The 121,723-nt window shown below is 54.2% G+C and overlaps 8 protein-coding genes and 1 pseudogene across 11 annotated transcripts; 4 read left to right on the plus strand and 5 right to left on the minus strand.

Moving 5' to 3' along the window:
- Positions 1-2,028: 2,028 nt before the first annotated feature.
- Positions 2,029-4,749, minus strand: LOC135460958 (zinc finger protein 135-like; annotated as a pseudogene).
- Positions 4,750-49,649: 44,900 nt separating this feature from the next.
- LOC135460955 (uncharacterized) lies at positions 49,650-51,125 on the plus strand. Its single transcript, XM_064737936.1, has 2 exons — positions 49,650-49,759; positions 49,976-51,125. The coding sequence occupies exons 1-2, from the start codon at positions 49,745-49,747 to the stop codon at positions 50,909-50,911; spliced, it is 951 nt and encodes a 316-aa protein (XP_064594006.1). The 5' UTR covers positions 49,650-49,744; the 3' UTR covers positions 50,912-51,125.
- A 1,650-nt stretch (positions 51,126-52,775) lies between these two features.
- LOC135460953 (uncharacterized) lies at positions 52,776-55,877 on the plus strand. The gene is made up of 3 exons (XM_064737931.1): positions 52,776-53,020; positions 53,586-53,970; positions 55,405-55,877. Exons 1-3 carry the CDS (start codon positions 52,997-52,999, stop codon positions 55,875-55,877), a joined length of 882 nt encoding a protein of 293 aa, XP_064594001.1. The 5' UTR covers positions 52,776-52,996.
- A 274-nt stretch (positions 55,878-56,151) lies between these two features.
- On the plus strand, positions 56,152-57,602 carry LOC135460952 (uncharacterized). Its single transcript, XM_064737930.1, has 2 exons — positions 56,152-56,375; positions 56,664-57,602. The coding sequence occupies exons 1-2, from the start codon at positions 56,361-56,363 to the stop codon at positions 57,600-57,602; spliced, it is 954 nt and encodes a 317-aa protein (XP_064594000.1). The 5' UTR covers positions 56,152-56,360.
- A 105-nt stretch (positions 57,603-57,707) lies between these two features.
- LOC135460951 (coiled-coil alpha-helical rod protein 1-like) lies at positions 57,708-66,540 on the minus strand. The gene is made up of 11 exons (XM_064737929.1): positions 66,458-66,540; positions 66,143-66,298; positions 65,539-65,908; positions 64,774-64,863; positions 64,339-64,428; positions 63,763-63,836; positions 63,450-63,553; positions 62,763-62,826; positions 62,203-62,230; positions 62,088-62,130; positions 57,708-61,651 (listed from the first exon to the last, which is right to left on the minus strand). Exons 2-11 carry the CDS (start codon positions 66,289-66,291, stop codon positions 61,548-61,550), a joined length of 1,116 nt encoding a protein of 371 aa, XP_064593999.1. The 5' UTR covers positions 66,292-66,298; positions 66,458-66,540; the 3' UTR covers positions 57,708-61,547.
- Positions 66,541-67,842: 1,302 nt separating this feature from the next.
- On the minus strand, positions 67,843-78,590 carry MDC1 (mediator of DNA damage checkpoint 1). Of its 3 annotated transcripts, none has more exons than XM_064737933.1 (7): positions 78,497-78,590; positions 74,391-77,297; positions 73,720-74,013; positions 73,089-73,274; positions 72,215-72,340; positions 71,376-71,486; positions 67,843-69,063 (listed from the first exon to the last, which is right to left on the minus strand). In XM_064737933.1, the coding sequence occupies exons 2-7, from the start codon at positions 77,205-77,207 to the stop codon at positions 67,858-67,860; spliced, it is 4,740 nt and encodes a 1,579-aa protein (XP_064594003.1). In that variant the 5' UTR covers positions 77,208-77,297; positions 78,497-78,590; the 3' UTR covers positions 67,843-67,857. The 3 variants fall into 3 exon arrangements, with proteins under 3 accessions (XP_064594003.1, XP_064594005.1, XP_064594002.1); XM_064737935.1 differs by lacking the exon at positions 78,497-78,590 and adding an exon at positions 78,427-78,448; XM_064737932.1 differs by lacking the exon at positions 78,497-78,590 and adding an exon at positions 78,350-78,437.
- A 209-nt stretch (positions 78,591-78,799) lies between these two features.
- On the plus strand, positions 78,800-89,876 carry LOC135460957 (tubulin beta chain). Its single transcript, XM_064737938.1, has 4 exons — positions 78,800-79,015; positions 83,230-83,338; positions 85,375-85,485; positions 87,300-89,876. Exons 1-4 carry the CDS (start codon positions 78,959-78,961, stop codon positions 88,355-88,357), a joined length of 1,335 nt encoding a protein of 444 aa, XP_064594008.1. The 5' UTR covers positions 78,800-78,958; the 3' UTR covers positions 88,358-89,876.
- An 829-nt stretch (positions 89,877-90,705) lies between these two features.
- FLOT1 (flotillin 1) lies at positions 90,706-105,978 on the minus strand. Its single transcript, XM_064737937.1, has 12 exons — positions 105,824-105,978; positions 105,065-105,140; positions 104,888-104,978; positions 103,255-103,398; positions 101,564-101,683; positions 101,128-101,223; positions 99,972-100,124; positions 98,554-98,735; positions 97,244-97,289; positions 94,518-94,655; positions 92,428-92,583; positions 90,706-91,437 (listed from the first exon to the last, which is right to left on the minus strand). Exons 1-12 carry the CDS (start codon positions 105,864-105,866, stop codon positions 91,366-91,368), a joined length of 1,317 nt encoding a protein of 438 aa, XP_064594007.1. The 5' UTR covers positions 105,867-105,978; the 3' UTR covers positions 90,706-91,365.
- Positions 105,979-107,694: 1,716 nt separating this feature from the next.
- Positions 107,695-116,609, minus strand: LOC135460950 (class I histocompatibility antigen, F10 alpha chain-like). 2 transcript variants are annotated; one of them, XM_064737927.1, is made up of 9 exons: positions 116,508-116,609; positions 114,248-114,355; positions 110,037-110,300; positions 109,395-109,667; positions 108,852-109,124; positions 108,662-108,766; positions 108,528-108,563; positions 108,376-108,408; positions 107,695-107,928 (listed from the first exon to the last, which is right to left on the minus strand). In XM_064737927.1, exons 1-9 carry the CDS (start codon positions 116,572-116,574, stop codon positions 107,915-107,917), a joined length of 1,173 nt encoding a protein of 390 aa, XP_064593997.1. In that variant the 5' UTR covers positions 116,575-116,609; the 3' UTR covers positions 107,695-107,914. The 2 variants fall into 2 exon arrangements, with proteins under 2 accessions (XP_064593997.1, XP_064593998.1); XM_064737928.1 differs by lacking the exons at positions 114,248-114,355; positions 116,508-116,609 and adding an exon at positions 111,865-111,959.
- Between the last annotated feature and the right edge of the window lie 5,114 nt (positions 116,610-121,723).

The following is a 121,723-nucleotide window of genomic DNA, read 5'->3' on the forward strand; positions in this document are numbered from 1 at the left end:
GGGCGGTGATTAGATGGTTTGGGGCGGGGCACGCTGCTATTGGCTGGGAAAAGTCCCAGATTTTTAAGGGAAATTCCCGGTTTTTTCGGGAAAAAACTCTCAGATTTTTAAGGAAAAATTCCCGTTTTTGCAGGAGAAACATTCCCGGATATTTTGACCCCACATGACCCCAAGTAACCTAAATAACCCCCAAACACTCGAAATAAACCCTTAGAAACCCCTAAACAACTCTAAATACCTTAAAATGCCCCAAATAAACCCAAACAAATCCCAAATAAACCCAAAAACACAAACAAAAAAACTCAAATTAAACCCAAAAACACCCAAATTATCTCAAGTACACCTAAAAAAACCCCATATACAACAACATAACTCCCAAGAACCCCAAATAAGCCCAAATAAACCCAAACAAACCCAAATCCTTCCAAATAAACCCAATATTTCCAAATAACCCCAAATAAACAGAAATAAACCAAGTAAAACCCAAGATAAACCCCAATTAGTCCATAAATAACCCCAAATAAACCCCAAACCAACCCTAATTAAACCCAAATAAACCCCAAGTAACCCCAGTTCCTCCCGTCCCCACCCCAAAACAGATCCCGACCAATCAGAACGCGCGGCACTGATGACGATCCACTTGCTGGGCACAAACTCAGAGCACTGGCCCCGCTCAGCGATTTTCAGCCAATCAGCGCCCGGCCCGACTCTGACTCATCGCTTGCCAGCCACAGGCCAATGCCTCTCACTGCGGTAAATACTCAGAGACCGCGCGGGGTAATTTCCAGCCAATCAGAGCGCGTCTCGCTGATGACTCTTCAGTTGCCAGGAGCGGATTTGGGGAGGCAGGGAAGGTGACCCTGGGGATGGGCTGGGGACCCCAAATTAATCCAAAACAGGGTCGGGAGCCCAAAACGGAGCAGGAGGGGCCTGGAGCCCCCAAAACCAAACACGGGGGAGGGGACTGGGGGAATGATTGGAAAGGGGAGGGAGAGCGGGGAAAAGAGGGTGGTGGGACCCCAAAATTGAGCTGGGAGGGGAATGGGAACCCCAAATTGTGCTGGGAGGGAGGTGGGACCCCCAAACAGGATGAAGGCAATTTGGTTTCTGGAATATGTAAAGTTCTTTATGAATATGCAAAAAGTCGATAAATATGCAACAGGCTGATGTCATGGGAGACAAGGACAACTGAGGAAAAGTTGTTACGGCCACCAAGACCCCCCTAGTTATTTTAGGGGACACCCCTAATTAATCTGGTTTTAATTACATCAGCCTGTTGTATATCCATAGACCCTCATGCATATCCATAAACTAATTTACATATTTCAGGAACTATATTACACAGCCCATCCTTGGGGGTGTCTCCCCATTTCAGAAGCCTCCACTGAAATAGAAAATGTAAACGCCCTTGCTTTTACTACTACTATTATTATTATTATTAGTAGTAATAATAATAATAATAATATTGTATAAAAATATTAAATACTTTTGAAATTAGGGAACTCTCAGGCAAAGATATGGGAGTAGAAATACCAGTTCTTTATTAAGAAGAATAAAAAATACAAATGCAGTAGTACAAACAAAGAAAAAAAACAGTGACAGAGTCGGAATCCTCCGGGAATCCAGTCAAACAGGTTCATCCTCTTGGAATACAGTGGGAATAGGGCTGATCCTTTGGGAATCCATTTCTTAACTCCCAAAGGCAGGTAAAAGGCAGGGCCATGGAATTTTTACAGGGTATCCCAAGGGTGGAGTTGGGGTTTGGGTCAGGGGAGGAGTTCTTAGCAACATATAAAGGGTGAGATCAAATTTCTGCCTCTTAGCAACAGCAGCACTCCACACAGAACGTGTCCCCAAATCCTAAATTCCCTCTAAAACAACTGAGAAATTATGCAACGTCAGATATATTCGATGAATTTCCTTCATTTAACCCAGTTTTGGGTGTTTTTAAAGGATGAAGGTGAAGCAGAGGAAAATTAAGGCCAAACCAAAAGGCAAAGCAGCCAGGTGTGCTCTCAATATGGAATGTGAGTGACCAGGGCTGTGCCCAAAGTGCCTCCTCCAGTGGGGGATGGAGCTGGAGCAGCGCACGAAGCTCTGCCCGCACTTGGGGCACTCGCAGGGCTTCCCTTAGTGGTGCCTCCGTTGGTGTTGGGTCAAGTCAGAGCTGCTGGAGAAGCTCTTCCCACACTGGGGACACTCGTAGGGCCTCTCCCCTGTGTGGATGCGCCGGTGTCTGATCAGGTGGCAGTTGCGTTTGAATCCCTTCCGGCAGTCAGGACAGCGGAAGGGCCTCTCCTCTGTGTGAATCCAATAGTGCCGGAGGAGATGGGAGCTGTTCTGAAACCTCTTCCTGCATTTATCACACTCGTAGGGCCTCTCCCCAGTGTGGATGCGCCGGTGCCTGATGAGGGTGGAGTTGTGCTTGAATCCCTTCCCGCAGTCGGGGCATTGGAAGGGCCTCTCCTCTCTGTGAATCCGATAGTGCTGGAGGAGAATGGAGCTGGTCTTAAACCTCTTCCCACACTTGGAACACTCATAGGGCCTCTCCCCAGTGTGGGTCCTCTGGTGGCTGATCAGGTTGGAGCTCTGGCTGAAGCTCTTCCCACACTCCCCACACTCGTAGGGCTTCTCCCCAGTGTGGATCCTCTGGTGCACAATCAGGTCACAGTTCCACCTGAAGCTCTTCCCACACTCCCCACACGTGTGGGGCTTCTCCCCATCATGGAGCTGCTCATGGAGCACCAGCTCCGAGCTCTGGCTCCGTCTCCGGCCGCCTTCCCGGCCCAGGCTGGCTCTTTCCCCCTCAGATCCCCGCCGGCTGCGTTTGCAGCCCCTCCTCGTGCGGCATCTCCGGGGCTTTTCCTCCCCGTTGGCTTCCTGCGCCGTGGAGCCGCTCAAAACGGCCTCTTCCACCAGGTTCTGCCGCGGGCATTTGTCCTCCCTGCTCTCCATGCTCAGCTCCTGCTCTGGGGGAGGAAGGACAAGGACAGGATGGGATTTGCCTCCGTGCCACAGGCAAGGGCAAGGAGATCCCCCAGGGCTGAGCTGCAGCTGGGGCCGTGCTGGGCTGGGAGATGGAGCAGCACAGAGGGGAAAGGGGCACTGACTTCCTCCTCACCTGCCTCAGTGTCCCGGGGCATCTTCCTCTTCCTCGCAGCCTCCCAGGCCTTGGTAAATGGGCAATCCTGGTTTGGGGAAAACAAGGGATGAGAGCGTTTGTAGGAGCGTCGGGGGGTAGGACGGTCGGGACGGACGGAGACGAGAGAGCTCTGCAGCCAGGGCGTGGAACTTGCGGTTTATTGCAAAGGGCCTGGGTGCAGGTGTAGTAAACCCCTCAGGTTTAGCCAGGGCCCCTTGGAGAATAGAATGCTGACACAGCGGCAAAGAAGTTTCCTGTCTCCAGGGACATCCGCCTTGTACCTTATCCCTATAGCCATGTAAGGCAATATTTGGTTAACCCTACCATTGGTCACTTATGGTCACCCTAACACCTTTGCCATTGGTCAGGATTGGATCCAGGCCAAGGGTATAAAAGTAGCATACTGTACCCCTACTAACTCGGAAGAAGAAGAGCTGAGACCCTTCACGGACCCTCCAATAAAGCCATACTCGTGGAACAGCCAGCGTCTTCTGCTTCTCCTCTCTCTGCCGTCTGCTGGAGCCTTAGGCCAAGGGAAAAGCTACCTAGCAAGCAAAGCTGAAATCACAAGAGCTGCCTAATCACTAAGAGCTGAATATCTCCCTGCTTGCTAGGGGCTGACCCGCGGCCTTGGTCTGAGAGCGAGCTGGCTTCTAGCACCCAGTCCCCTTGGGGACTGAGCTCTGGAGCTGTAACAGCTTGCATAGGATAAGACCAAGCAAGGCTCATTTAAGTGGTGCCCAACGTGTCGTCGGACCCTGGCCCCCAGGAGCGAAGCGTCACCAGAGCATCGGAGCCTTTCAGGGCCTCCAGTTATTGCCGGTTTGGGAAGCCTCTCCTTCTGCGAAAGGACTTTTCGTTTTAGAAAATCTTCTCTGCGGAAGGCTCAATTCGACCCTCAACAATACATCTGGACGAGATAAAGTCTGAGGAGAATTGAGGAGCAGACTCCCTTCCACAGACCCCTGACCCCAAAGGACGTAAGTATTAAGTTTGCGCGCATACCTTGGGTGCTCTAAAAACCTTTCTCGTTTTTTTTTCTTTTTTTTCTCGTTTTTCTGTGGAAAGGGCTTGAAAATCATGGGTACTTGTTTAAGCACTCTAAGACTAACAACACGTGAGAGAGAGTTATATTTAACCATTGTAGAAACCTTATCTGTTAACAACTTCACTTTTTCTAAAGGTAGTCTGTCAAAAAAGACTCTTAAAAAATTTGTATCTTGGATGGTGCTGAATTTCCCTGAAACTGATAAGACCACAATTACTGAAAATTCCTTTTGGGATACAGTTGGAAACACCATTTATATGTCTCAAACAAAACAGGACTTTTCTGTTACTAACTTCTTACCTTTATTTCATATAATAACAAAAACGATTGAAAAATCGAACTCTGAAAAAAGTTCCAAACTAACAGATCTTTCCTCTTCATATGCTAATTGCGCTGGTAAGATAACAGAGGAATGTGCCTTCCAGGCCAGAGAGCCGCTGGGCTCTGCGGTGCTTCCTGCAGAAACCACCTCAGAGGCAGAAGCCAAGCAGCCCCCCCCACATTCCCCCCCCTCGCGGGACCCGCGCTGCCCAACTCCCCGTTTCCTGCAGCCTCCCATCTCCCCGGCCCCGCTTCCTTCCCGCGTCCGGCCTCGGGGGCCCCGTTCCCTGTCCCTGCCGCTGTACCCTCCGCTGCGACCACCCCTCCCCCCGCGCCCGTGCTGCCGTTGCCTACCCCCGCGCCGCCGTTCCCCGCCCCCGCTTGCTCCGTCGCGGTACCCCCCGCTCCCGCTGCTGTCCCCGCCCTGCCCCCCGCTCCCCCCGCCGCGCCCGCCGCGTTCCCCGGTCCCGTTATCGCCGCCGCCCCCCCCAACCCTGCGCTGCTATCCCCCACCCCCGCTCCCGCCCCCCCCCCGAGACCGCCCCGGCCCTCCCGGCCCCTCCCGCCACATTCCCGAGCCATGCCCACAACCTGTCCTCCTGCGCCGAGCCGCACACGTGTGCTGTAACATCAGCTCACCCTATACCTGTCGTATCCCAAACCAGTGGCATTGCTTGCGTACCCCCAAACCCCCCAGGCGTGCATCCACAGCCCCCATACCCCCCCCTGCCCCCACCCGTCCCTCCAACCCCCCACCCCACCCTCCTGCCACCCGAACGGATCAGAGACCACCTGTGGTGTCCCCCCCCAACCCAATCCGGTCCCTGCTGTTCTCACCCAACAGCGCTAACTTCGGGCCAGTCATTGAAAACGGCGAAAAATACTTCTAAACAAAAGAAAAGAAATTCACGGGTAGCATGTCCCTCACAGTGTTCCTCAGACAATGAGAGCTCTTCTGATGAATCTGATTTTGATGCGATTAATATAGACCCATGGGCTCTTATTAAGATAGAAGCTACAAAGTCTGGGAACTGGGACCTAGCACAGAAAATCACAGCCTTTCTGGTCGAGTACAGGCAAGGAAGGAACGGTGGGGAATCTAATATCAAGGCATGGAAACCAATTTCTAATAAGGAACTGGTACAATTGAGAAATATAGCCAAGGAACATGGACGTAGTTCACATATCTCTAGAAATTTCCTAGAAGCCATGTTCTCTGCACATGTTTTGCTTCCTCACGATGTAAAAAATATTTCACAATGCCTTCTGTCACCGGCAGAATATTTGTTATGGGATAGGCATTGGAAGAAACACTTAAAAACGTTATCAGATTCATATACTGCCGATGCTACTAAGACCAACTTCACAGTAGAACAATTGGCTGGTGAAGGAGACTTTCAAAAGCCAGCAGAACAAATGGAAACTCTGAATAAAGAAGCGCTGCAGGATGTAGCAATTGCAGCAAAAACCTCCTTGCTTCTTATGCAGGATGAGTCAATGCCAACAATGCATTTTTCTACTATAAAACAAGGCATTGAAGAAAGCTTTATAAAATTTGTGGACAGACTTAGAGATGCTTTGGAGAAACAAATAGAGAGTACTGAGGCAAGAAAGGAACTCTTATGTAAGCTTGCTTTCAGCAACTCAAATGAGAAATGCAAGGCCATTTTGAGGTCTTTACCTGTGGATACAGACCCTACTATAGAGCAAATGCTAGAATGCTGTACACGTCACATGTCCACTGAAAATACAGTGGCGCAAGCAGTTGCTAAGGGTATTGCTGAAGGAGTTTCTGGTGCATATGCAGTGATAACCTCTAAAGAACAAGCTAAATGCTATCACTGTGGAGAGCTAGGACATTATATAAAGGACTGTCCGGAAAGAACACCCCCCCAATACCACTGGAATTATAATCAAAGACCCCAACATTAGCAAGGCTATCAATCGCGTCCTTTAAACTCCTTGAGGCACCCGTCCGACCTTCGGGCGCAGAATACAAATCAAAGGCCACCAAGACCCAATCACGCACAAACCCAGGCTGCTCCAGACCCAAAGGAGAAGCCCCAACCCACGGGACAACCCAGAGGGGTACCCGCCGACAACTGGTAACTGCTTTGTCCATTGATAATGTAAATAATGATAAGAATGTTCACCGTGTTCCTACAGGAAAATATGGACCTAAAGGGAGTCCTTCAGACATTTTAATTACAGGTGATTCGGTTAATACTCCGAAGGAAATCTTCGTTGTTCCAGAAGTGCTGACAGTGCAGCCGGGACAAGAGATCCTCGTGCAGGTATACTGCATAGACTTACCATTTTTTCTTTCTAAGGGAACTCCAATAGCACAGGCATTTTACTCCCAAAGAATCACAGGGAACAGATTCTTCTCAACCCTACAGCAATGTGGGCACAAGTCATGGGACCATCCAAGCCTACCATCGAGTGCGGCCTCTCCCACAAAGGAGAGAAGACCCACCTGCCAGGGATGCTGGACACCGGTGCAGATGTGACCATCATCGCCCGTTCAGATTGGCCAGCACACTGGGATCTACAACCTGTTGCAGGCATGATTTCCGGGATTGGTGGAACTACAGTATCCATGAGGAGCAAGAACAACATCCTGGTTGAAGGGCCAGAAGGCAAGCTGGCAACCATCCGTCCATTTGTGGTAAGGGCCCCCATCACCCTTTGGGGATGAGACATTTTATCCCAGTGGGGTGCTTCCCTACGTATTCCCATTCAGGATTTCTGACTGGGGCCACTGAGTTGAGCGCGCTGCCAGAAATACCCCGTCTCACCTGGAAAAGCCACAAGCCAATCTGGACTGAGCAGTGGCCCCTAAAGAAAGCCAAGCTGCGCGCCCTAAACGCCCTCGTGGAAGAACAGCTCAAAAAAGGCCACATAGTGGAGTCCGACAGCCCTTGGAACTCTCCAGTCTTCATTCTACCAAAGCCAGGTACAAACAAGTGGAGGCTTCTCCACGACCTTCGCAGAATCAACAAGTCATCGAGGACATGGGCCCTCTTCAGCCTGGCCTGCCCTCCCCATCGATGCTGCCTAGAGACTGGACACTTGCTATCATAGACATTAAGGACTGTTTCTTCAGCATACCACTACATCCTGAAGATGCTCCACGGTTTGCTTTTTCCGTTCCCTCTATTAACAAGGAAGCTCCGCTCAAAAGATATCATTGGCGTTATCTTCCTCAGGGATTAAAAAACTCGCCAACTATTTGCCAGTGGTACGTGTCTCACATCCTGTCTCCCATTCGGAAATCATTTCCAGACGCCATCATCTATCACTATATATTGGAATATGTATCCCAATATAACCAGTTAGATGGTGCCTAGGCCAGTTCTGACCTTCGCTGCTTGGCCAGAGGCAGCACTGTGGTGTTTAACCCCAGAGGTACCTTGGCTGGCGGCAAAGTGCAGCGGGGCACAAGACAGGACTCCGTTCTCCTCAGGAGAGAGCTTCTGGCGATGGTGGAGAGAAAGGGAATGGATTCTGCTAGAAGGTAGCCAGATGTTTATTCCATGAGTACAGATACGTCTGCACTGGGCCACTGCTGGTAACAGAATGAAGCCGCATGGTCTCATTCACATTTTAAGCTCAGGACAGGGGAAGGGGAGGGGACAGGTGAGTCACCAACCAGGTGAAGGGGCAGGGTCTCAAGGTACTAGGGACACCTATCACACGACGCCTTGCTGGTATGTTAGCCTGATTGACAGGGCACACTCAGCGAGGGGCGAGGGGGAAGGGAGAAGGTAAAACAGGATATTGCAACACACCACAACATCTCCCCCTAGTTTTGTTTAAAAAGAAGAGGGCTGTGTTTATGGTGCAGAATGATTCTACTGAGGCTTCCAGGTCATCCACTGGAGCACTGAGGGCTTCCAAATGGTAGACTTCAGGAGGGGGAGATGAGTTTGAGATTAACTTGAGAACCATGCGTCTGATTACTCCAAAAACAATGCTAAAAACTACAATAACTACAACTAAAATAAACAGCACTAAAATTACAGTTTTCAGAATAGATCCCAACCAGCCCGAGAGTCCCCAGCCATTGAAAAGTCCATTCAGCTCGTTGTCAGTTTCTCTGTTGATGTCTGAGAGCCTTTGTCAAGGTAGTCCATACGTGGTTTGGGCTGCGGTACTATGTAGGAGATTGCAGGTGGGATGATCACGAGTAGGACGAGAAGCAGGCTCGGTCTCATGACGTCTCGAGGCTACACACAACAGTGGGATCTAAACTGGTACAAAAACTTGAGACAAACATATATTACAAACTATTCCAGATAGGAGGCTTAAATGGAATTTCCTCCAGAGAACGTGCGCGGCGTTTTCTTCTCCAGGCAGCGTGAGCAACCTGGGGTGCTTCTGCAGATTTCTCTGAGACTTTGGGAACATAGGGCTTTACCCATTTGGAAGGAACCCACCTTAAACCAGAGGGGGTGGACACACAGGGTATCCACGTCCCCAAGTAACCAATTTGTAAGGTCCCACCATTTTCCAAGTCTCAGGGTCCTTTACTAAAACTGGAGGTTTTTCTTTCATCAACTCTGTGACTGTTCCCCCCAAAGTGGCGTAGGATGGGGGGTTCAGGCTGTCAAAAGAACAATTCAGAAAATTTATTGTGAATAGCGCCCTGGATAACCGGATGTGGGGAGGTTCTACCTTCAGAACCTGTTGTTGCTGGTCCAGGACCCTTTTAATATCACGGTGAGTTCTTTCTACAATGGCTTGACCTGTAGGGGAGTAGGGGATGCCAGTTTTGTGCTCTACTCCCCATTGCTGCAGGAAGCTCCCGAATTCCTTGGATTTATAAGCAGGCCCATTATCAGTTTTCAGCTCCTTGGGGATGCCCATGAAAGAAAAAGCCTGTAAGAGGTGCTTAATAGCATCAATAGATGATTCTCCTGTGTGGGCAGAAGCATAGACCGCTCCAGAAAAGGTATCTACACTAACATGAACATATTTCTGCCGTCCAAAAGCCTGTATGTGTGTTACATCTGTTTGCCACAGTTCACAACTGTTCAGTCCCCTTGGGTTTGCTCCCGTACTCACTGTAGGGAGTGCATGTTGTTGGCAATTTGGGCACGTGGCCACAATCGCTTTGGCCTGTTCTCGAGTGATGTTAAACTGGCGAACCAGGCCAGGTGCATTTTGGTGGAAAAGCTGGTGGCTGATTTTTGCCTGTTCAAAAACATTTGGGAGAGTGGCCATCACTGCAGGTGCAGCAAGAGCATCTGCCCTTCTGTTGCCTTCAGCGATAAACCCTGGCAAGTCAGTGTGTGACCTGACATGCATCACATAAAAGGGTTGCTCTCGGTGAGTGACTAACTTTACCAGTTTTGAGAGCAATTCAAAAAGTGCAATGTTAGATACATCTTGCAGTATTGCTTGATCTGCTCTGGATACTACTCCTGCCACGTATGCAGAGTCTGTAATCAGATTAAATGGTTCTGAGAACCTTTCAAAAGCCCTAACAACTGCAGCCAATTCAGCAACCTGAGGTGAACCTTCCACCTCAGCAATGTCCGTCTCCCACTGCTGGGTTTGAGGATCTTTCCAAGTCATAACAGACTTGTGGGACCTCCCGGACGCATCTGTAAAGACAGTCAGAGCCCTTTTTAAAGGTCTCCTACTTAGAGCAGTTCTTAATTTTAAAGTAAATTGAACATCTTGTTCAAACAATTTGCAAGCGGGCCGTGCTACCGAAAATTGTCCTGAGTAGGAATCCAGAGCAAACTGCAACACTTCATTTTCTTGAAACAATTGTTCCAGTATTTTCATAGTATTTTGACCTGATTTTAACTCAACTGGAATGTGAATGCACTTAAAATCACATCCTGCTAACTCCCTGATCCGGGTCCTTGCTTTCCGGATCAGTTCTGCTATCAGCTCCTGAGGCTTTGTCAGCCTCTTGGACCTTTTGTGACTGAGGAAAACCCATTCTATGATCAAGAGAGAGTCCCTCTGGTCCCGGTCCTTTTTTGGTGTGTCCTTTGCCTTAGGTGTTTGTTTTTCCTCCCACTGGAAAATAATTCCATGGAGGTGTGGCAACTTACCTAGGATGATAAATTTGAATGGCAGATCAGGCCGGCATCGGTGGGCCTGTCTTGTGGACATTGCAATCTGAACCTTTTCTAGAGCTTTCCGTGCCTCTGGGGTAATAGACCTAGGAGCACCTGGGTCCTCTCCCCCTTTCAGTAAATTGAAAAGAGGGGCAAGGTCTTCATTAGTCAGACCAAGCCATGGTCTTACCCAATTCAAAGACCCACACAACTTGTGGACATCCGCAAGGGTCTTGATCCTTGGATTGATTTCTAGTTTTTGAGGAACAATGGTCCTATTTCCAATTTCTAAGCCCAAATACTTCCAAGGTGGCATCTTTTGAATTTTCTGTTCCTGGAGCTCGAACCCTGCAACAATCAATGCATCGATCGTTAGGTCAAGCGCATGTGTTAGTAAATCATCATTGGGGGCACACACAAGGATATCATCCATATAATGGTAGATGATGGCCTTCTCTGCGGCTGCACGAACTGGGGAAAGCAGGGAAGAGACATACCACTGGCAGATAGCTGGAGATACCTTTAGGCCCTGAGGAAGAACGGTCCAATGGTACCTTTTCATAGGAGCTTCTGAATTGATAGAAGGGACAGAGAATGCCAAACGCGGTGCATCGTCAGGGTGCAATGGGATTTGGAAAAAACAATCTTTAATATCAATAACAGCTAATTTCCAATCTTGAGGAAGCATTGTTGGGGATGGCATACCAGGCTGGGGAGAACCCATATCTTCAATTACATTATTAATTTGTCGGAGGTCACAGAGAAGTCGCCACCTCTTTTTGTCAGCTTTTTGGATGACAAACACTGGAGAGTTCCATGGGGACATGGTCTCCACAATGTGGCCCTTTCTTAGTTGCTCTTGTACTAGTTCTTCAAGCACTTTTATTTTTTGTTTACTGAGTGGCCACTGTTTCACATCAACTGGTTCGTCTGTTTTCCACTTAAGTTTTTGAGTGGGGCGCTGTTGTTTAATGACTGCAGCACAAAAATGCTGTGGAGAGTCTGGAATATTAATTGTGACACCCCACTGGGCCATTAAATCTCTCCCTAACAAAGGTTCTGAATAATCTAACACAAATGGACGGATATTTGCCAATTGTCCGTTTGGACCCTCGAATTGAATAATGCTTTTGGATTGCCTTGCCAATTGCAGACCTCCTACACCTCGAAGGTGACCAGCAACATTTTGTAAAGGCCAGTGTGCTGGCCAGTCTTGTACTGGAATCACTGTGCAGTCTGCACCTGTGTCTACAAGCATTTCAATGCGTTTAGACTCCCCACCCCCACTGACATTGCACCACAATTTGGGTTTATCTGTCCCAATAACTTGGACCCGGGCGACTGTGGGCCCTTGTTTATCGACATTTTCAGGTAAAGATGGCACAGGGATAGCTTGAGCAACAATTTGTCCCTTAGGAAGAAACAGGGGTGGGTGGAAACAGTGCAGGCTGAGAACAAATTGCTTGGGATCTGATGTTGTCAGTCCCGGAGCAATTTCGATCTCTTGTGGTGTGTTTTTGTCCCCAGTGATGATGTACTTACAACGAATTTGGTTCCAAGTACCCTTCTGTTCAGGATTTACAGAGACAAAATGCCAGTCAGTGTCCTTCAGGTGGAGTGACTCTGTCAGCTGCAACCTGTAAGGCTCATTGACAGAAGATGCGGTCAATACAGAATCACTTAAATCATAACAAAGGTTATTTTGTTTCACATTTAACAGTGGACTAGCGGACTTGGTCTTTGAAGCACCTGCTTCACTTACACAAATGTTAATATTATCGCGCGCTTGATTTATTTTGCTACCCTTATTCTCTTGGCCTGCTCCTTTTATGTCTGCACGCCTGGCAGGCTGGCGCTTTATTCTTCGTTTTTTTGTTGTTGACCCCCAGGGAGGGCTTGCAGTTCTCCTCCCCTGCTATTTTTAAATTCATCAAATTCCCTTTTCAGGGGGCACTGGTTACTCCAGTGCCCTAGCTTATTACAAAGCAGGCATGGTTTAGTGGGCTCAACCATTGCCGGTCTCCGCTGCTGCCCAGGGTACTGCTGTGCTGAAAGAGAAGGTGCAGGGCTGGCAACAGCAACACGCTGAGGTGGTCTTGGCAGCAGCCTTGGTCTGGAGTCTTCAGCAACACTCATCAGAGGCACTTTCCTGTTACAGACTAGAAGCATATCTTTTAATGTAGGGGAAGGTTCCATAGGAAGGCTCAGGATTGCTGCTCGACACTGTTCATTTGCATTTGTGAACGCTATTTCTTCTAAAATTGCTTCCCTTGCATTTTCTTTTTTAACCTGTATTTCAATGGCTCTAGTTAGCCTTTCTACAAATTTCACAAAAGGCTCTGATGGTAGTTGTTTGATTTTACTATAGGGCTCAAAAAGCCCCTCAGGTTGGAGGGAAAAGAATGCCTTTTCAGCTGCTTCCTTTACTTTCTCAAGTGTTTCTGCAGGAATTGCAGCAGCTTGGACTGAGGGAGAAGACCATTGACCCTCACCACAGAGGTGGTCAATAGTAATAAGGTTACCATTGTTGTCTTTTGCTGTGTTTGGATCAGCCTGTAAGCTTGGGAGAGCATCTTTTAGCAGTTGTTTCAATGCTGATTCCCATAATTTGAATTCCGTGGATGTCATGAGACATGAAAACAATTGTTTTAAATCATGTGGAACCACAATAGTCCTACTTAATTCAGAATTTAAAAGGCCACGGAAATATGGACTGTGTGGACCATATTCTTTATGAGATTTACAGATCTCTTTAATCAATTGTCGTCCAAAAGAACTCCAATTAGCAGTTGGGGCTGCTCCAGCTTGAGCTGCAGGCTGAAACGTAACAGGGGCCAGTGACAACATGGCACCATGCATTGGGTCTGCTGTCCCCTGCTCTGTATCCCTTGAATCAGAAGCATTGGGATCACAGCTACAGGTTTGGGGACAGGCAGTGGGTGTGTCCCCACCGTGGGAACCCGGGGAGGGGGCGGGGACAGGGAGCCGGCAAGGGGCGGGGAAACCGTGGGAACAAGGGGCGGGGTCAAGGGGCTGGCAGGGGGCGGGGATACCGTGGGAACAGGGGGCGGGGTCAAGGGGCTGGCAGGGGGCGGGGATACCGTGGGAACAGAGGGCGGGGTCACCTGGTGACATCACGTCAGCAGCCGCCCCCTGGCAGGAGTAGAGGGGCGGAGCTGAGGGTACTGCCGGAAAGGCGGGGGGAGGGGGGAAGGTGTCACGAGGAACAGGAGGAGAGGGGGATGGGGCAGGAATTTTGGGATGCTTAAGAGGATTTTGGGAAGAAGAAGACCAGGTTTGGGAAGATGCCACGTGGCACCCACCATCCTCTGCACCCCCTAGGGACTGGGGGCCATTTTGGACATCACTGCTCTCCGAAAAGCTAACACGTGCTCGGGATTTTTTTGGGGAAAGAGGTTTAGGGGTTTTAGAGGGAGAGGGAGGAACAGGGAGAGCAGAGGCACATGGCTTTACATTTGGCTTTTTCTCCATTTCCTTTTGTTTGAGTAATGCTGTTCGAATTTGCAAACTCCAGAACACAAATTTAGCTGAGGGTGATTTGCCAGATTGTCCTAAGGTTATCAATTCATTCCCAACTTTATCCCAGAATTGAATATTGTGGATTTCTTCAGGGAAATGTTTGGGAACTGCAGAAAAAGCCATCTTATAAACTGTTTCAATTTTCCTTTAGAGAATTTCACATTACTCTTGATTAGAATGCTAACAATATCATAATACACTCCCCTTTGTACAATGCTAAGTTTGGAACCCATGATAGATGTAAAAAAGCAGAGTACTTAATCCCGCCTGACCAAAAACAAAGCTAAAATCAGCTACCAATTTCTAAAAAAAAACCACAGATAGAAAGCGATAACGAGCAGACAAAAGCTTCACAATGCAGCTGTATATACTGCTTTTAAAATTCCCGGGCAGCAGGGGCAGGGCACGCCCTGCCGAGCCCAGGCAGAAACAAAGCCTCCCCCGCGGTGGAATGCAGCACCCCCGCGGAGCAGAGGGAGCAGCCACTCCACGTGGCAGCCGAAACCGGGACGCCCCCCCCCGCCGCCGCGTGTGCAGAGCACGCCCGACCCCGCAGATCCCCCGGCCACGTGGAAAGAGAGCCCCCCCCTCCCCCGCAAAGAGAAAGAGAAAGAGAGTCTCCTAACACGTGTCTAAAGCACGCTGCTGAGCCGGGGGGGAAGGGCAGAGAGCGATCCCGCTCCGGCGCGAATTCTAAAAAACAGTGAAACACGCAGCAGGAAAGCTAACACTAGAACGCTATGAATTCTCGTCTGTGGGGCTGCGCAGCCAAAATGCAAAGGCAAAAAGGAACAGAACTCGCGGCAGAGTCTGTTTTTGAGCTTCTGCTCTACCGAAAGCAGAGATACTCACGTGAAATGGAAGCTGTAGGCTGGGTCTAGGCAGGCAGGTCTCCACCGGAAAAGGACCTCTCTCTGGGTGCAAGAGAGGCTGCCCTTTTCTCCCTCTGGAAAGTGTGCTCACCACAATGAAGCTGGGCTTTCCAGAAGGCACCGAACAGTCCACGAAACTTTTTCTGGGAATATTCCCAAAGTCTCTAGCTGGGAGTCTTGAAGCCAGGCTCCTTTCAGCTGGATGCACGGCTGGCAGAAGCTTCTCTGAGGAACTGCGAGTCTGTTTTCGGGCTGCAGAGTCGAGCCACCCACAGGGACGCCAATATATTGGAATATGTATCCCAATATAACCAGTTAGATGGTGCCTAGGCCAGTTCTGACCTTCGCTGCTTGGCCAGAGGCAGCACTGTGGTGTTTAACCCCAGAGGTACCTTGGCTGGCGGCAAAGTGCAGCGGGGCACAAGACAGGACTCCGTTCTCCTCAGGAGAGAGCTTCTGGCGATGGTGGAGAGAAAGGGAATGGATTCTGCTAGAAGGTAGCCAGATGTTTATTCCATGAGTACAGATACGTCTGCACTGGGCCACTGCTGGTAACAGAATGAAGCCGCATGGTCTCATTCACATTTTAAGCTCAGGACAGGGGAAGGGGAGGGGACAGGTGAGTCACCAACCAGGTGAAGGGGCAGGGTCTCAAGGTACTAGGGACACCTATCACACGACGCCTTGCTGGTATGTTAGCCTGATTGACAGGGCACACTCAGCGAGGGGCGAGGGGGAAGGGAGAAGGTAAAACAGGATATTGCAACACACCACAACAACTATATGGATGACATTCTGGTGTGTGCTTCAGACAAAGCTTACTTGGACAAAACATTCAAAAAGACTGTTGAAGCCATTGAAAAGGCAGGAATGGAAATTTGTGAGGACAAAATTCAGTACACCGAGCCATGGACTTACCTTGGAGTCCAGATCTGGGAAAGAACTATCCTACCTCAGCAGATCGTCATCAACGACGACCCAAAAACCCTCAGGGACTTACACAGTCTGTGTGGATCCATCAACTGGGTACGTCCACTGCTAGGAATTACATCAGAGGACCTTGCTCCCTTGTTCAATCTTCTTCGTGGACCCAAGGAACTGGACTCTCCCTGCACCCTCACAGAGGAAGCCAGAGGTGCCATTGTCAAAGTCCAGGAAGCCCTGTCTTCACGCAAAGCCCATCGCTATGATCCCAGTCTGCCTTTCCAGTTCATCATCCTGGGAAAAGCACCCGGATTCCATGGACTGATCTTCCAATGGGACCCTCAGCTGCGAGATCCTTTGTTGATACTGGAATGGGTTTTTACAAGTAGCCAGCCCACAAAGACACTTACCACCTACCAGGAGATTATAGCACACTTAATAAAAAAGGCTAGGACTCGCCTTTGTTCCCTTTCAGGGTGTGATTTTGAATGCATATATTTGCCAATAACCCTTAAAGACTTTGAGGATTTGATCAAGACCAATGCGAGTCTACAGTTTGCTCTGGACAGTTATACGGGTCAAACTTCATCAGACATCCCAGAACACAAGAATGAAACTTTCCATTTGATTCCAAAACGAATCCAAAGTAGAAATCCTCTCAAGGCTCTAACTCTATTTACAGATGGCTCAGGGTCATCCCACAAGTCAGTGATTACTTGGAGAGACCCCCAAACACAAGAATGGCAATCTGACGTAGAAACAGTAGAAGGATCGCCACAAATTGCAGAATTAGCAGCTGTCGTCAGAGCCTTTGAAAAATTTAAAAACGAGCCGTTCAATCTGGTCACAGATTCAGCTTATGTTGCGGGAATAGCTATGAGAGCAGAACATGCTCTTCTCAAAGAGGTCTCTAACCCAAAGTTATACCAATTGCTCTCTAAATTAATACAATTGATATCCCACAGAAAACAACCTTATCACATAATGCATGTAAGGTCTCACACGGACCTCCCAGGTGTTGTTGCAGAAGGCAACAGGAAAGCAGATGCATTAGCTATGGCAGCAGAAACTGCTAATGTTCCTAACATCTTTGCTCAGGCAAAGCTGTCACACATGTTCTTTCATCAAAATGTACCTGCCCTGATGAGAATGTTTAAGCTCTCAAAGGATCAGGCAAAAGCTATCGTGGCTACCTGTCCGAACTGTCAAAACTACCAGATACCATCAATGGGTACGGGAGTCAATCCCCGAGGTCTGAATAGCTGTCAGCTGTGGCAGACAGATGTAACTCACTTTGCACCTTTTGGAAGGTCAAAGTACGTGCATGTTTCGGTTGACACGTTCTCAGGAGCAGTGTTTGCATCATCACATGCAGGAGAAAAGACCATGCACACAATAAAACACTTTCTCCTCGCTTTTGCCACCCTGGGTGTACCAAAGGAGATTAAAACAGATAACGGGCCAGCCTATACCTCCCACAAGTTGAAGGAGTTCTTCAATGAATGGGGCATAGCACACAAGACGGGCATACCTGTAAACCCCACAGGACAATCCATCGTGGAAAGGACACATCAAACCCTCAAAAGAGTCCTCGAGCAACAGAACAGGAACACGAAAATCACATCTCCAGTGGAGAGACTTTGCAAGGCTCTCTATGTCATCAACTTCCTGAACTGCACAGCGTCAGAGCCTGACCCACCAATACTTCGCCACTTTGCAAATACCACACAAGCAAAGCTCACGGAGAAACCACCCGTGCTCGTGAAAGATCCTGAAACACACCAAATCTCAGGGCCTCATCAGTTGACTACCTGGGGAAGAGGTTATGCATGCGTGCTACTACCATCAGGTCCAAGGTGGTACCCAGGAAAATACGTAAAACCATACTTAGGCACAGCGAACACTACTACAGACGAGGACAAGAATTCTCCTGAGGCAAACACAAGACCACCTCAAAACCAAACCAGCTCAGCCTGGAGACGAAGGCATCGCCGAACACCCACAAACACAAGAACAGACCGCCCCATTACAAGGCAGCAGACAAAACAGAAAGTCAAATAACAGTCTACTGTAATAGGCCACAGATAGCCTTAACACAAAAGTGTTCTCTGAATTATGTGTTATTACACTGTGTATTGTATAGTAAAAAGTATTATTCCCTTTCCCTAACCTTAAAACCTCATCACCTTCTACCCGCTCCTCCTCCTGTAGTGCAGCTTAGAAATTAAAAGAAAAAGGGAGGGAGGAGGGGAACACAGAAAAGAACAAGGCAGAAATCCCTCTCATCATAAAGATAACAAATTGTGCTTATATTCCCTATCAGAAGCCCTAATCCTGCCCAAAGATGAAAAATATCTCCGTCGGTGCTGTCCTCACCGCTGCCTGGATGCTCTACACCGTACCGCGTGCCTTCGGCTGGATTAGCCCTCAGCCTAGCCATAATGTTTGGGTAACCTTAGCAAAAACATTAAAACAAGACAATATGTGCTTGTCTATGGGAAGCATAGATAATCCACTTTCTACATGTCTAGTAGGAATTCCCTTTATAGCAGACGATTGGCCTGTCCAGAACTCAGAGGTTCTCCGCACCACAGGTAAGAGACCCAATGGGGCTGATACTTGGGATGAGTGGACAAAAATTCTGCCAGATGCTCGAGAGGAACCCCAAGAATTGGATCTATTGGGATCCTCCAAGGCCACATATTGTGTCAAATTTTACTTTAGGCGTCCGAAAAATGATTGGCCAGAAATTGACCAACACAAAAACACATATCGAAAAGATGTATCACCAGTGAACAAAGCCTATAACCCTCATGATTGGTGCAATTACACTGCACGTGTAATTTCTGTGTCCTCTCTCCATCCCAAAGTATTACCCAAGGGAACGTTTCTCATCTGTGGTGACAGAGTATGGGCAGGGATCCCCTCCCGACTCCAGGGAGGTCCCTGTACTCTGGGAAAACTTTCTACCCTTACTCCAAACATCACCCTGTTACATAATTGGAAAAAAGAAAGAGAATCAAAACGTGAAAAAAGGTCCTACACTGAATTTGATGAAAATTGTGATCCGAGATTATACGATTGGAACAGACCATAAAAGATTGCAGTCTCTCTGTTTTTACCCTGGGTAGCTGCAGCTAAAGCCCTCGGTGAAATCAATCACCTTGGGTGCTGGCTCAGTAAACAAGCTAACGCCACATCAGCAGCCCTGAGTGATCTCTTAAAGGAAGAAGAAACCACAAGACAAGCTTCACTCCAAAACCAAGCAGCAATTGACTTCCTGCTGCTTGCCCACGGACATGGATGTGAGGACTTTGAAGGAATGTGTTGCTTCAACCTCTCTTCGCGTTCGGAATCCACCCATGCGAACATCCAGAAACTGAAAGATCTCGTGAAGGACTTGAAAGTAGAAAGAAACCCAGATTGGGTCAATGAAATTTTCGGGCAATGGGGACTAACAGGATGGGCCACATCTTTAGTTAAGGGATTGTTGTTGATTCTCCTTGTAATTTTTACGGTGTTAGCTATGTTCTTGAGTCTTGTTCACTGTTTCAAAAGAACTCTCGCGAATGCATTTTTTGTAAAAACAGAAAGTGGAGTTGTAGTAAACCCCTCAGGTTTAGCCAGGGCCCCTTGGAGAATAGAATGCTGACACAGCGGCAAAGAAGTTTCCTGTCTCCAGGGACATCCGCCTTGTACCTTATCCCTATAGCCATGTAAGGCAATATGTTGTTAACCCTACTATTGGTCACTTATGGTCACCCTAACACCTTTGCCATTGGTCAGGATTGGATCCAGGTCAAGGGTATAAAAGTAGCATACTGTACCCCTACTAACTCGGAAGAAGAAGAGCTGAGACCCTTCACGGACCCTCCAATAAAGCCATACTCGTGGAACAGCCAGTGTCTTCTGCTTCTCCTCTCTCTACCGTCTGCTGGAGCCTTAGGCCAAGGGAAAAGCTACCTAGCAAGCAAAGCTGAAATCACAAGAGCTGCCTAATCACTAAGAGCTGAATATCTCCCTGCTTGCTAGGGGCTGACCCGCGGCCTTGGTCTGAGAGCGAGCTGGCTTCTAGCACCCAGTCCCCTTGGGGACTGAGCTCTGGAGCTGTAACAGCTTGCATAGGATAAGACCAAGCAAGGCTCATTTATGCAGGGCCCTGCTTGGAGCTGCCAGGCACAGCTTGGAGCAGGCCCGAGAGAAGAGAGGTGTAGAGAGGGTGAGAGGGTAACAGAGTAAGAGGAGAAGAGTGTAAGAGAGTAAGGGTCCTGTTACAATACAATCAATCTACTTCTGTGTTGAATATTCTATTTCTCACTAACCAAACTAGTACAAGATACAAATCCTATAGCATTTACATATAGCCTGTAAAAATCATTACATCACCATACTGTGTTACATTTTCAACCCTAAAAACTCGTCTTTGGACCCCTTCTATTGAGCTAGTGGGGTCTGCTTTGACCCTTGGATCTGTCTGCAAACAGAGGGAATTGTTTCATCAAACGGGGATTACCTTCAGTTGGGCCACACCATTGTTTTCCAGTTGTTCAATAACTGAGGTATCTCAAAGCTTGCTTTCATTTCAATCTTCCTTACACTTTTTGTGTTCACAAAATCTTTTGCCAGACAATCGTATTTGTAAGGCTTTCCTGTTTCATCTTCCCCAACACACAGTGAGTTTGAAGGTCCCTCTGCCCAAGTCCATCTCTACAAGTCACCGGCCATCTGGGCTCCAGAAAAACCTCCCAAACACCAAGATTCAGCCCTGAAAAAGCCTCCCAGGAGTTCCCCGTCCCTGGTCCCTCCCCTCTGGTGTTCGGGGGTTCCCCCCTGTCCCAGCTGTTGGGGTCACGCTTGGATTGGGGGTCCCCCTTCTCCTCGGTGCCCGCCCTGCCCAGGCTGCTGGCAGTCCCAGCAATGCCAAAAGCTCCCCCCGCTTCGCTCTCCCCATTTCGGGATGCCGGGGCTGTTTGGGCTCCCGGGCTCCCTTCTCCCCTCATTCTCTGCTCTGGGCTGTGAATGAGACGAGGGCTGGTTGTCCCAGACCTGCCAAGTGAGTGCTGGAGTCTCCCACGCTGCGTTTCCAACTTTCCTCGAGGGAAGCAGCCAGTAAAGAGACACAGCGAGTGAGAAGAGGAGTGAGAGAATCCCCCGGGGTAACTGGGACTGGGTCTCAGAGAGGGGCTGGACCCCTCGGAGCAAGGGAGCAGAGGAGTTTCCGAGCCCAATCCACTAGGAAATGGGACAAAAGGGAACCCTAAACATTCTGTTGGTTTGAGGGATGAGTGCCCAAGAGCATCCAGAATTAAAACCTGCTGGGTTGAGGAATTAACATTCCAAGAGCATCCACGGTTGAGCAAAATTCTGCCGGATTGAGGATATGCTCAAGAGCATCTGGGATTGGGCAGCACAGCTGGGTTGAGGGATATCCAAGAGCACCAGGACTGGCAAGAAACACTTAAGCTTGTAATAGGTGATGGGAAAGTGTAGTATATGGTAGAGATAATTCATGCTATTAATGTATAAAATATTGTAAAATCCACATTATGTCTTTTGACCATCCTGGTCAGGAGCAGTGTCTTATTCATATACATCTAGTTTCTGGATTTGGTTGGGATAAACATCAGGGTTTTTAATGAAAGAACAGAAGCTTCCAGGGCGATAATCGCTGGCTTCCCCGGGTCACCAGGTCCAGCCAAGAGTGATTAACGCCTCGTCGATTACAGCTACCACAATGATCCACAGCCCCACCCTGATGCATGTGAATGCTGACTTCCCTGGAGTCTACTGACAACATCAGACACCGGGACTGAGTCTTTGTCCACCTCTGCTCAGGTAAAGCCAAGGTTATGCATGGGAAGAGACACAAAGAACATTCGGTCATCTCTGCCTCGAGCAGAATAAACTGTAAAAGAACTCGCTGCGTCAGGCAGCATTTGTGAACAGGGGGAGACTCTGACATTCGCAGGTCAGATCCGTGTTCACCCAGCACCGAACCCGGGCTCGACGCTGAACCCTTGGCTGTGGTGGTTTTGACGACCGATCTTCAGTCGCACAGACAAATTAATAAATCTTTGCTAAATTTTCTTATAAGTTTGGCTCTCGATTTGATCATTTATAACAAAAGGTACCTTATTGTTGTCTTGTTGTGTGTGAGAGTGAGTCACACACAAAATCAGCCTCAGCTTCCCGGGCGGGTGGGAAGGGGGGCTGTGGAAAGAGGAGTGTGTGACCCACAAATAAGCCATTGTTCTCCTGGCGTGTGGGGGCTGTGGCATAAGGTACAGGTGACCTGCAAACGGGCCATTGTCCCCAGGGCGTGTGAGGGGGCCGTGGCTAAAGAGTGTGAGTGACACACAAATCAGCCCCACAGGGGAACGGCACCGGAGGCAGCAGAGTCAGGGCCCTCCCAGGAGGCCCGGAGATACTGAGACCCAGAGGCCACCCCAAGGCCAGGGGGGGCACAGGGACCCGCGATTCTCTGTCAACAGGGATCCACTCTGTGTCCTGAGGGTGGGAAAGAATGTGTGGAAGTGAGTGAGAAATAAAAGTGAGCGAATGTAGATGAATGAAAGTATAGGTAATGTAGATTCTGTATTTTAAGCTTCACTATATCTCCTTGGAGGGAGGTGTATTGGACTGAAAGTAGTGTGAGGAAAAACTTTTTTATTTTTGTGTGTGTAGTTGAAAGAAAAGTGGTATTTAGGTTGTTAGTGAATGTGAAAAACAGAGGCAGAAGATGAATAGATAAGATCTTGAAAAATGAGACAGAAAACCAGTAAGTAGGATACAGGGAAAAAAAAGAAAAAATAATCCTTTGGGAGTTATGTTAGCTAACAGAGATACACCTCCTTGCAAAACGAGAAAAAACAGGGTATGTAGTAGTCGATGGGAAAAACATGCAAACTACAGAAAAAGGGAAATTAACCTTAAACTAGTAAGCTCAAACTTGTGAATTATATACTTTAAAAAGAGCACTAGAATATTTAACACAAAATAAAAGAACTATATATACTGATTCAAGGTATGCCTTTAGAGTAGTACATAGCTTTAAAACATTTGGAAAGGAAAAAGATTACTTAATTCAAGAAGAAAAGGATTAGTACATGAGGAACTTATTTTAGAGGCATTACAATCAACTAAAAGAGATAGCTATAGTACATATTAGGGAACTCCAAAAGGGAAAGACCCCAGAAAGAGGAGGAAATAATTTGGCAGATCACAAAGCTAAGGATGCAGCAGAAAATGGAGCTGAAAGAGTTACGTTAATATTAACTCCAAACGAGGAAAAAATGGAAATTCCAAAGTTTAGGTTAGCAGAGAAAAAAGAATTAAACAAGACAGGAAGTGAACAAGATAAATCAGGGAAATGGAAACTTCTTGATGGAAGACAATTACCTAATAAAATGTGCTTACTAGGAAAATATTAGAAGAAATGCATCAGAAAACCCACTGGGGTACTCAAGCTTTGTGTGATCACTTTTAAGGAACTATGGGTGCACTGGGATTCTCGGAGTAGCCAAGCAAGTAACTGAAAGATGCTTAATTTGGCAAAAGAGAAATAAAAAGGTGAAGAGAAAAACAACATTAGGAGGTCGTGAGTTAGCTCGTTGGCCATTTCATTGTATCCAAGCAGAAGTTTGGATTTGTTAGGTTCTGTGTTTATTTGTAAAAAAAACCCATTTAATCTAGAAGAAAGAGAATATGCCATATGTTAGACAGGAGATTTTAGGAGAATAAAAATCTTTAAAGTATCAGAATGCCCCGAGAAAAAAAACAAGGAAAGAAAAAGGGGAAATGAAAGAGAAGGGAATAAGAGGAAAACTCAGAAAGAGTGGGATCCTCTGCAGGTCTTGCCCCCTCCGTTCGCGGCCCAGGCGCCTGTCCCGGGTCCCGGCTCGCTGCCCGCCTCAGCTCCGCCTGCCCCGCTTTCCATCCCAGGTGCGGCCTCACTGCCCAGGGCAGCTCCACCTGCCCCGGCGCTGTCGCTCAATTTGTGTGCCCTGCTCCCACTGCCTGGCCCGCGGCCGCTCTGCCGCCCATGCTGGGGAAGATGGGGGTTGCTCTGTCCTGCCGCCTGCTCCGAGCTCACCGCGCCCACCGCACCCAGGGGGGGTCCCAGCCATCCCATCCCCGCCTGCCCTGCCCGTGCCACCTGCGCTGGGCACCGCCGCTGCTGCCGGGCTCTCCCACCTGCCTTTGCTCTGCCGGGAGCTGCCGGATCAGCCGCCATCAGCCATCTGGGGGCTGCCCACGCTCCGCCTCGGGCTCCACGGGAAGATCCCCCTCTGCCGATTCCGGCAGCAGACCCTGCCCACACTCCCACCGAGCCTCGGCGGGATATCCTCCCCTGACCCCGTCCTGCTCTGAGTTACGTCCCCTTGGTAACCACAGCTCCGGCTGTTCAGGGAAACTCTCTCTCTCCACAGGAAGCACCTTATTGAAACACTAGGAGCTCAGTTAAAAGGCAGCCCTCTCCAAATTCTTTCTCAAAACACGGGAGAAAGGCTATAGAAGGGAAAAAAGTGAAAGAGTTAGATGAAGGGATTGCTCTATTTCCGTTCAGAGAGGTTCCCATGGGAGGGATGCGCTGCCCCGCCCCGCGGGAGCCACCAGCGCCCCTGCCGGCCGTGCCCGGAACTGCACCCAAGGGGAAAGCGCCGCAGCCCAAAGGCCGGGACTGGCTCCGGGCTCTGTTTGCTGTCAGTGCCGCAGCTGTTGGTGTTTGTTTGCTTTATTGTACACACTAGTAAAGAACTGGTATTCCTATTCCCATATCTTTGCCTGACAGCCCCTTCATTTCACTAGTCTAAAAATTAAGAAGGACGGGGTTTGCATTCTCCATTCCAAGAGAGGCTTTTTCTGCCTTCCCGAGCAGACACCTCTCTTGTAAAGCAAGACAAGCACCCACAGGCACTGAGGGGGCTGCAGGAGGGGCACAAGAAGGCCCTGCAGCACTTGGGCACAAAGGCACAGCAGGTGAGTGCAAGAAGGGAGCAGCAAAAGGCCAAGCTGAAGGCAAAGGCCAAGCTGAAGGCAAAGGCCAGGGCACAGTTCCTACAGCCCCTGAGGGATCAACCCCAGGGCCCAAGGGGGCCCCAGCACCCAGGGCACGGGCTCGGCCACAAGCACCTGGCACAGGCATTGCCCTCCTCGGCAGGGGAGAGCCCACCCAAACAGCCCCTGGCAAGGAACCAGGGCTCCAGCTGCAGGGCACAAGGACACTGCAAGCACAGACAGCAGCACCCTCAGCACCAGCAAGTCCACCCCTTGATGGACATGGATTGCCAGGGCTGTCACAGCTCCCATCACACCAGGGACCCTCCACACTGCAGCCCTTGAGAACATTCAGGGTGGGTCTGCATTGAGAGGAGGCATTTCCTGATGGACACAGGGGCCTCTCAATCCTCTCTGAATCTTAGACCTAAAGGGGAAAATAGTAGCGGGATATTTTAATTTTTGAGGGAATGAGTGGGAAAGATGAGCAGGTATGATTTCTTCAACCATTATTAGAAGCTGTGGGAGATAGGTTTGAATAACATGAATTACCTTTTCTTTCTCCTGTGATTGCAATTACCTAGGAAGGAATTTGAGAGCTGGATTTTAATACTGTAAAAGGGGATACAGAGGCTAGTTCTATTCAACCTTTGTGCCAAAATCTGACAAGGCCCATGCTGAAGTGAACCCAGAAGTGTGGGCAGCCTCAGGGAAATAGGGAAAATTAGATATGGAGCCTCTACAAATTACTTTAAAGAAACCAGGACAAGCAATACCCTGTTCCAAGAGAGGGAAGGAAGGGCTCACAGCCTGGTACTGAGTCCCTGTTAAAGGCAGGGCTTTTGGAGCCAAGGATGGCTCCCTACAACACTCCTATCCTGCCAGTCAACGAACTGGATGGATGGACAGGAGGAGGAATCACAGAATTTTCAAGTGCTAAAATGACGATTAACTGAGGTGGCTGGCCTGGACCTTCCACACGGGGAAAAAGAATTTGAATTATAGGTGGATGTTAAACAGGGTCATGCCAAAGGAATTCTTGAGCTAAAATGCTTCACCCAGTGGCCAGAAAGTGGCCTCATTGCAAAATTGTGCAGCCACAGCTTTCATGGGAACTGTGGCCTGAAAACTGATGACAACAGGACGATCTCCTAGAGTTCAAGTCTGGCATCAAGGTAAAGCTCTGACAACCAAAACAGCCTCTAAATGGATGAGCAGGGCTCGGTTATTACAGTATGAAACTTGTTCAGTGGCACAGGAGGATTTAGAACTGAGGACAGGGCAAGGGTTCAACCCAGCCTCCTGTTTGAACAGCCTGGAGAGGGGCTGGCAAGGAACCCAGGACTGCACTCAAGGGACAGAGCTCCAGACCCAGGCTGGGACAGATTGATGGGACATTCCCTGGCATGAGGGAGAAAATGTGTTTGTGGATGGCTCTGCAAGGGCAGCAGAAGGGAAAAGAGCTACAAGACAGGCTGTTATGAAGGAAGGGGAATCAGACACAGCGCAGGTCACCGACCCATGCTCAGCTCAACCCGCGCAGCTCTGGGTGCCTGTGAGAGCCTGGCACTGAAATGCCCTGAGCAGGAAGGCTTCAATATCTTCTGCTGACACCATGGCACCTAACAGGGGGGCAAAAGCAATTCTCACTGCTTCAGCAACCACTGGGGCAGATATCAAGGCACATTCTCCCACAGCAAGCTGGGCTGGCACACAGCCTGCCCTGGCACTTTGCTGCTGCCAACACCCAGCCAGGACATCGGCTCCTGCCTAAGGAGTGCAAAGCAGCACCACTGGTGGCCAAGGGGCCCATGCCAAGTGTCCCTGAGGCCAGAAACAGCCGCCAGCACAGCTCAACACGGGGGGACCCCTCAGCCTGGCCTCAAGGGCTCTGAAGCCCCGGAGATTTGCACTTCCCGCCCGCAGCAGGAGGATGGGAGGCCGCCCCTGAGCCTGCCCTGAAGGCAACGCAGCAGCAGCCAGGGCTCCACAGCGGGCCAAGCCCCTGCGCCTGCCCACAGATCCTCCCCTGGAATCCTCTGCAATCCTGGCCACCCTCCTCTGCCATCTCCAGCCACTGGGGCCAAGCCTTGCTGCCACTGCTGCAGCTTCAGCGCTGCCTGGGCCTGCACTGCCACAGCTGCTGGGGAACACCAGGGCACAATTCCACTCTGGGGCTCACTCACACCCACACTCTGGGCTGCCTGCCATTGCACTGCTGCAAAATGTACCGAGTTTGGTTCTTTTAAACCTTATTTCTCTGCTCAGGCTTGGTTTTCTTTGCCTTGGGGAAAGGAATTTTAAAGGTTTTATTTAAGGGATGTTATACCACTCAATGGAGATGAGTTCAACATCCGAACAGACTGGGAATACCCAGCAGCCAACAGCAACCAACAGCGACCCCAGACACTGCCCCGGCAGAGCTGGAGACACCTGGGCTGGAAAAGGCTGAGAAGGAAATCCAGGAGTGTGGAGACCGAATTCACATCAGAGGGGAAGGAATCCGGGTCCAACAGGAAACTAAATACTAAAAACTTACACAACTTGGAAGCAATCTACGTTAAAGCAGTGGATTTAGATTGGTTCAGACTACATAAAGTTTGGGAAAAATCGAGTAAAACTCACATGGCATGGAATGATTTTCTCTGCACAGCTGGGCTATTTGTGAAAGAAATTATTTCTGTTGCACATCCTTGCCAGAACCAAGGAATGCTTTGACTCTCTAACACTAAAGAGATTCTTGGAGAGTTTTTGTTTTTCCTGCAGTTTCAGTGACAAAATTACAACATGAGAAAAATTTTTCATAATATTCCCACTTTATATTGCCAGGTAGGTTTGGTACAGAAGTGTGAGAAACAATTTTTGGTCTGGACTTTTCCACGTTCTCCTTTATGTTGCATTTTGCAAAATAGAAGAGATTTAACTCTAATACTTTGAACATAAATAGTTAATACTTTTTTTTAAAAAAGCATATTCTTGGGGGGCCACATGTGACTCACCAGATGGCTGCCCTGGAAGAGAAGCTTCATTCCAGGCAGCCTGCAGAGGAGCTTTAGAAATGCAAATGAACACTGCTGGGCAAAGTGTGGACAATGCACCTGGGTCCCTTGCCTGGGGCAGGAATTGGGCTGATTCCCTCTGCCCCTCACCCCAAGCTCTGCCTGCTGGCACTGATGGAATTTGCACAGCTCCAGGCAGAGCCCATAGGTGAGTGAAGTAAAGTGAAAATTTTCCAGGATAGAAATACATTTTGATTTAAGTGAAATGTCATTTTTGAGTTGAGTCTGTAGTTAGAAACCATAGTTATTTAGCTAGACTGCAAGGTCTAAGCTCAGTGGAGTTACTTCAACGAAGGACAGAGATGAAAGGGGGGGGACAGAAGATGATAGAAGGAGACAAAGACTGCTGTAAGGGCAAGTCAACCTGACCTTGGAATTTTTTCTGATACAAAGGAACTAGTGGTAAATGTCACATGAAACCCATAAAAATGAATATGTATGAACCTATTGTGAAACTGTATGCATATGTATTTAAGAGTGAAATAAAAAGAGACCTGAAGTTCTCAGAGGTACGCATGCCTTTTTTGAAGAGAGCAATCTCCGCATGCATCCAGCGCTGTAATAAACATACCAACTTTACAACTTTGACAAAGTTGTAGAGTTTTCTTCTTTTCTCTGCAAAACATTATGGTGAGCCAAGGCAGGAGTTCTCTGTCCCTGCAGGGGCGGGGGGATAGACAGACCTCCAAGGAGCTCCGTAAGATTTTTTTCCTGGTGGGGCTCCGCTCGTCTCGACTTGCCTCCTGCAAGGACAGACAAGGACCTGCTGGCTGCGGAGGAAGATATGGGATGTACTGAGGGGCCCCCGGGGAAAAAGAGAGCTAAGGAGTAAATCACTCAGAGACGTCTGGGTGTAGCTGGTGGAGCAGCTGGATTAGAGACAGGGGTTCATTGTTCTGATAGAGCAGCCGCTAGCGACCCTGGGGGTGGGTCGAATGAATCTCTATATGCGTGTGTGTGTGTCAAACACTGTGTCGCTGTACGGTAAATGCATTGTGTGGTCAGTGCCATGTGTTTCTAATCGTGCAAGTGTATAAGTGTATGGTGTATAAAAGAGAGTAGATCTCCAGTTCCCTACAGTGCGGGGGAGTGAGTACTACCCGTGTTTGAAGCAGCCGAGTGAGGCCTGAGGCGCCGGCTGCAGCAGGCTGTGGGGGCAGGGAGAGAAGTGCCCCGCGGAGAAGCGAGTGGAGGAATGTCAGTGATGGTATTTATTGTGTTTAAATGCAGTGATTTGTGTAGATTTGGTACATTTTAACTGTGAGTACAAGCTCAGAGAGTTCCTTTGCCCTGAATGTTTGGACTTGATCTCTGGACTGTGTACTGTTATTTTGATTGTGTCCAGGGAGAACTGCTGTGAGTAAATGCTGAATTATGCTATGCTGTGTTGTGTTGAGAAAGGTGGGCACTTTGAGAGATATGCCCTTTCCCAGTGATTTTGTGTGGTGATTTTTTTCCACTGCACTGAGGTAATTTGATTCTCGAATTGTATAGTAGTGTTTGTGGAGATTTTAAGATTTTGTTTGCAACAAGAGTAGCATTTTACACAGAAGAACTATGGTAGGGTGATTTATGTTTAACTATGGTAAAGCAAATTGAAGGAATTCCACGAATTCTCCCCCCACAGCAATTCAAGCCCTGGCTCTAGTGAATTTGAGATAAAGGGGGGGGTGCGTGTGTCTGTGTCTGTGGGCGTATCAGAGTTTCTGCTGTGACAAGCACAGCCTTTCTGCAAGGCAGTAAAACGAGTGTAAGTAGACACAGTGCTTAATTAGATTGTGCAAGAAGAGAACTAGAAAAGACTGATATTTTGTAAAACTGAGTTTAGATAGAAGAGATGAAGGAGTTTATGAGACTTGAGCTGGTACTATAGTAAGTCTGGACTGGGAACAGCCTGCTGTAGGGATTTAGAGTTCTCTGTAATAAACAGAATAGCCTGCCTCTGCGGGCAATTCCTTCGGTGCATCAAGAGGCTGGCACGCTGCGTTAATGCGGTGTTTGTGAGAAACGCTGGTATTGCTGTTCTAATAAGCATCAGGGCACATGCCCCCAGTGTAAATGAAAGGTTTCTGATCAAGCTGATTCAGAACCTAAGATCTTAAAGCTCATGTGTGGGAAATCACATCTGATACCTGCCACCTGGAGCTGTGTGTGTGTGTAGGAGGAAGACTGAGAAACTACTGTGAAGCTTTGTAAAGAGAAGATTGGGTGGAAGCGAGATAGGGCAAGGAGAAAGAGATAATGAGAACTGACCAGAGCAAAGAGGTTGCTAAATTAGCCCCTTTTAGGAGGGGCTCACTGGGAGAAGGCTGCCAGTAGGAGCAGCTCAGAAAATAAGAAGATTTATAATACTTCATTGCAGTTAATACTGTTTTAAAATACAAAGGTAAATGGGATGGGGTTTTGTATGCTGATATGTCTTTTTGTTTTAAGAAATCACCCAGAATGGCAAAGAGACTGTGAGATCAGACCGCCCTCTGGTCTTGGCCCTTGAAAAGGAAAACAAGGCAAAGAGAAAGCAAATCAAAAGTGTTGTTCAGCATGCAGCATAAGATAGCAATGTATGAAGTCAAACAAAGATTATCATGCTGAAATGCAAAGCGATTACAGTTCGCAAAATGAGTACACATGATTTGTAAAGGCTCCTCCTAAGGTAAGGGAGGAAGGATAAAGATGATCTCCCCAAAAGGGAAGAAGGCTTAGGCTCCAAAATATACCCACTCGAACCCATCCCCCTCCTGGCAGTTCAATTTCATCCAGAACTAGGATGTAACAGACCCCTCTGCAAGAGGCAGTGAGATCAGAAGAAAGAAAAGGGTAGAATTTTAGTCAACACAAGGGCCATATATTCAGTTTTAAATAAAGCTTTAGTATTTGTGGAGAATGTTTAAGTTGTAGTGTGGGGAACAACTGGCCAGTCTGAGAAGGCATACTTTTCCAAACCTTTTAAGTAACATGTGTACTATGTGTACTTAGAAGCTTTTGTACAATTCGCTCAATTCACTAAACATTCCCAAATGAGAAAGGTTACTCTGGAGGCAAATGATATAAAGATGTTAGGCTTAACATTAACAGCCATTGAAATTAAGAAAGACATCAGTAAAGAGATAGTAAATATACTAGAATAAGTAAATAAGTGTTTTCGAGGGTATGGGCCTCTGCTGTACCAGGGAGGGTGAAAAATGCCCCCACATAGCAATCAAGCTTAAGGAAAGAACACAACCAGTGAGAATTGAGCAGTACCCTCAAAAGGAAGATAGGGAAGGAATCAGCCCAATAATTGATAGTACTGGATTGAGGGCTGTGAATAAGATAACACAGAATTTATACCCTGAGGTAGCAAATCCATATACTTTACTAACTTGTTTAACACCTGAGCTAACCTGGTTCACTGTTTTAGGCCTAAGAGATGCCTTCTTTTGCCTCCCTATCCACGAAGCCAGCCAGAAAACTTTTGCATTCAAACACAGCTCACATGGTCCATGTGCCTGAAGGCTTCAAAATTCCCCACCCCGACTGGAGAACAGCTTGCAAAGACCCAGAGTCCCGAGAAGCTCCACAAGAGGAAAGGAGGCTGTTGCAGTACGTGGATGATCTTCTAGTAGCCACTCGGACGAGGGAAGCCTGGACTGTAAGCCTTTTGAATTTCCTAGGACTCCAAGGACACAGAGTCTCAAAGGAAAAGGCACAGGTAGTGAAACAGAAGGTAATCTACCTGGGGTAAGAAGTGAGTGCTGAGCAGCAGACTTTAAGGCAGTGAAGCCATATGCCAAACCCCAAAACCACAGACAACGAAGGAACTCTGAACCTTCTCAGGCATTGCAGGGTGGTGCCGGCTGTGGGTTTATAGTTATGCACTGCTCGTCAGACCCCTCTATGCTCTTATTGCCAACGGAAACAGAGATCTCCAGTGGACAAAAGGAGCCACACGGGCCTTTCACCAGCTAGAGAGTGCCCTCATGTTGGCTCCAGCCTTGAGACTTCCAGATGTAAGTAAACCATTCTTTCTATTTTTCCATGCAAGGAATTGCCCTGGGAATACTGGCTCAGGACTTGGGTCCATACCGAAGGGCAGTTGCTTACTTCTCTAAGCAACTAGATGCAACAGCCGAAGGATGGCCAGGTTGCCTCAGAGCTGTAGCAGCAGTTGTGCTGAATATTCAAGAAGCACCCAAGTCTACCCTAGGACAAAAATGACTGTGCTAGTGTCCCACACAGTGTCCGCAGTACTGGAAATAAAGGGTGGCCACTGGCTTTCACCACAGAGGTTTCTGAAATACCAGGCCATCATGGTAGAGCAAGATGATGTAGAGATAGTGGTGACTAATATTGTCAACCCAGCTTCTATTCTCAGGGGAATCAAGGAGAAGCAGTACACCATGATTGCCTGGAGACCATTGAAGCTACCTACTCCTGCTGCCCAGACTTAAAGGACACTCCTCTGGACGATGCAGAGACCTGGTTCACTGACAGGCGCAGCTACATTGCCAGCGGAAAGCGACATTGCAAAGTACACAGTGACTACCTGCAGAGAGGTAATAGAGTCTGGACCCTTACCAACAGGTACCTCTGCACAGAAGGCTGAGATAAATGCATGGGCCCATGCCTTAGAAACAGCAAAAGGCATTCAGAGTCGTGCATGCACATGGAGCCATCTGGAAGGAGAGGGGACTGCTGACCTCACAAGGGAAGAAGAGACAAACCGGCTGCTGGAAGCACTTCAGCTACCTGAAAAAGCATATTAAGGCACACCAGAGAGTGAGCTTAAAATTGGAGGAAAGAAATGAGCTGGCGGATGGAGAGGCAAAGAAAGCAGCAAAGGGTGAGGTAATTATGGACAGATTTTCCTCGAAGGTAAGCCATAATACAATAATACTAATCAAAACAGACATACAACTACAAGGAGTGGGTCACCCTGGTTTTTTAGGATTTTCTATGCCTTCTGATGTTGACATTCTTGTAGTGAACTTTCTCACACACTTTCTGTAAATAACTCATTGTTTTGCATTCGTTGATAGAGGAGGAAAGAGTTGATGGACTGTTGGTTTAACCAGTGTCATTGGAGAGGTGTCACTGTCACCCTCCAATCCACTTTCACTTTTGTAAAACGATAAATATTGGAGTCAGAAAATAAACTTCCCTTTTTTCCTTCACCTTGAGAACGGTGGTGTGCTTGTGTTCTTTCGAGTCCTACAGCGACATCTGGTGACCGCCCAAGTGCTCCTCACCACCTTTACTGCAACCAAGATTAAGGAACAAAGCACCTAGATCCATCATTCCCGAGTGAAGAAGGCTCCTGAGGGACTTTAGAAAGTTACAATGGGTAACAACAAACTGAAATTAAAACTTTCTCGAGAAAATAAATAGAGTGTGAGTAAAATGATAAGCACAGTGTAATAATCCCCCAAAGAACAGAACGACTTGTTGTTGAAATAGATAATCAAGTAGGTGTAGCTCAGAGAGTTGTGTCATTTATGATTATTGCTGTAACCACAGCTAATGCAGCACCACTTCCATATCATGTGACCAGTATATAAGTGCCAAGGGAAAGCCTATGATTTTAACTCCCATAAGTCTCTGGGTCAAATGCTAAAAATTACAAATGCAACTGTGTAAGAAAGAAGAAATGGTTGGGGATGTAAATATCTGCTTGTCCAAGACAGATTCCATGAATCTCATCAAGAATCCTAAATACCGTGACAAATGCTTAATTAAGTGCACTGGGTTTAGACTTAGATACAGAGCAAAGTATTTCTCACTTTGAAATGCATCCCATTAACCAGACAACCTTGCCTGTGTATACAAGACAAGGTTGTATCTGCCTCAGAGCAGCATGCCCCACTATAATAGTAGATGAGATCACAGTGAAGGAAACTCAATTTAACTTGTGCATTTGTAACTTTGTCAAAATCAAAGGATGCCCTTTTTCCTATCAGGCACCTGTCGTATCATACCAACATAGGAAGGCGAATTTGATCACTGTCCAAGAAATATTGCCTGTGCCCATAGGGATGTACTTAACTCTGGTTACCAAATTCTAAAAACATTATGAATTAAAGAAAATTCTTAAAAAAGTTAAAGATAAAAGGAAAAGAACTTTGATTACAATACACCATGACACAGAGACTATACGGAAAGTATTTAAAAGATTGGAAAAAGGCCCATCCCATCATTAGTGGGATGTGCTTTGTGAGCAGTCTCCAATGGCAGCTGACTTGCTCAGTACCTTCATTCATCCAATTATTGTTTTACTTCTCTTGGCTAGTATAAGTTTGATTATGTCAATTACAGTACTTATTTAGAATTAGAGACTGTTGCAGCAAGTAGCAGCTTTAACTTCAATATTGAGAACATATGGTATGGTTTTAAGAAACACTTACCACATAAGTTGGCTCAATAAAGAAGAACCTATATGTTAGTAAAAGAATTTACCAACCTTGAAGAAGGAGTAGGGATTGAATTATGATTTAAAAAATTTAAGATTTTAACTGAGGGTTAGAACCAATTCATATTGAAGTCAGATACACCAACAACTGGTTAATGATTATTAGATGCTTAAGTTAAAGCTAATTGTTACATTATGAGCTCATTTGTAGAAGGAAGAGGAGCAAGTGAACCAATATAGGAACATATTGAAACCAGCAGAACAATGCCCAGCACCTGGACTCTGTGTCAATCCATCACAAAGCAGGGGGCCTTGGATTGTGCCAGAGGGTCACAGAGACCTGACCAAGACCTTCCTGACTTCATCCCTGGGACCACTGACCCAATTTGGGACCACTGACCCAATTCAAGAGAAGAATTGCGCACACGTGAAGGACTAATAACCTCATTTTAATACAAAGCAGGGATGGGAGGTGCTGGGGTTATGCATATATATTATTTTGAGAAATAAACAGAAGGCCAAAATCCTTGTGTGGTGCAGTCACGCATTTCAAAAATGATACCTTCCAGGCCACCCACCAGCGTAATAAACATACCACTTTCTAACTTTAACTAGTTAGAGAGTCTTTGTCCCTGATTTTCAGTTTTAATGATTAAGTGACAATGCTATAGACCCAAAACTGACTACATCTGGGACTGCACAAAAGATTATGTGCATACAAAATAATAAGAAAGACCACTTGGAAGAAGCAAAAATTATTTAGGAAAAAAAAAAGCAAATAATGGAGGATAGAAAAAAAGAAATACTGCTCAAGCCAAATTATTTGTAAAAAGGGAAGAGGAAAGATTATTATAGGTGCTTATTATATTATTATATGAAGAGGAATCTTGTATGTACAATGTTAAAATAACTTTGCTTTTATTTCTGCTGTTAATAAAAACTTAGACATGGCAGTAGTGGTAGCTGATCTAGTCAGGAGTGAACTGTCTGCTTGGTCAGGATAACATCCAGTGAACACGTCATGAGCACCCTGCTATTGATGTGCCAACTATCAGCATCTGCCTTCTGAAGAAAGTGTGGACCAAGGCCCAGAGTGGAAGTGACCAATAGAGGGAACCAAAACCACAGCCAAGAAACACACATGCTCTAAAAAGGCAGGCCTGAAGAGGAGCCATGCTAAACAGTTCCTGAAATATGTAAACTAGATGGTGGATATGCATAAGAGTCTATGAATATGCAACAGGCTGATGTAATAGAAATGGTATAAAAAGGGTGTTTCCCAAACTAGCAGGGGTGCTCTTGGCTTAGTACCAAGATGCACTGAGCCGTAATTTTTGTTTTACTGTCTCTGTCTCCTACTGAACTTTATTAAAGTTTTAAATTTTAACAGGAAAGTGAACCGTGTTTTTCACAAGGGAATATGGAACCTTAACATGTATCGGTCCCTGGTCGTAGAGGGGATTGTAAAACCGGTTCTTTTCTCATTTTTTAGCTTGTACGTTTCACTATGGGGCTACACTCTTTGATGGCTTTTCTCACGATCTTTCCCCTCCTTCGCTTGCTCAAGGCTCCAATGAGTTCATCAATTTCACCTTCCCCGGAGCTGCTGGAGCAGGAGCTCTCTGGTTCGGCTGACCCTGTTGCACCATATAATCTATTTTGCCGACCCCCCATCCTAGGGAGCCCCACGCGGGATTTGCTGCGTCTTTAAACCCGGGCTGCGCGTCCGCCCGCACCGGTGACGTCATCCCCCGAAGCCGCTCCCCGGCGTTCATGGTTGCCATGGAAACTGACAGGGCTGGGAGGGGAGAGACCCCGCCCCCATGGGAGGTTCCCTGTCCGCCCTCCCGGCACAAGGCTCCGCCCCCGGCTCCTCCTCCTCCTCCTCTCGGGGCCGTGCCGTGGGCGGTGCCCGCCATCCATCCCCTCCCCTCTCCCGGCACAAGGCTCCGCCCCCGGCTCCTCCTCCTGGCCCGGGGGCGGCTCCATCCCTGCCTGCCCGCGCTCGCCTTTCTGCTCCTTCCCCGGCTGGGCCCCGTCTGAGCTGCGCCTCCCCCGCCCCCCGATCGTGTCGGCGCTGGCGGCGGCAGCGGCGGGGGGGCGGTGGCGGCGGGGGGGGCGCGCCTTGGCCCGGACCCGACCGACCCCAATCTCAGGGCGGGAGCGACTCGATCTGAGCCTTCTTCCTCCCTTGTTTTACTTTTGTTTGCCATTATTGGCTCTTTTTTCCTTTTCTCCCCTTTCCCCTTTCAGACTGAGGTTTGCTCTTCCTTTTGCTTTGCTGCTGGGCTCCGCTGACATGCTGGCACCATAAAGAGCCTCGCATACTCCAGCTCACCTGAGCACCCTGAGGATTTATCCTCGCGTCTACGGGAAATCAAACTTGATAATCATCTCTTATCCCAACTACCAAAATCGGGCCTCGTCTGATTGTCCTCTCGCTCCTCTATACCGCGGCCAGATCTTTTCTGAGAGTCCAATGAGTTTGCATTTGAAAAACAAGGTTCCCCCCGGTAAGGGCTGCCCAGTTTCTCAGTGCTAATCCTACAGGACTGTCTCTCGGGATATTATCACTACAGCACTCGCAGCAGAATATTCACACGGCATTTAACAGTTCTGAGTAGAAATTAAAAGAACCAACGAGAGAGAGAGAGAGAGAGCGAGATTCCGATCGCGGCGCTCCGGAGCGGCGGGGCGGGAACGATCCCTGCGCCAGCACCGCCGGCCCCAGGCCAAGCCCAGCCCCGCAATCCAACCCCACTGCTCACAGCGCCCGCCCTCCCTGGCCCGGGGCACAGCGAGCCCCGCACCCGCTGCGCTCCCGAGCACAAAACGCCCCTTCCCACCGCGCTCACCCGATAAACACAGCGCCCCTGCAGCCGCTCACGCCTCTCTCGCTCCTGCCGAGCTTCTCGGCCTCCCGCACCCTCTGCCCCGCACCTGGGCCCCGCCAGTGCCGCGGGCTGGGGGCAGCAGCTGCACCTTCCTCTGCCTCTGCTCCAGCCCTGCCCAGGTGCCTCGGCTCCCTTCGTGCTCGCCACAAACTGAGGCCTTCACAAGGCTGACCTAGAACAGAGGCCAGACACGGTTACACAATAAAGCAGGCATTTGTTAAAAGGCCTCCGTGGATACACCTTGGGCAGAACAAGAGCCCAGCCAGGGCTACGCCCAAGATGGACCAAAATGGCCACAAAATGGACGGCCGGTCACGAGGTCTGTCCCTTTTATAAGTTCTGCTCCATTTGCATGTTGAAGTTAATTGTCCAATTATGTCTTTAAATGATGAAGTCTCATCCTTTTGTTTTTCTCTCTTCAGTGCCCGTTGTTTATGCTCTTGGGCCTGAAGTTTGGATTATTTGTCCTTGGGTTCACAGCTAGAGAAGGAATTGTTTTGTCTCCCTGCTCTGTGAACAGAGCTCAGGATCCCTTAATATGAAGCCCAGACCCAGAGAGTAAAGCAGCACAGAATCTGAAAAACAGAAAAGCCAAAACCTGAGGCATCAAATCCATGAGAGCCCCCCTCACACTCACCACGCCTCCCCCTCAGCACCCCCCAGGCCCTCCCCATTGATTGAAGCCCCCAAAATGCTCCCAGGCCCAAGCCCCTCGGCCCCCCTGAACCCCCGGCCTGTGTTCTCACCTGGGAAACCCAAAATCTTTGGGAATTCTCAATTGGGATTACCCAATTCCCTGGAAACCTCACCTGGGACTCCCAAAACCTCACCTGGGACCCCAAACCTTCCAGGATCCCCCCAACCCCCCCAGGACCCTCCAAACTTTATCTGGGATTCCCCCAAACTCCCCCGGGAGCCCCCAAACTCCACCTGGGATCCCCCAAAACCCCCAAAACGCTGGTGACAGTGGAACAGAACTGGGGACACTGGGTTGGTGGCACTGGAATGAAGCTGGGGACACCAGATTGGTGACACTGGAATGAAGCTGGGGACACTGGATTGGTGGCACTGGAATGATGACACAGGGGTGGTGGCACTGGGACAGCCTTAGGGACACTGGGGTGGTGACAGTGGGATAGAACTGGTGGCACTGGGGTGGAATCGGTGACACTGGGCTGGTGACACTGGGGCATCCCTGGTGGCACTGGGCTGATGGGACTGAGACAGGAGCACTGGGCTGGAACTGGGGACAGTGGGAGGGAACTGGTGGCACAGGGACAGGGATACTGGGACAGGACTGGGGACACTGGGAGGGAACACTGGGATGGGGACATTAGGAAGGGACTGGGGACACTTGGCTGGTTGCACTGGGGTGGAACTGGTGACACTGGGACACAACTGGTGACACAGGGGACAGAGGGGACAGGGGCGACATCAGGGTGACAGAGGGGACACAGGGGGAATAGAGGGGACAGAGAGGGTGGTGGGAAGGGACAGGGGGTCTCAAAGGGGACAGGAGGGTGTGGCAGGGAGGGGGAAAGTGACAGAGGGGTGGAGGGGACTGAGGGCGGCAGTGGGGCAGAAAGCGGGGTGTGGCAGAGGGGTGGCAGATGGCATTAGGGGCTGACGAAGGGACAGAGGGGACAGCAGACGCCTCCAGGGAGGGGACAAAGGGGCCCCCCCAGGAGGCCACAAGTGCCACCAGGTCCCTGACACCTCTCCTGTTCCCTTCCCAGTGGCTGGAGGCTGTGGTGGCTGTGGTGGCAGCCACTGTGACCAGGCCACAGAGGGGCATGTGGCAGCGCGTGTCCCCAAAGTCCCTGAATGCAAACCTGAGGAGATTCACCTGGTACCTCCATAAGACCCTCAACTATCACGCTGTCACCTTCCTGGGCCACTCCAGTGTCCCCTCCCTGGGTCAGGCCCTGGCACCACCCTGGGACCACCTGGGCCGATGTGAGAGCCGCAGGCAGCGCCTGGTGGACTGGTGGGAGTCGTCGGAGGTCTCGAGAACAGCTGGGACTGGCTGGCCAGGGAGGCCACCGAGCTCTGTGACACCTGCAGGGACACAGCCACCACTGCTGCCACCACTGCAGCCACCGTCACTACCGTGCCTGGAACCTGCAGGACAAGGCCGCCCGCTGGGGGACGTCTCTGCACAACCTGGTGGCCACGGCCCAGCGGCCATCGGTGGCCCTGGCCAAGGAGGAGATGGCCTCGGCACTGGCCGCGCTTGAGGTCTGGCTGGCGGCGGTCACCAGTGAGGAGGAGGCGACCACCAAGGCCATGAGAGAGGCCATGGTGGCCACCAGCTGGTTGAGAGTGGCCACCAGGAGGGGACAGCAGGCACAGGTGGCCCTGGGGCCACTGGAGTGCTTGGTGGCCACGTGTGACGAAGCCACCGCGTTTCCCCAGGAGCTGCAGTGCCAGCTCAGGGACATTGAGGCCACCCTGGAGGGGACAAATGAGGCATCGTCTGATGTCCCTGAGGCCTTGATGGCCAAAGTGGCAGAAGCCGAGTGGCTGTGGGAGGCCAGCGCCCGCCTGGCCACGCATCACCTGCTGAGGACACTTGGGGACATCCACAAACTCCTCTTCAGTTGCTATGGTTGCCACGGTGGCCCCGGTAGCCCACGTGGCTAAGCAATGCCAAAAATGCCATCGAGGACATCCTGACGGTGCTGCAGGGACAGTGATGTCACCACTGTGATGTCATTGGGGTAGTGATGTCGCTGGGAAGCCTTGTGGACACTCAGGTGCCACCAGGCACTGGGACACCCCCGTGCATTGACAGCACTCCCCCCATCATCGAGCTCCAGGACTGGGGCTGAGCCCCCCTCATGTACCGACCCCCCCAAGCACCGGGCCTGGGCCCCCCTCTGTGCCCCCCCCACCCATCACAGGGGTTCTGCCCCTTCCCCTTTGCCCCCTCAGAGCCACAGGACCCCCTGAGAACAGTGCAGGGACTGGGGGGGGGCAGGAGTGGGACCAGGGGGACTCCAAGCACTGGGGGGGCACAAAGGGGGTCCCCAGCACTGGGGAGGATCCCTTGGGGCTTGGTCCTGTTCCCCCCAGTTATCAGCAGGGATCCCTGTTATCACCAGGGACCCCCCTCTCCCAATCCCCCTCCCATGGACTGGGACCCCCCCATTCACCAACCCCATAATGCACTGGGACCCCCCCAATCCATGAGCCCCCCCCAGTGCACCAAAACCCCTCACTCACCGCCCCTCCCCCAGCCAGGGGACACCCCCCTACCCCTCACCCCCATGTGACAAATGTTTTTGTGATTTGTGTCAATTGGCAATGGAATCAGCAAGTGCTTCTATCTGCTGTGTCGAAAATAGACACAAAGAAAGCTTCTGAAACTTTCTGACCAAATAACCAAATAAAGCATCAAAATAAAAGCAGTATAATACAGTAAAAGAGATGAGGTAGCAAGATGACTGGGGCTTAGAATAAAATAGAGGAAGTTGTGGTAAAGCTAAGACATATTGTAACAAAGCAACTAAATGCTTATGTATAATGTGAAAAATGTGTATTTTATGATTGGCTTTTCGCAAATATTAAAATGATATTATGTGTTATGTTAGGAAGTGATGCTGTATTAATTTTTTTAAGTAATCTGTTAAATATAGTTCTAGGGTATAACATAAGGCTAAAATAGAAACTATGTATGTGGGATATTTTTTAAAGAGAGGAATGAGGTACTTGCACTGAGATAGCAGCCACAGGACACCTAAATCTTTCAGAGAAAGAGAATTTATTGCTCCCTTAACTAACTTCTTCCTGGCTTGCTCAGCCCTGAAGACGCCATCAGGATTCAGAGGAAGAAGTTGACACTGATCAGACAGAATCCTTTGTTTGAATGGAATTTATGCATTATGTATGAAATGTATGAATATGCAACAGGCTATTGCTTTTAAAGGTTAGTCCTCTCTTAACTTGTGTCCTTTTTTCAGGCTCATTTTGCCCAGAAACAGGTACCCGGACCATCTGTAACTCTTTGTTCTTATTGCCTCATATTGTTCTAATCATAATTGTCCAAATTTTTATTACTCTCATTATATTACTATCTTCATAACCATTTTATTACTATTAAACTTTTCAAATTTTAAAAACAAGTGATTGGCATTTTTCACAAGTACAACCTCCACCTGAGGCCAGCGAATGGCCTACAGCCAACAGAAACAACAAAGACTTGAAATTGGTCCTGAGGAAAGCACCGAAAGAAGCGCAACCCTGAACACAACCCCCCATGGGGAACATCTACATTGTTATCCGTGTATCCTTGAAGTTTGTTAATGTTTGTTATAATTATAGTGTAAGTTAAGGTTTTGTATATCTAAGAATTGACAGTCAAAATAACTTCTCAGTTTCTAGTACTGTTCCATAGAGCTCTCTCCTTGCAACCCTAACTGGGACCAAACTGAGGGAAGGCAGTTGCTACGATGAGGGTCATGGCAGAATGTCTCCAGAAGAAGGGAGAACCAGAGGTGGGAGGCAAGACTCGATTAGAAACTCCCTCCGGGAAAAACTCCTTGCATTCTCTTAGCACAAAAAACTCCTGTGGATCGAGAGGTGAGGAGGGCAGCCCGTACCAGACTCCCACCGGTAGCAGTGCTGCTACTCACTCACTGCAAAGGAAGCGGAGGAAACACTCGTGAGAAGTGTTCCTGTCCCTTGTATAGAGGAGAAACAGTAAGTGTATTAATCAGAGTACGCACAAACATGAACCCCAAATGTATTGATCACTCCCAGTTAACAACCTGAAGAGAGGATAATAAAATATATTGGCTGGTGTGAAAAATGCCAATCACTTGTCTTTAAAATTTTTAAAGTTTAATAGTAATAAAATGGTTATAAAAATAGCAATATAATTAGAGTAATAAGAACTTGAAGAACTAAGATTTAGGGCAATACGAGACAATAAGAACAAAGAGTTATGGACAGTCTGGGTACCTCTTTCTGGGCAAAATAAGCCCAAAAAAGGACACATGTTAACAGAGGATTAACCCTTAAACGCAATAGCCTGTTGCATATTCATACATCTCATACATGATGCATAAAATCTATTCAAAGACAGGATTCTGTCTGGTCACTGTCAACTTCTTCCTCTGAATCCTGATGGCATTTTCAGGGCTGAGTGAGGCAGGAAAAGGTTTGTTTTTTCTGATAAGAGAACAATAAATTCTTCTTCTCTGAGAGATTTAGGTGTTCTGTGACTGCTATCTCAATGTGAGGACCTCATTCCTTTCTTTAAAAAATATTCCACAGACATAGTTTCTAATTAAACATTATGTTATAATCTAGAACTCTATTTACACACTACTTTAAAAAATTAATACAGCATAACTTCCTAACATGACACATCTAATATTAAGTTTAATACTTGCAAAAAGCCAATCATAAAACACACATTTTTCACAGCTGGCTAAAAATATTGCAAACCCAAGCCAGAAGATGTCAGGAGAGTACTCTATGAAAGAAAGATGGGTGTGTTTTGAACAAGAAAGTGAAACCAACTTAGAGGATACATTCAAAGAGAAGGAAGTGCATCTGAAAATACAAAGGGATAGAGAGGGACAAATATATGGAAAAAATCTGTTTATTGATATGATGGAAAAGATTACAAAAGAATTTAATTTGACTGATTGTTAGGTGTGCGGGGGGACTCATTTAAGTGAAATTTGGCCATGGGATGGTATCAGTTTAGGTCCCCTGGACATTTTAAAATGGATTACATCAGGAAAAAACATGGCAGTACCCAAAAGAAGGGAAGGAGAGTGGAAGCTAAAATCAACAATAATAGGGGAAGAGTGTTGATCAAGAAAAGGGAAAATGTATCCTATAGAAGTAGGAGAAACACCACGTAAAAGATATCTGGCAGCAAATGACACACACACACCAGGTGGATCCCAGAAACCCCCCATTCATATTGGTTAATAGAGAAAACTGAAAGTCGAGGTGTATACAGTCAAAAAGAAAAAATGTTTGAATGCTCAGGAGATTATATCTACATATTCTGGGCAATAGATAACCTATTCAAATATTGGAAACATATACCAAATCAAGATTCTAATTTCTGGGATTGTTTTTCTTTGAAAAGGAAGTGAGATTTTTGAGAGTTTCTTGGTTAAAAAATAAGTATTGAGATTTGAATATTGGCATTTGGTGTGGCTACTGAGGATATGGACACGCTTCTGAGAGCACAGGGGGTTAAAAGCAGAGACCTCTCAGGGGAAGCTCTTTCAGTTCTGCTCTGTGAGAGAAGTCAGAGCTCTCCTGCTCAGCTGCGGGCTGAGCGGGGCAGGGGAAGCCGTGCGGGCGTGTGAGGGAGGTGAGAGCTTGGGACAGAGAAGGGAAGTGAAGGCTTTGGCAAGAGAGAAGGGGAGAAGAACACTGAGAAGCAGCGGGCAGCTCTTCCCCTGCCCTGGGAGAGAGACACAGAGCTTGTGCTTGTGTCTGTGTTTGTGCTCCTTGGAAATTGGATATCATGTGCTGGCAGCAGGGCTGGCTGAGAAGGAGAAGGGGCGGGTGGTGCAGCGAGGGTGCAGCGAGAAGGTGCTGGGCAGGGCAGCGTGAGAGTTCTAGACAGGCAGAGCCTGAGATTTGAACTTTTCTCTTAGATGATAGAAACTTTACACATGCAGATAATTCTGAAGCTGAGTGAGAAGGAAGGTAGAGATGAAATAAAAAGAAATAGGCGAGTATGATGGAAGTGTGTGCAAGTGAAAGATGTCTGAAGAGTTGAGAAGAATCCGAAGTGGGAGGAGATGATGGAGTGGCCTTTTAGCTGGACTTTTCTGGTATAGCTATAGGTAGAACTATTTTTTTTTTCTGTGACACAGAGAGTGCATTTAGGGGGCACAATGGCTTGGAGCCAAGAGAGTGCAGTGATGTGATGTGAAGGAGCGGTATAAACAGAGACGATGAGAGAAGAGAGTAGTGCTGCCTTTGATCTTCAGTGAAGAAGAAGATCTCTGTTCTTGAGACCCCTCGGCCCCAGGGGGTGAATTTGGGAGGGACAGGTGTCCCAAAAGTGAGAGACTGTGCCTTTTTTGGAACTGAGGAAAGCATCCTTAAAAGGGGAACCCCAGAGGCAGCTCTGGTGCGTGTGCAGTGGTGAGAGCACTGGGCATGGAAGGAAGATGTCACCATGGGAAATGATCTCCGGGCAGTGCCACGTGTGACATGGAAACACAAGAGGTTTCAACTGTGTTTCCTGGGGAAGTCTGTGGCACAAGAGGGACTCCTCTCTCCTTGATGAACTGAAAATTGATTATCTGAAAAATGATGATAGACTGAGAGTTAGGTATCTGAAGAATAGTAACTGAATTGAGAATTCAAAGTTTTGTCTTACTGTAATGTCTATAGAAATTTACTAGAGGGAGGAAGAATTATTTAGATAATTTTCATTCTGAGTTCTGTATATTGTTCTTTTCATATAGTTGTAGGGTAATAAAGTTTTTGTTCTTTATTCCTATGTTAGAGCCTGCTTTGCTGTATTTCTAATCACATCTCACAGTAGACACCAGAGAGAACATACTTTCATAAAAGCACTAGCATTGCACCAGCATCAAACCATGACAGGGATGCACCTAAAAGTTTATTTTGGATCTGTGGAACACAACCAATGTGAAGTTACCAGGAGGGTGGAGCAGGGGTTGCACAATTGGAGCAATAAAACCATCCTTTTTCTTACTGCCTAAGGATGCGAAATCAAACTTAGGAGTCGCAGTGTATGATGATCTGGGCTGAAAGAAAAGGAGTTTAATTGGTGGAACCCAAAATTGGAACAATGACATTTGGACCCCAGAAAGGATTTTAGATCCTGAAGGGCCAGCTCCCTGGGCCCAAGATGGACCCTGGGGGTACAGAACCCCAGAATACACGCTCAATCCAATCATCCGTCTACAAGCAGTGCTTGAAATCATATCCAATCAAACAACTCTGATCATCGATCTCTTAAACCAGCAGCAACAACAAACACCGTCAGTAATTTACCAGATCTGATTGGCAGTGGACTACCTCCTCGCAGAGGAAGGAGGGATCTGTGGGAAATTTAATGCTTCAGAATGCTGCCTAGAGATCGATGACCACAGTCATGTAATTAAAAGTATTCCTCAAAATATTTGAAAAGTTACCTGTTTTGGAGCACAAAAATGGACCCCCTTGTTTGGAGACTCCGATTGGTGGGACAGCTTGTTCACCTGGAATGGTAAATGGTGGAAGAAATTGGTCTTCTTTGTGGTGTGTGCACTAGCAAGTGTAATATTACTACCATATGTAATTCCATGTCTAGTCCGGATAGTGACCAGCATTGTCCACAGCAGCATCATGCTGCAAGGGAACGTGGAAAGGAAAAATGGTGAAAAAGTCACGTTAATGAAAGAACAGAGTGATCAGAATGCCAGAGATGTGCTAGAACAATATGAGAAACTGAGCAAAGTAGAAGTTGAATTTTAAAAGATTGAGGCAGGCTCGAAGCGTGATCAAATAGTTGGAGGGGAAAATTGTTAAACATAGGTTAGAAACTGTTGTAAATACTTGATAGATTGTTAAGAATGTACTGTTAGTTTGGTTATTAGATTGTAAAAAGGGTTTAAAGGGTAGTGATAAGAAATACAGTACTCAACATAATGCACCTCAGTAAAGTGCACCACCCCCCAAGCGAAACCAGCCAGCCTGGAGAGAACATTAATGGGCCAATAAAGTGCATTAAACCTTCATGCAAATGAAGAATCCAAAGGAAACCAATCCAAACGGATGAAAAACAGGATAAAAAGTGGCTTCTGACGCACTGAATTTGTGCCGCTCCATCTGGAGCATCGGGGCCATCGCAGCTTAGCAGTCCCGGGGCCGACGCTGCAGCATCCTCAATGGGAACGCTCCGGCTTGGCCCATGGACCCTTGCTTTGGGCCTTTCTTTTTCTTATAATAAATGCTGAAATCACTTTTAGTACCTGGAGCCTGTTCTCTTATTTAATAACACAAAATTCAGGATTCCCGGGCACACAAAATTAAGGATACCTAGAGCACAGGGAAGTTCAGCATTCCTGGGGCACATGTAATTCAATATTCCAGGGTAGACAGAAGTCAGGATTCATGGCGCACACGAATTCAGGATTCCTAAGCACAGGAAATTCAGGATTCCCGGGGCACACAAACAGACGGTGATCGGTCTCTCAGGGCTCAGCTCCAGCGGTGCCAGTGAATTCTCTCTGCAGGGACAGCCTGGCCGCCCTCCTCCGATGCCAAAGAGCGACAGAGAGAGGTTGCCCCCAACCCCTGCCCCCATTCTCCCGGTATCTCTGTTCCCCCCTCCCAGAGAAACTCCCAAAAACCAGAGGAGTTCCCCCTCCCCGCCTTCTCAAGCACTCAGCCATCAGCGCCTCTCAGTATCTCAATGGGAAAAAATTCCACAAGAAACAAGGAAAGAACAGAAAAAACCCAACCCCCAACAAGGGCTGGTGGTGGCTGCGGTTTTTGGGGGTTCCAGCGACACCCGGGGCGGGGTCAGCTCTCAGCAACGGGGCCCCCCCAGATCGCAGCCGGGTGTGAGAAACGAAGTTCACTCCTTGAGAATTGTAAAAGTTTATAAGGGATACAAAAGGATTTGGCAGTTGGCCAAGGAACTCCTCCGAAACTTAACCCACCGTTCTCCAGATCCGGTTCCACTGCAGGGCTACAAACACATTCCTGTGTTTAAACATTATTCAAATATTCCTGGGAGGTTTGGATGTTCCAGGAGCTCTTGTTTGGTTTTAACCTCTGACTTGTCTGCAGGGCATTCTGTAGATTAGATCAATATTATTTATTTCTTCTTCTGGTTCCATCCTGTTGTTGCACACTCCCTGATAAATTCCTAAATTCTTCTCAGGTTTGTGTCACTGTTATCGCCTGGAGAGGCTGATCCACAGGTGTGAGGAACAAGGGAATTGTTTTACTCCTGAGTCAGTTATGCAAAAGCATTTTAACATTGCACAGTCTCTATTTTAACACTTATTATTTATCTATTTAATATTTGTCTATTTTGAATATTTTAAGGCCTATGCTATAATATCAAATAGCACTAAATAGGCTATATCGTGCACACATAAACTGATTGATTATATTGCTCCAAAAAGCAGCTACAATGAATTATTAATAATCAATATCAATATCAAGTACCATAGCAAAATACTTGCATTCAATAACATCGTGCAGAAGCCAATGCAGAATTGCAGAAGCCAATTATTAAATTGTCATTTATAAGCTGGCTCTGCTGCAGGCACAGTGGAAAGCTGGAAGCTGCTGAGGCGACTCATTCACCCCCATCCCCTGTCCCTGAGTGTCCCCAGAGTATCCCTGAGTGTCCCCAGTGATGTCACCCCAGGAATTCCCATCAGGATTTGGGACAATTTCAATGAAAATTCCCAGAAAATTCCCCAAATTTGTCTCAAATCCCATGTGGGGAGTGAAGAGACAAGTGACAGTAGCAATGACCCCAGAGATGTCATCACCCTGATGACGTCACAGCGGTGACATCACTGTCTCTGCAGCAGTCTTGAGATGTCCTTGATGGCTTTGTGGCACTGCTCGGCCACCTGGGCCACCATAGAGACTCAAGAGGATGTTGTCAATGACCTCAAGTATCCCCAGCAGGTGATCCTTTGCCAGGCAGGCACTGGCATCCCACAGGTGCTCAAACTCGGCCACTTTGGCCACCAAGGCCACGGGGACATTGGGGGACGCCTGCTCTGTCACCTCCAGATAAGGCTTGATGGCCCTGAACTGCCACTGCAGCTCCTGGAAGAACGAACTGACGCTGCCACACTCTTCTATCAAGCGCTCCAGCAGCACCAGGCCCTGCTCTGCCCAATTTCCCCTCCTGGTGGCCGCCCTTATCAATCTGGCAGGCACCACGGCCTCTCCCATGGCCTCGTTGGTGGCCGCAGCCCCCTCGGCCTCGTGCACAGCCCCTGCACAGGCCCCCTCATCCATGCCCAGGGCCACCGGCAGCAACCGGACTATGGCCACCAGGTCTTCCGAATCCATGTCCCAATCCTGGCGGGTTGCCTCATACCGCGGGTCCATGGCCCGGGCGATGGCCATGGTGAAGCCCGTGTGCGTGCAGGCTCCATTGAGCTCAGAGCACTCCATGGCCAGCCGGTCCCATCTCTCCCTGAGCGCAGCCACCAACTCCTGCCAGGCCTTGGCCGCAGCTCTCACATCGGCCCAGTTGGTCCCAGGGTGGCCCAGAGGGCGGTCAGGGCCCAGCCCAGGGAGGGGACACCACGGTGGCCCATGGAGGTGACATCGCCGTGGTCCAGGGTCTCACGGAGGCTCTGGGTGAACCTCCTCAGGGCCGCGGGCAGGAACTTTGGGGACACGCGCTGCCGCACGTCCCTGTGTGACCCGGTCACGGTGGCCGCCACCTTGCCCAGGGTGGCCACCACGGACACCAGCGCCTTCAGCAACTGGGGAGGGGACAGGGGACGTGTCAGGGACCTGGTGGCACTTGTGGCCTCCTGCAGTGGCCCCTGTGCCCTCCCGGGGTCCCTTTGTCTCCTCCCTGGAGGGCTCTGCTGTTCCCTCTGTCCCTTTGTCGCCCCCTTGTCCCCTCTGCCACCCCCTGCCACCCCCCACTGTCACCTCTGCCAGCCCTCTGTCACCCTCAGTCCCCTCCACCCCTCTGTCACCTCCTGCCTTCCTGCCACACTCTCCTGTCCCCTCTGTCACCCCTGTGTGCCCCCTGTCCCCTCCCCCACCAGGATTGTCACACCTCTTGGGTCTCCATGGCTGCTGGAGACACTCCAGGGACACTGGGGACACTCTGGGGGGCGAACACACCCAGGTGACAGTTGGGGACACACGGGAACATGGCACGGCCGGATGGAAGAAGTGGGAAGAGGTGATGATGATGTCACTGTCCCCCCCTGCCCTTCCCCCACCTGTGGGGCCAGGGCAGGGTCCTCAATGTCCCCCCAGTGTTCCCAATGGGACCCCAATGTCCCCCGAGTGTCCTCACATGGCCCTGGTGTTGGGCCCCACAAGGCCCAAGTGTCCCACAGTGTCCATCTGGGGACACTGGGGATACACTGGGGTCCTATTGGGGACCTTGGGGACACCCCTGTGCCCTTCTCTTGGCGACATCGGGGCCACCCTGATCCCCCCTGTCCCGTTTTGGCTCACCACGATGTCCCAGATGTCCCCACAGTGTCCCCAACAGGACCCTGGTGTGTCCCAAGTGTCCCCAATAGGACATGAGGGGACACTTGGGCCTTGTTGGGGACCCTGAGGGGACATCGAGGTCCCGTCGAGGAAACCGGGGGGACATTGGGGACCCCGCCCTGGCCGGGGGCGGTGACTTTAGCACTTCCTGCTTCCCCTCTCCGGCTGCGCTGCCTTCCTGTGCGCCCCAGCTGTCACCTGGGTGTGTTCGCCCCCCACCAGTGTCCTCAGAGTGTCCCTGGAGTGTCCCTGGAGTGTCCCCAGCGGCCATGGAGCCCCAAGAGGTGCGACAGTCCCGGCGCGGTGGGGGGGAGGGGGGGAGGGGTGGGGTGGCAGAGGGGACAGCAGAGGTGGCAGAGGGGACAGGGAGGTGACAAAGGGACAGAGGGGCAGCAGAACCCTCAGGGAGGGGCAAAGGGGACCCCAGGAGGGCACAGGGGCCACCACAGGAGGCCACAAATGCCACCGGGTCACTGACACCTCCCCTGCCCTCTTTCCAGGTGCTGGAGGCGCTGGTGGCCGTGGTGGCCACCCTGGCCGAGGTGGTGGCCGCCGTGACCGGGCCACAGAGGGACATGCAGCAGCGCGTGTCCCCAGAGTTCCTGCACACAGCCCTGAGGCACTTCACCTGGAGCCTCCGTGAGACCCTGGACCACAGTGATGTCACCTCCCTGGGCCTCCCTGGTGTCCCCTCCCTGGGCCAGGCCCTGACCGCCTTTGGGGCCACCCCGGGGGCCATCTGGGCTGATGTGAGAGCTGTGGGCAGAGCCTGGTGGAAGTTGCAGGACGCACTTGCGAATAGGTGGGGCCACCTGTACTGGGAGGCCATCCACCTCTGTGATGCCTGCGAGGATGCGGCCAACGCCCAGGCCGGGGACCAGCAGGACAAGGCGACCCGCAGGGGGACAGCTGGGGACAACCTGGCAGCCACAGCCCAGCAGCTCATGGTGGCCCTGGACAGGGATGAGGAGGCCTCAGTGGGGGCCACACGTGATGCCCAGGTAGCAATGGCCACCAATGAGGCCGTGGGAGAGGCTGTGGTGGCCTCCAGGCGGGCGAGAGCGGCCATCAGGAGGAGACATTGGGCAGAGGTGGCCCTGGAGCCGCTGCAGCGCTTGGCGGACGCATGCGACTCAGCTGGTGAGTTTATCAGTTACATAGATTTGCAGTTCATGGAGATCGCGTGTGCCCCAAAGGGGACAAATGAGGCACCCCCCAATGTCCCTGTGGCTTTGGTGGCCAAGGCTGAGCAGCTGTGGGATGCCAGCGCCCGCCTGTTCACGCGTCACCTGCTGGGGACACTTGGGGACATCCACGACCTCCTCTTGAGTCCCTATGATGGCCGTGGTGGCCCCAATGGCCCCGGCAGCCGTGCAGTGGCCGAGCGGTGCCAAAAAGCCATCGAGGACATCCCAAATCTGCTGCAGGGACAGTGACGTCACAGCTGTGACCTCATCGGGGCGGTGACATCATTGGGGACATCGCTGCTGTCACCTGTCCCCTCTCCCCTCCCGACATGGGATTTGAGACAAATCTGGGGAATTTTCTAGGAATTTTCATTGATACTGTCCCAAATCCTGGTGGGATTTCCTGGGGTGATGTCACCAGGGACACTCAGGGACACTCAGGGACAGGGGACAGGGGTGAATGAGACCCCTCAGCAGCTTCCAGCTTTACACTGTGCCTTCAGCACAGCCGTGTCATAAATGACAATTTAATAATTGGCTGCTGCAATTCAGTACTGGCTTTTGCAAAAAAATGCTTTCACAAGTTTTTTGCTCTGGTACTTGATTATTGATTATTGATAATTCCTTGTGGCTGCTTGTTGGTACAAAATAATCTATTTTCTCATGTGTGCACCGTGCACTCAATTTAACGGCAGTGTGATGGTCCCCTGGGGCTCGGTCCTGTCTCCCCCTCCGTTATCAGCCGGGATCCCCCCGTTATCACCAGGTCCCCACCCCCCAATTTACCAGAGCACCCCCACGCAGCACGACACCCCCCATTCACTGCCTCCCTCCCCTTTACCGACCCCCCAAAGCGCTGGGACCCCCCCAGTCCACGACCCCCACAGCGTGCCAGGACCCCCCACTCACCGCCCTTCCCTCACTCAGGGGACCCCCCCACCCCCGACTCCCCAATCCATGGGTTCCCCCACACTCACCAGGAACCCCCTGGCAACCCCCGGGCCCCCCCACATTGATTGAACCCCCCCCAAAACGCCCCCAGCCCCTCCCCGGTCCCCCCGGGCCGCGTTGGCTGCACCCCCCGGGGCCGCCGCTGAGCGGAACTTGTCAATCAACGCCGATCGATCTTGTAGCCACGCCCATAGAGGGGCGGGCCCGCATTAGTCGGCCAATGGGGAGCGGCGGAGCAGGGGGAGGCAGGGATTGAGGGGGTGAGGAGGGGAGGGGTAGCAACAGCCAATGGGGAGCGGAGGGGGCGCGGCCTGAGGTGAGGGAAGGGGCGGGCATGAATGGGGCGTGGGAAAGGGGCGGGGCCATCAATGGGAGGATGGGAAGGGCAGTAAAAGGGACCCCTTGGGGACATCGGGGGTGGGGGTTGGGGGATCCCAGAGTTCCCAAATGATCGCAAATCCTGCTGGATCCCAAGGAATAAACCCAAATTATCTCAAATGCCAAATCCTGGATCCCAAAAATTCCCAGATCCTGAATGCTGCTGGATACACGAAACCAATCCCAGCAATCCCAAACCCCAGATGCCAAATCCTGCTGGATCCCAAGGAATGAGCCCAAATTATCTCAAATTCTGGATCCCAAGCAATTCCAAAAGTACACCAAACCCAGGATCCCAAGAAGTGTTAAATTCCAGATCCTAAATCCTGCTGGATCCCAAGGAATAGTCCCAAATGATCTCAAATCCTGGATACCAAACAATCCCAAAGCCCAGATCTCAAATCCTACTGGACACTCAAAACCAATTCTAAATGCTCTCAAATCCCAAACCCTGGATCCCAAAAAATCCCAGATCCCAAATGCTGCCAGACACCCCAAATCCGATCCTAAAAGATCTCCAGTCCTGGGTCCTCAAACAATCCTAAATCCCAGACCTCAAATCCTGCTGGATCTTCATAAACAATCCCCAAAACCAATTCTAAATCAGGGTCCTGGGAGGGGAAATCAGAGCCCTGGGTGGGGTAAATGGGCCCTGAGGGGGTCAATGGGGTCCTGGAAGGATAAATGGGGTCCTGAGGGGAAAATGGTTCCTGAAGGGATAAATGAAGGCCCTGAGGGGTAAGTGGGGTCCTGAAAGGATGAATGGGGGTAAATCAGGGTCCTGTCCAGGGAAATTGGGGCCCTGAGGGGTCACTGAGGTCCTGGCAGGGAAATGGAGCCCTGATGGACAGATCCAGGCCCTGAGGGGTTAAAGCCAGCCCCGAAAGGTTCCCTGAGGTCCTGGCAGGCCCAGTTCTGCCCCTCGGGGGAGGATCAGGGCGTGGGGCCCTCCCTCCTCCGAGCCTCGACGCCCTCTGCCCTCAGAACTTCGGCCGCAACCTCCGGATGGGGACCAGGATGGAGCTCAAGGTGGGAACCCCAAAACCCCGGGGTTGCCCCCAGCAGGTACCTCAGGCGATCTGGGGGTATTTGGGAGGGATTTGGGGGGATTTGGGGAAGTTTGGGGATCCCCAGGGCCACGGGTGCGGCTGGGAGGGAAAAGGGAAGTGGAAAGTTCCGGAGTCTGGGGAGTTCCGAGGGGCCGGGGATGGGGAAAAAGGGGATGGGATCTCCCAGATTCCTGGGGGGATTCAAGTGGAACCCCCCAGAATCTCACCTGGGTACCTGGGAACCCCAAAACATCCCTGGAGCCTCACCTGGGAAACCCCAAATCCTTGGGAATTCTCACCTGGGACCCCCCAAATCTCACTTGGGAGTCCCTTGAGACCCTCACCTGGATCCCTGGGACCCCCCAAATCCTCACCTGGGCAGCTGAGAAACCCCAAATCTTTGAAAATTCTCAACTGGGGAGCCACAAATCCCTGGGGAAACCTCATCTGGGAGCCCCTAAATCCCACTTGGGACCCCCCAAACTCCCCCCTAGAATCCCCCCAACCCCTCCTCTACCCCCCTAACCCCCCTTTCCTGTCCTCAGGTGTCCCCCTCTGCCCTCCCTCCCGAGGTGGCCCCGGCAGAGGCCGCACAGCACCGGGCCCTGGCGGCCCTGGTGGCCCTGGCCGAGGCCTTGGGGACACCGGACAATGTCCCCACGGCACTGGCTGAGGCTGAGGCTGCACTGAGCCAGGCCCGGGTGGCCCGGGAGGGGCTGGAGAGGGCCCGGGAGGCTGCGGTGGCCCCGGCGGTGGCCCTGGGGACCCTGGGGGACGAGGACGAGCAGCGGCTGTGGCAGGTCGGGGCCATGGCTGAGGCGGCAGCGACGACACTGGAACGCGAGGAGGGACGGGCACGGCGGTGCCAGCGCTGGCTGCGGGCTGGGCACGGGCTGACCATGGGGCTGATGGTGCTGTGCGGGGCTGTGCGTGAGTAAAAACCAGTATGGACCAGTATAAAGCAGTATGGACCAGTATGGACCAGTATGAATATCTACAGACCAGTAGAGAATTTCCCCTGCCCTGACCAGTATAAACCAGTTCAGACCAGTATAAACCAGTTCAGACCAGTATACATCCTGATAGCACACTGTGGCAGTACTGTATGCTGTGAGTCTGTGCTGCCTCAGTGGGAGACAGTTCAGACCAGTATAGACCAGTATTAATATCTACAGACCACTAGAACTTCCCCTTGCCTGAACCAGTGTATATCAGTTCAAACCAGTATAGACCAGTATGGACCAGTATAAACCGGTTCAGACCAGTATGCCTCTTCATAGCACACTGTGACAGTATTGTGTACTGTGAGTCTGTACTGCCTCAGTGGGAGGCACTACAGACCAGTTTACACCAGTATAGACCAGTATGGACCAGTTCAGACCAGTTCGGACCAGTATAGATCAGTATGAATATCTACAGACCAGCAGAGAACTCCCCCTGCCCTGACCAGTATAAACCAGTATAGACCAGTACAGACCAGTATAAGGCACTATGGAGCAGCAAGGACCAGCATGAACCAGTAGAGAGCAGTGGGGACCAGTTCAGACCAGTTTGGACCAGTATGAATATCTACAGACCAACAGAGACTTTCCCCTTCCCTGACCAGTATAGACCAGTATGGACCAGTATGGAACAGCATGGGGCAGCCAGGGATGCAGGAACCAGTACAGACCAGTACAGACCAGCATGGAGCCCTACAAACCAGTAGAAACCTTCCCCTGTCCCGGGATGGGAGACTGGGATTGAACTGGTGACACTGGGGTGGTGACACTGGCACGGTGACAATGGGGTGGGGACACTGAGCTGCAACTGGGAGCACTGGGCCGGTGGCAGTGGTATGGGGACAACGGAGTGGTGGCACTGGGAGCACTGGGCTGGTGGCACTGGGACAGGACTGGGGACCCTGGGCTGGAACTGGGTTGGTGACACCAGGGTAGTGGCACTCAGGTGGTGACAGTGGGCCAGAACTGGTGGCACTGGGCTGGGACAGGTGACAGTGGGAGAGGACTGGGGACACTGGTATGGAGATAGTGGGACAGGACTGGGGGCACTGGGAGGGGACACTGGGATGGGGACATCAGGAAGGGACAGGGGACACTGGGATGGTGTGGGGAACACTGGGATTGAACTGGTGACACTGGGCTGATGCTATATGTGGTACTGGTGACACTGGCATGGTGACATAGGTAGGGGGACAATGGGGCGGTGGCACTGGGCTGGCACTGGGAGCATTGGGCTGGTGGCACTGGGACAGGACTGGGGACACCAGGCTGGAACTGGGTTGGTGACATTGGGCTGGTGGCACTGGGCTGGAACTGGTGGCACTGCTGTGTTCCTGATGCCACCTGTGTGGTGTCCCCACAGTGTCCCTGGACTCAGCCCGCGCCGCCCTGGGGGTGGCTGAGGACAGTCACCTGCTGCTGGCCCTGGCCATGGTGGCCGTGTCCTGTGAGGTGGCCTGGCGGGGCTTGGAGACATCGCGGCGTCACCTGGCCACTGCTGCGGGCCACCAGCGGGACATGGCCCTGCGCCTGCGGGATCGCGCCCGGCGGGTGGCGGCCACCAGGGCCAGCGCCGAGGCCACCGCGGCCACCAACGAGGTCACCGCGGATGTGCTGGGGCAGCTGGAGGAGGTGACGCGGGCGCTGAAGAAGTTGGTGGCCGCTGTCACCCGGGACAGGGAGGTGACACCGTGGGGGACACGGGGACAGGGCTTCCCCAGCGCTGCCCGGGCGCTCGGGGACATCGTGGTGGCCTTGGGGACCTCGGGGGAGGGGCATGAGGAGGTGACGCGGAGGCTGGAGGTGGCCCAGGGGGCACTGGCGGGGCAGGGGTAGGGTGGGGACACGAGGGTGTCACTGTCACCGCTGGGGCACGGGGACACCCTGAGGGACATTGGGGACCTTGGTGCCACCCCCGTGTTCTTCCCTTGGGGACACCGGGGCGGCCCTGACGTCCTTTGTCCCGTTTTGGGTCACCACGATGTCCCTAAAGTGTCCCCAACAGGACCCGGTGTGTCCCCAGTGTCCCCAACGGGACATGAAGGGACATTGGGCTCCTATTGGGGACATTGGGACCCGTTGGGGACATAGGGGGGGGCTTTGGGGACCCCGCCCTGGCCTCGCGGGCGGGGGGGGACAGAGGGGGCGGTGACGTCACCTCGCCCTGCCCCCATCCGGCCGTGCCCGTTCCGCGTGTGCTCCGAGTGTCCCCGGGCGTGTTCCCCCTGTCCCGGCCAGCGGCTCCTGGAGTGTCCCCGGAGTGTCCCCAAAGAGTCCCCGGAGTGTCCCCAAAGAGTCCCCGTTGTGTCTCCAGCGGCCATGGAGCCCCGCGAGGTGCGACAATCCCGGCGCGGGAAGGGCAGGGGGGGAGGGGACGGTGGAGGCACGGAGGGGACACAGGGAGGGGCAGGAGGGGACAGGGGCGTGGCGGGAAGGGGGGAGGTGACAAAGGGCTGGAAGGGACCGAGGGTGGCAGAGGGGACGAGGGGGTGACACAGGGACAGAGGGGACAGCAGAGCCCTCCAGGGATGGGACAAACGGGACACTGAGATGGCACAGGGGCCACCCCGGGAGGCCACAAGTGTCCTAAGATCCCTGACACCTCCCCTGTCCCCTCCACAGCTGCTGGAGGCACTGGTGGCCGTGGTGGCCACGCTTGGTGAGCTGGCAGCCACTGTGGCCGGGCCATACGGGGATGTGCTGCTGGCCGTGTCCCCAAGGTCCCTGCAGGCAGCCCTGGGGACCTTCATTGGTCACCTCCAGGACACCCTGGACCACCAAGGTGTCACCTCCCTGGGCCAGGCCCTGGCTGCCTTTAGGGCCAACCTGGGGGCCACCTGGGCCCATGTGACAGCCGCAGCCAGTGCCTGGCGGGAGTCGGTGGCCACGATCGAGGACAGCTGGGCCCGGCTGGCCCGAGAGGCCACCGAGCTCTGTGACGCCTGCAGGGACACGGCGTCCAGGGAGGCCACCACCGCGGCCACCGCCAACACCCGGGCCAGGGACCTGCAGGACATGGCCACCCGCTGGGGGACATCTCTGCACAACCTGGTGGCCAAGGCCAGACAGCTGCCACTGGCCACGGACAAGGAGAAGGGGGCCTCGGCGGAGGCTGAGCACGAGGCCCAGGTGGCAGCCGCCGCCAAGGAGATGGAGGCGACCACCAAGGCCATGGAAGAGGCTGTGGTGGCCAGAAGCGAGGGGGAGGCGGCCACCAGGAGGGGACAGCGGGCAGAGGGGGCCCTGGGGCTGCTGGAGCGCTTGGTGGCCGCGTGTGACGAAGCCACCGCGTTCCCCCGGGAGCTGCAGCGCCGGCTCGGGGACATCGAGGCCGCCCTGAAGGGGACAAATGAGGCGTCCCCTGATGTCCCCGAGGATTTGGTGGCCAAGGTGGCCGAGGCCGAGCGGCTGTGGGAGGCCAGCAGCCGCCTGGCCACGCGTCACCTGCTGAGGACACTTGGGGACATCCGCAGGCTCCCTGGTGGCCCCGGTGCCCATGCGGTGGCCGAGAGGTGCCAAAGAGCCATCGAGGACATCCCGAGGCTGCTAGAAGGACAGTGATGTCACCACTGTGATGTCATCGGGGTGGTGACACCATCAGGGACATGCTGCTGTCACCTGTCCACTCCTACTGTCCCAGCACAGGATTTGAAATAAATCTGCGGAATTTTCATTAAAATTGTCCCAAATACTGATGGGAATTCCTGGGGTGACATCACTGGGGATATCTGGGGACAGGGACCAACCCAGCAAGCCCTGGTCACTCATGGGTGCTGTTTCCATAGTGATGGGGACAAATGGGGTCCTGGAAGGGGAAATGGGGTTTTGAAGGGGTGAACTGGGGTCCTGGCAGGTTAAATGAGGGTCCTCAATTCCGTCTGTAGGACCCCAATGAACGCTTCAGAACCCTCATTTACCCAGCCAGGACCCCATTTACCCCCCCAGGACCTTCATTTCCCCTGCCAGGACTCTGAGCCCCCCACTCTCAAGGGCACATTTCCCCTTCCAGGACCCCAATCTCCTTCTGGGACCTTATTCACACCCCCAGACGGGCCGTGTCCCCTACGCCCCGCCCAAAGCTCTGATTGGTCAGGCTGAAGAAAGGGGCGTGGCCAAGCCAGTGGCGAGGTCTGAGACTCGAAACTGAAATGGATTGGGGGGGAGGGGAAGAGGGGGGGTATACTCCAAAAATGGGATGGACACCCCCCCACCAAAATCCAGGGAATTCCATGGGAATCCCCAAAAAATGGGACCAGGACCCCAAAATCCCTGGAATTCCCTGGAAACCCCTAAAATACTGGGAATTCCATGGAAATCCACAAAAACTGGACCCAAGATCCCCCAGATGCCCCAAACTGGGATAAAACGTTGATTTTTCCAAGGAATTCTCAGTTTTTAATGCCCCAAATTGGCATTAAAAGTTTATTTTCCTGGAAATTCCTGTATTTTAATGCTTCAGATTGGATTAAACATTGATTTTCCAGCAAATTCCTGGTTTTCCAGCAAAAACCCAGGAACTTCCTGGAGAGTCAACTTTTAATCCCAATTTGAGGCATTACAAAAAAAGGGCCTCAGAGGGAGGGTGTTGGGGGTCCTGGGGAGGATTTGAGCGGTCCCAAGAGGGTTTGGGGGTTCTGGCAATTCCTGGAGAGGATCTGGAAGGACCTGGAGGGCCTTGAGGGGTCCTGGAAGGGGTTTGGGGGCTCCCGAGGGGTCCTGGAAGGTTCTAGAAGGGGTTTTGGAAAATCCCAGGGAGGATTTGGGGGGTCCTGGAGGGTTCTAGCTGGGCTTTGTGGGTGGCCAGTGTGCTGCAAATGGGGCATGTGGTGGAGCCATGCTGACAGATCCTGCAGGAGCTGGAGGGGGATGGGACCAGCAGGGTCGTGGTGGGGCACCGTCATCATCACGGAATGTTCATGGTCATGATGGGTCATCGTCATTGTCATCAGCACTGTCACAGAACATTCATGGTCATGATGGGACCATGTAAAGGAACATCCGTGGTCATCATCATTGATGGGTCATCATCATTGCGGAACATCTGTGATGGTTGTGAGTCCATCCGTGGCCTTGATGGGTCTTCACTGTCATTGTCATCATCAAAGGTTATCCATGACCATGACGGGTCCATCCCTGATCTTCAAGTGCCATCCATGGTCTGGATAGGTCTTTGCCTTTCTCATCATCATCATCACTGTGGTTGTGAAGGGTCTTTATCATTATCATCAAAGACCATTCATCTTCCTGAAGGGTCATTAACGTTGTGGAATGTCCATGATGGAGATGAGTCCATCCGCAGTCTTTGCCTTTATTGTCATCATCATCACAAGCCAACCATGGCCATGAAGGATTTCCATAGTCATCAAAGGCCAACCACGGTCATGAAGGGTCTCCATTGTCATCAGGGGCAGTCCATGGTAGGGAAGAGTCTCTGTTGTCATTGTCACACACCACCCATGGTCTCAGTGGGTCATTGCGTGCCAACCACAGTGGAGAAAGATCTTCATCCTCCTCCTCATGGACCCTCTGTTGAGCCCTGTGGCTCAACCGCAGAGGAGAAGGACCCTTGTCATCGTCATTGTCACCATGGGGTTCCCACGGCAGTGAGGGGACAATCCATGGTGACATTAGCACCACCCACGTTGGGGACGGGACAATCCATGATGACATCAGGACCATCCATGGTGACATCGAGACCCTCCATGGTGACATTAGGACCATCCATGGTGGGCACGGGACCATTCATGGTGACATTAGGACTATCCAAGGTGGGGAAAGAACAATCCATGGTGACAATGTGACAATCCACGCCGACATTGTGACAATCCATGGTAACAATGACCCTTCCTTCTCCTCCTCCTCCTCCTGGGCCACCCAGGCCACCACCATGGAGCTCCTCCAGCTCTGCATGGCCACTGCCACATCCCCGTCTCTGCCATCCCAGGAGATCAAGATCCACATGGAGGATGGTGATGATAACAATGATGACGGTGACAACGATGACAACTATGACAATGACAAAGGCATTGCGTGGATCATGCCAGACAACACCGCCGCCACTCTGGCCATGCTGCTGGACCTGCCCGCCATCTTCAATGTCAAACCCAAGCCAGCCACCACCACAGTGACCACACTGGACATCCCCCTGCTGACCAACCCGCTGCTGCCCAGCTGGACACTGGTGGACCAGAACGGCCACGAGCTCCTGTGCCGCAGTGGCCGCACGGCCCACACGCCGGTGAGGCCGGGCACCGCCAGGACCACGGGAAGCGCTCGGTGGCAACGGCCCAAGGGCGAGCGGCGCGTCTGGCTGAGCCCGGGCTATGGCCATTCCCCTGAGGCCACTGACCCTCAGGCTGCGGCCATTCTCCTGTGGCCGTTCCTGCTGACCCTCAGGCTGCGGCCATTCTCCTGCGGCCGTTCTGGCTGACCCTCGGGCCACAGCCATTCTCCTGCGGCCATTCCTGCTGACCCTCAGGCTGTGGCTGTTCCCCTGTGGCCGTTCCCACTGACCCTCAGGCTGTGGCCACTCCCCTGTGGCCATTCCTGCTGACCCTCAGGCCGTGGCCATTCCCCTGTGGCCGTTCCCACTGACCCTCAGGCTGTGGCCACTGTCCCCCACACTTGCAGTTCAGACACCACTGGGAGAGCACAGGAAACACACAGGGGGGCTGGAGTATGGCCAGTGACCGGTATGGACCATTATGAAACAGTACAAACCAGTACAAACCAGCATAAATCACTATGGAGGAATATGGACCAGTATGAACCAGTACAAACCAGAAGCAGTGCTGGGTCTGTGAGTGATCACTGTGGCTCCCGGACCAGTCTGGGGTTCTGGTCCCAGTTCAGGCACTGGTCCCAGCTCATCCCACTTCCCAGTTTAGCCCCTGTACTGGTTTGGGATCACTCCTAGTTCAGTCTGTACTGGTTCAGGCCCAGTTCCCAGTTGATCCCAGTTCCCAGTTCAGTCTGTACTGGTTTGGGCCTGGTTTTGTGTTTAGCCCCGCCCCCTCCCAACCAAGCCAATCAGCACTCTCAGTCCTGAGCACAGCAGCCAATGGCAGCACAGGATGGGCGGGACTTCTGTTGCCATGGGAACTTCTGTTACCATGTCCACCTTTGGGGACACTTAGGGGGCTCTTGGGGACACTGGGAGGGGTTGGGGACACCTCGGGACATCTTGGGTGAATTGGGGACATTCCTGGGACATATGGGGACACCAGGAGGCCATTGGGGGGGGTTGGGGACACCAAAGAAGCTCCTTGGGGACATCAGGGACTCTCTGGGGACCCTCTGGGATGGTTGTGGCAGCTTTGGGGACATCAGGGGCTGGGCGGGGACAAAGTGACACCGAGCCAGGGCTGGGGCAGAGCCATGATGTCATCACCGTCATAGTGACATCATCAACATCACCATTGTGACATCACCACCTCCACAGTGATGTCATCTCTGTGCTGGCAGTGCCACCGCTCCCTGATGATGTCACCTGTGTCCCCGATGATGTCACCGGTGTCCCCATGGGGGCACTGGCACTGCGGGGTCCCCGATGTCCCCGAGGATGGCGGCACCGAGGGCCTGGAGCTGCGTCACCAACGGGGCCAGGGACACTGCGGGGACACATTGGGGACACTGAAGTGACACTGGGGACACATCTGGGGACACATTGAGGGGACACTGAAGACATTGGGGATGTTTAAGGACATTTGGGGACACTCAGGGACACTTTGGCGACACTCAGGGACATTTGGGGACACATTTGGGAGCATTGAGAGGACGTTGAAGGACATTTGGGGACATTCAGGGATGTTTTCAGGGACATCTGGGGACATTGGGGACACATTGAAGGGATATTTAGGGACACTGGGGACACACTTGGGAACACACTGGGAGACATCTGGGGACATTTGGTGACACTGAGGGAACACTAGGGACATTGGGAACATAGGGACACATTTGGGGACACTGGGGCCACATTTGAGACACGTTTGGAGACATTGGGGACAGATTTGAGGACATTTGGGGACACATTGGGGACACACCCACCTGTGCCTGGGCGTGGCTGGGTCCTGTCCCCACCCTTGGTGGCCTGGGGGGGACATGGGGGTGACACCCTGGGGACAGAGCCACCCCTGGTGTCCCCTCGGTGCCACCCCCTCACCTCCGATGTCACCTCCGGGGCCACCATGCTGGGGACACAGAGGGGACAGAGCTGCTGTGTCACCCCCGGGCTCAGCACTGTCCCCACGGCCATCCCCTGATGTCACCTGTGCCACCCCAGTGTTCCCAGGGTGACCCCGGTGTCACTCACCACTGTCCCCACTGTCCCCAGGGCCACCCCTGATGGCCCCGGTGTCACCACTGTCCCCAGCATCCCCAATGCCAGCCCCTCAGTGTCCCCAGGCTCATCTCAATGTCCCCACTGTCCCCAGTGCCACCCCTGATGTCCCTCACTTGCTGTGCCTGCTGTCCCCAGTGCCACCCCCAGTGTCCCCAGTGTCAGTCACTCACTGTCCCCAATGTCCCCAGTGTCCCCAGAGTAACCTCCCAATGTACCCAGTGTCACCCTGCTGTCTCCAGGGCCACCCCTAATGTCCCCAGGGCCATCTCAATGTCCCAAATGTCCCCAGGGTCACACACTGATGTCCCAAATGTCCCCAGTGCCATCTCAATGTCCCAAATGTCCCCAGTGCCACCCCCAGTGTCCCTGGTGTCACTCACCTGCTGTCCCCTGCTGTCCCCTCCGGTTTCCGCCGCCACCGGAGCCACCCCGAGGCCACCAGCGCTGGGGACAGAGGGGACACTGGGACAGGGACAGCGGGCACGGCCACCACAGTGTCCCCAGTGTCCCCACAGTCCCCAAGGTGTCACCAATCCCTCCTAAGGTGTCCCAAATGTCCCCAAGGTGTCCCCAAGGTGTTCCAGGAGCATCCCTACCCCCCCTCAAAGTGTTCCCAACCCCCCAAACCATTCCCAATGGCCCAAGGTGTCCCCAACAGGCCCAAAGTGTCCCCCCAATGTCCCCAAAGTGTCCCCAACCCCTCTCAGGTGTTCCCAGGCATCCCAAATCATCCCCCAACACCTCCAAATTGTCCCCAAAGTGTCCCCACCACCCCACTGTCCCCAGGGTGTCCCCAAAATCACCCAAAGTGTCCCCAGTTCTCCCCCAATGCCTCCAAGGTGTCCCCAAATCTCCCAGCTGTCCCCAAACCGTGCCCAGAGTGTCCCCAATCCTGACAAAGTGTCCCCAAGGTGAGCCCAGGTGTCCCCAAAGTGTCCCCAGTCCTCCCACAAAGCCTCCAAAGTATCCCTGCAGTGTCCCTGGAGTGTCCCTGCAGTGTCCCAGGTGTCCCTGCATTGTCCCCAGGTGTCCCTGGAGTGTCCCCAGGTGTCCCCAGTGTCACTGACCCTGCAGTCGGTGCTGGGCCCGTCCCAGGCGCTCACTGAGGGTCCCCAGGGCCCCGACGGCCACGGTGACATCGGCCAGGGCCACGCCCAGTGTCCCCAACAGCCTGGGGAGAGCAACGGGGACAGCCCAGTACAAACCAGTACAAACCAGTAACCCCCAGTGTCTCCACAAGTCTGGGGACAGCAATGGGGACATCCCAGTTCATCCCAGTACAAACCAATTCATCCCAGTTCCTCCCAGTGTCCCCAACAGCCTGGGGACAGCGATGGGGACAGTCCAGTCCCCCCCAGTCCCTCCCAGTTCCCCCAGTACCGGCTCAGGGCCTGGCCCAGTTTCCCCAGTTCCTCCTCGGCCGCCTCCGCCCGGAGCCGCTCCTGGGACAGGGCCTGGACACGGAACAGCCCCACATTGTCCCCAGACTGGCCCCAAGGTGTCCCCAACCCCCCAGCTGTCCCCAAGGTGTCCCCTCACCTGCCCCAGGTGTGCCCAATGGCGCCAGGTGTCCCTCCCCTGTCCCAGGTGTGTCCCCAGGTGTCCCTCCCCTGTCCCAGGTGTGTCCCCAATGTCCCCAGGTGTGTCCCCAGGTGTCCCTCACCTGTCCCAGGTGTGTCTCCAATGTCCCCAGGTGTGTCCCCAGGTGTCCCTCCCCTGTCCTAGGTGCGTCTCCATTGTCCCCAGGTGTCCCTCACCTGCCCCAGGTGTGTCCCCAGGTGTCCCTCCCCTGTCTCAGGTGTGTCCCCAATGTCCCCAGGTGTCCCTCCCCTGTCCCAGGTGCGTCTCCATTGTCCCCAGGTGTGTCCCCAGGTGTCCCTCCCCTGTCCCAGGTGTGTCTCCAATGTCCCAAGGATGTCCCCAGGTGTGTCCCCAATGTCCCCAGGTGTCCCTCACCTGTCTCTCCTGCTCCCCCTGGCGCAGCCGCAGCTCCAACAGCGACACCTGGCGGGACCCGGCGGCCACTGCAGCACCCAGGGAGCGCACCTGGGACAGGGACACAGGGGGACAAATGTGACACAGGTGTGACATCCTTACAGCACCCAGGGACACAGGTGACCCCAGAGGTTCCCCCAGGTGTGGGGTTGGTCCTACCTGTAGGGTCTCACCTGTCCAGGGTGTCACCTGCCCCAGGTGTGGGGTGTCCCTGTGTCCCCTCACCTGTCCCAGGTGTGTCCCCTGTGTCCTCCCACCTGTCTCAGGTGTGCTCTCACCTGTCCCTGTGTCCCCTCACTGGTACCAGGTGTGCTCTCCCCTGTCCCCTCCCCTGTCCCCTGTCCCAGGTGTGTCCCCTCCCCGTCCCCTGACCTGTCCCCTCCCGTGTCCCCTCACCTGTCCCTGCAGCCGCAGCTCCTGGCCCCGTTGCAGGCTCACCTGCAGCAGCAGCTGGAAAACCTTCTGGCGCCAGCGGCCCAGCAGCACCTGGGAGAGAGAGAGAGCTCACCTGGGACCCCAAATACACACCTGAGACCCCAAAAACACCTGAGAGACCCCAAACACACCTAGAGAACCCAGACACTCACCTGAGATCCCAAATACATGTGAGAGACCTGAAACTCACCTGAGAGACCCCAAACACACCCGAGAGACCCCATAAACTCACCTGAGAACCCAAAACTCACCTGGGGCACTCCAAGCTCAACTGAGACACCTCAAACTCACTTGGAGAACCCCAAAAACCCCACCTGAACCACCTCCAGTGTACTTGAGACACCCCAAACACACCTGGGGCACCTCAGGGTGTGTCCCCAACATCCCCAGGTGTGTCCCCAATGTCCCCAGGTGTGTTCAGGTGTGTCCCCAAGTGCCCCCAAATATCCCCATTGTCCCCCCAAGTGTCCCTGGTCCCTCCCGGGGTGGCTCCCGCCCCTGAGACAAATCCAGAACACCTGGGACAGGTGAGACTGGGAGTTACTGGGAGCACTGGGAACACTGGGAGTTACTGGGAGCACTGGGAGTAACTGGGAGTTACTGGGAGCACTGGGAGTAACCGGGAGCACTGGGAGTAACTGGGAGTTACTGGGAACACGGGGAGTCACTGGGAACACTGGGAGTTACTGGGAGCACTGGGGGTAACTGGGAGCACCGAGGCCTCACCTGCTCTGGGCTTGGCTCCGCCCCCTCTGGGCCGAGGCCCCGCCCCCTGAGGGTCTCCAGCTCCATCTCCAGGATTTGGCTCCGCCCCTTTTCTGCATCCAGCTCTGCCTCCAATCGCTGGCCACGCCCCCTCAGGGCATCGAGTTCCACCCTCAGCACTTGGCTCCGCCCCCTTTCTGTCTTAAGTTCTGCCTCCAGCTGTTGGCTCCGCCCCTTTTCTGCTTCAAGCTCCACCTCCAGCCGATGGCTCCGACTCTTTTCTGCCTCAAGCTCCGCCCCCAGGTGCTGGCTCTGCCCCTTCAGTGCTTTCAGCTCCACCTCCAATTCATGGACACGCCCCCTTTCTGCCTCAAGCTCCGCCCCCAGGGACCTGTGAGGGGGACTGGGGTTACTGGGAGCACTGGGAGGGGGAACTGGGAGTTACTGAGAAGTCACAGGGGGTTACTGGGAGCACTGGGAGGGTGAACTGGGATTACTGGGAGGTTACTGGGAGGTTACTGGGAGGTTATTGGGGGTTACTGGGAGGTTACTCAGAGCACTGGGAGGTTCACTGGGAGGTCACTGGGAGTTACTGAGAGGTCACTGGGAGCACTGGGAGCCTCACCTGGGGCGCAGCACAAAGTGGGAGGGGGGAATGAGTCCCTCCAGACTGGGAGGGGGCAACTGGGAGCACTGGGGGGCACTGGGAGGGGGGAACTGGGAGCACTGGGGGGCACTGGGAGCACTGGGAGGGCCCGGGCGGGGCTCGGCCATCGGCGACCTGTGGGGGGACAGTTCCCAGTATGGACCAGTATAGGCTGTCCCCAGTCCCACTCACCTCCCAGCCCCCTCCCCACGCTCCCAGCCCTTCCCAGTCCCTCCCAGTTGCTCCCAGTTCCCCCTCCCCACGCTCCCAGTCCCTCCCAGTTCCCCCCGGTACCTTCCAGTTCCCCTCCCAGTCTCTCCCAGTTCCCCCGCGCGGTGCACGCCGGGAAGGCGCCCCCGCCGCCGTTTTCCCGCGCTCCCTCCTCAGCCAATCAGAGGCGGTGGCTCCCGGGTCCCGCCTCCCCCTCCGACCAATGGGAGGGCGCCTCTGGGAGAGATGGGAGGGGCTAGGAGGGGATCGGGTCCTGGAAGGGGAAATGGGATCTTAGGAGGGGAAATGGAGTCCTGAAAGGCTCAGCGCAGCCTTTGGGCGGGGTTAATGCGGTCCGGGGATCTATGGAAGGGTAAATGAGTGTCTAAAAGGGTAAACTGGGGTCCTGAGGGGAGACGGGGTCCTGGCAGGGTCAATCAGTATCCTGAGGGGGGAATGGGGTCCTGGCAGAGCCAGTCAGGGTCCTGAGGGGCCATTTGATACTGACGGGGTCAGTCAGGGTCCCCGAAGGCCCCAGGCCCATCCTCGAGGGGCCCCGCTGTCCCCCAGGCCCCCCAGTCTCTCCCGCCGCACACCAATCCCGGGTTTTATTCCCGTTTTTTCCCTTTTTATTGTCCTTTTTTACCTTTTCTCGCTTTTCCCGCCGCAGGCCCGGCCGCCCCGTTGCCATGGCAACGCTGCTCCCGCCCCTTCTGCATCGCCATTGGCTGTTCCGCTCTGCGAGTGCTGATTGGCTAAGAGCGGCAGGGGGCGGGGCAGGAACCCGGAAGCATCCTCGCTCGTTACCATGGTGACCCGGCTCGGGCGTTTCCATGGTAGCGAAACTCCCGCCCATCCTGCGCTGCCATTGGCTGAAGTGCCAAGGCACGAGAGTGCTGATTGGCTAAGGATTAGGGGGCGGGGCTAAATGCAAAAGAATCCCCGGTGTCCCCAAAGGGACCTTTGATGCCCCCCACCCGCGCATGACCAACCCAGGGGGGGCCCAAATGTCCCCAAGGGGTCCCCAAAAGGGTCCTTGGTGTCCCCAAGGGGGGCCCCGATGTCCCCAGAAGGGCCCCGGTGTCTCCAAAGTGGCTCCACGGGGGTCCCTGATGTCCCCAATGTGTCCCCATGGAAGTCCCTGATGTCCCCAAGGCCACCATGACAATCCCGGGGGAGGCCCAAAAGGGTCCGAGGTGTCCCCAAAGTGTCCCCGAGACAGTCCCTGGTGTCCCCAAGGGCTCTCTGATGTCCCCAACCCTCCCATGGCCATCCCAGGGGGGGTCCCCAATGTCCTCAGAGGGTCCCTAAGGAGATCCTCGGTGTCCCCAAGGGTTCCCTGATGTTCCCAAAAGTGTCCCCACCGTGTCCCCAACCCGCCCACGGCCACCCCAGGACGTCCCCAAACCCTCCCACTTCCTCCCCCCAAATTTGGCATTTTTGACCCCAAAAGACCCCAGAACCCCAAATTCTGCTGCCCAAATTCACTTTATTGGGGCCCCCCGGCGGCTCCGGGTCCGGGGGGGGCTCGGGGGGGGCTCGGGGACCCCAAAATTGGGGGCGGGACCCTCGGGGGGACCCCGGGTGCGTTTTGGGGTGGGATTTGGGGCTTTTTGGGGCCGGTTTGGGGTTTTTTGGGCGTTCCCTGCATTTGGGGGGGGTCTGCACCCGCTCCGGGTCCGGGGGGGCTCCAGGGGCGGATTTGGGACCCCAGAATTGGGGTTGGGACCCGCAGGGGGACCCCGGGGCTGTTTGGGGGTTTTTTGGGGCGGGTTTGGGGTTTTTGGGGGTGGATTTGGGGGTTTTTTGGATGTCCCTGAATTTGGGGGGTCCCGAGGGGGATTTTGGGGGGGTCCCTGACGGCTCCGGGTCCTGGGGGGCTCCTGTGGGGGGTCTGGGACCCCAAAATCGGGGTTGGGACCCTCTGAGTGACCCCGTGGCCGTTTGGGGGCTTTTTGGGGTGGATTTGGGGTTTTTTTGGGTGGATTTGGGGTTTTTTGGGGAGTCCCTGAATTTGGGGGTTTTCGGGGGGTAATTTGGGGGGGTCTCCGCCCACTCCGGGTCCTGGGGGGGCTCGGGGGAGGGGTGGAGCCCCCCGAATGGGGCCGGGACCGGCTTTGGGGTGGGATTGGGGGATTTTGGGTGGGATTTGGGCGTTTCTGGGGGCGATTTGGGGTTTTTTGGGGAGGATTCTTTTGGTTTTGGGGGGGATTTGGGGTTTTTGGGGTGGGATCTGGGGTTTTTGGGGGAGGATTTGAGGTTTTTCGGGGGGGATTTTTCCGTTTCTGGGCGGGATTTGGGGTTTTTTGGGTGGGTTTTTGGGGGGGATTTTTTTGGGTTTGGGTGGGATTTGGGGGCTTTTGGGCGGGATTTTTTTGGTTTCGGGTGGGCTCCGGGCTGCTCTGGGTGGAATTTGATGTATTTTGGGTGGGCTCCGGGCTATTCTGGATGGGATTTGGGGGGTTTTCGGTGGGATTTTTTTGGTTTTGGGTGGGATTTGGGGTGTTTTGGGGGGGCTCAGGGGTGTGCTCGGGGGGCTGCCAGGGGCTCAGCAGGAACGGCGCCAGCTCCAGGCGCTGCTGCAGCACCCCCGAGAGCAGCAGCTCGGCCGAGAGCAGCGGGAGCCGCGCGGCCACGGCCGGGGGCCACAGCCAGCGGTCCTGGGGACACGAGATCACCAGGACACGGGGCTGGGGACCCAAAAACACAGTCAGGAACCCCAAAAACACAGCCAGGAACCCCAAAAACCCCATCAGAACCCCAAAAAACACAGTCAGGAACACCAAAAACCCCATCAGAACTCCAAATAACCCAGTGAGAAACCCCAAATAACAGAGCTCGGTGCTGGGGACACGAGATCACCAGGACACGGGACTGGGGACCCAAAAACACAGTCAGGAGCCCCAAAAAAAACCCATCAGAAACCCCAAAAACACAGCCAGGAACCCCAAAAAAAACCCATCAGAAACCCAAAAACACAGTCAGGAACCCCAAAAACACAGTCAGGAGCCCCAAATAACGCAGAGAGAAACCCCAAAAACCCAATGAGGAACACCAAAACCCCAGAGACAGCCCCCAAAAACCCCATGACAAACCCCAAAAACCCAAAGAGGAATGTGAGGAACCTCAAAGAGAACCCAAATACCCCCAAAAACCCAGAGAGGAACTCCAAACCCCAATGGGATCAGAAAGGTCCTGGAGATCACCAGGACACAAGGCTAGGGGGAATCGGGTCAGGACCCCAAGAACCAGTGAGAAACCCCAAAAACCCAGAGAGGAACCCCCAAAACCCCATCAGAAACCCCAAACCCGAAAGGGATCCCAACGGTCCTGGGGACAGTAAATGACCAGCACCCAGGGCTGGGGGGAAACAGTGTCAGAACCCCAAACACCCTATCAGAAACCCCAAATACCCCAAAAGAACCCCAAATAATCCAGTGAGGAACCCCAAACCCCACCCAGCCCAGTCCTGGGGATACAAGGTCACTGGAACAGAGGGCTGGTGGAAAAACCCAAAAAAACCCCATCAGAAGCCCCAAATACCCCACATGGCCCAGTCGTGGGGACACGAGATCACCAGGACACCAGGCTGAGGGGGAAACCCCAAAAACCCCATCAGGGACCCCAAAGAACCCATCAGAAACCCCAAAAAACCTGTCAGGCACCCCAAATACATCATCAGGAGCCCCAAATAACCCATCAAAAACCCCAAATGGTCCAGAGAGAAGCCCTAAATAATCCACCCAGCCCAATCTTGGGGACAGGAAATGACCACCATAAGGGGCCAGGGAACCCCAAAACCACAGCGAAGAGCCCCAAATAACCCAGAGTGAAACCCCAAATATCCCATCAGGAACCCCAAATAACCCATCAAAACCCCCAAAAATCCAGTCAGAAACCCCAAATAACCCACCCAGCCCTGTCCTGGGGGCACAAGATCACCAGGACACTGGGCTTGGGGGGAAAACCCCATCAGAAATCCCAAATAACCCACAGAGAAACCCCAAATAACCCACAGAGAAACCCCAAATAACAAACAGAGCCCAGGGGGAAAAACCCCAAAAACCCTGTCAGGAACCCCAAATAACACAGAGAGAAACCCCCAAAACCCCATCAGGAACCCCAAAAACCCTATCAGAAACCCTAAATACCCCATGAGGAACTCCAAATAACCTAGTGAGAAACCCTAAAAACCTTGCTAGGAACCCCAAATAACCCATCAAAAACCCCATCAGAAACCCCAAAAACCCAGTCAGGAACCCCAAATAACCCACAGAGAAACCCCAAATAACCCACATGGCCCAGTCCTGGGAACAGGAAAGGACAAGCACAAGGGGCCAGGGAACACCAAAAACACAGTCAGGATCCCCCAAATAACCCAGAGAGAAACCCCAAATAACCCACCCAGCCCTGTCCTGGGGGCACGAGATCACCAGCACCCAGAGCTGGGGGAAATGGGTCAGGACCCCAGAATCCCATCAGAAACCCCAAAGCCCCGTGAGAAACCCCAAATACCCCCAAAACCTCAGTGAGGAACCCCCAAAACCCTGCTAGAAACGCCAAACACCCCCAAAAAACCCAAGGCTCCAATCAGAAACGCCAAACACCCCAAAAGAACCCCAAAAAGACCCCCAAAAGCCCCAGTGAGAAATGCCCAAAAACCCCAATAGGAACCCCTCTAGCCCCCAATGGGGTCTCCCCCCAGAGCACAATCTGGGATCCCCAAAAACCCCCAAATACCCCAAAACCCAGTGAGGGCCCCCCAAAAAACCTCAACCCCCCCAAAACCCAGTGAGAAATCCCCCAAACCCAGTGAGAAGCCCCTAAGAACCCCAAAAACCCAGTGAGAAACCCCAAAACCTCCAAAACCTGAATGAGAAACCCCAAGCACCCCCCAAAACCCCTGAAATACCCCAGGAGAAACCCCCAAATCCCCCAATCCCCCCAATGTCCCCAATGTCCCCAGTGTCCCCAATGTCCCCAATGTCCCCTGTCCCCTCACCGCGTATTCCTGGGGCAGCTGTGGCAGGAAGGTGCCACCACAGCAGGTGACAATGTCCCGCATGTCCTCGGGGCACGGCTGGACACTGGGGGTGACGTGCACCTGGTAGCCCTGGGGACAGAGGGGACATCAGGGGGACACTGGGGACATTGAGGGGCTCAGGAGATTGGGGCATTGGGGACATTGGAGAAGCTGGGGACAGCTGGGGACATTAATGTCATCATCACCTGCAGGAGGGGGTGCCACCGTGCCCGGGGCTGGCTCAGGGATGGGTTCAGGTGACATTTGGGGACATGTGGGGCAGTGTCACCTGCAGCAGGAGCCATTGCCATACCTGGGGCTGGCTCAGGGATGGGTTCAGGTGACATGAGGTGACATGAAGTGGCATTTAGGGACATATGGGGCCAGTGTCACCTGCAGCAGGGGCCATTGCCATGCCTGGGGCTGGCTCAGGGATGGGTTAGGTGACATGAGGTGACATGAAGTGGCATTTAGGGACATATGGGGCCAGTGTCACCTGCAGCAGGGGCCATTCCTGGGGACATTGGGAACACTGGGGACTGCTGTCACTGTCACCAGCAGCAGGGGCCATTGCCATGCCTGGGGCTGGCTCGGGGATGGGTTAGGTGGCATTTGGGGACATGTGGGGACATATGGGGCCAGTGTCACCTGCAGCAGGAGCCATTCCTGGGCCCGAGGACATTGGGAACACTGGGGACACTGCTGTCACTGTCACCAGCAGCAGGGGCCATTGCCATGCCTGGAGCTGGCTCGGGGATGGGTTTAGGTGACATGAGGTGACATGAGGTGGCATTTGGGGACACGTGGGGCAGTGTCACCTGCAGCAGGGGCCGCTCTCGGGCCCGGGCCAGCGCCGGGCGCAGGCGGAAGCCGAAGCGCCGCTCACAGGAGGGGTCCCGGGGCAGGAAGGGACCTGGGGACAGCGGGCGGCCACCGTGGGAACTCTGGGGACAGCGGGGACACAGGGGTCACACACGGCCACCAGAGCCACCCCAGAGTCCCTCTGATTGTCCCCAAGTCCTTCCCCTTGACCCCAAGGTCACCCTCCCTTGCCACCCAAAGCCCCTCTGTCCCCAAGGTTCCAAAGTCCCCAAGGCCACCCCCACTGTCCCCAAATCCCCTCCCATTGTCCCTGAGTTCCCCCTGTCCCCAATGTCACCCACCCACCCCTAAATGTCCCCAAGACCAATCCCCCTTGTCACCATGTCACCAGTGTCCCCCTGTCCCCAAGGCCACTCCAGCTGTCCCCAATGTTCCCGAGATCCCCATTGTCCCCAAGGCCACCCAATGTCCCCAAATGCCCCCAAAGTCTCCAGTGCCACCCCCTGTCCCCAATGTCCCCAATCCTTCTCCTTGTCCCCAAATTCCCCTCATTGTCACCAAGTCTCCCAATTGTCCCCAACCCCCCACTGTCCCTGATGTCACCTGCAGCAGCCATTGGGGGGTGACAATGGGGACACCCCTGGTGAGGGCACAGGGGAACTTCGGTGTCCCTGATGTCCCCAATGTCCCAACATCCCCCTGATGTCCCTGATGTCCCCAGTCCCCAATGTCCCCAAATCCCTGATTGTCCCCAATGTCCCCAATCCCCAATGTCCTCCCATCATCTCCAATTTCCCCAGCCCCCGATTGTCCCCAATGTCCCCCACAATGTCCCTTATGTCCCCCACCCCCTGCTGTCCCCGATGTCACCTCGAGCAGCCACTGGGGGGTGACAATGGGGACGCCCCTGCCCAGGGCACACAGGAACTTCAGTGTCCGGCGGATGCCATCGGTCACCAGGTGGCTGCAGTCGTGCACGGACGTGGCCTCGGTGCCACCCAGCGTCCCCAGGGCCACCCGCAGTGCCGGGGAGGCCACCAGGCCTGTGAACAGCACCTGGGGACAGTGGGGACATCATTGGGGACATCCCTGAGTGCCACCAGGCCTGGGGACATCATTGGGGACATCCCTGAGTGCCACCAGGCCTGGGGACATCATTGGGGACATCCCTGAGTGCCACCAGGCCTGTGAACAGCACCTGGGGACAGTGGGGACATCACTGGGGGGTGGGAACATCTAGGGGACACTGGGACAGCTTGGGGACACATTGAGGACACATTGGGGACATCCCTGAGAGAGTCAGGGACACTGTGAGGACATCCCTGAGGAGTTGGGGACACTGGGGCAGGTTTGGGACAGTTTAGGGACACCGCAGGGACATCCCTGGGGGACTCGGGGACACCTTGGGGACACTGTGGGGACATGCCCAGGTGCCACCAGGCCCAGAACAGCAGCTGGGAGGGGTCTGTACTGGTCTGTACTGGTTCCTATTGGTCCTTACCCGGATCTGGGCGGAGCCTGGTGCTGCCCGGGGGCGGAGCCTGTGCTTGGCACCCTCTGTTGGCTCCTCCTCCTCTGGGGGCGGGGCTGCCACTGAGCCCCGCCCATTTCCTTTTATGGGCACTGATGGTGTGGCCTCTTCAAGCACTGCCGCTGATTGGTCCTGCCCCCTCTGGGGGCGTGGCTTGTGTGAGGGGCGTGGCTTGGAGCCTTGAGCATGCCCGTTCTTGGTAGGGGCGGGGCCACGCGAGGCTCCGCCCCCTCCACTCAGGGCCAATCGCCGACTGCGCCGCACCTGGGGGGAGGGGCTGTGGTGGGGACTTCAAAATCCGACAGGAACCCCACAAATCCCCCAAATTCACCTCAAATTCCATTGGGAACCCCCAAAACCCTCCCAGGAACCTCCAAAATCCACCGGCCACCCCCAAAATCCCCAAATTCACCCCAAATTCCACCTGGGACCCCCCAAAAATCACCCAAAAAATTCACCTGAGACCCCCCCAAACCACCCTGGGTCTCCCAAAATCCACTGGGAACCCCAAAATTCTACCTGGGACCCCCCAAATTCACGGGGAACCCCAAAAAATCCACCTGGAACCCTCCCTGAATCCCCAGGGGGCTCCCAAATGGACCAGAGACCCCAAAAATCACTCTGGACCCCCCAAAATTCACCTGTGGGGTGGGCGGAGCTTCTGCTTCCTCCTGGGCGGGGCTTGGGGGACCCTCCACATCTGGATTTGGGGCCGCCTCCTCCACATCTGGAACCTGGGGCTGGTCCGGGGCCCTTTCGGGTCTTTCCAGGGGTTCCACATCTGGGGCAGGGGGCAGGAACAGCTGGGTGGCCACATCTGGATTCAGGCCAGGGCTCCCCGGCCCGTCCACATCTGGACTTGGGGTGTCCACCTCCACATCTGGAATTTCAGGGACTTCCGGGGCCGTTTGGGGTCTTTTTGAGGCTGCCACATCTGGATTTGGGCCCACCTTCCCCACATCTGGATCAGCATCCCCCAGCAATGTCCTGTGGCCCCTCAGTGACTCCCCCACATCTGGATTTGGTCTCTCCATGTCCACATCTGGAATGTCGGGCAGGTTTAGGGCACTTTTGGGTGGGTTTGGGGACCCAGCACCTGGTTCTGAGGGTCCTTCCCCCTGCACATCTGGATCAGGGGGCAGGAACAGCTGGGTGGCCACATCCAAGTCCTCCTCCCCCTCCACATCTGGATCTGGGGTCTCCACCCTCACAGCGGGAATCTTGGGGTCATTTGAGGCCATTTTGGATTGTTTTGGACCCAGAACATCTGGATTTAGGCTGTCCTCCACACCTGGATGCGGGGGCAGGAACAGCTGTGTGGCCACATCTGGATCCAGAGAGGGCAGCCCCTCTACATCTGGAACTTTGGGGTCCTTTGGGGCCGTTTTGGGGCCTTCTGGGCTCCCAACATCTGGAGAAGGCAGGAACAGCTGGGTGGCCACATCTGGATCTGACTCCTGTTCTTCCCCCTCATCTGGATCTGGGGTTTCCTCCTCCACATCTGGAATTTTGGGAGGGTTCTGGGTCATTTTGGGTCGTTTTGGGCTCGCGACATCAGGGGAGGGCAGGAACAGCTGGGTGGCCACACTTGGATTTGACTCCTCTTCCTCCTCCACATCTGGAATTTCCGGGGGCTTCTGGGTCATTTTGAGTCGTTCTGGGCTCCCAACATCTGGGTCCGCCTCGGCCTCCCCCACATCTGGATTTGGGGGCAGGAACAGCTGGGTGGCCACATCTGGATCCCACCCTTCCTCCTCTCCCTCCGCATCTGGCGTCTCGGCCACAGTTTGGGTCTCTTGGAGCCTCCCAACATCTGGATTTTTCAGCCTCACATCTGGAGTTTCAGGCACGTTTGGGGCTGGTTTCAATCTTTTTAAGGATCCAACATCTGGCTTTGCCTCCTCGTCCACATCTGTGTCGCTGTCATCCAGCAGCGCCCCATGACCCCTCCGTGACCTCTTCACAGCTGGATTTGGGGGCTGTGGGGGCACATCTGGAGTCTGGGGCACATTTTGAGGAATTTTCCATATTTTTGAATGACGAACATCTGGATTCACCTCATCCTCCTCCACATCTGTGTCACTGTCCACCAGCAGTGCCCGATACCCATTTTGGGTCATTCCAACATCTGGGCTTGGGGTCTGTGCCACCACATCTGGACTTTCAAGCACATTTTGGGTCATTCCAAGCTTTTTGAGGGTCTCAGCATCTGGACTCACCTCCTCCTCCTCCTCCACATCTGTGTCACTGTCCACCAGGAATGCCTGGCACCTGATTTCAGGGCCTGAAACATCTGGATTTGGGGGCTTCGCAGCCACATCTGGCGTTTCAGGGACGTTTTGGGTCGCTCTGAGCTGTTTCAGGGGCTGCACATCTGGATCCTCCTCCACATCTGTGTCGCTGTCCACCAGCAGCATCTGGCTCCTGATTGTGGGGGCTGGAACATCTGGATTTTGCATCCCCCGTCGCACAGCTGGAGCTTTGGGCAAGTGCTGAGTCCTTCTGAGCCTTTTTGGGGGCTGCACATCTGGATCGTCCTCCACATCTGTGTCGCTGTCCTCCACCAGTGTCTGGAGGCCAATTCTGGGGCTCTCCACAGCTGGATTTGGGGTCGCCACCTCCACATCTGGATTTCTGTGCACGTTTTGGGCCACTTTGAGCCTTTTAGGGGGCTGCACATCTGGATTCACTTCGTCTTCCACATCTGTATCACTGTCCACCAGCAGCATCTGAGAACAGAGTTTTGGGCCCGAAACATCTGGATTCAGGCGTTTTGCTGCCACATCTGGAGTTTCGGACACATTTTGGGGCATTCTGAGTTGTTTTTGGGGCTGCACATCTGGATTCTCCTCCTCCTCCACATCTGTGTCGCTGTCCATCAGGATTACCCAGTGTCCAATTTTGGGCGCCCTCACAGCTGGACTTGGGGTTTCCACCTCCACATCTGGAATTCCAGGCACGTTTTGGGTCACTTTAAGCCTTTTCTGGGGCTGCACATCTGGATCCTCGTCCACATCTGTGTCACTGTCCACCAGCTCCATCCTGTGTCGTATTTTTGGGCCTGCAACATCTGGATTTGGGGTCTTTCCTGCAACATCTGGAGTTTCCGGGACGTTCTGGGTAATTTTCAGCCGTTCTGGGGGCTCCACTTCTGGATCAGCCTCCTCCTGCTCCACATCTGTGTCGCTCTCCACCAGCAGCGTGCCACGCCCACTTTTAAGCCATGGAACATCTGGATTTGGGGTTTTTAGCCTCACATCTGGAGTTTCAGGCACATTTTGGGTCATTTTAAGCCATTTCTGTGGCCCAGCATCTGGGCTTGGCCCCTCCTCCTCCACATCTGTGTCACTGTCCACCTGCAGCGTCCGGTGCCCATTTCTGGCCCATAGCACATCTGGATTTGGGGTTTCTGCTGCCACATCTGGAGCCTCTGAGGGGTTTTGGGATACTTTGGGCATTTTCAGCTCCTCAACATCTGGATCTGGCCCCTCCCCGATCACATCTGGGGGCCCTCAACATCTGGGGGCACAGCTGGATCCTCCAGGGCACTGCAAAGGGGGATTGGGGGGGGGGCTCAGGAGTTTGGAACCTCCAAAATCCCCCAAGGATCCCAAAAATAACCCAAAAAGCCCCAAAGCCCCTTTCAGGACTACACAAACTGCCCCAAAACACTCCAAAAAATGCCCCAAGTACCCCAAAAAGCCCCACAGGGACCCCCAAATTGCCCCAAGGACCCCCAACCCCCCGGAACCCCCAAAATGCCCCAAAGCAACCCCAAACTGTTCCAGGGACGCGCCCCCAGAACTCCCAGTCCCCCCCAAAATCCCCCTAAACTGCCCCAAGACCATTCCAAACACCCCCAGATTCTCCAAGGAACGCCCCAAAATCACCCAGTGACCCCCAAAGGACCCAAACCACCCCGGAAGCCCCCAAACCCCGGCCCGGGACCTCCCAAACTGCCCCAAAAAGACTCAAAACAAACCCAGGGACCCCCGAAATGTCCCAAGGACCCCCCAAGCTGCACCCAAATGACCCAAAATCCTCCCAGGGACCTCCAAGCCTAGATTCCATTAGAGAATCCCCAACACACCTCAGGGAGCCCAGATTCCCTCATCAAATGCCCAGCTCCCCTCAGGAAACCCAAACGTCTCTCGGGAACCCCAAATTCCCTCACAGAACCACCAACCCCTGTAACGAACCCCAAATTTCCCTCAGAAACCCCAAATTCCCTCACAGAAACCCCAACTCACATCAGGGGCGCCCCAAACTCCGCTCAGGACCCTTCAACTCCCTCAGACAGCCCAAAGTTCCCTCAGGAACCCCGAATTCCCTCACGGAAGCCCCAGCTCCCCTCATGGACCCCAAACCTCCCTCAGACACATCCAACCTCCCTCAGGGATCCCCAAATTCCATCATCAAGTCTCAACTCCCCTCAGAAACCCCAAAATTTCTCTCCGGAACCCCAAATTGCCAAGCCAAGCCTACAAACTTCCCTCGGAGACCCCAAACCTTCCTCAGAAACCTCAAATCCCCGTCAGAGACCCCCCCCAGTCTCCCTCAGGGACTCCCCAAAACTGCCCCTGAGGCCCTCAGTCCTCACCAAGGACCGCTCCAATCCCCGCTGCCACCTCCAAATCCCTCCAGGATATTCCAGAACCCCTCCGGACCCCAAATCACCTCCAAACTCCCCCAAAATTCCCTCAGGGACCCCAAAAGCGGACCCGGCTTCCCTCCCCCCCCCGCTCACCCCTCCCGCGCCTTCACCGCCGGGCTCCGCCCCCCGCTCTCCCATTGGCCGCTCTCTCCGCGCGCCAACGCCCATCCGCAGTTTCCATTGGCTGTCGTGCGTGTCGATCATCCCTAGATCACAGGGACGGGGCGGGGTGGTCCTCCGAGAGAGCTGGAGCGCCCGTGGGAGGAGCTTAAGAGAAGTTTAGAGCAATTGAAGCGCAGAAAGCTGGATTGACAAGGCAATTAACCAATAGAAGCATGGAAAGCGGGCGGTGCCGACCAATGGGCGCCCCGGCTTTGTCCTATATGAGCGCGCGCGGGGCCGCGGTTGCCGCCATTTTCACCGCCGTCGCGCTCCGGCCTTCACTCCGCGCTTAAAGGGGCCGCGCCGCCTCTTTACGTTTTTTTATTCAGTTTTCCAAGCGCCTCCGCGCCGTCCGGGTGGGCCCGAGCCCCCCCGCCAGACTCCACCGCCGCCATGAGGGAGATCGTCCACATCCAGGCGGGCCAATGCGGCAACCAGATCGGCGCCAAGGTGAGCGCGGCGGGCCCCGCCTCCATCCCCCGCCGCGGCGGCGTTGCCCCTTTAAGAGCCCCCCCATCCCCCGCGCGCCAAGACAAAGGGTGACCCAAACCAGGGCGATTTTAGCCCAGAATCGGCGTTTTCCCCCCACAGAGGCGCCTGCGAGGGAAGGGGGGTTTGCTGAATGGGGCAGGTTTGGGGTTAAAATCCGGAGATTTTGTCGCTAAATGAGGATTTTCGGTGGCTGAACGCCCCCCCCCCCCCCCGCACGCGGCCGCAAAATGGCGGCTGAGGGCGGCGGCCCCGAGCCGCGGAGAATTCGCCTCCAAAATCGCCTTTTTGGGGGGTGTTTAAAAGAAAATATTACTATTTTATCTTAGTTTAAATGACCATTTCAAAGATTTGGCCGCGAATGGCGCTTTTTGCCCCTAATCTGGGCAGGGCGGTCTGGCTGAGGATGGGCGGGGAAGGCGCCAAAATGGCGGCGAGGAGCCGCGAAATTAAAGGATTTAACCTCGAAATGAGGTTTTTTACAATAATGTATTTATAATTAAATTTAAAACGTGATTTGTTTCTTTTTTATATTACTATACACTAAATGCTGCTTTTTCAGTCTGAAATCGGTTGTTTGCACCCCATAACTAGGTATTTTCGCCCCTAAAATCGGCTATTTTCACTGCAAAACCGTCTAATTTAACCTCAAAAATGTGGATATTGTGCCACAAAATTAAGATTTTTTTACCCCCAAACGGGGCGTGACGCCCGGAGGGGTCAGACCCGAAAATGGGAGGATTTCCTCCCCCCCCCCCAAAAAAAGCGGCTTAATATCCACCATAAAGATTTTATTCCCTAAATAAGAGGTGTGTTACTAATTTTTTTCCAAAATGGGATTGTTTTATCCGCAAAATCAGGATTTTTAAGCTTTCAGACTGCGGGATTTTATGACAAAAGCAGGTTTTTTTTATTCCTTAAATGTGGATCTAAGGTCTTTAAATTGCAATATTAATCTCCAAAATTGATGGGTTTTTTACTTTGAATCAGCTTTTTTAACTGAAATGCCCTTCTTACGTCTAAATATGGATGACTTAATTTTCAAAAAAGTATATTTTAGTTCTCTAAATGTTAATGTTTTGGATTTAAGGGATCTCTTTCATTAATGAAAGGCTTTTTTTGCTGCTAAAATGCAGCTTTTTGGTCCCAAAACATTTTTTTTTCCCAGCCCCAAGATGGAGATTCGGAGCTCCAGCTCAGCATCTTTGTTTTGCAAAACAACATTTCCGTCCAAAATCTTGGATCTATCCCCAAAACGTGGAGTTTGGAGGAGAAAAAGGACTGGATTTATTTTCCAGAAGTAGAAATGAGGGTTAAAATCGGGATTTTCTGCAGCTCGGAGGGAGCTCCCAGCCCCAAAATGGAGGTTTCCAGCCCCAAAATGGAGGGTCGGGGGAAGAATCGCAGCTTTGTGCTTCCAAATCCGCTTTTTTGTAGCCTCAAAATCGCCGCTTTTTCTCCAAAATTAACGGGGTTTGTTTAAAATTTTTTTTTTTTTTTTTTTTTTTTTTTTTTTTTGCACAAACTGGTGATTTTTGCCCAAAAAAGCGTTGTTTTGGGCCTCGGAATTTGCAATTTTTCAGACCCAAATGTCATTTTTACTGCTTCAAAAATCCCTTTTTCCCTCTGAATATCCACTTCACCCACAAAACGGCCTCCTTTAACCCAATAGTTCTTAGTTTTTTTCTTTTTTAAATGTTGCTTGTTGTCGCAAAATCGCCCTTTTCAGCCCCATCCCCCTCTCTTTGTGTCTCCAGACCGCATTTCCTGCCCCCGAAATGAACATTTCCATTTCCTGCCCCACGCTGAAATCTTTCTTTTCCAAAACGTTTCAAATTGGAGTTTTTAACACTAAAAAGCGATATTTTTTTTTTTTTAGCTTTTGGAAAGAGGTTTTGAACCCAAATTGTGATTTTGAGGCCCAAAAAAAGGTTTTTACTGTACAGAAAATACTGGTATTTACCAGGTCAAATTTACTTTCAAAAATTGTGTTTTAGCCCCAAAATTCACATTTTTTGCCTTTAGATATCCTTTTCTCCCCATAATCCATGTTCCTGTCACTAAACACTTAATTCTGCACCAAACTCACATTTTCTCTCAAAAAACATAATTTTTAACCCACTGTTTCCCAAGACCCCAAAATGCAGGGTTTATTACTCTGAAATGCTGTGTATTCGAATTTGAACTTTTTAAACTCATTTTCTTATTCATTTGCCCAAAATCTCCATTTTTATCCAAAATGAACTTTTTTTGCAGGTATTTCCTACATTCCCCTAAACTGCCCTTTTTGAAGCTATTTGCCCCATCAGCCCTAAAATCCCTATTTTTTAACCCATTTTTGCTCACAACCCCCTAAGACCGCCAGATTTTAACCACTTCCTTTCTTCATCTCCAAAATTAGCATTTTTAAGCCTGTTTTTTTTACCTCACATTGCTGGGTCTTAATCCCCTTTTCACTCTCACCTCCAAAATTATTTTTAAGCCCTTTTTTCTTCTATTACCCAAAATTGTGGGGTTTTAAATACATTTTTCCCTCATGATCACCAAACCGCCGTTTTTATCTCAAATCACCATTTTATACCTGTTTTTTTGAATTAACAATCTCAAAATTAAAGGCTTTTACCCCGAATAAATATTGTAATGCCATTCTGTTCTCCAAAGCCCCAAAATCCCCATATTTTTTTCTTCATTTCTCATTTTTAACCCCAAAATCACCTTTTTTCACTTCATTTTCCCCTCACGCTGCATCGCCCCCCGGCCCATTGTAACCCCAAACCCCCTCATTGGTGGAACCTCAACTTCAAATACAAAACTTGGAGCCCCCAGAGCCGAATTTGGGTGTAAAAATCCTGATTTGGGGTGAAATCAGGAAATTGGGGTGTGAAAAAGCCGATTTGGGGTGCAGGGAGGCGATTTTGGAGGGGTCGGTTTGAATTTGAACGATTGCCGCCATTTTCTGCGTTCCCGCCCTTTTTGGGGAGCGGGACCGCGCTGCCCTGGCCACGCCCCCTCCCTCACGGAGCCCCGCCCACTCCCCTTCCCCACGCCTCCGAACCACAAAAAAATCCTAAAAATCGCCTTTTTACCCCCAAAAACGGTCATGGAGTGGCTGTGTGTTGTAGCCAGACCCTTTTAGGACCTGAGCACACCCTAAATTTCTTTTAAAAGCCCCCAAAATCCCCATTTTTCACCCCAGAAAAAGGTCCTGGCTGTGGGGGAGGTCTTGTGGATCCTGCCTGTCACTTGGCCACACCCCCAAATTCCTTTAAATTCCTAAATCCTTCATTTTTTCCCCAAAAACACTGCTGTGGGGCAGTGGCTGATGCTGGATTTACATCCCATTCTTTCTGTAAGATCCCAACATTGCCTTTTTTGCACCCAAAATAAATCCTGGGTGTAGCAAAGTGGGCGTAGCCCTTCTCCTCCACAAGCTCTGCTTTTCTATCCCAGACTATGCCATCAATTTTCCTGTAAATCCCAATTTTTTTTCCTTAAAATCCAGATTTTTTGATACTTCTTAACTGCTATTTCGTATCTGAAAACCCAAATTTCCTTTTTTAAAATTCCTGAGTTTTTTTACCTCCAAACCCCCATTTTCTCCCCCAAAATGGGGTCCCCGGTGTAGCAAAGTGGGTGTGGCCCAGCTGCCTTCAGCCCTCCTTAAGCTCAACCACTTTTAGCCCCCAACTCCCATTTCTCACCTTAAAATTCCGATTTTTTTAAAATTTATCAATCTAAATAAAATAAAATTTATTAAATTAAAAATTAAATAAATCAAAATTCCAATTTTTTTCCCCAGAATTGAGTCTGGGTGGGCTCTTTATCTCCTCCACCTTTTAACCCTGACCACACCCCCAAACCCCCATTTCCTACCCTAATATTCCCATTTCTCCCCCTAAAATCACAATTTTTTTTTCTTCTCCAAATCCTTATTTTTCTCCTAACTCGGGTTCCATTTGTCCCAAAGTGGGCGTGGCCCAGCTGATCTCACTCCTCCACCAGCCCCGCCCCTTTTCACCCCCTGACCACGCCCCCAAGTCCCCCTTTTCCGCCTTAAAATCCCCATTTTTCCTCTCAAAACCTCCAGGTTTTTTCCCCAAATTCCCGTTTTTTGCCCCACACCTGCTCCTGGGCTGTCCCTGAGCTGTCCCCAAGCTGTCCCCTTGTCCCCACAGTTCTGGGAGGTGATCAGTGACGAGCACGGCATCGACCCCACGGGCACCTACCATGGGGACAGCGACCTGCAGCTGGACCGCATCAGCGTCTACTACAACGAGGCCACAGGTGGGGACAGCTGGGGACACCTGGTGGCACTTGGGGACAGCTGCCACACCCCCCCGGGCTCCCCTGCGCTTCCCCCCTCATTGTGTCACTCAGTGTGGGTGGCACTTGGTGGCATTTGGCTTCTCCCCAGTGTCACTTGTCCCCCTGTGTCACGTTCCTTTGTTTGTCACTTTGTCACTTCCAGTGTCACTGCCTCACCCCCACATTGCCATTCCTTGCTTTGTCACCCTCCTGTGTCACCCTGTCCCCACTGTCACCCCCCCCAGCGTCACTTTCCTGTGTTATCACTTTGTCATCCCTGTGTCACTGTGTCCCCACGGTTCCCCCTTAGTGTCACGTTTGTCTGTCCTGCTGTCACCTCCCAGTGTCACTTTGTCCTTTTCCATGCCCTGTGTCATCTCATTTCTTGTGTCCCTGAGTGCCATCCCCTGCTTTGTCACAGCGGTGGGGTCACCTTGTCCTGTCACCTCCCAGTGTCACCCCCAGCCTTGTCACCTATCAGTGTCACTTGTCCATTGTCACCTCGCAGTGGTTTTTGTCCCCTGTCACCTTCAGTTCTGGGGATGCCCTGGTGTCCATTGCCACCTCCTGTGTCACCCTGTGACCCCCCTGGTGTCACTGCATCCTGTCCCCTCCCAGTGTCACCCTGTTCCCTGTCACCCACATCTTGTCCCCAATGTACCTCCATTGTCACCTTGTCCCTGGTATTCCCTTGGTGTCACCTGTCCTTTGTCACCTCTGTGTGCCACCCTGTGCTCTGTGTCCCTTCCCCCCCGGTGTCACCTGTCCATTGTCATTTGTTTCCTCCCTGTCCCCATGTCCCATCCTGGGTTCCTCTGGGGGAGGTTTTGGGGTGGCTTTGGGGAATTTGACACTTCTGGGGTTATTTTGGCATTGGTTCGGAATGATTTTGGGGTAATTTTGAGAGGATTTGGAATAAATTTGGGGGTTTGGGGTTGAATTTGGGGGTGATTTTGGGAGGTTTGGGTTATTTGGGCTGGTTTTGGGGTGAATTTGGGAGTTTTGGAAGTCCTTTAGGGTTGAGTCTTAGGGAGGTCTGGATTGTTTTTAGGTCATTTTAGGTTATTCTGGGGCAATTTTGGATACTTGTAGGTGATTTTGAATATTTTAGGCTTGGTCCAAAGTGGGTTTGAGGTGATTTTAGATGGTTTGGGAATAATTTTAAACAATTTGGAGTAATTTGGGGGGTTTTGGGGTTCATTTTGGGTGGTTTTAGAGCCATTTTTGGGGTGATTTTTCCTGGCTTTGGGGTGAATTTGGGTGGTTTGGGGTTGATTCCAGGAGATTTGGGGTAGTTTTGGGATGGTTTGGGTGTGATTATGGGTGTTTTGGGGGTGAACTTAAAAGGATTTGGAGTGATTATGAGGTTATTCCAGATATTTATGGAGAAATTCTGGGTGGTTTGGGAGAGATTTTGGCTCTTTCTGGGCTGAGTTTTGGTGTCATTTAAGGTGATTTTGGGTGATTTGGAACATTTGGGGTGGTTTGGGGGTGATTTTGGGTGTTTTGCTGTCACATGGGGCGGTTTGGGACATTTTAGGAGTGATTTTGGTTTTTTCTGGGGCGATTTTTGGCATTTCTGGGTTAACTCTGAGCATTTTGGGGGCAATTTTGGGTGGGCTTGGGGTAATTCTGGGTGATTTTTGGGGGCAATTCCAGGTGGTTTTGGGGTGATTTTGGTGGTTTTTGAGGTAATTCTGGGTTGGTTTGGTTTGTTTCTGGGTTGTTTTAGAGTATTTCTTGGTTTTAGGGTAATTCTGAGTGTTTCTGAGGTAATTCCAGGTAGGTAGTCATTGGGGTGATTCCAGATAATTCTGGGGTGATTCCAGATGGTTTGGGGTGATTCCAGTGGGTTTTGATCTAATTCTGAGTGTTTTGGGGTGATTCCAGGTGTTTATAGGGTGTATTTAGGGTGATTCTGGATGGTTTGGGGTTAATTTTGGGTAGTTTGGAGGTAACTCTTCTGGTTTTGGGGTGAATTCTCTGGGTTTTGGTGACGTTTTTGCTGTCCCCAGGGGGTAAATACGTGCCCAGGGCCATCCTGGTGGATCTGGAGCCCGGCACGATGGACTCGGTGCGCTCCGGCCCCTTCGGGCAGATCTTCCGGCCTGACAACTTCGTGTTCGGTGAGTGACACACCTGGGACACCTGGGGACATCTGGGACACCTTGGGCATGCCGGGGGACATTGGGACACGCTTGGGGACACCTGGGACACACACCTGGGGACACCTTGGACATGCTTGGGGACAACTGGGGGCACATCTGGGGATATACTTGGGGACATTGGCATACACCTGGTGGCATACTTGGGAACATCTGGGACATACCTGGGGATATCTGGGGATACACCTGGGCCACCTGGAGGTTCCTGGGGACATCGAGGACACCTGTGGGCACACTTGGGGACATCTGGGATACACCTGGGACACGCTTGGGGACACCTGGAACATAGCTGGGACACGCTTGGGGACAACTGGGACACCTGGGGGCACATCTGAGGGACATTGGGGTACACCTGGTGGCATACTTGGGGACATCTGGGATACACCTTGGGCCACCTGGGGATACCCCTGGGACACCTGGAGGTTCCTGGGGACATCAAGGACACCTGTGGGACATCAGGAAACACCTGCAGGCACACTCGGGGACATCTGGGATACACCTGGGGACACCTTGGGCATGCTTGGGGACATCTGGGACACACCTGGGGACATTAAAACACACTTGGGACACACCTGGGGGCTCCTGAGGGACACCTGGGGATGCTCAAGGCATCTGGGGACTCTTGGCACGTGGCAAGGACAGCAGCAGACACCTGGGACACACTTGGGGACATGCCTGGGAGTTCTGGGGACATCTGCAGACTCCTGAAGGCTCTTGAGGACATCAGGGGTTGCTGAGGGACATCAGGGATATCTCTGGGTATTTGGGGAACACCTGGGGACACTTGGGGACTCTTGAGGGACATCAGGTTCACTTCAGGACACACCTGGGGACACACCTGGGATGTATCTGGGACAGCAGGGGGTGGCCTCAGGGGATGGCAGGGCCCTAAAGGGGAGATCAAGGTCTCCAGGTGTCCCAAGGGTGACATGAAGGTCCCCAGAGTGGGGTTAAAGTCCCCACAGGTAGGATGAAGGTCCCTGAGGATCCCCAAGTTGGGGCTGAACGTCCCCAAAGGGTGGGGTTGGAGGTCCCTGAGGTCCCCACAGGTGGGATCGAGGTCCCTTAAAGAGCAATGTGAAGGTCCCCAAGAGGGGACAGAAGTGTTTGAGGTCCCCAAGAGTGGGAGGAAGGTTCCCAAGGTGGTGAAGAGTTGCCTGAGGTTCTCAAAAATGCTTTGAAGGTCCCCAGAAATGGTTTGAGGGTTCCAGAAGTCTTCAGCATTAACCTGAAGGTGTCCAAAAGTGATTGAAGGTTTTTCAAGGCTCCCAAAGGTGTTTGAGGGTCCCTAAAGTCAGCTTGAAGACCCCAACCCAATTCCTCCCTGTCTGCCTGTGGCCAAGGGTCACCACAGGGAGCAGCTGAGCTGGGGGGTCAGGGGTCCTCAAAGGTCCTCAGAGATTGTTTGAAGGTCCCCATAGTGGCTTGAACTTTCTCAAGGTAGAAATGGAGGTGTTCATCATCCCCAAAAGCGATTCAAGGGTCTTCAAGGTCACCAAGGTTGGGTTGAGAATCCCTTAAGATGGTTTGAAACTACCTAAGGCCCCTAAAGGTACTCAGAGGGTCTCCAGGTTTGAGGATCCGTAAGATCCTTGAGGCTGGTTTGAATTTTTCCTTAAAGATAATTTTGAGGCTTCCCAAGGTTTTGAGGTTCTTGAAGTCCCCAAAGATGGTTTAAAGGTCTCCAAATGTGGTTTGAAGGTTCTCAAAGGTGGTTTGAAGGTTCTTAAAGTTGGTTTGAAGACCCCAACCCAACCCTTGCTCCCCTTTTCCAGGCCAAAGCGGTGCTGGCAACAACTGGGCCAAGGGCCACTACACGGAGGGCGCCGAGCTGGTGGACTCGGTGCTGGACGTGGTGCGCAAGGAGGCCGAGAGCTGCGACTGCCTGCAGGGCTTCCAGCTGACGCACTCGCTGGGCGGCGGCACCGGCTCGGGCATGGGCACGCTGCTCATCTCCAAGATCCGCGAGGAGTACCCCGACCGCATCATGAACACCTTCAGCGTGGTGCCGTCGCCCAAGGTGTCGGACACGGTGGTGGAGCCCTACAACGCCACGCTGTCGGTGCACCAGCTGGTGGAGAACACGGACGAGACGTACTGCATCGACAACGAGGCGCTCTACGACATCTGCTTCCGCACGCTCAAGCTGACCACGCCCACCTACGGCGACCTCAACCACCTGGTGTCGGCCACCATGAGCGGCGTCACCACCTGCCTGCGCTTCCCCGGGCAGCTCAACGCCGACCTGCGCAAGCTGGCCGTCAACATGGTGCCCTTCCCGCGGCTGCACTTCTTCATGCCCGGCTTCGCGCCGCTGACCTCGCGGGGCAGCCAGCAGTACCGCGCCCTCACCGTGCCCGAGCTCACCCAGCAGGTGTTCGACGCCAAGAACATGATGGCCGCCTGCGACCCGCGGCACGGCCGCTACCTCACCGTGGCCGCCGTCTTCCGCGGGCGCATGTCCATGAAGGAGGTGGACGAGCAGATGCTGAACGTGCAGAACAAGAACAGCTCCTACTTCGTGGAGTGGATCCCCAACAACGTGAAGACGGCCGTGTGCGACATCCCCCCGCGCGGCCTCAAGATGGCCGTCACCTTCATCGGCAACAGCACGGCCATCCAGGAGCTCTTCAAGCGCATCTCGGAGCAGTTCACGGCCATGTTCCGGCGCAAGGCCTTCCTGCACTGGTACACGGGCGAGGGCATGGACGAGATGGAGTTCACCGAGGCCGAGAGCAACATGAACGACCTCGTGTCCGAGTACCAGCAGTACCAGGACGCCACGGCCGAGGAGGAGGAGGATTTCGGCGAGGAGGCCGAAGAGGAGGCCTGAGGGGTTTCCCCAGAGGTCCCAATCCTTGGCAGTGTTGCTCCTCCCTTTCCCGGTGTGTTGTCCCAGAGAGGCGTCAACCGGCGGGCGGCGCCTTCGGTGTCATCGTCATTGTCCTTCATCATCGTCAGTGTTGGCCTTGGCCATCGGCGGCGGCAGCAGCGGAGTCCCCACCCGACCTTCAGCGTTGTCCTCGTGGTCTTCAACCTTCATCATCGTCATCCTGGAAGAGTCCCCAGCCTTCAGCGTTGTCCTCACGGTCCCCAGGCTGCACCATCCTTGAAGAGTCCCCAACTTCCATCATCATCATCATCAATGAGTTCTTGGTCTTTGCCATCCTTGAAGAGTCTCCAATCTTGATCATGGTCAGAGCTCCCAATTTCTGAAATCTCCATCCTTGAAGAGTTCCCAGTTTTCATCAGCACTGAAGAGTTCCCAACCTTCATCATCATCATCTTTGAAGAGTCCCCAGCCTTCATCATGGTCATTCTTGAAGAGCCTCCAGTCTTCATCATCATCGAAGAGCCTCCAATCCTGATCATGGTCAGAGCTTCCAAATTCCCTCATCATTGAAGGATCCTCAAGGTTCATCATTGTCAAGGAGCCTCCAGCCTTCATCATCCTCGAAGAGTCCCCAGAGTTCATAGTCATCCTCACAGAGCCTCCAGGAGCTCGTGGTCCTTGCAGAGTCTTCGATCTTCATCATCCTCAGCCCTTGGCCTTCATCGGGGCTGCTCAGTTGGCCTTGACCTCCATCATCCTCATCATGGAAGAGCCTCCAAGAGCTCTTGACCTTCACTCTCACCATGGAAGAGTTGCTGCCCTTCATCACCATCACCATCACCTCCGCCCCTCCCCCGCTGCCACCACGGCCTCCTGTCCCCTCCCCCGCCCCACTCTGGCTCCACTTTCCCAAATTTTTTTTTTGTAATTTTTCCTAAGTTTTCAATGTTTTTTCCATATTTTTTGTCATTTTCCCCCCTTTTTTGGTTCATTTCCCTCCTCTCATTTAAGTCGCTCCTCATTCTTGATCATTTTCAAGCAGTTTTCCTCGTTTTTTGTCAGTTTCCTCAATTTTTAGTCTTTTTTTCCACTTTTCCAATTTTTGCTCTTTTTTTCCCGTTTTTGCTCACTCTCAGCCCAATTCCATTCCTTTTCCCCAACTTTGGGGTCCTTTCTTCCAATTTTTTGTCGATTTTTTTCCCTATTTTTGCTCAGTCAGTTTTTGACCCATTTTTCTCCATTTTGGGTTCATATTCCTCAATTTTTGTTCATTTTTTCCTCAATTTTTGTTCATTTCCCCCCATTTTTGTCAGTTTTTCCCCATTTTTTATTTGTTTTTCCCATTTTTGTCCATTTTTCCCGTTTCCCCTCAGTTTCTCCCTGATTCCGTCGCCGTTCCCGGTGTCCGGTCGCTCTCTCCCATTTTTGGATGTTTTTGGTTTTTTTTCCCCGTTTCTTTTTGTTTTTCATATTGAAAAGTCGCCCCCGGGTCCGGAATAAACTCGGGATGGAAAAGCCACCACGGTGTCACCTCCTGTGTCACCTGCAGGGTCCTGGGGTCACCTGGGGGTCCCCAGTGTCACCTTGGGGTCATTTTAGGGTCCCCATGTCACCTGGGGGTCCCCAGTGTCACCTGGAGGGTCTCATTGTCACCTTGAGAGTCCCCTGGGGTCACTGGGAGAGGTCTCACTGTCACCTCTGGGCCACCTTGAGGGTCTCACTGTCACCGGGGTGTCCCCAGCTGAGGGTCCCCGATGTCACCTTGGGGTCATCTGGAGAGTCCCAGAGTCACTTTAGGATTTCCTGGGGTCATTTTAGGGTCCCCATTGTCACCTTGGAGGTCCCCATGTCCCCACCTGAAGGTCCCCAATGTCAGCTGGGGTCACTGAGAGGTCCCTGTGTCACTTGAGGGTCCCTGATGTCCCCTGTCCCCTCCTCCCCTCAATGTCTGCAGGGTGTCCCCTTGTCAGTGGCTCCAGTGGTGGCAGCATGAGAATGTCACTGGTTGGGGACATTTGGGTGGCACCGGGGGTGGTGGCACTTTGGGAACACCTTGGGGACAAGGGACAAGGTGGGCACTTGTAAGGAATGGGGACATGGAGGGGGTGGCAGCACTTTGGGGACGTGGGGACATGATGATGACATAAAAGGGTGACACTTAGGGGATATGCAAGGGGTGGTGGCACTTTGGGGACAAGGTGACATTGGGAGGTGGTGGCACCTTGGGGACACATTTGGGACATGATGAAAGGGAGGATGGTGGTACCTGAGTGACGCTTTGGGGACACAGTGGCACTTTGGGGACACTGCAGGGGTGGTGGCACTTAAAGGACACAGGGACACTGCTGTGGTGGCACCTTGGGGACACTTTATTGACATGGTGACACTGAGGTACTGGCACTTTGGGGACACTGAGGGTGGTGGCACCGTAGGGACATTTATTGACCTAGCACTGCAGTGGTGGCACTTTAAGGACAAGGTGGCACCTTGGGGACACTTGGGACAGGGTGACACTGCAGTGGTGGCACTCTGGGGACACAGAGGACATAGGGGTGGTGGTGGCACTGTGGGGACACTTAGAGAACGTGCTGACATTCGGGGGTGGCACTTGTGGGACACCACAGGGGGTGGTGGCACCTTGGGGACATTTCAGGGACATGATGACATTTGGGCATGGCACTTAAGGGACAAAGCGACACCGGAGGGTGGTGGCACTTCTGGGACAGCTAGGAGACAAGGTGGCACCTTGGGACAGTGGCACCACAGGGACACTGGGGGACATGATGACATTTGGGGACATGCAAGGCATGGTGGCACTCTGGGGACAAAGGGACTTGGGGGCCGGTGGCATCTTGGTGGCCTCAGGAGCCACCGGTGGCACTTTGGGGACGCAGTGGCATCAGGGGCTGGTGGCACTTGGGTGGCGCTTTGGGGACACAGCGGGGTCCCAGTGGCTCTGGGGGGGTGGTGGCACTTGGGGACACTTTGGTGTCACTTGGGGGTGGCACTCAGGGACACTTTGGGGAATTTTGCGAGGTTTCAGTGGCTCCGGTGCCGCCCTCGGGCTCCGTCGGGGTCACCTGAGGGGACAAGGGGGGACCTGGGGGCGTCACCTCCCCTTAAAGATCCCCAAAATTCCTCCAAATTCACCCCAAATCTCACCTGGGACCCCCAAACCTGTCCAGGACCCCCCAAATCTTAACCTGGGACCCCCCCAAAATCCACTCAGAGACCCCGGTTCTCATCTAGGACCCCCTAAATCCCTCAAATTCACCCCAAATTCCAGCTGGGACTCCCCAGATTTCTTCCGGGATTCCCCAAACTCACCTGGGACCCCCAAACCCCATCCAGGACCACCCAGAATCCCCCAAATTCACCCTAAAATCCATCTGGGACCCCCCAAGTCCCCCAAGTTCACCCCCAAATTCCCCTCAAACCTTACCTGGGATCCCCAAAATCCCCTAAATTCCCCCTAAAATCCACCCAGGACCCCAAAATCCTCCCAGGATTCCCAGACTCACCTGGGACCTCCAAACCCCATCCAGGCCCATCCAAAATCCCCCAAAATCATCCCAAAATTCACCTGGGCTGCTCCAAACTCCACCTGGGACCCCCAAATTCACCCCCAAACCCCCTGAATCCTCCGAGCTCACCTGGGAGCCCCAAAACCCCCCTGGAACCCCAAAACCCCCCAAATATCCAGCTGGGATCCCCAAATTCCCCTTAAGCTCACCTGGGAGCCCAAAATCCCTCTGGAGACCCCCCAAAATCTGCCGTATCTCCACCTGGAACCCCCCAAATTCCCCCTGGGACCCCCAAAATTTCCCAAATACCCACCTGGGATCCCCCCTGGGACCCCAGAATTCCCCGAATTCCCCTAAAGCTCACCTGGGACCCCCCCCAAATCCCTCTTGGGACCCCCCAAAATCCCCCAAATATCCACCTGGGACCCCCAAATCCCCAAAATTCCCCTAAAGCTCACCTGGGAGCCCAAAATCCCTCCTGGCACCCCCCAAAATCCTCCAAATATCCCCCTGGGACCCCCAAATTCCCCGAATTCCCCATCTCACCTGGGAGCCCCTGGCCAGCGCCCCCACGGCCCCCGGCAGCCGCGTGACCAAGTCCAGGATTTCCGAGGGGATTTTGGCCACCCCGACGGCCCCGGAGCCGCCCACGAGCGTCACCCGGCGCGTCCCCAGCAGCGGCTGCGCCACCGCCTCGGCCACCTGCCCCAAACAAAGCCCCAAAATCAGCCCCAAACGGGTCCCAAAATCAGCCCCAAACATCCCAAAATCAGTCCAAAATGGGATCCCAAAATCTGCCCCAAAATCAGCCCCAAGCAGATCCCAAAATCAGCCCCACATCAGGGATCCCAAATCAGCCCCAAACGGGATCCCAAAATCTGCCCCAAAATCAGCCCCAAATCAGGGATCCTCAAAATCAGTATCAAACCAGGGATTCCCCAAATCAGGGATTCTCAAATCAGCCCCCAAATCAAGGATCCCAAAATCTGCCCCAAACAGGATCCCAAAATTGCCCCAAAATCAGCTCCAAACGGGATCCCAAAATCAGCCCCAGGTCAGGGATCCCCAAATCTGCCCAAATCAGCCCCAAACCAGGGATCCTCAAATCAACCCTGAAACTGGCCCCAAATTGGGGATCCCAAAATAAGGGATCCCAAAATCAGCCCCAAATCAGGGATCCCAAAATCGGCCCAAAATCAGCCCAAAATGGGATCCTAAAATCAGCCCCAAACTGAGGATCCCAAAATTGGCCCCAAACTGGGCATCCCAAAATCAACCACAAACTGAGGATCCCCAAATCAGCCCAAAAGCAGGAATCCCAAAATCAGCCTCAAAATCAGCCCCAAACCAGGATCCTCACATCAACCCTGAAACTGGCCCCAAATTGGGATCCCAAAATCTGCCCCAGGTCAGGGATGCTCCAAATCAGCCCCAAAATTGGCCCCAAATTGGGCATCCCAAAATCAGCTACAAATTGGGGATCCCCAAAATCTGTATCAAACGAGGATCCCAAAATCAGCCCCAAACCAGGGATCCCCCAAATCAGGGATTCTCAAATCAGCCCCAAATCAAGGATCCCAAAATCAGCCCCAAACCAGGAATCCTAAAATCAGCCCCAAAATTGGCCCTGAAATTTGTCCCAAATCAGGGATTCTGAAATCAGGGATCCCAAATCAGCCCCAAATCAGGGATCCCCAAATCAGCCCCAAACTGGGAATCCCTAAATCAGCCCCAAATTTGGGATCCCTAAATCAACCCCAAAATTGGCCCCAAATTGAGGATCCTGAAAGCAGTGATCCCAAAATCAGGGATCCCAAAAGCAGCCCCAAAATGAGCCCTGAAATTTGTCCCAAATCAGGGATTCTGAAATCAGGGATCCCAAAATCAGGGATCATCCCATATCAGCCCTGAAATTGGCCCCAAATCAGGGATCCCAAAATCAGGGATCCCACATCAGCCCCAAACCTGGGATCCTAAAACCAGCCCCAAAATCAGCCCCAAATTGGAGATTCCCAAATCATCCCCAAACCAGGATCCCAAAATCAGCCCCAAAACAGAGACCCCTAAATCAGGGATCCCAAAACCAGCCCCAAAACAGGGATCCCAAAATCAGGGATCCCAAAATCAGCAACAATCCTGGGATCCCCAAATTCCTGTCCCCAATTCAGGTATCCCCAAAATCAACCGCAAAAATCAGGGATCCCCAAGTGTCCCCAAAACATGCCCTAAGTGTCCCCCAAACACCCTCAAGGTGTGCCCAAGTGTCCCCATGTGCCCCCAAATGTCCCCAAAACATTCCCAAAGTGTCCCCAAGTGTACCCAAAACATCCTGAAAATGTCCCCAAAGTGTTCCTGGGTGTCCAAAAACGTCCCCAAAGTGTCCTCCAAGTGTCCCCAAGTGCTCCCAAAACATCCCCAGGTGTCCCCAAGACATGCCCAAAGTGTCCCCAGTGTCCCAAAGTGTCCCCAAAGGGTCCCCAAGACACCCTCAAGGTGTCCCCAGGTGTCTGCAAAATATCCCCAAAACACCCCCAGGTGTCCCCAGAGTATCCCCAAAACCTCCCTAAAGTGACTATGGTGTCCTTCAGTATCCTCAAAGTGTGTCTAGTGTCCCCAGATGTCCCCGGTGTCCCCACCTGGGGCAGCCTCTGCAGCACCAGATCCACCACGGCCGCGTCCTGGAACTGCCCAAAGGCCTCGGCCTTGGCTGCAGCCGCCGCGGCCTCAGCGCGGGCACGAGAGGCCACGGCCGCGGCACGGGCAGCGCCTGTCACCTGTGGGGACACAACATGGGATTGGGGACACCAAAATGGGGACAGAACCCCCAAAAACGTGATCAGGAGCCTGACATGGGATTGGGAACCCAGGCATGGGCACGAGAGGCCACGGCCGAGGCACAGGCAGCGCCTGTCACCTGCGGGGACACCAACATGGGATTGGGGACACCAAAATGAGACTGGGGACATGGGAAATGGGATTGGGGACATCGGAAATGAGATTGGGGACATGGGAAATGGGATTAGGAACCCAAAACGGGATTGGGAACCCAGGCATGGGCATGAGAGACCACAGCTGCGGCACGGGCAGCGCCTGTCACCTGTGGGGACACCAATGAGGTTGGGGACACCAAAATGGGGACAGAACCCCCAAAAACGTGATCAGGAGCCTGACATGGGATTGGGAACCCAGGCATGGGCATGAGAGGCCACGGCCATGGCATGGGCAGCGCCTGTCACCTGTGGGGACATGAAACGGGGTTGGGGACACCAAAATGAGACTCGGGACACCAAATGGGATTGGGGACATGGGAAACGGGATTGGGGACATTGGAAATGGGATTGGGAACCCAGGCATGGACATGAGAGGCCACGGCTGCAGCACGGGCAGCGCCTGTCACCTGTGGGGACACAACATGGGACTGGGGACACCAAAATGGGACTGGGGATGTTGGAAATGGGATTGGGATCATGGGAAATGGGATTGGGAACCCAGGCATGGACATGAGAGGGCACGGTCACAGCACGGGCAGCGCCCATCAGCTGTGGGGACACAATATGGGATTGGGGACACCAAAAATGAGACTCGGGACACCAAAATGGCATTGGGGATATGGGAAATGGGACTGGGAACCCAGGCACGGGCACGAGAGGCCACAGCACAGGCAGCGACCGTCACCTGCAGGGACACAAAATGGGGTTGGGGACACTAAAATGGGATCTGGGGACATGGACACAGGGTTGGGGACATCAGAAATGAGATTGGGGACACGGGAAATGGGACTGGGAACCCAAAACGGCATTGGGACCTCAAGCATGGGCATGAGAGGGCACAGCCATGGCACGGGCAGCGCCCGTCAGCTGTGGGGACACAACATGGGACTGGGGATGTTGGAAATGGGATTGAGGACATCGACATGGGACTGGGGACACGAAATGGGGACAGAACCTCCAAAAATGGGATCAGGGACACGACACAGGATTAGGGACACCAAAATGGGACTGGGGACATTGGAAATGGGACTGAGGAGAGCAACACGGGATTGGGGACATTGGAAATGGGATTGAGGACACCGGCACCGAATTGGGGACATGAAATGGGGACAGAACCCCCAAAAACAGAATCAGGGACACAACATGGGATTGGGGACACCAAAATGGGATTGGGGACATGGGAAGTGGGAGTGGGAACCCAAAGTGGGATTGGGAACCCAGGCATGCATATGAGAGGCCATGGTCATGTCAGGGGCAGCGCCCGTCACCTGCAGGGACATGAATGGGGTTGGGGACACCAAAATGGGGCTGGGGACATAGACATGGGGTCAGAGAGCTCAGAAATGGGGCTGGGAACCCAAAATCAGGATCGGGGACCCGAAATGGCATTGGGGAAATCGGAAATGGGATTGGGGATATGAAAGGGGACTGGGGACATTGGAAATGGGATCAGGGACCCAAAGGGGATCACGGACATTGACACGGGATCAGGGACCCAGACTAGACAGAACTCCCAAAAAATGGGATCAGGAACCCAAAAATGGCGGCAGAGCCCCAGGAACGGGATCGGGAATCCCAAAACAGGATTGGGACTGAAAACACCATCGAGGACATTGGAAATGGGGTTGGGAACACAGGAATGGGATCAGTGACACAAAATGGGATTGGGGACCCAAAATGGGATGGGGGACCCTAAACAGGATTGGGGAGCCAAATGGGATTGGGGACACCAAGACGGGATCGAGGACCCAAAATGGGATGGGAGACCCAAAACAGGATCAGGGACAGGAAATGGGATTGGGGACCCTAAATGGGATCGGGAACCCAACACGAGATTGGGGACCCAAAATGAGATAGGGACCCAGGAACAGGATCAGGAACCCAGGAATGGGATCAGGGCCGAAAAGGGGATCGGGGACACCAGCAGGGGTCAGGGACCCAAAATGGGACTGGAGACCTGAAACAGGATCGGGGACCCAGGAACGGGATTGGGGACAATGGAAATGGGATCAGGGATACCAACACAGGATCAGAGTCATGAAACAGGACTGGGGACCTGAAACAGCACTGGGGACATGGGAAATGGGATTGAGAACCCCAAAACAGGGCAAGGGCCCTGGAAAGGAGGGCAGAACCCCTGAAAATGGGATTGAGAACCCCAAAAATGGGATTGGGAACCCCAAAACAAGATCAGGACCCCCTGAAATTCTGGGAGAGCCAAAATTTCCCAGAAAACTCAAAAATTCCCAGATTTGGGGCCACAAAATCCAACTGAGACCTCCAAAATCTCCTCAGGACCCCCTAAATCTCACCTGTGACTCCCAAACCTCACCTGGGACCCCCCCAAATTCCCCTGGGCCCCCCAGACTCACCTTGAGGGTCTCGGCCTCAGCCTCCGCCTGCAGCAGCACCTGTGTCCTGTAGGGGGCGCAAAGTCAGGGGGTGGGGCTGCTCTTAAAGGGGCAATGCTGGTCTTAAAGGGGCAATGGTGCATTATGAATGGGTCCATGGGGGCGGGGGGGGGGTGTAGTTTATTTGAAGGGCTGTGGCTTATCTTAAAAAGGGCAATGGGACTTAAAAGGGCAATGACAGCAGCCAGCTGGGCAACGGGTCTACCAAAGGGGCCATGACTACAAAACAGAATAGTGGGGCCCGCTAAGGCGTGATGGTGGCTGACTGGGAGGAGGTGTGGCTTCTCTCTCAAGGGGCGTGGCTTTACCCAAGGTAGGACCTACCACAATGAGAAGGTAGATCACCACAAGGGGTGGGACTTATCTTTAAAGGGGCAATTGCTTCACACAAACTTGTGTGACCCATGACAGTGAGGGTGTGGCTTCTCCTTAAAGGGGCAACACCTCTGTTAAAGGGAGAACAGCTCTCCCCAGACAGGTGGAAGCCACCAAAACTCCACCACAGCTAACTGGGAGAGGGCATGGCTCCTTCTTAAAAGGGCAACAGCTTCACCTTTAGGGAGGGACACACCAGGAATAAGACTCACTGTAACAGGTAGGGCTTCTCTTAAAGAGCCAATGGTTCCACCCAAACTGGGGGGACCCACGATGGTGAGGGTGTGGCTTTTTCTTAAAATACTTCTCTTAAAGGAGCCATGGCTCTACCCAAACTGGTGGTACCCCCCTAAAACAGGATCACAGTGGACTTGGAGAGAGCATGGCTTTGTCTTAACAGTGCAGTACTTCTCTTAAAGGGGCAACGGCTTCACTTTTACAAGTGGGACTCACCAGGGCTTCTCCTAAAGGGGGTGACACCTCTCTCAAAAGGGCAATGGCCCTACCAAAATGGTGAGACCCACCAAGGTGAGGGTGCAGGTTCTCCTTGAAGGGCAGCACTTCTCATAAAAGGGCAATGGGTGGGACACCCTAAACTAGAACTGGGCCTGAGTGAGGGTGTGGCTCCTTCTTAAAGGGGCAATGGCTTCACCTTTACTGGTGGGGCCCACCAGGTGTGTAACTTCCTTTAAGGGGTGGGGCTTCTCTTGAAGGGGCAATGACTCCACCCAAACTGGTGGGACCCACCACAATGCGGGTGTTGCTTCTTGAAAGGGCAACACTTCTCTTAAAAGGGCAACAGGTGGAACCCCCCAGAACACCACCACAGCTGAGCAGAGGAGGGCATGGCTCGTCCCCAGAGAGGCGTGGCCACCCTTAAAGGGGCAGTGTCTCACCGTTGTGCCTCGGCCAGCCGCTCCAGCCGGTAGCGCTCGGCCTCGGCCGGTTTGCGCACGGTGGCCTCGAGCTCCTGGCGGCGCCGCCCGACCTCCTGCTCCTGCAGCTGCACCCGCTGCGCCCGCTCCACCAGCGCCACCTCCCCGCGCTGCGCCGCGATGGCCTGCTGGGAACGGGCTGCCTGTGGGGGACAGGGGGATGGGGGACAGGACACAAATCCATCAGGGGAGGGACACCGGTGAGACAGAGTAGAAATTCTCCAGAGCAGAAATCCATTTTGATTTAGGTGAAATGTATATCTTTGAGTTGGTCTGTAGTTTGAAAACATTGCTGTTTAACCTGACTGCAAAAGCCTAGGCTCAGAGAAACTGCTTCAGTGAAGGACAGAGATAAGGGGGGGAGACAGAGAGTGATAAAAAGAGACAGAGACTGCTGTGAGAGCAGGTCAACCTGACCTAGGAATTCTTTCTGATAAAGAAAAACTAGCAGCAAATGTCACGCGAAATTTGTAAAAAGGAATATGTATGAACCTACTGTGAAATTGCATGCATATGTAAATGGGGGATAAAAAAGGACCTTGAGTTCCCAGAGGTACACATGTCTTTTAAGGAGAGCAATCTCCGCATGCATTCGGCGCTGTAATAATAAACGTACTGGCTTTACAACTTTCACAAAGTTGCAGAGTTTTGTTTATCTCCGCAAAACATGGGGACAGGGGCACAGGTGACACAAGGGACAGGTTACAAACCCATCAAGGGAGGGACACGAGAACAGGTGACACGGGGACTTAGGGACAGAGGAGAGCACACAAATCCATTAGGGAAGGGACACGAGGACAAGGGACACAGGGACAGGTCACAAACCCATCAAGGGAGGGAGATGGGGGACAGGTGACACAGGGACCCAGGGATAGAGGACACAGGAGACATGGGGATGGGGGACACAGGAGACAGGTCACAAATCCATCGGGAGGGATAAGAGGGACAGGTGACACCAGGCAGGGGGGGCCAGGTATCTCTAGGGGGAGCTCAGGCAGCCTGGGGGCATCCTCAGGTGACCCAAGAGACCAAAATTTGGGGGGAAATCCCAGGATGTGGAGGTTCCAGGTGTTCTGGAAGTTTCCAGGTCTCCAGGTGAGCTCCCAGCCCCCTTTCCAGCCCCCCCCCAGGTGTGTTTGTAACCTATCTCTAGATGTGTGAGTTACCTGTAACTGAAACACCAGACAGGCCATGGCCCTGTGACACTCCCAAGTGTTACCTGCCCCAGGTGTGTTTTCTGTCCCAGGTTTTTTACCTGTCCCAGCTGTGTTACCTATCCCAGGTGAGTTTGTTACCTGTCCCAAGTGAGTTAACTACCTGTCCCAGCTGTGTTGGTTTACACTGTCCCAGCTGTGTTCCCTGTCCAGGTGTGGCCTCACCTGCAGCTGGAAGGCCAGCTCAGCCGTGGCCCTGCGGGCGCTGACGGCTCCATCGCACTCAGCCTGGGCCACCTGGAAGTCGCGCTGGGCTCGCGCCGTGGCCTCCTCGCTCAGCAGCTGCGCCGACACCTGCTCCTGCCGCGCCCGCGCCTCCTGCGGGGACAGCGGCACTGGGAGGGACTGGGAGGGACTGGGATGGGACTAGGAGGGACTGGGATGGATGAGGATGGGACCGGGATGGAACCTGGAGGGACTGGGAGGGGCTGGGATAGACTAGGATGGGACTGGGAGTGAACTGGGATGGCCTGGGAGGGACTGGGAGGGGCTGGGATGGGACTAGGAGGGGCTGGGGGGGAGTGGGATAGACTGGGATGGACTGGGAGAGACTGTGAGGGAACTGGAAGGGGCTGGAATGGACTAGGAGGGACCGGGATGTGACTGGGAGGGGCTGGGATGGAGTGGAAGGGGATGGAAGGAGCTGGGATGGACTGGGACGAAGCGGGATGTACTGGGAGGGAAGTGGGAGGGACTGGGATGGACTGGGAGGGAACTGGAACGGGCTCGAATGGACTAGGAGGGACTGGACTGTGACTGGAAGTGACTGGGAGGGAACTGGGAGGGACTGGGAGAGCACAGGGATGGGACTAGGAAGGACTGGGGAAAGGGGTACTGGGAACACTGGGTGCACTGGGGGTGTTGGGGCAGTTTGGAGAATGGGGGTACTGGAAAAGACTGGGAGGAACTGGAATGGGACTAGAAAGGCACTGGGAGCACTGGGAGGGACTGGGGTACTGAGGGTACTGGGAAGAACTGGACAAGAACTGGGAGGTGCTGGAGTGGGGTTAGTGGGGTACTGGGAGAGTACTGGGAGTCACTGGGGCAATTTGGGGAAGGGGTACTGGGGGCACTGGGAGGGACTGGGACAGACTGGAACGGAACATGAAGGGGGCACTGGGAGGGCACTGGGAAGGTACTGGGGATTGGGGTACTCGGGCTATCAGGGGTACTGGGAGCACTGGGATGAACTGGGAGCCACAGGGAGAGCACCTGGAATACTGGGAATAGTGGGGGGTGACTGACAGGAAGGTGACCCAGCTGCCCCCAGGTGTCCTTAATGTCCCCAGCTGTGTCCCCAGGCGTCCCCGGTGTCACTCACGCGGATTCCGGCGTCGCGTTTGGCCTCGGCCTCTCCCACGCGGGCGTCGCGCTGCACCTGCGCCGTGCGGCCCTTCCCGAGGGAGCGCAGGTAATCCTGCACGGGGACACACCTGTCACACCTGTGTCACACCTGTGTCACCTCCCTGTCACACCTGTGTCACCTCCCTGTCACACCTGTGTCACCCCATCCCCCCAGACACATCCCAGGTGTGTCTCAGGCATCCCCAGGTATCCCAGCTGTGCCCAGGTGTGTCCTAGGTGTCCCCATCTTGTCCCTGGGCATCTCCAAGTGTGTCCCAAGTGTGTCCCAGGTGTGCCCAGGTATCTCCAGCTGCCCCCCAGGTCTGTCCCAGGTATATCCCAGCTGTCCCCAGGTGTCTCCAGGTGTATCCTGGCTGTCCCCAGGTGTCCCCAGCCATGCCCGGGTGTGTCACCTGCTCGTCGTGCACGTCCTTGAGGGTGTAGCTGACCACGGAGATGCCCATGTTCACCAGGTCAGACGAGGCCACGCGGAAAACCTGATCCGAGAACTTCTGCCGGTCCTTGTAGATCTCCTGGGAGGGGCCAGGGCGGGGCTTAGTGGGGCGGGGCTCAAATGGGGGTGGGGCTTGGCTGGGCAGGGCCTGAGAGTGGGGTTTGAGTTGGGCAGGGCTCAGTGGGGTGGAGCTAAAAGGGGCAAGGAGTAGTAGGATGGGGCTCAAATTAGGCACAGCTCAGCAGAGTGGGGTCAAAGGGGCGGGGCTTAAAGAAGTGAGGCTCAAGTAGGTGGAGCTTAGCAGGGTGGGGCTTAGCAGAGGCTCAAACTGGGCAATGTTTAGCAGGGTGGGACTCAAATAGGGTGAGACATTGTGGGGCAGGGCTTAGCAGGGAGGGGCCCAAGGGGGTGGAGCTTAAATTGGGCAGGGTTTATTGGGGTGGGGCTTTGTGGGGCATGGAGAAAATAAGGAAGGGTTAGCAGAGAAAGGCACAGAGTTGGTGGCTGTGGTTTATCCAGGGGGTGTGGCTTGAGACAATGGGCCGTGCTAGGCAGGTGAGCTGCTATCCTGGGGCTGTGGCTTTGATCTCAGGGGCGTGGCTTGGTTCTGTGGGTGTGGCTTAAGCAGAAAGAGGTCAGGCTTAAGGTGAGGTGTGGCTTGAGCCAACTGGGAGTGGCTTTGGAAAGTGGGTGGAGCCAGGTGAGTGTGGCTTTGTTGGGCGGTGTGGCTTGTACAGACATGTGGAGCCAGGTAGGTGTGGTCCCATCCAATGGGCGTGGCTTGATCAAAATGGGTATGGCTTTAACCAAGGGGTGTGGCTTGAACAAGGGGTGGAGCCAAGTGGGCATGGCTTGGTTTTGGGGGTGTGGCTTGAGGCTTAGGGGGCTTGGAATGAGCCACAAGGGGCGTGGCTTGAACAAGGGGTGGGGACACGTGGGTGTGGCTTGACCCCAGGGTGGAGTCAGGGGAGTGGCTTAGCTTAGGGGGTGTGGCTTGACCCAAAATGGGTATGGCTTGAACAAGGGTGTGGTGCTAGGTGGGTGTGGCTTAAGGGGTGGGGCCATGTGTGGGGTTTGTACTGGGGGGAGCTGGGTGGGCATGGCCTAACATTGAGGGGTGGGGTCAGGATTAGGGCAGGGGTGTGGCTTGACCCAGGGGGCATGGCTTGAGTCATGGGGTGGAGTTGGTGGGTGTGGTTTTGAGCTGGGGTGGGGCTAATACTGGGTGGGGTCAGGAAAGGAGGCGGGGCTTATGGCAGGGGCAGGGCACAGTGGGCATAACTTTAAAGGGGGTGGGGCCAGGGAAAGATGGTCTCGTGCGGGTGGGCGGGGCTTTGGCAAAAGGGTGGAATATTGTGGGTGTGGCTTCATCAGTGCTGTGGCCTCCTCCAGGGGTGAGGCTTTTCAAGGGGTGGAGCTTATGGGGTCAAATGGGGGAGGGGTCTCTTAAAGGGTCACATCCCACTCCAAGGGGGGGGTGTAACCAGCCCCTGAGGGGGTGTGTCCATCCAGGTGGGTGGGGACACCTCAGGTGCATAACTTTTGGGCCAATGGACTTTCCAAATAGATCTGGGATTTCTTAAAGTGGGTGAGGCTGTCTTGGGAGGAGCATGGGTTCCCCAAAGAGGGCGTGGCTCCCCCCAGCCCCACCTCCACGGTCATGTGGGCCATGATGGCGCGTTGGTGACCCTCCAGCGTCTCCAGGGCGATCTGGCCGATCTCGCTCTCCGACTTGCCCAGGAACATCTGGCAGGCAGCTGCGAGCATCTCCTTGTTCTGCCCCTGGATCTTCACCTGTGGGGGGGCTGGCATAATCTGGGGACCCCCCCAGCCATCCCTGGGACCCCCCAAAATTGGTGTGGCCCCTTTAAGGAGTAGGTGTGGCATTGTCCTTTTAAGAGGCTGCTTGCTTGACAGGGTGGGGACCACCAGGACAGTGCCCTTTTATGGAGTCTCATCCTCTTGGAAGGGGTTTGGGGTCTCCATGACCCCCAGCCCATTTCTGGGAGGTCTTACCCCTCTTAAAGAGGTCCCCACCAACAAAAACTCCTTTTAAGGGAGGTCAAGACCCCCCAGTGGGATTTTGGGGTCCCCACCACCCCAAGCCCCTCAAGAATTGGACCTTGACCCCTTTAAGAAAGGTTTAGGGAGGCTGCCCCATCACAAACCTTTTTTGGTTTTTAACGTTTTTATAGGGGCTTTAAAGGGAATTTAAACATTTTAAAAAGTTTTTAATGGGTTTTTTTAAAGGGTTTTTAAAGGATTTTTAAAGGGTTTTTTCCCCTTTTAAGGAATTTTTGGGTCCCCACCACTCCAAGCCTCTTTTAAGGAGGATTCCCCCTCCCATCCCAGGGGTCTGGGGACCCCCAAAACTTCGAGCTCCTTTTAAGGGATTCCTCACCCCTAAATGCCCTTTTTAGGACCGTTTTTAACCCTTACAAATGTTTCCGATGGGCCCCACCACTCCAAATCCCCTTTATAGGGCTCCTCCCCTCCCCCGCGGTGTTTTGCGCTTCCCGCTACCATCGCCGCTTTAAGTAGGCCCCACCACAACCTCACTTAAAAGGGCAACGCCACCCAGGTTGGTTCGGACACGGGGTTTGGGGGGTCACGGAGGGAATTTGGGGGTCCCGGAGCATTTTTGGGAGGTTCCACGGAAATGTCGGGTTCAGAGTGCGGTTTTAGAGGCATCCGCGTGGGATATTTGGGGTTTCTGGGGGGATTTGGGGGGTCCCGGGGGAATTTTGGGAGGTCCAGAGGGGAATATTGGGGAATCCTAAAGAGATTTTAGGGGGGTTCTGAATGGGGGTTTTGGGGTCCCAGTGGGGTGTTGGGGTCCGGGGAGGGTTGGGGGTACCGAGGGACATTTTGGGGCATCCCGAAGAGGATTTCGGGGGGTCCTGGGTGTATTTTTGGGGGTTCTGATGGAGGATTTTTGGGGGTCCAGGAGGGGACTTTTAGGGGATTTTTGGGGTTTTGATGGGTGATTTCTTAGGGGGTTTTGGGAGTCCAGGAGGGGATATTTGGGGATTCTGAGGGGGGATTTTCAGGGACCAAGGAGGGGATTTTTGGAGGATTTTTAGGGGATTTTGGCAGTCCAGGAAGGGATTTTTGGGAGCACAGGAAGCAATTCTGGGGGGATTTTTGGGGTGTTTTGGGGGATTTTTTGGGGGTCTTTGGGCTGGTTTTGGGGTCCAGGAGGGGATTTGGGAGGGGAGGTTGGGGGATTTTTGGCGCTTCTGATGGGAGATTTTTGGGGTATTTTCGGGGTGTTTTGGGGTACCTGTGCGATGCCGGTGACGGAGATGGGCACCCCGTGGCGGGTGTAAACCTTCTCACTGCGCACGGGCAGCGTCAGCGTGTTCAGGGAGATCCTGGGGGGGCCGAGGAGGTCACCCCAAATCTCTGGGGATCCCCCCCACGCCCCGAACCCCAAAAAACCCCCCGGGCCCCTCCTCACCGCTGGATCTGCTGCAGGCACGGGATCACCAACACCCGGCCCCCGGCCACCATCACCGGGGGGCTGCGGCAGAAACCTGGGGGGCACCGAGAGCTGGGGGACCCCGAAATCCCGGGGGGACTCGGGGACACCCCCAGGGATCCCCGACATGGGTTTGGGAGGCGTCCCAGGAGGGGTTTGGGGGTGGCTGGCTGGGTCAGGGGGGACCCCAGGGGTTTTGAAGGGGGGAATTTCGGGGGAAAATTTGGAGGATAACTTGGGAAGGGTCCCCAGGATTCTCGGGAGGAAAAAATGGATGGGGGGACCCTCGGGAAGGGTTTGGGGGAATCCCAGAAGGGTTTGGGAGGAGCTGGGAGGGGTCCAAGGAGTCCCAGGGTGGGTTTGGGGGTCCCGGAAGGCTTCCCAGGAGTTTTGGGGGTGGGGATTCTGGAAATTCCCTGGAGGATTTTTGGGGGGGATTTTAGGGCTTTCCAAGAGGTTTTGGGGATTCTGGGGGTTCCTGGAAAATTTTGGGCGATTTTGGGGGTTCCCAGGATATTTTGGGCGGGGGGAGATTCTAGGTGCTCCCTGGAAGTTTTTGGAGGGAATTCAGGGGATTTCAGGGAGTGTTTGGGTGGCTTCTGGGTTTTTTGGGGGGAATTCTTGGTTTTCCCAGCAGTTTTTGGGGAATTCTGGAGGTTCCCGGGAAATTCTGAGGGGATTTGGGGGTTCCCAGCAGTTCTGAGGGTCCCCAGGAGCCCCCGGGCCCCCTGAACTCACCCGACACCACCATGGCCTCGTTGGGGCCGCAGGTGAAGAACATCGCGGCGAGGGAGGGCCGGGGATCGATGGGGATCAATCGGGATCGATGGGGATCGATCGGAGCCGACCGGGATCGATCGCGATCCGCGACCGCCGCCCTGATCCCGGCACCCCCCGCGCTCGCCACTTCCGCATTAGCGCGGTGACGTCACCCAACACGCGGCCTCCCATTGGCTGCCGCGTCAAGGGCGGGAAGGGGAAATCTGTTCTGCCTGGCAACCAGTGACGTCCCTGATTTCTCGGCGCTCCATTGGCTGCGCCGTGCTCAGATTTTAGTACTATCTATGGGAAATGAACAATTTCAGCTCGGGATGAACCTGGAGCTGAGGGCAGTGATGGGGTCTGGGGAGCTCCAGACCATGGCCGGGTCGTGGTCAGCTTATGGTCATCTCATGGTCATCCCAGGGTCAACTCATGGCCATAATCGTATTACGGTCATCTCACAGCCATGGTCGTGTCATGGTCAGAATCATCTCAAGGTGACAGTCATATCATGGCGATGGTCATCTCCTGATCACCATCATCTCATGCTCATGGTCATCTCATGGTCAGGATCACATTATGGTCATGGTCATGTCATGGTCATCTGTTGGTTTCAGCTATCACATGCTCACAGTCATGTCATGGTCATCTCAGAGTCATGGTCATGGTCAGCTCATAGCCACAATCACATCATGGTCATCTTACATCTGTGGTTCTGTCATGGTCATGGTTATCTCTTGGTCAACTCATGGTCAGAATCTTGTCATGATCTTGATCATTTCATGGTTGTGGTTGCATTAAGATCAGTCACGGCGATCTCATGGCCTTGATCACCACATGGCCATGGTTGCATTGTGGTCATGTCTTGGTCGCAATCATCTCATGGTCACGGTCATCTCATGTCCACCTCAGGGTGATGGTCATTTCCTGATGACCATCATCTTAAGCTCATGGTTATCTCACTGTAATGGTAAGCTCACCGTCACCTCACGAACACACATGGCCATGCTGTCTTGTGATGCATCTCTTGGTCACAATCATCACATGCTCATGGTCATCTCATTGTAATGGTCATCCCATGGTCCTGGCTCTGTCATGGTCACAGTCATGGTCATTGCATTGTCATGGTCGTTTTATGATCATCTCATGTTCAACTCATTTGCCACAATCTTGTCATGGTCATCTCTGGGCTATGGTTGGGTCATGATTGTGGTCATCTCATGATCACAGTCATCTCATGGTCATTGTCATTTCCTGATCACCATCATCTTATGCTCAGGGTATCTCACTGTAATGGTCATCTCATGATCATGTCATTGTCACTTCATGGCCATGATCACATCAGGGTCACCTCAAGGCCACGGTGGTGTCATGGCCAACCCATGGTCATCTCTTGGTCCAAATCATCTCAGGGTTGTGGTTGTGTCATGGTCATGGTCACAGTCATGGTCATCCCATGGACATGGTCATCTCAGGGTTGTGTCACTCATGGTCATTCTCACGGCCATCTCATGCTCATGTCATGGCTGTGGTCATGGCCAGGGAACCTCTCTGAGATCCTGAGCCCTGATTTTGGAACACTCAAGGACCTCTGGGGACAACAAGGCCTGGCCTGACCCCTCCCCCACCCCACTGCCCCTCCAGGAGCCCAATGTGGCCAAACCCTTCTGGGGACACCTCAGACATGGGACACGGAGCGGGAAATTAATCCCGGGAGATGGAGCCGGGTGTGGCTGGCAAGCCCCCATCCTGCTCCTCGTGTTCCCATCCTACTCCTGGTGTCCCCATCCCTGCTGCAGTGACCCCATTCCCATTTCTGGCTCCCAGAGATGAACTGTCAGACACTGGAGGAGGGAACCCAGATTTATTGCCCAAAGCAGGATAGTTTCACACCAGAAGCGAAGCATTGTGAATATTTGTGGTTCTTGCCTTTAAAACATTGGAAAATGGGAAATGGATCTGTTAGCAAGAGCTGTGGGGTGGGTGGGAGCAGTGGGATGAGCTCTGCTGGCAGCTCTCAGCTTCCCAGGGAAGAGGGAAGGGGCCAGATCCAACTCCATGGATTGCTCAGGCGGCGACTCCTGCCAGGATGAGAGAGAATCATGGTGTCACCCTGTCCCTGTCCTCATTCCACAGGCCTGGCTGGAGCCCATGGAGAGCAGGAGCTGCTCCAGAATCCCAGCTGGCCCCACCCCAAGCCTGCTGCAACCCTGCTCCATCCATCCAACCCATTTCGCCCCATCCATCCTGCCCCAATCCTTTTCTGGAACCCCAACCTGATCCTGTTCCATTCCATCCCACCTGATTCTTGTCTGGAATCCAGCCCTGATCCCACTCCATCCCTCCCTCACCAATCCTGCTCCATCCATCCCTCCTGATCCCGCTCCAGAATCCAGCCCCAATCCCACTCTACAATTCCACCTGATCCCACTCTGGACCCTGCTCTAATCCAGAATCCCTCCTTGATCCCAGTCTGTCCATCCTGCCCCAATCCCTCTCTGGAATCTCACCCTGCTCCTGCTCCATACCTGTGCTCAAACCATTGGCTCCCACGTCCTTTCCTGCAGAAAGAGAAGATCCATGAGATTCCAGCACGGATCACACACCAGGATTAACCCCAGGATCCATCCTGGGATCCGCACAGAGGGGATCCAGAGCTGGATCCACCACTGGAACTCACCGGCTGCCTGGTTGTATCCCTTCCAGTCTCTCCTCCCTGTGGAAACAAAGTGGGATCAGCGTCAGTGGCACAGGATTCCCAGAACGGTGCCGAGTGGATCCGTGTCCCTTCCCAACCCCCATCCCCTCTGTTACCGGATTGGAGCTTCCGGACACCGAATCCGATGGCGATGAGGATGAGGATGGCAGTGATGACGGACACAGCGACCACCACAGTGAGATTCCCGCCAGATGTCGGCTCTGGGAAAAGTGGGATAGTGAGGAGGGGGACGGGAATTCCCATTTGGGAATTCCAAATTCCCAATCCCCACATTCCCAGCCTCACCCCAAGCGAAGATCCCGGGCTCCGGCATTCCGGGATGCTCCACCCTGCACCGGTACTGCTCCCGCTCCTCCGGCAGCGCCTCGATCCTGGCCCAGGTGTGGAAGGTGCCGTCGCTGTTGGGAACGACCCCGCCCCACTCCGTCTCCTGATCCAAGGTTTCACCCCCCTTCATCCAGCTGACTGCGATGGTGTTGGGGTAGAATCCGTACGCGTGGCAGGACAGGGTCAGCGTCCCGTGTTCCTCTCTTCCGGACACGTGGACATCAGGGGGCTCTGGAATGGGATAATGGTGAGGGACATCCATGGAATTCCACTGGAATGGGACTGGGGTGAGATCTGACCATGGAATTCCCACTGGAATGGGATGCAGGGGAGATCTGACCATGGAATTCCATGGGAATGGGATGGGGGCAAGATCTGCCCATGGAATTTCATAGGAATGGGATGGAAGTGAGATCTATCCATAGAATTCCCACAGGAATTCCCATGTTCCCAAGTCCTCCATCCCCAAATCCCAAATTCCCACAGGATTTCTGCTCCCACCTTTGCGCTCCAGCTCCTTCTGCCCATATCTGACGTATTTCTGGAGCCATTCGGGGCAGATGTGCTTCAGGTAATTCGTCCACTGCTCAGCCTCCCCTTCCTGTTCCCAGCGCCTCCTGGTGATCTCAGCACCGCTGTCGGCCGCCACGAATCTCCCAGATTCCAGGTCAAAGGAGATGAAATCCCGCCCGTCGTAGCCATCCCGGTAGGATCCACGGACGCTCCCATCGGACAGGAGCTCACAGCCATAAACTCGCAACCTTGTGTGGAGACCTGGGGGGATTGTACCCACAGAGACCCATGGAATTGTGTCCCAGCCCCACAGAGCCCCATTCCAGCCCTATGGAGCCCCAGAGTCTGAGGGAGACCCACAGAGCCTCATCCCAGCCCCTTGGAGCCCCATGGATCCACATCCCAACCCCATGGACCCCAACTCAACCCCACAGATCTCATCCCAACTCACAGATCACAAGATATCCCATACCAGCCTAATGAATTCACATTTCACCCCTTGGAGCCCTGTGAATCCACATCCGCCACCTATACATCCTATCCCAGCCCCAGGGATCCCCATCCCAGCCCCATGGATCCCCATCCCAGGCCTACAGTTCCCATTCCAGCCCCACAGCTCCCCCCACTCACCCCTGCTCTGGTTGTACTGCTCCCGCAGTGTTTCCAGGCTCCTGGCAAACACATGCTGGTATCTCACACTGGTCTGGGTCTCCCTCTCCCAATATTCTGGCTCGACTCCATCCTTTATCCACTGCGTCAGTGGCTCTGCCCGGCCCCGCTCGCTGTCATAGCGCACGAAGGGGATCCCATCCACAAACCCAATGGCCATGAACTGGGGGATTCCCGGGCTGGGCTCTGACACTGCCACTTTCAGGTAATGCAGGGAGTGGAGAACTGGGGGGACACGGAGATTTGGGGGGGTTGAGGGGGTCACGGATCAATGAAAGGGGAACTGGGAGAGCTGGGAAGGGGTTTGGGGATCCTGGGGCCAAGGAAAGGGTGTGCAGGGTGGGAGAGGTGGGATGGACAGGAAAGGGCTTGCAGGGGGTCCTGGTGTCCAGGAATGGGGGCTCGGGGGGTTCCAGGGTTATGGAAGGGGAGGGGGGGAGGCAGGGACTGGGAAAGTGGGATGGGGGCTCCAGGGGATCCCTGTGCCCAGGAAAGGGGTCCAGGGGTCCAGGGGTCCCCAGTGCCAAGGTCTCCTCTCACAAGGTGGGGAGACCGGGGAATGGGAGGCTCAGGGGTCCTTGAAGCAGAGGAAAGGGAGGGCTGGGGGCTGAGAAAAGCAGGAATGGGGTCCAGGTGATCTCAGAGACAAGGAAAAGGGGGGTTGGGGACTGGGGAAGAAAGGATGGATGGGAAAGTGAGTGCAGGGAGGTCCCAGTGCCCAGAACTGAAAATTCAGGGGGGTCCTGGGGCCCAGAATCCCCTCTGGGACCCTCCTGGACCCCCTGGGACCCCCCACAGGATGAGCAGAGGATGGAGAACTGGAAAGGTGCAGAGATTGGCAGGGGAGGAAGGACGGGGAATGAGGAGAGCCGGGAAGGGTTCAAGGTTCAAGGAAGGGACTGGGAGAGGTGGCATAAGGGGATCCAGGGGGTCCCTGTGCCCACCAAAGGGGGTCCAGGAGTCGCCGGTGTTGAGGGCAGTGCGGTCTGGGAGCTGGGAAAGGCAGGAATGGGGCTCCAGGGGGTCTCTGGGTCACGGAAAGCGGGGTCTGGGGCTGGGAGAGGCGGGCGGATCCCGGGGACGCAGCTTGGGAGACGGAAAAGAGAAAGAGACCGAGGGAACGTGGGGGAAGGGGGCGGGGGAAAGGGGGAATTCCAGGGAGTTCATCTGGATTCCTCTGGATCTCCCCTGCGACCCCCCCGAGACGCCTGGAACCCCGTTTCAGGACGCGGCGGGAGTGGAAAACGGGGGGGACACGGAAAGTCGGGAGACCTGAGGGGTGCAAAGGTCAAGGGAAAGGTTCAAAGGGTCTGGATTCTGGGAAAAGTGAGATGCCCGAAAAGGGGGACAGGGGCGTCCCAGAGCACTGACGGGGGTGCAGGGGAAGCCCAGTCCCGGATTAGGGGGTGCAGGGGCGTCCCGGTGCCCGGAAATGGAGATTCAGGGGTGTCCCAGTGCCCAGGAATGGGGGTTCAGGGGGGTTCCCGTGCCGCGATTCGGGGTTCAAAGGGATCCTGAACCCCAGGAATGGGAGATCCGGTGGGTCCCGGGGCCAGATAAGGGGGTGCAGGGGGGTCCCGCTGCCAGGAAATGAACGTTCATGGGGATCCCCGTGCCCAGGAATGGGGGCTCAGGAGCGTTCCCTGCCCAGGAATGGCAGTCTAGCGCGTTCCCGGTGCCCGGAAATGGAAGTTCAGGGGGTTCCCGGTGCCCGGAAATGGAAGTTCGGGGGGTCCCGGTGCCCGGAAATGGAAGTTCAGGGGTTCCCGGTTTCGGGGTTCCCACTCACCTTTGGTCGCGCCCCCCGGGTCCCCCAGGAGCCCCAAGAGCAGCCCCAGACCCAGCGCTGCAGCCATGGCGCTGCTCCGCTGCAGCCCCGCCCACAGACCTGGCTCCGCCCCAGACACGGCCCCGCCCCCACTGCCACCTCCGGCCTCCCCACTGGCGCCGCTATTTCCTGCCCGCCAATGGCAGCCCGATCTGTGAGTGACGTCACCGGTCGCCGGGCAGATCCCGGTCTCACAGGTTGGGACGCGGAAGCGAAAGGGACCGAGGAGGGCGGGGAGAAGGGAGGGGACGGGGGAATTGCAGAGAATCCCTCTGGATCCCTCTGGATCCCGCTGCGACCGCCCTGGAGCTCTCTGAGAATCGCCTGGGAACCCCTGGGACCCCCTTAAGAAAGCGCCGGGAGTGGAGAACTCGGAAATTTGGGAGATCTGGGGGTGCAAAGGGGAAGGAAAAGGGCGGGTCTGGGATCTGGGAAGGGCGGGAGGCCCGGGCAGGGGTGCGGGAGGTCCCAGAACACGTGAAGGGGATCCAGGAGGGGGTCCCAGTCCCGGATTAGGGGGTGCAGGGGGGTCCCCATGCCCAGGAACGGAGGTTCAGGGGGTCCCAGGTCAAGGGAAGGGGGATGAGGGCAATGGGGGGTGCAGGGGGTCCCTGTGCCCAGGAAAGGGGGTGCACGGGCAGATCCCCGGTGTTGAGGAAGGTGATGGGTGGGGGCTGGGGAAGGCAGGGGGTGCTGGGGTCAAGGAAAAGCGGGGGCTGGGGTGTCTGAGAGGGGGAGGGCTGGGAAAGGGGGTGCGGGGGTGGCATTGGGGCTGGATAAGGGGGTGCAGGGGGATCCCCGTGATGGATAAGGGGCTGCAGGGCAGTTCCCATGATGCATAAGGGAGTGTGGGAGGGTCCCGGTGTGTGAGAATGGAGGGTTTGGGAGGGTTCCAATCCTGGATGAGGGAGTGCACGGGGGTCCTGGTGCAGCGGAATGGGGATTCAGGGGTGTCCTGGTGCCAGACAACGGCATGGCAGGGATCCAGTGACCGGGAAGGGGGTGCAGGGGGTCCCCGTTGACATGAATGGGGGCTCGAGAGAGTCCTGATGCAGTGGAATGGGGGTTCAGGGGGTCCCAGGGCCAGATAATGGGATGCACTCGGGTCCCAGTGCCCAGGAAATGGGGTTCAGGGGGGGGTCCCTTCCCTGGTTCCGGTATTAAAGGCATCCTGGTGCCTAGAAATTGAGGTTTAGGGGGTCCTGGTTCCAGATAAGGGGATGCAGTGGCTCCCAGGTCCCAGAAATAGGAGTTCAGGGTGGTTTCCGTGCCCGGGATATTGGGTTCAGGGGGTTCCAGGCTCCAGATAAGGGGGTGCAGGGGTTATCGGGGCTGGGGAAGGGGGTAAGGGGAGTCCCGATGCCCCGATATGAACGTTCAAGGGGGTCTCTGTGCCCTGGAAGGGGGGTTCGCCCGGAAATGGAAGTTCAAGGAAGGAACCCGAGAGGCGGGATGGGGGATCCAGGGGGTCCCTGTGCCCACCAAAGGGGGTCCAGGAGTCCCCGCTGTTGAGGGCAGTGGGGTCTGGGAGCTGGGAAAGGCAGGAATGGGGGTTCAGGGGGTCCCTGGGTCACGGGAAGGGGGGTCTGGGGCTGGGAGAGGCGGGCGGATCCCGGGGACGCAGCTTGGGAGACGCGAAAGTGAGACGGGGAAAAGGGGAATTCCAGGGAATTCATCTGGATCCCGCTGGATCCTCGCTGAGACCCCCTGGGACCCCTGGGACCCTCTGGGACCCCTGGAACCCCTTCCAGGAAGCGCCTGGGGGAATTGGGGGGGCCCAGGGGGGTCCCAGTGCCCAAAAATTGGGGTTCAGGGGGTTCCTGTGCCGGGAAATGCGGGTTCAGGGGGAGTTTCCTTCCCGGAATTCGGGGTTCCAGGGGTTTTAGGTGCCCAAAAAATGGGAGTTCCGGGGGAACCGGTGACCGAAAATGGGGGTTCAGGGGGGTCCTGGTGCCAGATGAGGGGGTACAGAGGGGTCCTGGTGCTAGGGACGGTATTGAGATGGGTCACAGGACCGAAAATGGGGGTTCAGGGGGTTCCGGTACCCGGGAATGGAGGTTCAGGGGGGTTTTCCTGCCCAGAAATGGGGGTACAGGGGGGTCTCGGTGCCAGATGACGGGGTGCAGGGGGGTCCCAGTGCCGAGGAAGGGTATTGAGGGGGGTCACAGGCCCCAAAATGGGGATTCAGGGGGTTCAGGACTCAAAATGGGCGTTCAGGGGAGTTCCCCTGCCCGGGAATGGAGGTTTCAAGGGTTCCCGATGCCCAGAAATGGAAGTTCGGGGGGGTCCCGGTGCCCGGGAACTGCGGTTCAGGGGGGTCCCGGTTTCGGGGGGTCCCACTCACCTTTGGTCGCGCTCCCCGGGTTCCCCAGGAGCCCCAGGAGCCCCCAGAGCACCCCCAGCCCCAGCGCTGGAGCCATCGCAGCCGTCCCCGATCGCGGCTGTGGCGCAGCTGGAGAGACGCGAAAGCGAAAGTGCCCGAGGAGCGCGGGGGGAGGGGAAAAGGGGGAGGGGAAAAGGGCGAATTCCAGGGAATTCATCTGGATCCCACTGGATCCTCGCTGAGACCCCGGGGGACCCTCTGGGACCCCTGGAACCCCTTCCAGGAAGCGCCGGGAATGGAGAACTGGGGGGACGCAGAAATTTGGGAGATCTGGGGGTGCAAAAGCCGAGGAAAAGGGGGGGACTGGGGTCTGGGAAGGGCGGGATGGCCGGGAATGGGGGTGCAGGGGGTCCCAGAGCACTGATGGGGGTGCGGGGGGATCCCAGTCCCGGATTAGGGGGGGCAGGGGGGTCCCAGTGCCCAAAAATTGGGGTTCAGGGGGTTCCTGTGCCGGGGAATGCGGGTTCAGGGGGAGTTTCCTCACCGGAATTCGGGGCTCGAGGGGGTTCTGGTGGCCAGGAATAGCAGTTCCGAGGGCACCGGTGGCCAGGAATGGGGTTTGGGCGGTCCCGGTGCTGCCGAAGGGGGTACAGGGGGGTCGGGGTGGCCAGAAATGGGCGCTCAAGGGGGTCCCCGTGCTCAGGAATGGGGGGTCAGGGTGGACCCGGTGCCAGATAAGGGGGTACAGGGGGGTCTCGATGCTGGGGAAGGGGATTGAGGGGGGTCACAGGACCCAAAAAGGGGTTATGTGGGGTGCCCCTGTCCGGGAATGGAGGTTTAGGGGGTCCCGGTGCCCGAAAATTGCGGTTCCGGGAGTGCCAGTGACCAGAAAATGAGGTTTCAGGGGGAGTCCCTTCCTGCGAATCGGGGTTCAGGGGCATCCCGGTGCCAGATAATGGCCTGGCTGAGCTGTGGCGCTGTGGAAGGGGTGCAGGGGGTCTCTGTTCACAGGAATGGGGGGCTCGAGGGGTCCTGGTGCAGCGGCATGGGGGTGTAGGGGGTCCTGGTGCCAGGTAACAGGATGCAGTGGGGTCCCAGTGCCCAGGAAATGGGTTTCAGGGGGTTCCCTTCCCGGGTTCTCGGGTTCAAGGGGTCCTGATGCCTGAAAATTGAGGTTCAGGGGGGTCCCGGTGCCCAGAAATTGGGGTGCAGGGCGGTTTCCGAGCCCGGGGAATGTGGGTTCAGGGTGTTACATGCTTCAGATAAGGGGGTGCAGGGTTTATCGGGGCTGGGGAAGGGGGTACAGGGCAGGTCCAGGGGTCCCCGGTGTTGAGGGCAGTGGGGTCTGGGAGCTGGGAAAGGCAGGAATGGGGCTCCAGGGGGTCCCTGGGTCACGGAAAGGGGGGTCTGGGGCTGGGAGAGGCGGGCGGATCCCGGGGACGCAGCTTGGGAGACGGGAAAGAGAAAGAGACCGAGGGAACGCGGGGGGAGGGGGCGGGGGAAAGGGGGAATTCCAGGGAGTTCATCTGGATCCATCTGGACCCGAGTGTGACCCCCCCTGGGACCCCCAGGGCCCTCTGGGACCCCGTTTCGGGAAGCGGCGGGAGTGGAAAACTGGGGGGACAGAGAAAGTTGGGAGATCTGGGGGATCCAAAGTTCTAGGAAAAGGGCGGGTCTGGGGTCTGGGAAAACCAGGATGCCCGAAAAGGCGGGCAGGGGGGTTCCGGAGCACTGACGGGGGTGCGGGATGTCCCAGTCCCGAACAAGGGGGTGAAGGGGGGGTCCCGGTGCCCGGGAATGGGGGTTCAGGGGGGTTCCCGTGCCGCGATTCGGGGTTCAAAGGGATCCTGAACCCCAGGAATGGGAGGTCCGGTGGGTTCCAGCGCCAGATAAGGGGGTGCAGGGGGCTCTCGCTGCCAGGAAATGAACGTTCATGGAGGTCCCCGTGCCCAGGAACGGGGGTTTTCCCTGCCCAAAAATGGGGGTTCAGGGGATTCTCTTCCCGGAATTCGGGGTTCAAGTGGGTCCCCGGTGCGCAGAAATGGGCGCTAAAGAGGTCTTCGTGCCCAGGAATGGGGGTTCAGGGGGATCCCGGTGCCAGATGAGGGGGTACAGGGGGGTCCCGGTGCTGGGGAAGGGGATTGAGAGAGGTCACAGGACCCAAAATGGGGCTATGGAGGGGGTTCCCGGGCCCAGTAGCCCCGGTAATAGAAGTTAAGGAGGGTCCCGGTGCCCGGAAATGGAAGTTCAGGGGGTTCCCGGTTTCGGGGTTCCCACTCACCTTTGGTCGCGCCCCCCGGGTCCCCCAGGAGCCCCAAGAGCAGCCCCAGACCCAGCGCTGCAGCCATGGCGCTGCTCCGCTGCGGGCCCGCCCACAGACCTGACCCCGCCCACACACCTGCCCCCGCCCCCAGAGCAGCCTCCTGCCCCGCCATAGGCGCCAGTATTTCCTGCCCGCCAATGGCAGTCCGATCTGTCACTGACGTCACCGGTCGCCGGGCAGATCCCGGTCTCGCAGGTTGGGACGCGGAAGCGAAAGGGACCGAGGAGGGCGGGGCGGGGAGGGGACGGGGGAATTGCAGAGAATCCCTCTGGATCCCTCTGGATCCCGCTGCGACCGCCCTGGAGCCCTCTGAGAACCACCTGGGAACCCCTGGGACCCCCTTAAGAAAGCGCCCGGAGGGGAGAACTGGGGGACGCGGAAATTTGGGAGATCTGGGGGGGCAAAGGGGAAGGAAAAGGGCGGGTCTGGGGTCTGGGAAGGGCGGGAGGGCCGGGCAGGGGTGCGGGAGGTCCCAGAACACGTGAAGGGGATCCAGGAGGGGGTCCCAGTCCCGGATTAGGGGGTGCAGGGGGGTCCCCATGCCCAGGAACGGAGGTTCAGGGGGTCCCAGGTCAAGGCAAGGGGGATGAGGGCAATGGGGGGTGCAGGGGGTCCCTGTGCCCAGGAAAGGGGGTGCACGGGCAGATCCCCGGTGTTGAGGAAGGTGATGGGTGGGGGCTGGGGAAGGCAGGAGGGGGGGTTCAGGGGGTGCCGGGGTCAAGGAAAAGCGGGGGCTGGGGTCTCTGGGAGGGGGAGGGCCGGGAAAGGGGGTGCGGGGGGGGCATTGGGGCTGGATTAGGGGGTGCAGGGGGATCCCCGTGATGGATAAGGGGGTGCAGGGTGGGGTCCTGTGCCTGAGAATGGAGGGTTTGGGAGGGTTTCCGTCCTGGATATGGGGGTGCACGGGGGTCTGGGTGCAGAGGAATGGGGGTTCAGGGGGGCCCAGTGCTGCATAAGGGGATGCACTGGGGTCTTGGTGCACAAGAAATGGGGTTCAGGGGGGTTTCCTTCCCGGGTTCCGGGGTTCAAGAGGTCCTGGTGACTGAAAAATTGAGGTTCAGGGGGGTTCCAGTGCCCAGGAAATTGAGATTCAGAGGGTCCCGGTGCCGGATAAGGGGATGCAGTGGGTCCTGGTGCCCAGAAATTGAGGTTCGGGGGGTTTCCGTGCCCGGGAATGGAGGTTCAGGGGATTCCAGGCTCCAGATAAGGGGGTGCAGGGTTTATCGGGGCTGGGGAAGGGGGTACAGGGAGGTCCCAGTGCCCCTAAATGAATGTTCAAGGGGGTCTCTGTTCCTAGGAAAGGGGGTTCGCCTGGAAATGGAAGTTCGGGGGTCCCCGCACCCAGTAACGGCGGGTCAGGGGGGTCCCGGTGCCCAAAAATGGGGGTTCAGGGGATTCCCCTGCCACAGAATGCAGCTTCAGGGGGAGTTTCCTTCCCGGAATTCTGGGCTCGAGGGTGTTTAGGTGCCCAAAAATGGCGTTTCCAGGGGCATCGGGGACCAGAAATGGGGGTTCAGGGTGGTCCCGGTGCTGCCGAGGAGGGCACAGGAGGGTCGGGGTGGGCAGAAATGGGCGCTCAAGGGGGTCCGCGTGCTCAGGAATGGGAGTTCAGAGGGGTGGCGGTGCCAGGTAAGGGGGTACAGGGGGGTCTCGATGCTGGGGAAGGGGATTGAGGGGAGTCACAGGATCCAAAAAGGGGTTATGTGGGGTTTCCCTGTCCGGGAATGGAGGTTTAGGGGGTCCTGTGTTGCGGTGTGTTGCAATGTCCTGTTTTAAACTTCCGGTCCCTTCCCAGGTGTGCCTATACCTTCTCCCTTCCCCCTCGCCCCTCGCTGAGTGTGCCCTGTCAATCAGGCTAACATACCAGCAAGGCGTCGTGTGATTGGTCCCTCAGGCCTGGGGGACATTGGCCCGTATAGGTGTCCCTAGTCCCTTGAGACCCTGCCCCTTCACCTGGTTGGTGGCTCACCTGTCCCCTCCCCTTTCCCTGCCCTGAGCTTAAAAGGTTAATCAGACCATGCGGCCGGCATTCTGTTGGAGGAATTGCCCCGGCTCAGACCTCTGTACCCGTGGAATAAACATCTGGATATAACCCTCCAGCAGAATCCACTCCTTCCTTCTCTTCACCATCGCCAGAAGCTCTCTCTCCTGAGGTAAACGGAGTCCTGACAAGCCTGGACTTGCGTCTGTGCCCCGCTGCACTCTCCAGCAGCCAAGGTATCTCTGGGGTAAAGCACCACAGTGCCGCCTTTGGCCCAGCAGCGAGGGTCAGAACTGGCCCAGGCACCATCTAACTGGTTATATTGGGATTCATATTCCAATAGTCCTGGTGCTCCAAAATTGTGGTTCCAGGGGTGCCAGAGAAATGGGGGAGTCCCTTCCTGCGAATCGGGGTTCGGGGGGTCCTGGTGCCAGATCATGGCCTGGCTGGACAGGGGGTCTCTGTTCACAGGAATGGGGGGCTCGAGGGGGTCCTGGTGCAGTGGAATGGGGGTTCAGGGGGCCCGGTGCCAGATAACGGGATGCCCAGGAAATGGGGTTCAGGGGGGTTCCCTTCCAGGGTGCCTGAAAATCGAGATTCAGGAGAGTTCCAGTGCCCAGAAATGGGGTTCGGGAAGTCCTGGTGCCCAGAAATTTGAGTTCAGGGCGTTTTCTGTGCCCAGGAATTGGGGTTCAGGGGGTTCCAGGCTCCAGATAAGGGGGTGCAGGGGATATCGGGGCTGGGGAAGGGGCACAGGGGGGTCCCGATGCCCCGAAATGAACGTTCAAGGGGGTCTCTGTGCCCTGGAAGGGGGGTTCGCCCGGAAATGGAAGTTCAAGGAAGGGACTGGGAGAGGCGGGATGGGGGATCCAGGGGGTCCCTGTGCCCACCAAAGGGGGTCCAGGGGTCCCCGGTGTTGAGGGCAGTGGGGTCTGGGAGCTGGGAAAGGCAGGGATGGGGGTTCAGGGGGTCCCTGGGTCACGGGAAGGGGGGTCTGGGGCTGGGAGAGGCGGGCGGATCCCGGGGACGCAGCTTGGGAGACGGGAAAGCGAGACGGGGAAAAGGGGAATTCCAGGGAATTCATCTGGATCCCACTGGATCCTCGCTGAGACCCCCTGGGACCCCGGGGGACCCTCTGGGACCCCTGAACCCCTTCCAGGAAGCGCCTCGGGGAATTGGGGGGGCCCAGGGGGGTCCCAGTGCCCAAAAATTGGGGTTCAGGGGGTTCCTGTGCCGGGAAATGCGGGTTCAGGGGGAGTTTCCTTCCCGGAATTCGGGGTTCCAGGGGTTTTAGGTGCCCAAAAAATGGGAGTTCCGGGGGAACCGGTGACCGAAAATGGGGGTTCAGGGGGGTCCTGGTGCCAGATGAGGGGGTACAGAGGGGTCCTGGTGCTAGGGACGGTATTGAGATGGGTCACAGGACCGAAAATGGGGGTTCAGGGGGTTCCCGTACCCGGGAATGGAGGTTCAGGGGGGTTTTCCTGCCCAGAAATGGGGTACATGGGGTCCCGGTGCCGTGGAAGGGGATTGAGGGGGGTCACAGGCCCCAAAATGGGGATTCAGGGGGTTGAGGACCCAAAATGGGGGTTCAGGGGCGTTCCCCTGCCCGGGAATGGAGGTTTAGAGGGTTCCCGGTGCCCAGAAATGGAAGTTCCGTAAGATCCCGGTGCCCGGGAATTGCGGTTCAGGGGGGTCCCGGTTTCGGGGGGTCCCACTCACCTTTGGTCGCGCTCCCCGGGTTCCCCAGGAGCCCCAGGAGCCCCCAGAGCACCCCCAGCCCCAGCGCTGGAGCCATCGCAGCCGTCCCCGATCGCGGCTGTGGCGCTGCTGGAGAGACGCGAAAGCGAAAGTGCCCGAGGAGCGCGGGGGGAGGGGAAAAGGGGGAGGGGAAAAGGGGAATTCCAGGGAATTCATCTGGATCCCACTGGATCCTCGCTGAGACCCCGGGGGACCCTCTGGGACCCCTGGAACCCCTTCCAGGAAGCGCCGGGAATGGAGAACTGGGGGGACGCAGAAATTTGGGAGATCTGGGGGTGCAAAAGCCGAGGAAAAGGGGGGGACTGTGGTCTGGGAAGGGCGGGATCGCCGGGAATGGGGGTGCAGGGGGTCCCAGAGGATTGACGGGAGTGCGCGGGGATCCCAGTCCCGGATTAGGGGAACAGGGGGGTCGCAGTGCTAAAAAATTGGGTTTCAGGGGATTTCCATGCCGCAGAATGCGGGTTCAGGGGAAATTTCCTTCCCGGAATTTGGGGTTCGAGGGGGTTTAGGTGCTCGAAATGGCTTTTCCCGGGGCGCCAGTGACCAGAAATGGGGTTTGGGGGGTCCCGGTACTGCCGAGGGGGGTACAGGTGGGTCGGGGTGGGCGGAAATGGGCGCTCAAGGGGGTCCACGTGCTCGGGAATGGGGGTACAGGGGGCTCTCGGTACCAGGTAAGGGGGTACAGAGGGGTCTCGATGCTGGGGAAAGGGATTGAGGGGGGTCACAGGACCCAAAAAGGGGTTATGTGGGGTGCCCCTGCCGGGGAATGGAGGTTTAGGGGGTCCTGGCACCCGAAAATTGCGGTTCCGGGAGTGCCGGGGAAATGGGGTTCAGAGGGAGACCCTTCCTGCGAATCGGGGTTCGGGGGCTCCTGGTCCCAGGTCATGGCCTGGCTGGGCAGGGGGTCTCTGTTCACAGGAATGCAGGTTCAGGGGGCCCGGTGCCAGATAACGGGATGCCCAGAAAATGGGGTTCAGGGGGGTTCCCTTCCAGGGTGCCTGAAAATTGAGGTTCAGGAGAGTTCCAGTGCCCAGAAATGGGGTTTCGGGAAGTCCTGGTGCCCAGAAATTTGGGTTCAGGGCGTTTTCCGTGCCCAGGAATAGGGGTTCAGGGGGTTCCAGGCTCCAGATAAGGGGGTTCAGGGTTTATCGGGGCTGGGGAAGGGGCACAGGGGTGTCCCGATGCCCCGAAATGAGCGTTCAAGGGTCTCTGTGTGCCCTGAAGGGGGGTTCGCCCGGAAATGGAAGTTCAAGGAAGGGACTGGGAGAGGCGGGATGGGGGATGCAGGGGGTCCCTGTGCCCACCAAAGGGGGTCCAGGTGTCCCCGCTGTTGAGGGCAGTGGGGTCTGGGAGCTGGGAAAGGCAGGGATGGGGCTCCAGGGGGTCCCTGGGTCACGGGAAGGGGGGTCTGGGGCTGGGAGAGGCGGGCGGATCC

Source organism: Zonotrichia leucophrys, unplaced genomic scaffold (assembly GCF_028769735.1).
Source record: "Zonotrichia leucophrys gambelii isolate GWCS_2022_RI unplaced genomic scaffold, RI_Zleu_2.0 Scaffold_135_121723, whole genome shotgun sequence".
Lineage (NCBI taxonomy): Eukaryota > Metazoa > Chordata > Aves > Passeriformes > Passerellidae > Zonotrichia > Zonotrichia leucophrys.

Coding starts and splice junctions, on each gene's coding strand:
- LOC135460950 (XM_064737927.1), bottom strand. CDS start 116,574: ATGGCTGCAGCGCTGGGTCTGGGGCTGCTCTTGGGGCTCCTGGGGGAC. Junction 110,301..114,247: donor CCCGGGGAGCGCGACCAAAG/GTGAGTGGGACC, acceptor GTGTCCCCCCAG/TTCTCCACTCCCTGCATTAC. Junction 109,125..109,394: donor GAAGGAGCTGGAGCGCAAAG/GTGGGAGCAGAA, acceptor ATCCCATTCCAG/AGCCCCCTGATGTCCACGTG.
- FLOT1 (XM_064737937.1), bottom strand. CDS start 105,866: ATGTTCTTCACCTGCGGCCCCAACGAGGCCATGGTGGTGTCGG. Junction 105,141..105,823: donor CGAGGCCATGGTGGTGTCGG/GTGAGTTCAGGG, acceptor GGTGCCCCCCAG/GTTTCTGCCGCAGCCCCCCG. Junction 97,290..98,553: donor CGGCTGGCCGAGGCACAACG/GTGAGACACTGC, acceptor CGCCCCCTACAG/GACACAGGTGCTGCTGCAGG.
- LOC135460951 (XM_064737929.1), bottom strand. CDS start 66,291: ATGGCCGAGCCCCGCCCGGGCCCTCCCAGTGCTCCCAGTGCCCCCCAG. Junction 64,864..65,538: donor CGGAGCCAAGCCCAGAGCAG/GTGAGGCCTCGG, acceptor TCTCTCTCCCAG/GTGCTGCTGGGCCGCTGGCG. Junction 63,837..64,338: donor AGGGGGAGCAGGAGAGACAG/GTGAGGGACACC, acceptor TTCCGTGTCCAG/GCCCTGTCCCAGGAGCGGCT.
- LOC135460957 (XM_064737938.1), top strand. CDS start 78,959: ATGAGGGAGATCGTCCACATCCAGGCGGGCCAATGCGGCAACCAGATC. Junction 83,339..85,374: donor CTACTACAACGAGGCCACAG/GTGGGGACAGCT, acceptor TGCTGTCCCCAG/GGGGTAAATACGTGCCCAGG. Junction 85,486..87,299: donor GCCTGACAACTTCGTGTTCG/GTGAGTGACACA, acceptor CCCCTTTTCCAG/GCCAAAGCGGTGCTGGCAAC.
- LOC135460953 (XM_064737931.1), top strand. CDS start 52,997: ATGGGGACCAGGATGGAGCTCAAG. Junction 53,021..53,585: donor GGACCAGGATGGAGCTCAAG/GTGGGAACCCCA, acceptor TCCTGTCCTCAG/GTGTCCCCCTCTGCCCTCCC. Junction 53,971..55,404: donor GGTGCTGTGCGGGGCTGTGC/GTGAGTAAAAAC, acceptor GTGTCCCCACAG/TGTCCCTGGACTCAGCCCGC.
- MDC1 (XM_064737933.1), bottom strand. CDS start 77,207: ATGCCCAAAGTATCCCAAAACCCCTCAGAGGCTCCAGATGTGGCAGCA. Junction 74,014..74,390: donor AAGCTCCGCCCACCCCACAG/GTGAATTTTGGG, acceptor CCCTCCCCCCAG/GTGCGGCGCAGTCGGCGATT. Junction 73,275..73,719: donor CAGGCTCCGCCCAGATCCGG/GTAAGGACCAAT, acceptor CACTGTCCCCAG/GTGCTGTTCACAGGCCTGGT.